The following is a 144,179-nucleotide window of genomic DNA, read 5'->3' on the forward strand; positions in this document are numbered from 1 at the left end:
ACTCAGAGATCTCGTCCTTGGTGAAGCCACCTGATACTGTACGGCTATGGGTGTGGTGTAGTTGGTAGGCCCAACTGCTTCATGACCTCTATTCAAATGAGGTTCTTTTGGCTGTCACTATTGACAATGAATTGTAGTGGCGAATCATTCACCCACATTTGTGAGTGGAAAAGACGCTCACCCTCCTCTGGTTCTTTGGGCTCATTCTTCTAGATCTTGGCAGTGGCAACAATGATGCTAGGCTCTACTTCAATGATCTGCTTCCCATTTCCATTCCCCTTGTTGGGTTCTTACTCAAGGTTGAAACATGCATCTGATTCTGAAGCCTTCAACTCGGCCATCAGTGACTGCTTGGTCTGACACTCACTTGTGTTGTGAGTGGGGCTCTTATAGTGTTGGGTGTGGAGCCTAATTATCTTCTGTATTCAAAGGTATCACTGCATTGGACCCCAGTTCGTAATGGGGCAGAAACACCGCCCGTAAAATATTCGCGGCAAGGGGGGTCCAGGGAGGGGTGACCTTTGGGAGACCTCCCCTGGTAGGGGGATCGGGGGCAGCACCCCCAAAGCTAAGAATAGATGTAAAATTGTCTTGTAAAATGTTGTAATTTCGTAGTCAATCTGGGCCATTCATTAGGCGAAGATTTGATGGTAGAAGTTATGTTTAATTTAGGTTTTTTTCCCTAGAAGGAAACCCCTTGCTATATATGAGGGAATTGTATTGCGTCTATGTATATGTGTATTCTGAGTGAGGAAGAGAGAGGAGATTGAGAGCGAAGATAGAGTTACGACGGATCTGCTGTAGGTTGTATCTCTTCAGTTTGTTGCATAATATAAAAAGAGGGATTGGCTATTTCTCCATGGACATAGCCCAAACTGTGTGAACCATGTAAATCTGTGTTTGTCTTATTTTATGAGTTTTATGTGTTTATACTTCTGCAATATTTTATGTGTTCGATTTCTCTGTAATATATAATTCCCTAAAAACTAGTATCAGAGTTGAAGGTCTATTTGGCTGATAAACTTACCAGAGAGAAGGGTTCCTGGATCGAGTGGGAGCAATGGTGGAAGATGGTAGGTTTAGGGTCAAAAAATTCAATGGCCAAAACTTAGACCAGTTGTGGAAAATGCAGATGGAAGATTATTTGTATGAGAGAGATATGTACCAACCATTGAGCAGAAAGGCAAAGAAGCCGACGAGTATGATAGACACAAAATGGGATATTCTCGATAGAAAGGCACTTGGAACAATACGATTGTGCCTAGCAGCGTTGGTAGCATTTGATATTTCAAATGGAAACGAAAACAGAGGGTTTAATGTCGACATTGGCCAAACTATATGAAAAACCCTCATCCTCAAATAATGTATTTCTTATGAAGTGTTTATTTAATATGAAGATGTCAAAAGGTGGATCTGTTGTTGGTCATTTAAACGAGTTTAATACAGTTACCAGTGGGTTAAGTTCTGAAGGGTAACTTTTGATGATGAAGTTAGGGCTCTGTTATTTCTGTGCTCATTGCCAGAAAATTGGAATGGTTTAGTTATGGCCATTAGTAACTCTATCTCTAGATCCAGTACCTTAAAGTTTGATGATGTTGTCAGTGCAATCCCTAGCAAGGAAATGCGATGGAAAAACTTAGGTGAAACATCAGGTAATTCTTTGACTGCAGAGACTAGGGGAAGAAAAATGGAAAGAGAAAAGAGCCTTGGATATCGCAGTAAGTCAAGAAAAGGCAGATCCAAGTCTAGATCGGGGATAGTGTGTTGGAAATGCGGGAAGCAACGACACCTAAAGAAAGACTACAAATCTCGAAATGGAAACTAAGGAGATGCGTAGCAAGAAACTAATCATGAAGCGAATGTAATAGGTGATGTGTTGCAAGATGCTTTGATTCTTTCATTAGAAAATATTATTGATGCTTGGGTGGTAGATTCAGGGGCCTCATTCCATGCCACACCTGATAGGAAACATTTTTATGATTATGTTCAAGGAGATTTTGGACAGGTTCATTTGGGTGATGATAAACCCTTTAAAATCATTGGAATGGGTATAGTTTTCATAAAACAACAAAATGGAAATCAGTGGCTATTGAAGGAGTAAGGCATGTTCTAGATCTGAAGAAAAATCTGATTTCAACAGGGCAATTGGGAGGTGAAGGTTGCATAACTACTTTCACAGATAAAACCTAGAAGGTCACTAAAGGATCCTTGGTAATAGCGAAAGGAGAAAAAGTTGGTACATTGTATTTATGCAATGTTATTTCTAATTCTGTTAATGCTTTAACCTCTACAGGAGAAGATACAACATTGTGGCATCATAGGCTCGAGCACATGAGTGAGAAGAGGATGCAGATTCTTCACTCAGGAAATTTGTTGCCAGGTTTGAAGCATGTTGATTTAAAATTCTGTGAGAATTGTGTTTATGGAAAACAAAAGAGAGTCAGATTCCTTAGAGTTTTGAAAGAAAAGAAGAGCAAAAAATTAGAGCTTGTGCATACAGATGTATGTATTTGATACTTTCAAGAAATGGAAAGCTTTGGTTGAAAATGAGACATGAAAAAGGTAGAAGTGTCTCAGATCAGAAAATGGAGGTGAATATTGCAGCAAAGAGTTAGATAGGTACTGTTCAGGGAATGGAATTCGTAGAGAGAATACAATTCCAGAAACACCACAAGAAAATGGTGTGTCAGAAAGGATGAACAGGACAATCATGGAGCGTGCAAGGTGCATGAGATTGCATGTAGGATTGCCTTTACAATTTTGGGTAGATGTTGTAGATACTATTGTTTTTCTAATAAACAGAGGGCCTTCAAGTTCCTTGGATGGTGGTATTCCAGAGGAGGCATGGATAGGTAAAAAAGTAAACTACTCTTTTTTAAAGACTTTTGGTTGTGAAGCCTTTGTCCACATTAATAAAGAAAATAGAACAAATATTGAGGAAAAATCAAAGAAATGTACCTTTATTGGATATGGTGTTAATGATTTTGGTTATCGCTTTTATGATTATGAAAAACACAAAATCATTAGGAGCAGAGATGTCATATTTAATGAAAAGGTTTTGTATAAGGATTAGCTGCAAGAAAAAGAAAATAGAGAATACATAGTGCTTGATGAGATCACAGGAAAAGTGATGGTGCCTGAAAATCATAATAATCAACAGCCAAAACAACAACCACAATAGCAACAAGCACATCAAACACCCAGAATGGGTATTAGAAGATCTATCAGGATAAGTAGACCCCCTAAATGATACTCTCCTTCATTATACTATGTATTGTTGATTGATTATGGTGAACCAGAATGTTATGAAGAAGCAGTACAGTAGAAACTAGGAAGAAGTGGGAGCAAGACATGAAGGAAGAGATGGACTCCTTACCACATAACCAGACTTGGGACTTAGTCAGGTTTCCTATAGGTAAAACAACATTGCAGAATAAATGGGTTTACATGTTGAAGGAAGAAGATGGAGGTAGGAAAAGGTATAAAGCTAGACTTGTGGTGAAAGGGTTTGCACAGAAAAAGGGTATAGACTTTGATGAGATATTTTCTCCTATTGTTAAAATGACTTCAATCAGAACTATTTTAAGTCTAGTAGTAGCTTAATATTTTCACGTTGAGTATTTAGATGTAAAGAGAGCCTTTCTCCATGGGGATTTGGAGGAAAAAATATATATGCAGTAGCCACAAGGACATGAGGTAAAAGGGAAGGAGAAACTAGTGTGCAGGTTGAAGAAGAACTTGTATGCCTTAAAACAGGCTCCAAGGAAATGGTATCTAAAATTTGACACGTTTATGTTTGAACAAGGTTATACTAGATGTCACTCTGATCATTGTGTTTATCTCAAAAGGAAAAAAGATGGCATCTATATTATATTGTTATTATATGTAGATGACATGCTTGTTGCGGGTTCTAACATGCAGGAAATAAATGTGCTCAAAAGAAAATTGGCAAACTCATTTGCAATGAAGGATTTGGGTGCTGCAAAACAAATCCTTGGTATGAGAATAACTAGAGACAGGAAGAATCGCAAATTAACATTGTCTCAAAGTGAGTACATAGAAAATGTGTTGAAAAAGTTTAATATGCAAAATGTAAAACTAGTTAGTATACCTTTGGCTAGCCATTTCAAATCAAGTAAGGAGAAGTGTCCCAAGACTCAGGAAGAAATGGCTCATATGTCTAAAGTTCCATATGCATCAACATTTGGAAGATTAATGTATGCAATGGTCTGCATAAGGTCTGATATTGCACATGCAATGGGAGTTGTAAGCAGGTACATGAAAAGTACAAAAAAAGAACATTGGATGGTGGTGAAGTGGATTCTCAGGTATTTGAGAGGTACCACAAATCAAGCACTATGCTTTGGTGGTTCAAACATTGCTCTTCAGGGATATGTTGATGCAGATATGGTGGGTGATAGAGATAACAGGAGGAGCACAACAGGGTACGTGTTTACTGTAGGTTGAACAACTGTCAGTTGGGTCTCAAAACTACAAAGTATTGTTGCACTCTAAACAACAAAAGTAGAGTATGTTGCTGCTACAGAGGCTAGTAAAGAAATGATTTGGTTACAAAGGTTTCTGGATGAATTGGGTAAGAAGCAAGAGTTGGGCAAGTTATATAGTGATAGCTAGAGTGCCATACATCTTGCAAAGAACTCTACATTTCATTCCAAGACTAAACATATACAACTCAAGTACCATTTCATACGGTCAGCGTTGGAAGATAGACAGTTGGAGCTGGAAATGATGCACACTAGCCAGAATCTTAAAGATATGTTAACAAAAGTTGTAACAAGGGAGAAGCTGAGAATTTGCTCAGTTTGAATTGGTCTTCAAGTATGATGAAGAAGATGAGAAATAGCCAGGTCCAAAGTGGAGTCATTGTCCAACAAATGAAGCAGTGGTGGAGTTGCTATAATTAGTCTCCAAGTGGGAGATTGTTGGGTGTGGAGCCTGATTATCTTCTGTATTCAAAGGTATCGCCACATTGGACCCCAGTTCATAATGGGGCGGTAATGCCGCCAATAAAATATTCGTTGTAGGGGGGGTCCAAGGGGGTTGGCTGCGACCTTTGGGAGCCCCCCTTGGCGAGGGGATCGGGGGTAGCGCCCCCGAAGCTAAGAATATATGTAAAATTGCCTTGTAAAATGTTGTAATTTCGTAGTCAATCTGGATCATTCATTAGGGAGAGATTTGACTATAGAAGTTATGTTTAATTTAGGGTTTTTTCCCTAAAAGGCAACCCCTCACTATATATGAGGGAATTGTATTTCATCTATGTATATCTGTATTTTGAGTGAGGAACAGAGAGGAGATTGAGAGCGAAGAGGGAGTTACAATGGATTTGTTGTAGGTTGTAGCTCTTCAGTTTGCTGGATAATATAAAAATAAGGACTGGCTGTTTCTCCGTGGACGTAGCCCAAACTGGGTGACCCATGTATATCTGTATCTCTCTTGTTTTATGTGTTTTCTGTGATTATACTTCTGCAATATTTTATGTGTTTTATTGCTCTATAATATATAATTCCCTAACATGTGGAACTCACACCACTTTCCTATGTCCTTCTTCAACTTCGTGGTGTTGTTCTTTTCTTACGACTTCAATGGGTTGTCTTGGGTCACTCCGCCTTGGCATTGTCCTTTGGTCTTTGGATTTACAGATCCAAAATCTCGCTTCTTCTGTTTAAACTTCTGCTTGATTTTGACAGCATATCGGTACACCGTGCTAAGCGAGGAGATGTTCAGGAACTCCATCTCTTCCTAGATGTACCTGTGTAGGCAACCACAGTATTTGAGTACCAAATGTAGCTCAGAATCCTTGATACCTAACTATGTTCGAAGGGTATCAAAAATGTTTGTGAAATTTGGCACATCTTGGTCCCTTCCTTGCCGCAGCGTGGTCCACTTTATGTATTTGTCCTCATAGCTTTTGACAGGGTAGTACTACTCCTTGACGACATCTCGGAATGAATTTCAAGTGGGTGCGGCTGAAAATAGTGAGCCCGTACTTTCATCCTTCTACTCGCAGTAGGTTTCCCTCCAGTCCTTGACATGGGGTGCTGCTTTGAGAAGTGCAAAAATAATCTTTTCCTGACTGGAAAAATCATGAACAGAAAAATATCACTCTAGCAGATCCAACCATTCAGCTAGGGCATCTGCGTCTATCTGACCCTCGAATATGGGGATTTCAAAATTAACTTGTACCTTAAAGGGTGTGGTGTTTCCAGAGTAGTTATTGGAAGCCGATGTGTCGCCTTTGGAAGGCTGCGGAAGGATCTGGGCAAATTTGTCCATGACCGCGTTCCTTTGTCGTTCGAGGGCTTCTTCGAGCAAGATTTTGATAAGATCTCCTATCCCCTCGTCTTTTTTTTCATCTGCCATGGGAGGCCATCGGCATTTGCGAGGTTGGTCTTGCAAAAGTTCGACCAGTTCAAGCCCTATCTCCTTATATCCCGACCTTGTTGGGGACATGCAAAGAAAAACAGAGAAAAAGAAGACCACTCTGATACCACTGATCTAGATTTAAACAGGAATGCAACAAATTACATAGATAACCATAAGCACAGATATGCAGTGGAAATAATACTTCATTTCATTACTTAAAATACTGAAATATGCTTACAAACAGAAATGGAAATAAACTAGCTAGGGCGATGGTAGCTTATCTCTAAGAAGAGATGTGTGGCTACATCCCTCTGAAATGTGTTACAATGAGGCTCAAAGGCCTATTTATTGTTGGGAAACAATGGAAAACCCTAAACATCTAAAAACCTAACCCTAGAAGATGAAACGCCAAACTGTGGGCCCCGTTTTGGGCAAATTGGTACATCAACTTCCCGGGGTTGTAACTTTGGCACCTGATCTCCGTTTGATGCATGCAATAGGTTAGAAATATCTACCCGATAAATATAACTTTGGGAAGAGCACCATCAGTCCATGGACCCCTTTTGCTCCCAGATTTCCCAAAAAACATCCTTTAGGGCCTCAAAATGGCTTTGGAAGTTTAGAACCCAAAAAATTGCTAAAAATAGTAAATTGTACTGCAATTAATGAAACTGAAAAGCTGAAAGAGATAGTTGTGGGTGTCCAAATGGGATAGGTGGGTGGCCATTAACATCCACCTGGATCACTCACTGATCTTCCCACTAATAAGCCTCTAGATCCACTAAGAAGTCTGCTCATTAGGTCTTTTGGATTTTCCCTCTTATCAATGGTTTGGCCATATGCAACCCACTGAACTATGGATCCATAACTCTACCTCCTAACAACTCATTAGTCCTTCTATGATCATTGTGCATGAGGACTTCAAGTACTTCCCACTTGTCAAGATTCTAGTTACTCCAAAATGATGCTCCTAGGGCACACAAATTTCCTTGTCACTTTGACACATCATCCCTATTGTCACTCTCCTCATGTCCTCCAAAACTTCCCACACATAGCCAACTCTTTGATTGATCTAGGTCTTTCAAATCGGCCACTAATAATCCACACACTTACTATTCTTAGGTTTCTTAAGGAGTTCTTCTCCTATGATGTGTTGCTCTCAACTTGTGCTAGTCTTTATTTTGTTCTTTGCCCTGCTACCATGTAGAAAATCCACGAAATTCTGATTTGCTAATATGAGCAATTTGGAATAAAATTTCTTCTCACATAAACATGAAATTTCTCTACAGGATGCAGCCGAATAGGAACATAAATAAAAGTACAGTCACACAATTCAAAAACACAAAATTGTCTAGGGAATCCACATTAGAGAAATTTTGAGATCTAAAATGGGTCTCCCAAGGAATATTATAAATAATAGTGGAAATAATAAAATAATATTAAATTAGATCATCAAATTTTAGAAGGGAAAATGAAAAAACTATTTTTTCAACTCCTGTTTTCAACTTATCTCCATAATTTTTTACTCAAATTTTGAGCTAGAGCATTGATTGGATGAATAAATTAATTCCTCATCCAAGGAGTACCCATGTCACATACTTTTGATGGACTCTGCTATTAAAAATGAAAAATACATGAAAAAATGTGATTGCAACCATGTTTTTCATGTATTTTTAATTTTTCATGTAGCAGAGTCCATTGAAAGTATTGAACATGGGTACTCTTGATGAGGATTTAAAATTTTCATTTAAAGAGTTCTCGCGCTTGAAATTTGAGTAGAACCGTAAGGAGATAAGTTGAAAATATGTGTTGAAAAGTAGTTTTTATTTTTATTTTTATTTTTTAATATTTTTAATTTTTTATTCCAAAAATGGTGAATCATCCCCCATTGTTGACATCATCATCCTAAATCCTATTGGTTATTATAAAATTGGTTTTGGCTGTACATTTTTGTTTTGAGGCCCATTTTAGACCTCAAAATTTTTCTAATGATTGGGAAAACCCTTTTCTTGATGATACTTGTATTGATCACAAAAACTGAGCAATTAATCTCTTATAAAATACAATTGTTTCAATATGAAAGACATACTTGTCTTTCCTATTTTATCTAAGCTTGAAACCTTTGTAAGAATGTTGATCCCTGCTGTCCTATACCAAACTGTGCAAAAAATTCTCTTGCACACTCTTCCTCTCACAAGCTCCACGTACAAACTCATGCTTCATATTCCTTGGTCTCACCAACTCATGCTCACCAAAACAATGAATAACAATGTGCCTTTGTTCCTCCTTTTAAAGCAATTTGGTGTGTTTCTAATTAAGGAGTTTTCTTTTGTGATTGTTTGAGTTGGCATGAGTTAAGTACTCATGTAACTTCTTCTATCTCTTGAGACTCAACCACAAGTTCTTTTCCTCAATCAACTCACACTAGAAGACTGATAACTCAGCCTTCCACTTTGACACGTCAATTAACTGCTTTATGAACACTTCCTAAATTTGAGGAATTTACCCTACATTTGAGGAACTTGTCCTACTTTTTAGGAATTGTATCCTAATTCATAAGAACTCGTGCATGCTCAAGGAGAACTTCGTTGAGGCTCCCTGAATTAAGTCACAAAACAAGGAACCCATTCTCACGGGTCAAGGATGTGGCAACGATATTCCCATGTGTTCTTTCATGACCGTATCCCTTTGATGTTGCTGCTCCATGGAGGAACCCTTCGCGGGGGTCATGGATGTGGCAACGATCTTCCCCTTACTTTGGGAGTGAACCATACAGAAAATGAATTTCCTAGTCTAGGAGATGAGCTTGCTGCCTTTCTTAGCAGTGATCAAAGAGGTGGTGGTAGGTGGGGTTACCTCCGATATCCTGTATAATGAATTACCCAAAGTGATAATAACAACGCAAGGCCTTGACTCATACACATCATGTCGCCACCATAAGTATGGTTGGCCTAATAGTACATCACAAACATCCTGAGGTACATAACATCACATAACACCTCGTTTGTGAAGGGTTTGTTGTTGTAGGGAAGGCGACACTGGTGGCGAACTCGGAGATCTCGTCCTTGGTGAAGCCACGCAATATTGTATGGTTGCGGGTGTGGTGTAGTCGGTAGGCCCAAACGCTTCACAACCTCTGCTGAAATGAGGTTCTTTTGGCTGCCACTGTCGACAATGAATTGTAACGACGAACCCTTCACCCACATTTGTGAGTGGAAAAGACACTCCCCCTCCTCTGGGTCTTCAGGCTCATTCTTCTGGATCTTGGTGGTGGCAACAATGACGCTAGGCTCCGCATCAGTGATCTACTTCCCTTTGCTATTCCCCTTGTCGAGTTCTGAATTAGGGTCAGAACATGCATCTCATTCTGAAGCCTTCAACTCGGCCACCAGCAATTGCTTGGTCTGACACTCACTTGGGTTGTGAGTGGGGCTCTTGTGGAACTCACACCACTTTCTTGTGTCCTTCTTCAACTTCGTGGTGTTCCTTTCTTGTGGCTTCGATGGGTTGTCTTGGGTCACCCTGCCTTGGCTTTGTCCTTTTGTCTTCGTATTTGTAGATCCAAAATCTCGCTTCTTCTGTTTAAACTTCTGCTCGATTTTGACAGCGTATCGGTACACCGTCCCAAGTGAGGAGATGTTCAGGAACTCCATCTCTTCCGGGATGTGCCTCTGTAGGCAGTCGTGGTATTTGAGTACCAAATGTAGCTTAGAATCCTTGATACCCAACTATGTGCGAAGGGTATGAAAAATGTTTGCGAACTCTGGCACATCTTGGTCCCTTCCCTACCGCAGTGTGGTCCACTTTATGTATTTTTCCTCATAGATTTTGACAGGGTAGTACTACTCCTTGACGACATCTTGGCTTGAATTCCAAGTTGGTGCGACCGAAAATAGTGATCTCGTACTTTCATCCTTCTGTCCACAATAGGTTTCCCACCAGTTCCTATCGTGGGGGGCTGCTTTGAGAAGGGCGAAAATAATCTTTTCCCTACTGGAAAAATCATGAACAAAATAATGACCCTCTAGCAGATTCAACCATTTATCTATGACATCTACGTCTATCTGACCCTCGAATATGGGGATTTCAAAATTAACTTGTACCTTAAAGGGTGCGGTGTTTCTAGAGTAGCTGTTGAAAGCCGATGCGCCGCCTCTGGATAGCTACTGAAAGATCTGGGCAAAGTTGTCCATCATCCTGTTCCTTTGCTGCTTGAGGGATTCTTCGAGAAAGATTTTGATAGGATCTCCAACTCCCTTGTCTTTCTTTTCATTTGCCATGGGAGGTCGTCGGGATTTCTGAGGCTGATCTTGCAAAGGTTCGACTAGTTCAAGCCCTAACTCCTTATATTCTGACCTTGTTGGGGACATGCAAATAAAAACAGAGAAAAAGCAAACCACTCTGATACCACTGATCCAGATATAAATAGGAATGCAACAAATTATAGAGATAACCATAAATACAGATATGCAATGGAAATAATACTTCATCTCACTACTGTAAAATACTGAAATATGCTTACAAACAGAAATGGAAATAAATAAATCAACTAGCGCGATGGTAGCTTATCTTGGAGAAGAGATGTGGTGGCTACATCCCTCTGAATTGTGTAACAATGAGGTTCGAAGGCTTATTTATTGTTGGAAAACAATGGAAAACCCTAAGCATCCAAAAACCTAACCTTAGAGGATGAAACACCAAATTGTGGGCCCTGTTTTGGGTAAATTGGTACATCAACTTCCCAGGGTTGTGACTTTGGCACCCGATCTCCGTTTGACGCGTACAATAGCTCGTTAGAAATATCTACCAGAGAACTATAACTTCGGGAAGAGCAACATCGGCCCATGGACCCATGTTGATCCCAGATTTCCCAAAAAACGTTTTTTAGGGCCTCAAAATGGCTCTGGAAGTTTAGGACCCAAAAACTCCTAAAAATAGTAAACACTGCTACAATTAAGGAAACTAAAAAGCTGAATGAGACAATTTTTGGGGTCCAAATGAGATAGGTGGGTGGCCACCAACATCCACCTGGATCACTCACTGATCTTCCCACTAATAGGCCTCTAGATCCACTAAGAAGTCTGCTCATTAGATCTTTTGGATTTTCCCCCTTATCAGTGGTTTAGCGATCTGCAACCCACTAAACTATGGATCCACAAATCTACCTCCTAACAACTCATTAGTCCTTCAATGATCACTGTGCATGAGGACTTCAAGGACTTCTCACTTGTCAAGATTCTAGTTGCTCCAAAATGATACTCCTAGGGCACACAAATTTCCTTGTCACTTTGACACATCATCCCTATTGACACTCTCCTTAGGTCTTCCAAAACTTCCCACACATAGCCAACTCTTTGATTGATCTAGTTCTTGCAAATCGGCCACTAATAATCCACACACTTACTATTCTTAGGTTGCTTAAGAAGTTCTTCTCCTATGATTTGTTTCTCTCAACTTGTGTTAGTCTTTATTTTGTCTTTGCCCTGATACCATGTAGAAAATCCACGAAATTCTGATTTGCTAATATGAGAAATTTGAAATAAAATTTCTTCTCACATAAACATGAAATTTCTCTACTGGATGCAGCCGAATAGGAACATAAATAAAAGTACAGTCACACAATTCAAAAACACAAAATTGTCTAGGGAATCCACATTAGAGAAATTTTGAGATCTAAAATGGGTCTCCCGAGGAATATTATAAAATAATAGTGGAAATAATAAAATAATATTAAATTAGATCATCAAATTTTAGAAGGAAAAATGAAAAACTATTTTTTCAACTCCTATTTTCAACTTATCTCCATGTTTTTTTACTCAAATTTCGAGCTAGAGAACTCATTAGATGAATAATTTAATTCCTCATCCAAGGAGTACCCATGTCGCATACTTTCGATGGACTCTTCTACATTAAAAATGAGAAATACATGAAAAATGTGATTGCAACTACGTTTTCATGTATTTTTAATTTTTCATGTAGCAGGGCCCATTGAAAATATTGAACATGGTTACTCCTGATGAGGATTTAATTTTTTCATCTAAAGAGTGCCCGCGCTCGAAATTTGAGTAAAACCTTAAGAAATAAGTTGAAAATATGAGTTAAAAAGTAGCTTTTATTTTTATTTTTATTTTTTAATATTTTTTATTTTTTATTCCAAAAATGGTAAATCATCCCCCATGGTTGACATCATCATCTTGAATCCTATTGGTTATTATAAAGTTGATTTTGGTTGTACATTTTTGTTTGAGGCCCATTTTAGACCTCAAAATTTTTCTAATGATTGGGAAAACCCTTTGCTTGATGAGAATTGTATTGATCGCAAAAACTAAGCAATTGATCTCTTATAAAATACAATTGTTTCAATCTGAAAGACATACTTGTCTTTCTTGTTTGATCTAAGATTGAAACCTTTGCAAGAATGTTGATCCCTACTGCCCTATACCAAACTGTGCACAAAATTCTCTTGCACACTCTTCCTCTCACAAGCTCCACGTACAAACTCATGCTTCCTATTGCTTGGTCTCACCAACTCATGTTCACCAAAACAATGAATAACAATGTGCCTTTTCTCCTCCTTTTAAAGCAATTTGAATGGCCAAATTTGGTGAGTTTCTAATTAAGGAGTTTTCTTTTGTGATTGTTTGAGTTGGCGTGAGTTAACTACTCGTGTAACTAGTTCTATCTCTTGAGACTCAACCACCAATTATTTTCCTCAATTAACTCACACTAGAAGACTGATAACTCAACCTTCCACTTTGACGCATCAGTTAACTGCTTTATGAACACTTCCTAAATTTGAGGAGTTTACCCTAAGTTTTAGGAACTTGTCCCAATTTTTAGGAATTAGCTCCTAAATCATAGGAACTTGTGCATGCACAAGGAGAAATTTGTTGAGGCTCCTTGAATTAAGGCACAAAACAAGGAACCCATTCTCGCTACAATTTTCAACAAATTTTGATGCAAAAATTAAATCAATTCGAACACACCCTGTAAAAAACTAACCATTTTTTTAATCTTTTATATTCCATAAAAATGTTGAATAAACCCTTTTTCCTGATGGGACAAGACATAAGTCTTGATATGTAATTGAGATCCAGGAGAAACATACTTGTGTTAAAAGGATCCTTATGGATAAAACTATAAAGCGCTAACTTCTTAATATTAATCTAAGTTTTCTCCATCAACAATAAGTAAAGGAAAGGGAAAACCCAAAAAAGGAATGACGTAGTGATAAAAATATGTAAACGTTTTCTCTATCAACAATAAGATAAAGAAATAAAAAATCCAATTAAATAGTGTTGTAAAGATAAAAAGTTGTAGACATATCAATAAGTTGCAATAAAAATACATATATCAATAATATAATTTTTTTTTATATATATATAATTTGTATATTTATTATTATTATTATTTTTAAATCAATCTACCATCAATCTTATGGAATTTCTTGTTTCATTATTTTGATAGGATTATATAACTATATTCCTTAAATCTGTATACAATAAATCTCCTATGAGATCTTTTTTGAATGCCTTATTTTGTTATTTTGATCATATATAATTAAAATAAATCTACCATCAATTTGATCATATATGTATACCTTATTTTTTATTTTTATTTGATTGTTAAGATATGGTTATATAACTTGGTACACTAGAATTATGCCATGGTTATTAGAGTTTGTGCGTTTTAGTTAAGTTATTAATTAAGCCTATGGGAATTTTATGGTGAGGTCCTTACGACACTGTAGCAGATTCGTCGGAATATGCTTTACAGGTTGAACAATACAAGGGTTGCACGTTGCACGAAATTCTGTTATGATTTTCTTCATTGTGGGGTGGAATGGATCATTTTATGACGACCAGAGGGACTGCTTGGGACCTAGACAGGCCTACCATGGCGAGTAGGGTTACTTGGGGAACTAGTCTGTTGGAGTTCCTTGCTGTGGGAAATGTCACGACACTCCCATTGAGGGTTAAATTTATTTACCACCTCAAACCTCTCACCAACAGAGACTCTACAACCCTCTTTCATTCGCAATTCCACCTGCAAGGTTTCGTACTGCATCGTTCTGTGGAGGTTTAAGGAATCTTGCCATGTTTATTAATTAGAGACGAGGCTGAATTTCGGGTACTCTAACTACAGTTAAAGTAGTACCAATTATCGTCGTAGAAAATGAAAATCAGGAGAAGCATAGAATGGCAAAAGAAACATACATAATACACCACAACAACTAGAATGGCGGTGGTGGCATCTTCCATGAGAAGCGCAACCCTCTTTCCCTACAAGAAACCCCAACAATTCACCGTTGAAGATGACTTGAATAAAAAATCAACAAAACAACCTACATAATCAATGAATTGAAGAACTTTCATAATTGTTCAAGTAGGAGTAGATAATATCGAGATATACAATGGAGCTCTCACCAGTCTCCCCTTCTTCGTCATCATCTTTTTTTCTGCATGAATACCATCAGAATGAAGGAAATTTAACTCACAAATCATATATTTCAAGATTGCACCTAATATATCGAGTAGCGATTTTAGAAATTCCGTTAAAGACAGGTTGCATTTTCAGAAAGGAATTTCATGAGTCGTCTGGAAATTTTCATGATGCTAATATTTACTTCACTTTTTGAAGTTCAGGGGATATTCAAACACGTATTCACGGAAGATAGAACATGCATCAACCATGTTGGGTGTGCTTAGAAAATAAATATTTTTATTGTTAATGCACAGTTCAATTGATATATATACAGCATAATTCTTCATTTACAGAAATAGGTATGTGCGATATACATAGATAGACACAGTTTGTGTGTATATACAAAATTTATTTCGAATGGCGCGTTCGACTAATGGATACCATAATCAACATTGTGCAGAGCTTCTGCATCATACCATGATAAAAAATAAGCTCTCATTCCCCTGCGCCGAAGATCAACTCTCGGAGCTCCTGAGGCTTATGAACAAATCAGAGGGAGAACCCCTATGTGTGGTGGGAATTGGGGTTGAGGCTTGGAGGAGCATATTCATGGTGATGCTTTGGGAAGCCTACGGTCATGTGGGAGATGATAAGGTGCAGTTCAGGATGTGGAGAAGGGGTGGGAAGGCAGTGGAAAAATCCTTTGTCAATTGTCTCTTCGATGCCATAAACTCCAGGGAGGACATGTTCAAGAGGATTATCTGTAACTGTGCTTACCTCAAGTATGTGGAGGCCAGGTTGGGGGATCAAGTCTTGTATGCTAGGAGATTTTGCGAGATGAGTTCTATGTCAATATGCTTGAGACACCCCTTTGTCCTATCAAGGTGGTCACCAATAGCTAGATTGGTCATGAACTCAATTGATTTGGTGGAAATACTCTTAACATTTATGTGCTTCTCATCGGTCTCCATTGTTTTGGTTGTGGTATGTCTCCATCTTCTTCTTAATTTTGAGCGTTTTTACTCTTGAGAGTGAAACCTGGGATTATACGGTGGACTTCCAGCCTCTTTAGCTTAGCCACTTGTTATGTCAACCTTTGTTCTGCTGCTGCAAACCCCTCTATATAATCCTCTACTATGCTTGCAATGACCTCTTTAACGTGCAGTTGCATTCCCCTCTGCTTCCTTATAGATGTTTCTTTTGGTCATTGTGTCTCCTTGTGAAAAGAACCATGGCTAGGTTTGTGACTACTGTCGATAGTCAAAAGGTATTTGTTTTTACTTGAAAACTTAAGTTCAATCTTATAGTATTTAAGTCCTAGAAGCTTGACCCTGAAAGTTTTTTTAGCTTCAATATGGGTGAATTATATTTTATGATGCTTGAATGTTGTATTATCAATGTAATGAAATATCTCTCTTTAAATCTCTTGGAAGTTCAAGGTTCTCATATTGGTCCTATTTCTATTTTCATTTCTCAATCTCAAAGAAAGTACTTGATTTTTTTGTCTAGCCGCCTCACTTTGCATGAATGTTTATTATCTCCATTATTTGCATTGTTTGTTTTTTAAATGCTTGTAAAACTTGTTTGAACTGTTTGTAGTACTTATTTTCTTTATTGCAGCATAACTTATTAGTCCTTGCCTAGGGCAGAGCAGGGACTATTGCGATCGCTGGAGCGTTAACCAGATATTAGTTGATTCTTTGATCGCAAATTTTCATCACATTCCAGTTTTTAACCAAAGTTTAACATGGGCTATTTCCATTTATTAAATTTTAACAAATGTTTTAAAATTGCCCTCTTATTACAAACTTCACATGCCCCGATGCTATTTTGGGGCGAACAGGCTTTTTATCCAAAGTTTCGTAAGTGAGCTTCTAACAAGTATTTTTATGCAAAGTTTTTAAAATGGTGGTTGAGCAAGTGTTTTTAACTAAAGTTGCATGGGTGACTACCTCTCTCATTTACACCTGCCCATTGTTTACACCTGCCAACATCCAAACCACTATAGTTGACACCTGCCAAACGACCACCGTTAACGTTTTGTGGGTGTAATCTGCGATACCAAGTGAGGTCCATGGAGGAGCAGAAGATTGGAAGCAGGACCATAATGGTGGCCATGAATGACACCGAGAACAGCTACAACGCTTTGCAATGGGGTGTTCACAAAAGTAGAATCATTTAGCTTCATGTTCAGTGCGATTCAATGTTCCCTCTCGCAGTCACACCGGATTCAATTTCCTATTCCACAGACGCAAGTTTCAGTCAGTGTCTTCTGGTTTATTGATTGAAAGGATTTTAATCCTTTTAGCCATAGAATGAGCATGTTGTGTTGATTCATCTCAGAATTTGTGATGGATTTTAATCTTCAAGTGAAGTGCTTAATTCTGTTTTTGATTTATCATTAGAGAGGCCAGATTCTGATTGCAGTTTGGCATGAGCAAGCTTGATGTTGTCACCAGTGGCGTTGAGGAATTTGGAAGACAGAATCAAGATATTTACGGAGAAGATTCGGAACAAAGCAATGGCGGTATGCAAAGCTAAAAATGTATGGTTTACTCACAATCTATATATATTAGAAAGAACTTAAAAAGTTTCCATGAACGATTCCAGGGTTAGTTCAAAACTAAACTAATTTAGTTTTGATGTTGACTTGAATAGTATTATTGGAAGCCCTTTCCTGTAATTGTTGGATGAATTTAATCAGAACCCTCTAAACCTTACATATACCCATGTATATGCTTGAAATATTAAATATAAAGTTGTTTTTCATTAAAAAAAAATTAAAACCCCTTCAGTTATGAATGCAAAATAAGTTTGAATTTTGGCTTTCTGCTCATGATTTTACCATAGATATTAACTAGATCATAGATATGGGGAAAGACCTTACCTATATTCAACCCTATGCAATTTCGAAATTTGGCATTGAAGCCATAGCATCCGCGGTTGAGAGACTGAAAGCTAGAAGGCCAACAGGAAGGAATTGGAATGAAGAACCATGAAACCGCTTCATTTTGGTGTGGCTGCTTGCAATTCCTATGTTGTTTCCGGTCTAGATGCTAGACCATCACTTCCACAATGTTTTTTTGGTTTGAAAAACTGAATCAGAAAGCGTTGGGTTGTTATCGGTTCCCCTGAGAGCTTTGGGTTGTTGTTGGTTTACCCCCTCTCTCAACAGAAGCAGCTAATTAATCCTCTCCCCTAGTCCCCAGCTTGCCTGAGATAGTTGGATTGAAGCTATGTTTAAGGCAACTAGCCTCTCTTTGGCTTCAGAATTATGAATCTCATTCTCAAAATGTGTTTCGTCTTTCTGGTGTACCCTATAGCTCATATGGCAAGTCCTGGATGCGCATTAGGCACAGGCTGCATCCCTTGTTCTCTATATAATTCCTCGTTACAACAAACTCACCAAAAAATGTTAGCTGGATATGAAAATCACGGTTTTCTCCGATTTCAACCTACAACAAACTCACCAGAAAATATTATTCACTGCATATCAAAATCGTGCTTGCCTTAGATTTCAACCTTTGTTGTTGGTTTACCCCCTCTCTCAACAGAAGCAGCTAATTAATCCTCTCCCCTAGTCCCCAGCTTGCCTGAGATAGTTGGATTGAAGCTATGTTTAAGGCAACTAGCCTCTCTTTGGCTTCAGAATTATGAATCTCATTCTCAAAATGTGTTTCGTCTTTCTGGTGTACCCTATAGCTCATATGGCAAGTCCTGGATGCGCATTAGGCACAGGCTGCATCCCTTGTTCTCTATATAATTCCTCGTTACAACAAACTCACCAAAAAATGTTAGCTGGATATGAAAATCACGGTGTTCTCCGATTTCAACCTACAACAAACTCACCAGAAAATATTATTCACTGCATATCAAAATCGTGCTTGCCTTAGATTTCAACCTATAAATGCAGTGCCATGTGTTACCTAAATAACTTGAATATTTTGTCGGGTGTTCATATGCTGTGGCAAATTCATTAAGAAATATTCGTTGGCATTGGAAATATTAAAAAAAATGGTTGATTAGTAGTTGAAGTCTTCAACGGAAGAAATTAGGTATAGAGTACTCTTTTGTTCCAACTTTTCATGGTTTAACAGGTGTTAGCAAATTATAAAGTATGATTAATTAACTGACACATTAGCTTCTTGCTATATATTCCAACTAATAGCAATAAAACATAAATTAATTACATATATGAAATTAATTACATATATACCTGGTAAACAATTTGTGTCTATTTTATAGCTTTCGTTGCCATTAAGATTTCATTCATATCTCTATCTATTCATAACGTTCGTTGCCATTAATATTTCATTCAAGGACGGATATATAACTGCACGCACAACTCTCCCTGACAGGCAGAGCATTAGCATTCATCTGCCTTCAATAAAAAAATTTTCAGCACCACCATCGTTTGACATTATCATTCTCTTCCGCATTAAAATTTTCGAATTGAAAGGCAATTCCATCATTTTCTTTTCTTATTCAGTAAAACCAGAAGTAATTACAGTACAGAGAACAGAGGAAACAAGAGATGTAAATAAGTAGACCAGTGCTAAAGTTGGTGATCACGCAGGCCAAATTAGCAACGCAGATAATGTGAGAAAAAACACTGATCAATTTGGGGATGGGGATGTTGCAAATTAGCGGAAGAATGAGGAAACAAGAGATGTAAATAAAGAGACCAGTGCTGGCGTTGGTAATCACAGAGGTCAAATTAGCAATGCAGATAATTTGAGAAAAAACATCGATAAATTTGGGGATGGGGATGTTGACAAATTAGCGGAAGAATTCATTGCCAAGTTCCATCAGAAATGGGTAACGGAGTGACTACGATCGCTGGAGCACTACCAGGAAATGCTTAGGAGAGGAGTCTGATTATTCCAATATTGGGATATATCATATGCAATATATTTCTTTGGAAAACCCATACAACATATTTATATCATTCTTCAAGGCCGATGTCCGCTCTATGTGTGTTGTGAAACATTCAAATAGCGTGAAGCCGTGGTCTTCTACCAGTAAATGTAAATATATAGTGTCGTTAAAATTAGGTTTATAGTATTAATGGAGTGTTTATTCTTGATTTAGTGTGTTGTGAAACATTCAAATAGCGTGAAGCCGTGGAGTAAATGTAAATATATAGTGTCGTTAAAATTAGGTTTATAGTATTAATGGAGTGTTTATTCTTGATTTAATCATTGTTTCAACTTTAATAATTGTTTCAACCGCTGTAAATTTCTTAAACACTATCTTTTGAACATCAACATCTTGGCTGATTGTTGATTATTGTTTGGAACTATCCAGAATTAGACTTCCCTCGAATAAAATATTTTGCTATCAAATTTCCAAAAGGTGAGATAGATAATTCTTTTACCATGTTTTGCTATTATTCTCTTTGCACAACGCTAAATTTTAGTGTCTTTAAAATCATCATTTTTTTTATTACTTGTCATAAACTGCATTTTGAGATAGACAATTTTGAATTATGGTCATAAACCATTTTCTTATCTATCCCTATTTAGATCTAAACTCTTTAACTCTTCACTCCACATGGCATTATGAAATATTAGGTTTCATGTGTTATATAAAGGAAATTGGGTGTGGCATTATATAAATCACAAAAGTTAATCTGTACAAAAGTACAAAAGTTAATCTATGCAATAGCATTCAAAAAAAATTCAAAATTTTGTGAAGCAAAATAAATCTTTTAAAAATAATGTAAATCACAAAAGTTACTCTATACAAAAATTAATCTATGCAATAGCATTCATTGGAAAGCCTGCGAGTACAGTGGTCCATGTGAATCACAGAAGGTCATTGGAAAGCCTTAAATGAGTACACTCGTCCATGTGAATCACAAAAGGTTAATCTTCACAAAAGTTTAAATTAGTACAGTGGTCCATGTGAATCACAAAAGGTCATTGGAAAGCCTTAAATCAGTACACTGGTCCATGTGAATCACAAAAGGTTAATCTTCACAAAAGTTAATCTTGACAATCAAATTCATTGGGAAGCCTTAAATCTGTACACTAATCTTACTTTTGAACACTTCAAAGTGCAGCCAAGAATAATCTATAGTAGGTTGGTTTCACCAATTTACAATTTACTATTTCAGTTTGCGGTTTCACCAATTTACTATTTCAGTTTGCTTTGCCATCTTCTTTCTTGGAAATTGGGCCACCTTTTAGCAGTGACGAGGCCACCTTTTAATTTACTATTTCAGTTTTCTTATCTTAGAATAACAAAATACAACAACCTTCTCTTTATTTTTGAATACAGAATATACCTTCTCTCTATCTTAGAATATGCTACCGAATACACCTTCTCGCTATCTTAGAATACGTAATACAATAATTATATCTCGTACAAAATACAATAGATATATCTCCTATCAAACTTCCTGATTCTCTTATCAAATCAGCAGGGACTACCACTGTGTGCAGTCCTTGTTTTATCCTGAAATTATTGTTTTTCAATTGAGTAATATAATAGTATTCTTATGCAAAGGGCTTCTTCCATGTATGTGTTGTAAATACTCAAATTGCCAAAAATCCTGATATGTTTTATTATATTAATTTATAATATGGTTTCCTCTATTATTTGTGTTATAAGTTTTAAACTTTGGTTTAAAGTTTTTGCAAAATGTTATTTCACACTAACTATTCAAATGCCCGATTTAACATGAAAAAATATTTATGTCACAAAAGGTCTTGGACTTGGGGGCTATTCGATTTATTATTCCAATGTATTAAAGTTTAAAAATAAACGAGAGCGGAAAAATAAATGAGATCCCTGCATAAACTGAGGACATCATACATGCAGGTTTATATCTGAAGTTTACGTGTTTAGTTATTATTATTAGTATTTTTAAGAGTTGGTCATGCCATATCTTTTGAATTATATGTCCTTTGTTAGGAGGATGCTAGTGAAGAGATCAAAGAGACTTCTAAGCGTGAGGATAGGAAGGAGCAATAGTGAAATGTGATAATCTAATTGTGTATTATGATTAAGATTAGATTAGCAAGCGCTTTGTAGTGGGTATTTCCTTTATTACAAAAGTTATCTCATTTTGAAATTGTTGTTTTTCCAGTGAGCAGTATGATAGTATTCTTACTCAGAGGGGTTTCTCCATGACTTATGTAATGATTTTCTCTTAATTAGGTACTTGTTATGGGGAATATTAATGTTATTTCTTTACTGTCATATGCCTCCACATGCTTATTTTGGTAGCTTTGAATTGATAAACGTGACAGGGTACCCATGATTTCACACTAGAACAGATGGCGATAAGAGAGAGCAATTTCGATAATTTTAGGGGTGTTCAAGCATCATGCTGTTGCGGCCCTTGACACTCCAGTTTTGAAGTAAAGATCGAGGACAAAAGAAGCCCATTTATGGCAACTCATGGTAGGAAATGCAGTGAGGGTGAAATTTTGACGAGTTCAAAGAAACCCCTTTATCGGAGAATCCCATTTATCAAAGTTTTATATATGGTATGTCTCGAAAAATTCCCATAACATTATACTCCCGACCTCCGATGGACCACATCATATCGTGTCATATATCATAGGTTCTCCCATTGAAACTTTTCTGATATAGTCGGTTCACGTCTATACTTAATATAGAATTTAAATCTGATTTATGATCCATATTGCATCCGCTCATTATGTCGGGCTTTTTAATAATTTCACAAGTTGTAAAATCCAATAGGTTGGAGCCGATTTTGAATTTAATTGTGATTTATAATATGATCGGTTTAACATGATATGAAGAGGAGTTGCTTGCATGCTCAATGCTGAATGGTGGGGTTCTGGGCCTCCCTATTTCTTGTTTATTGACATCACTTGACATTCCGGAGTTCTGTGCACTTTCGGATGTAGAACTGAAAGCAATGGCTGTCGCTGCTACAACAAATTGAATGTGGGGCAGAGCTGATGAAATTGGTTGTGGAAGTCGATCAATGATTCTTCCCTTGTTGCACGAGATGAGACAAATTGTTGCACGAGATGAGACAAATTAAGGATTGTGAGTTAATTTGTGCACTCCCTTTGCTCAAGTTGCGTGAAAATATTATTGTAGGTGGAACTGCTGAGGAAAAAAATTATTGTCCAAGATGTTACTATTAAAGCGGGCGACAATGAAGGGGGAAGCATAGAGGAAAATGATACAAAGGCACATGAAACTAAGGGGAAGCCGAGAGGTGAAAAGAAGAAGAAAGGGAACCAAGAAATTGGTTTGGGGAAGGGAACTAATATTGTCACGAAGATCATTATTCAAATTATTCAAAAGAGAATACACCTAGGAAATACACCTACTTGATTTTATCTGCATCTGATGAATGGGCAAAGGAACTAGATTTGTTACTCGATCTAAAAGACTCAAAACTTCAGATGCTATTAGAGACTATGAAGACAATTTTAGAAAGCAATGAAACTAGAAGATTACCTAAAATTCCCAAGGTTTGTGACTGTTGTTTCTATTTGATAAGTAAATATTTTTCTATCGACAAAGTATAGAAAGCTATATAACTATGCAACATATGAAGTTTTCCTCAAAAATATCGATATTTGATCGTCACAGTCTCTATCATTAAGACCAATAGTTACATGAAATCATTGAATCTGCTTGTTTTAGTTCATGGCAAATCTCTAGTATATTCTGTCATCTAATTAAAATGTTAACTTTCCTATTTCCACTAGTAAGGAGGAGGTTATTAAAATGCTAGCATGACTATTAATGTTCTTATAAGAAAATTGTGAAATATAAAACCATAGTATTTATCTAGATTGGTGATGAAGTCAATTGATTTGGTGGACATACTTTGACTTTTATGTGCTTCTCATCGATCTCCATTGTTTTTATTGTGATTCGTATCCATCCACTTCTTAATTCCGAGCGTTTTGAATATTGAGAGTGAACTCTAGGATTATACCATGGACTTCCTGCTGTTGCTTTAGCTTAGCCACTTATTCGGTCAACCTTTGTTCTGCTGCTACAAACCCCTCTATATAATCCTTTGCTATGCCTGCAATGACCTCTTTAACATGTTGTTGCATTCCCTCTATATAATCCTTTGCTATGCCTGCAATGACCTCTTTAACATGTTGTTGCATTCCCTCTGCTGTATTATAGATGTTTCTTTTGGCCATTCTGTCTCCCTGTGTGAAGAACCATGGCTATGTTTGTGACTACTGTCGATAGTCAAATGGTATCTGCTTTTACTTGAAAACTTCAGTTCAATCTTATAGTATATAATTTCTAGAAGCCTGACTCAGCAAGTTGTTTAACTTCATTATTGGTAAATTATATTTTATGGTACTTGAATGTTGTATTATCAATTTAATGAAATGTCTCTCTTTAAATCTCTTAAAGGTTGAGGGTTCTCATATTGGTTATATTTCTATTTTCATTTCTCAATTTGAGAGAAGGTACTCTAATTTTTTGTCTATCAGTTTGACTTTGCATGAAGGTTTATTATCTCCATGATTTGTATTGTTTGCTTTTTAAATGCCCGTGAAACTTGTTTGAACTATTTGTAGTACTTATTTTCTTTATTGCAGCTTAAGTTTTTTCATCCTAAAATTATTGTTTTTCAATTGAGTAATATAAGAGTATTCTTATGTAGAGGGGTTCTTCCATAAGCTATGTAATGATATTTTTTCTAAATGGTGCACAAGAGGGGTTCTTCCATAAGCTATGTAATGATATTTTTTCTAAATGGTGTACTTGTTGTGGGACATATTGTCTCTACGATGCTTGCAAACATGATTTGAATCTTTTACCATTTATGCAATAAAAAATCCACTCTTTAAACCAATTGGGGTTTCTTAGGGTTCTCATATTGAGTCCCATTTTTAATTTTCATTTCTCAATCCTACCGAATTATACTAGAGTTATCTATTTAATGGTTTGAATTCAAAGAAAGGGTATCAACCATGACTCACACTGATTCACACTGTTAGATGCTTCTGAAATTTGGTTTGAGCTGTTTGGATTCGGTATTTCCTTTATTGCATAAGAAGTTATCCCATTTTGAAATTGTTGTTTTTTGAGTGAGTAGTATGATAGTTTTCTTATAATCCTAACTTTTACACACACTTTGCAACTTAATTAGAGGATTTGCAAACACTATACAATTAATTATTTAGGATACTAATTACCACTGGGCTTCTCTCAATGAATCTATGAGATATCACGTGTATTCATGGGCTTCTGTCAATGGATCTCTAAGATATTCACGTGTAAACAATACTTTTAAGTTGACTACATATTGAAAAATACCTCTAACAATCACATTATTTAATCCTCTACCGATATGAACCAAGACACCTTCCCAATTTAAAAAAACCCTACCCTCACTAGATATTGTAGGTATCCATTTTTTCATTAACATTTTTTATATTTCTTTATTTTTTTTCATTAATTTGAGCTCCATTTTTTATATCTACCAACATAAAAATTGACCTTTACCCCTATTATGCCAAATTTTCCTCATTATATATCCCCCAATATGAACTCATGTGGTATGGTACATATGCCCCAATATGAATTCACGTTGTATGGTATATATGCCCCAATTATATGCCCCAATATGAACTCACGTGGTATGGTATTGTTCCCAATGAAGCCCCATCCTAATTACAATGAATTTTTCATGATTGTCATTCCGGAGACTATCTACAGTAAATTTCCATGATTATCATTATAATCTTAACTTTTACACACAAATGTCAAGATTAATTAAAGGATTTACAATATTAAGATTGGTCAATTTTCCAAGGTTTGACGATGATGGAGGCCGATCTGAGAATTAAGGTTTCTTGCCATGCCATTAGCCCATAAACCGATGTGGATCTGGATTTTTGCCTACATCTCGTAGGTACCTCATGACTAATAAACGCACATCTCAATTCTCTCCTGGACAAAGATAGAGGGATGTGCAAGACATTGTTCATGATAAATGGGCCGCACAACCACTGTTTATCATCTTTGATCTTCGTGGTCAAGAAGCGACCAAGAAGATTTGGTGCTAGATAAACCTATCATCATTTAGTGCCCAAGATCGAGCCACATAGACCGATATCAGACCTATTTGGCTATGTAATGAGATCTCAGAAGTGGATAAGGGAAACAAGCTCATTAGAGACGAACTTTATTTTTCTATTTTCCTCGGTTCCATGTTCTAGTGCAAGGGGGACTCAACTATTAAATCTTTTCGGTCCTCACGCCTTTTCATTTCACGGTATCCAAATCGAAGTCAATCTTTGTAAAAATAAGTTTTTCCTCTCCCTCGTTAGGGTTAGTGGGTGGCAAGTGGATCCGTTTCAACCACATAAAGCCTTCAGATGTGGATCCAATTGTACATGCCCAAATCTACACCTTTTTTCCACCTTCAGAACCCCAATTCTAAGCAGATATAACCAACCCAAAAAACATAGTTTAGGCATAAAAGTGGACAAGATTTTCATGATACTTGACTTAGATAACTAACAAGGATCTAGTGGAAAATGTAAAACACAAGGTGCAACATGACGAGGGGCTCCCAGTAACCGAGAAAAGGCTCATCTTAGAAGGAAAACTCCACTAGGACAAGAGGTCCCTCAAAGAATAGTTCCACTCTATCCCGGGTATCAGGGTTACTCAAAGGAACAAGACTTGGGCCTTCAGTCAATTAAAACATAAAACCACAAACTTTATTCAATTACTTTGCTCAATTACATCACACTTATATAGGTTAAAACACAAACTAATTCCTAACCACTAATAACTAATTCTGTTTAGCTGCTCACAACTAATTCAGTTCAACTGCACATAACTAATTCTATTTCTACATTATTCTCACATCCTCCCTTAATGGAGAAATGGACTTTCTATAATACCTAACTGACTTCTAGAACTTGTACTTTGAACATCTGCTGTATTCTCTAGATTGATTCTCTAGATTGATCTAGCTACTGCATTAACAGAGGGTAGTTGGAATTAATACCTTTCTACCACTCCCCCTTAATTCCAACTATATAACAAATATATACTATAGCACGATATACAAGAAACTATATTCTTAATCATGACGACTTAAACTTTAACTTGCCTGCTGGTATAAGTCTCAGCTAGGCTTACAACAAAACATTTCATTTTTGCCTTCTTATTAAAAGGTCCATGCTTGTTCCTTTTCCATTGCTGGTGCAGTTTCATCTTCACCTTTCTGGGTTTCCTTATGAAATTCCTTTGCTCCACAACCTCTTTTGGATTGAGAGGCAATGCAAGATCTCGAACGAGGTAATTTAATTCATGTTCTCCCCACTTTCCATGAGAAACCAACAAAGGAGTCACCAAAATGCATTCATCTTTGAACATGAACGGCCTTCGAAGAACATCCATGGTAGTATCCTCCAAAGTAGCAGTCATCTTGAAAGTAGATCCAATAAAACTTCTAACAACCGGGCAAGTTTTAATCTCAGTGATTTCTTCAACAGCGTGATCCTCAACAACATGAGTGATTTCTTCAGGGACATGATCTTCAACAACATGAAACTCTTTGTCAATGGACTCAACAACACTGCTAATCCCAAATGGGTTCATGAGAAAATGATCATTAAAAAGATCATTGTCAAAAAGTCTAAAATAATAGACATATCAGTTAGCTTTATCACACTTCAAACAAAACGCCTTTTCTACTGCCTTTCTCTGCTCTCCTTGGCCCTCCGGGCTCCTCCAATCAGACCCGCTGTCACAAACGGTGCTCACTAACAGCACTCTCTTGAACAAGACCCACTTACACGATTTTTGCAACAAAACAAAGAAAACCGGGCCGACTGAAAAAGAATATGACCACGGTAACACCCTTGCTTGCCTCACTGCCTCGGTTCTCGACAGCTGGACAGGGACAGTTCTCTCCTCACAATGGCGGCAGCGGACAACCTCCCTTTCAACATCAACTGACGGCTTCAAAGATCGTCTTGCTTCCTTCAACCGATACTGATTCTGTGGTAATAATGTGCCCTCGGGTCAATAATGACCAGGTTACTTATTCCCTCGATTTGGGTTCTTGTTTGTAATCACTAGAGACTATAACACTTGTAATTAATTTAAATGATTAATTACACCAGTTCTTTGTGGCTGTAAGGTTCGGCTTTTGCCGTGACTGTTATACTTATAAATTCAGTCAAAACACAAAACTTTTACAACAGTGCTTTTACAACAGTTCCCTTTTTAGCCAACCGAAGCGATTTATGACAAACAACGTGGAACGAGACCTTTCAAAAAAAAAAACCAAACCACAAGTCTGTTCAAAAGAACAAACCTACCGAAGCAATCAGTTTAGCAAAACCAACCGAACCGATTCGATCCGCCTTCTTCTGGACACACCACGTATCAGCACGCTCACCGCATCAACAGGTTAAAAAAATGACTCCACGCAACCGTCTTGAAATCTCTTCACAGCACTCCTCACTGTCTCGACGCAACCGTCTTGAGGTCTCTTCCTCTTCACAGCACGCCTCACTGAAACGACTCCACGCAACCGTCTTGAGATCTCTTTACAGCACTCCTCACTGTCTCGACGCAACCGTCTTGAGGTCTCTTCCTCTTCACAACACTCCTCACTGAAACGACTTCCTCGACAGCTCACCAAACTCTGTCTCTGGTGGCATAATTTTTCCTCGTCATTTTCATAATCGACGGGCAGGGGACACGGCTCTATGTTCCTTGTTCCTTCTTGGCAGGCACGACAAACGACAAGACTGCTCCTTTGATTTTCGGCTTCCTCTGCGGCTTTCTTGCCAAACTCTATCTTTCACAACGGCGGCAAGGGCATCGCCCTTTCTCTTTGCAATCACAGCGATTATTCCCGAACGCAAAGGTTTTCGAAGGTGTCCTCGGTTCTGGACAACTCACGATCCACGGCAGAGTGGAAGGGTGGTCCCTTCATACGCACAACGGTGCCCTCGGTACTCACGATCCACGTTTATCTCCACGGGTTTGTGGCTCTTCACCACAGACAAACCTCTTCAACGCAGACAGACCACCACGGGTTTGTGACTCTTCACCACAGACAAACCTCTTCACCGCAAACAGAACACCACGAGTTCTGGTCTCGACGGTTCTATTCTGGACAGGGCGGTTCTTGATACGCACAACAGCAACTGCTACCCGAGTTCTTGACAGGGGTCTTGGCAGCACATACGCACAACAGCGCAGATCCGGCCTCACCTGCGCTCTCACCCCAGCCCAAACCCTGAGCTCCGATACCAAATTAAAACAGAAAACTCACAAACTTCATTCAATTACTTTGCTCAATTACATCACACTTATATAGGTTAAAACACAAACTAATTCCTAACCACTCATAACTAATTCTGTTTAGCTGCTCACAACTAATTCAGTTCAACTGCACATAACTAATTCTATTTCTACATTATTCTCACTCCTACAAAGAAGTTGTTAGAGGGAATATATAACATGTTAAGGCTATAACTCCTATTGGGAACTTTCGTGGGCCTTACATAGTGGAAAACATGGAGAAACACCCGTTGACCGGAGATCCGGTACTCATAGGGAAATCACCTCCGATATCGATTCCCTCTGATCGCCCATGTGTGATATCGCAACAAACTCTGGTTTGATCAAAGCTCAGATATGCCAAACCGATTTAATTTAAAATTTGATTAATTGAAATATAGTGTCCATTCTCATATCAACAATTTTGTTTTGTGTCACAATTGAAAATCGTCGATTGCTGATTTGGTGGCAGACTTGATATGATCCTTAAAACGAATTGCTCATGATGTCGCATCCACCCATTTCGCAACTTTCATATAGTGTCACCTCTGATAATCGCTGATCGTCGATCTCACCTCTGATAATCGCTGATCGTCGATCTCATATGCGGATGCGATTAGTTCTTTCATAATATTCTAATGTGGTTTCACATCCACTGTGTGCGGAACTTTACATTATCGCAAATTTGCAAAGTGTCTCATGTTTAAACCTCCGATACCTATCTGCCCTTGCCACTTGCCACTTGTCACACTATGGCTTGATCGTTGTTACAAAGTATCTAACGCTATTGCCTTAAGGTTCCAGCCTATTGATACTATTTTCCCTATGGTTGGTTAAAATTTGTGTGCTTTATAATAAAACACTCACTGCTTTGTTTTATTCACGGGGACACTCTAGGGGCAAATCCGGAATATCTTGTACTTGCGATAAACTACTACCACTCTAAAATTTTCGGTCTTTGGTTATATAATACATTTATTATTATAAGGGAAAATGTTATATGTATCGGAGATTTGGTATTGCAAACCAGAGTAGTTTATAATGGGACTTTTTGGATATGGATGGGACGTCGCCATGGATGATGTTCATACAGAGCATGGAAGCTATTACTGAGTCTCTTGATTTCCCAATAGCCCCATTTTCACTGCAATGCTCGTTTGCATCTCCTGAAGATCTGACAACGAAACAGGAGTCGCCGCCATTGTCCTGCCGCAAGGACTCAAGCATTGAGTGATACCTACCGCGTGTATTTGAAATTTGAAACTGGAGCGGGACGACCATGACAACCGCGTGTAACATTTGAAATTTGAAATTTGAAATTGGAGCCCGCCAAGCAAATCACTACATGAATTCTCATGCCCAGCCCGTAGAGATTGGCTTCCTGCTGTGTTTTTCCTCGGTGCTGCTGAACGACTACGACTTCAGTTTTTTTTTTCCTTTTTTATTGTTGTTGTTGCATTGATGAATCACTGGTTTTGGTACCACTGCAAATACTATTCCGACAAAAGGCTGATCAAAATTGTCACCTTCTCGTCCACCACGGTTTAGAGGCTACGTCTCTCCACTTTCACTGAGTTCTCCAAGTTATACACTATCGCCTGGAATTTCCAGTAGCAATCCCTCATGCTTAAAACTACGAGATATGTTTAATTCTAGTACATATTGCATTTCTCGTCGCCTTTTATGCGAGTGTTTTCCACTTTCTTCTCTTGATTTTCTATCCCTGCTTAGGGTGGCTGAACTTCCAATAACTTACGAAGATTTTCTACCTCCGTTCTCAAAAGTGCCTCCCCTTCAAACATGTTTCTCTCAACTCTACTGAGCCCTTCGTGATTAAATGTTTTCAGATGCTGGAAATGTAAAAATTCACTGATTGATTGAACGAACTATTAATGATGAGTTTCAATGGACTTAATCCTGGGCTCCATTCGATCCTTATTGCTTAGTACAATTCCTTGCTTATTTCTTAATGAACAGAAGACAAAGTAATGCTAGACAAAGTAACTTACGCGAATGCATATTTGTTGAAGGTATAAGAAGGAAACGTACGCTTCGCGTATGGTGGATAATGGTTATTGGATCATTTTGATTTGTAATTGAGAAATTCTGTAGTTTATAGTGGAAGGGATTCAATTTGGTTTTATCATTAATAATTTTTAGTTTGTTTTTTAATAATCTTTTCCCTAGGGGATATAATGTAATAACTAAAATATAATAGTTTGTGTTGAAAATAAATGTAATAATGGAGATATAATAGCTTGAGTTGAAAATAAATGTTTTGTAATAATATTAATAATTCTATATATTAATTGATTCAAAAAATGTTTCAAAATGATCAAAAAAGGAAAGTTTGAGGATGGAATGTGAACATCGGAAATGTAATAATTTTTTTAATTAAAAATATTTTGAATAATTATAAAATTTGAAATATGAGAATTCACATATATATTATAAAGCTATATTTTTTAAAAATTATTTATGATTCACAATTTTATATAATATAGATATTATTGGAAAATAATTTAAAAAAAAAATATTATGTATTTATAAATTTATAAAATAATATCCAAAAGTATTAAATCCTTAACAATATTATGAAATTTTGTAAGAATATAACATATATATTAAGTTTCCAAAGATTTTGATTTTATTAAAAATTTATAATTTTATAAATCAATATTAAAAATACTTTAAACCTTTAAAAATAGGAAGAAATTTTTGTAAAAATATAATAAATACATCAAGTTCATAAAAATATCAATATTATTAGAAAGCAATATTGAAGAGGCGTTAAATTCTAAAAAATTTAAAGAAACTTTGTAAAAATATAATGGCTACATCAAATCACAAAGATTTCAATTTTTATAAGTTTAACAAGCATGTAAACCAATATTATCTTATGGGGTTTGAACAATGATTTTGATATTGATGAATAAGATTCCACATGAACACTTCATTATCTCGTTATATTTGGTTACCTAAGTAGATCTTGATATTTGGTTGCAACTTTAAGTTTTAATTATGATTTAGCTATTTAAATTTCTAGTTTAGCAAATGCTTTCACATAACCTTTTAGCTTTCAAATTGGTAATTTAACTTAAAGTTCCCATTAACATATAAAGATGAACATAAATAACTAAATAACAAATGGGTGGATGTAGAGTCTCACTAAATATGTATTTCATTAACTTTAAAATTGCTTGTCCATCCAAAGTTCTACTACTGAAACTCCTAAAGCTCTTTATGGTTAACAATTCCATTAACTTCGACTATCTCCCAGCTACCTAACTACTCTAGCCCTCTATTTATATAAGATGAGTGAGGGAAAACCACCTTGAAGGGAGGACTGTTTTCCCTCCAAAATATTAAGAAAATTGGCTCATGCTCCCTGAGTGACCTTGCAACTACACGAAGGAGTACTTGCTACTATTGTGAAACCACAGACTACTCATAAACCTCCTGCATCAACTCCCATTGAATTAGGGTATTTCCCTGTAAAGTTAATTAGTCAGACTCTAAACCTGGCGTGGAGTGGTAAATAAGTCGTCCTGGAGGCTGGACATAAATTTGATGTCATTTAGACCTTGTGTTGGTTATTCGAGGGAATTTCGTCGCATTGGCCCGAAAATTGTGTACAGTCAAATTGAGAAGGACTCTGTTTTAGGAACAGGTTTTCCTGCATTTTGAAGCTATGTTCCGTAATGTTCAATGATAATATGTATGGGCCCTCTGTTGGCAATTCCTGAGACTTGCAATTGAGCTCTCGGACAGTGCCATGACTCTTTCGGCAAAACAAAACAATGATGAACGTTGGTGGATGATTCCAGTACAACGTTTATGTTTGGCAGCCTGGGGAATTAGCCAGAGTTTTATTGCCAAATTACTTAAAGCACAACAATTTCTCAAGTTGTGTTCGCGAACTAAAGACATATGTAAGTATTTTGCATATGAATAGTTTATTCATGTTAATAGTATCATTTTGGGAGAGTGAGCTAAATATGAAACGTATTTATATGTGTGCAATTTTTTACATCTTTCTTTTTCGAAGTTTTAAGTATCTTGCATCAAGATACATTAGTCCACATGGCCGTCAGAATCACGGCAGATTCTGGGCCACTGTATCAGAACTAGTAACAATTTTTCTTTTCTTTTTTTCCATATTTGAGGTCCACCCTATTAAACACATTGTACAGAAGTTGTAACTATGCTATCCGACCTCCATGGTTGATGTCGTCCATTTGCTCTCCTTGTTTTCTGATTTTTCTTAGAAGCTGCAAGTTACTTGCTACAGGAAATAAAATGTCATATTTAACTGATCCCTTTAACAATAGTACAAATAGCAGTGCTTCTTAAAATAAATTTGAGTTTGTAATGAAGTCCGTTGAGATTAAAAGCTTTTCATGGAATTCTTTTGTGAAGTTTTTGATAAAAAAATATTGTTGTAATTGCCTATTTTTTACTTATAATCTTTTGATTGTTAGGTTTTTTGTTAGCTTAAATTAATATATTTTTGCCCTTTTTTATTCCAATTTTGTGATACAATTTTTTTGTGAGATTATGATTTATTGTTGTTTAAAATGCATTTTTGAATCCATAAATAAATTTAGTGTTCTGAAAAACCCATGTGAAATTGATTTATTTGTAGACAAAAACCTCTAAAACCAAATCAATGCATTTCTTTTCCTACAAAACATTTATTTCACCACACCTACTTCTTCCCTCCAACTTCATGCACCACCTGTAGATGATATGTATTATGGATAAGCATATTCCCTTTTGTTCCTTGTAATGTTCAGAAAGTCGACTCAACCTCGCATGGATTTGGACTCTCCTTGTGCTGGACATGGTATATATATGGACTCTCCTAATTTGTTACTTTGAAATTAAAGGTTGTGCTAATTTGTTACTTTGAAATTAAAGGTTGTGCAAGTGCCGTTGGTTTCTCTTTTCACTAGAGATAATTATAGAGTTGACAATAATCATGGGCTTCAGAAGAAATTAGAGGATTTTAATGATGGAAAAGGACAATCTAAGAATATGGATAGGGAAAAGAAGAGAGAGAAGGATATCGTTCAAAAGTATCTTCAGAAGATTAAGCTTTTTTATTTTAATATTTCATAGAGGTATAACGAGAAAATTAGCTTCAGAGATCTAGAGAAATCCTGGGAAAGAGATGGAGTGAAAAATAGTAGAAGTTTGGTTTTAAAGAGAAAACTTGAGAAGACGATTTGTTCTCATATTTCTCTAGTAATTTGAAAATGGTTCACAAGCATTCGGTTCAAGGGAGAAAACAACCTTTCGATATGCAGCAAAAGCTTCAAAACTACAATCCTTAGAGCACATTGACGGAGATAGAAAGTGCCATTACTTAAGAAGTGAGGAAGACTTACAGTCTCAATATGGAGCATGTTTAGCTTCCATTGGATTGCAACATTTGGCCCAAGATCAGGAGTGCAAAAGAGATGTATATTCTAGCTTGATCCCACACAACCAAACTGCGGCCAAGGTTTTGTGTGAAAAGCTCCACTCAAAAGAGGCACTCCATTCTAGTGTTGCTTTAGATGCTTTGATGGTTGTTCATACTCATGGTGAATATCTGAAAAATCCAATAGACCACATGAACAATTAACAACCATAGGTTTGTGTGTGGGACCAGACATATATGATTAGACAAATTGTGTAGTCAATGAAGTCCTCCAGTGAAGCTGATTTTTGGTTTCAAATTGGTTGTGAAGAAAAAAAAATTATCCAACGTTAGTGATAATTAAATAACCTTAAAAGAATGCACTAGAAGCTTATGTAATGGGGAAGTTGTGAAGGATCAAGCTACTGGAGAATCTGGAAAATGGTACAGATTTGAAGGGTCAAGCGTATTTCCTGGATATAACATTGCCTAAGTATTCTTCTGGCAAGGAAGGTATGGAAGAACAAATAAAATGTTTGAAGAGCTAGTGAATCAAATTTGAAAACTGAAACATATTGCATTGAGAAAATTCTGTCCGAGTCTCCAGCCAAGGAGGAAGACTTGAAAGTCCAAGAAGAGATAGAAATTGATGGCCTATTATTGAAGGATCTAACGAGTATATTTGAGGATGGAATGACCTCCTCAATGAGAAGAGGAATATGTAATTACATGTCACTTTCTTTAGGCATTCATGGAAAGCCTATACAATAGAACATGCCATAGTGCATATTAGCTCAATCATGGGAGTCTCCTGCAAAATGAAAAACCTTTGATGGTGAATATTGTCCTCAAGCAGCCCTTAACTATAATCTTAATTTGGACAAGGCTGTAAAGAAACAAACTCACATAAGAGTGAAAATGCATCTCCTAGCTATAGGATGGAGATTTGAGTTCAAATCTTGGAGGGATGTCACCATGTTTGTTATATTTCCCCGACCAGTCACAATTACTATTCACTTGTACAAGCATGTTTGGCATGGGAGGAACATCAAAAGATTTAAGGAGTAAGAGATGGGAATCATGATGATAATCTGGAGGTTGACAAGTTAAGGAAATGCTTTTAAGGGGGTGTCCTCTAAAGAAAATTTTGACATGGGTTGCAAGAAACATGTCTTCAAATGATGTATGTCCAAAGAGGTCAAGGAGAGTTTATAGGTATAGGGAAATAGTAAAACATGAAAACAACAATAATGAAATTCTAGAGGATGATTTGAAATGGTCACATAGGACTAAAGCAATGGGTAGTTAGAAATTTGGAGATAGAAGATGCATAAATGTGTCAATAAGAAGAGAAATGTTTCCTCTTACAGAAAATACCATTAGGGTAAAGGAATGTATTAGAGAGATTTGACTAGCAAAGTGTGATGAGAACTGCAAGCACAGAAGGACCGAAACTCAAAAAGTCAAGTCAAGGTCTATTAGTAGTTTCTCAAACTCAAAAATTCAAGGCAAGGTCTATTAGTAGTTTCTGGATTTGGTAGCAAAAAGCATAAACTTGGTTTAGGAGATTTGCTTGAAGGTTAGAATCAGAAGAAAGGAATACCATGCCACATTGTGGAAAGAAGGGAGAAGTCAGGAAGTGGTTACCAAAAGCATGTACTTCCTACTTCTCCAAGAAAATCGAAGGATTTATCTTCAGGCTAGGTTATTTTAACTGCTATCTAAGTTATTTTAATTGATGGTTAAATCCACTGGAAAAGGAATGACATGCAATGTGTACAATGGAGAATTCTTAGTTCAAATGCTCCCTCAGAAATTAAATACCAAATCTACGCCATTACTATGACTAGATAAATGGGAAGACCATCAACTATTGGGTTTGTGAAAGTGAAAGTCGGTTGGCTGGTGCCTATCCTGAGTTCCTCTACCACCCACTTAGCCATGCCTAAAATAGAGCATGCTGACCATAAAAGAGGTTGGACATTATAGATAGGGTTGTATTAGATTTCAAAAAGCTTTGTGGAAAGCAAGATCTATGATGCTCAAAAAGAGCATTCAACCTGTTTAGGACCACTCACCAATCATTAGTTTTACTTGGGGTTTCTAGTTTGGGCAGGGAGGGAGATTGAATTAAGAGATATTGGGTGCTGGATGAGATTGAGAAACCATTAGTGCTTGTTGTGGTTATGATATTACTAGTACTTATTGCCTACTGTGAAAGTATTTATATTGTGAAACCACTTATACCATGAAACAAGTAAAAAACAATGCTTGTTGTGGCTATGATATCATTAATTCTTGTCTCAGACTGTGAAATCACCTATACTATGAATATCTAGTTCTGGGAGTTGATTGTGAAACCACTGGTGCTTTCACGAGTACTTCCAAGACTACTGATAAACCTCCTGCCTATGCTTAGACTGTGAAACCACCTACACTGTGAAATAGTGCTTGTTGTGGCTATGACATCACTAGTGCTTGTCTAAGACTTTGAAACCACCAATACCTTGAATATCTTGTTCTCAGAGTTAGCTGTGAAACCATCGGTGCTTTCTAGACTACTGATAAACCTACTGCATATGATGTTAGATAAACTTGACCCTATGGTGGAGGTGAGGTTATGTCAACAGTTATGGTTAATAGTTGTGGTTTTGGGCACCTAGTATTGGTGAATCATGGTATTACTTGTAGTTGAAGCCCTTAAAAGGCTTATGTATTCTCCATTGTAGGGAGACATGGTTGAGAGGTGAAAGCTCAGGTTGTTGGTAGGCTTGGGTGTGTTTTAGCCAAGGACAATAATAGATCTATTGTTGGTTGGTTTTTTCCGCAATTGGGGTTTTCCAGACAATCATGGTGTACATGTTTTGAGTGTGTGTTTCTTGATTGTTATATTTATTTCTCTTGAACCCTAACAAGTGGTATTAGAGCTCTGGTTGGCAAGGGCCCTGGCTAGTTGTTCGAAATGTTCCCATCAATGAAGTGGTGGTGCTGGTTGAAGCAATAGCTTGTTGCACAAACCACCACTGTCCATTGAGTGATGGTTTGGTGTGGAGCAAGAAGAAAATGAAGGATGAAGCCTTTGCCAAGGCCTGGAAATGTTTTTTGGAAGTTTAAATTAAATTTTGAAAGTTTAAATTAGATTTTGAGGCCGTGGTGGAGGCACATCATGGATTGAAACGCAATGTTAGAGATATCGACGAAAGACAAGGAAAAGTCAGCAAAGATCTGCACTTCAGAATTTAGTGTTGAATAGCAAAGGGTAAGTAAGTCTGACACAAGAATAGAAAAATAGTTTTGCAGTAACATTGGGTTGTTGCTAGTTCGAGTTATGGGTGACGAAAAGTCGTTCCTCGTGATGTCAAGTTATGGGCGAGGAAAAGTTATTTCTCGTGATGCCTCTGAGTCGAGTCCTTTGGGGAGTGCTGCGTGGAATCTCCCTTTCGTAGTCTTAGATACCAGAATTTAAACAAATGGCACTAATGAAGGTTCTTCTCATATAAAAATGTTTGTTAAAGGAGTAAGCAGTTCTGTTTTGGAATGCAAATTACTGGATATGAAAATGGTATGTCATGTTGCCTACTTCCAGGTTGCATTTGAATCCAATCCATGAGTGGTGGTTTGCTTGACCAAGAAATTGATGAGTTGAGAATCGTGTCAAAGGTCAAGAGGAGTTGGTGGCTAGAATTGTTCGAGGTGTAGCGGAAGTTGTCACCAAATGACAGCAGAACAAGGAGGTGCAATAAGGTGACCTGTATCATTTGTGAGTACTACAAGAAGAAGAAGTCAGAAAAATGGCAGAGCATGGTTCTCATGCCTCCTGCTGGCATCTAGAGCCACACCACCAATTGTGGGTGATGAAAAAACAAAAGGTCCATGATATCAGCGTTTTGGAACTATTGTTCAAAGCCATGGTCGAGAGAGAGGTGATTGGAAAAGAACCCTGCCCACCGAGATAGGAAGTAGCATTGCACCAGAGGAGCTCATTCCTCTGCCCCCGGAGAACCCAAGGGATGAGATCTGGGCAGTGCTGGACGAAATCATGTGGGAAATTTCCGCGTGGAAGAAGTACCCTCAGGTCCACGATGGCTAGGGGAGGAGCATGGACATGGCGATCTGGTATGCACCATTTCTGCTAACTTATTTCATTAGGGTATAACTAATAGCCCACCTGCACCCTCTCTCTATTTTATTTCCTTATAACCAAAGGATGAGGAGGGGTTTAGTAAAGGCGTGTCTTTGTCATTGTGGAGTTGTAAGAAATTTCATATTTTTTTTATAAAAATTCAGTTACAAGAGAAGGGTTAAATAGTGGGATAGGAGTCTTACAGGGTGAAATGAATGGTTAAACTTGCAGTAGTTCAAGTTGTGTGTGGGTCAAGATAGCAAAAAAATAAAAATAAAATGAAAATTTTCATGTAAATTGGTATACGACTCTAAGACTTGGTAAGGCATGCATAACCCAGTAAATCACTCGTAAAGTCTGAATGTCCATTTGGGTGATATGGGGATGCATGTGGTGGTATGATGACGTGTCCTGAGCTAGGACAGCTTGTGAGATTATCAAATACCTTGACATTGACTGAGTAGGGCCTGGAGGTGAGTGGTGGCTGTCTCACTTGGAAGATTTGGCTAGATTTGGCCAAGGAGAACCCACAGTCAAGTTTTAAGGGGGGATTGTTAGATAAACTTGACCATATCGTGGAGTTGAGGTTATGTCAATAGTTATGGTTAACAGTTGTGGTTTTGGGCACCTAGTATTGGTGACTCATGGTATTGAGCTCATGGTATTACATGTAGTTGAAGCCCTTAAAAGGCTTGTGTATTCTCCATTGTAGGGAGCCATGGTTGAGCGATGAAAGGTCAGGTTGTTGGTCGGCTTGGCTATGTTTTAGCCAAAGACAATAATAGATATATTGTTGGTTGGTTTTTCCCCCAATTAGGGTTTTCTAGACAATCATGGTGTACATGGTTTGAATGTGTGTTTCTTGATTGTTATATTTATTTCTCTTGAACCCTAACATATGATATCATCTCCCCATCTTGATTGGGGTATTTCTTGTGAAGTTAATTCCTCAAACTCTAAACTTGGCACAGGGTGGCAAATAAGTCATCATGGAGATGAATTTTATGTAATTCAAACCTTTTGTTGGTTATTCGAGGGGGATTTCATTGGATTGACCCTTGTACAAGCAAATTGAGAAGGGCTTTGTTTTAAGAACACATTTTCTTGTGTTTTGAAAGGATGTTACTGGACCTGTTTCGTAATGTTCAACTAAAATATGTATGGGCCCAGTGTTGGCGATTCCGTAGGATTGAAATCGAGCTCTTTGACAGTGCCATGGCCCTTTTGGAGAAACAAAACAATGATGGAATGTTGGTCAGAATAGTCTCACAGATTAACACATAGCAGTTGGTTGATAATTCGAACATAGATGATACAATTTCATGGAATGAGGCTAGTACAATGTTTATGTTTGGCAGCCTGGGGAATTAGCGAGAGTTTTATTGCCAAATTACTTAAAGCGCAACAATTTCTCAAGTTTTGTTTGCCAATTAAATACATATGCCAGTAATTTGCATTTGAATAGTTTATTCATGTTAATAGTATCATTTTCGGAGAGCTAGCTAAATATGAAATGTATTTATATTTGTGTAATTTTTTACATCTTTCTTTTTCGAAGTTTTAAACATCGGGCATAAAGATATGAGAGCCCACATGGTCACTAGACTTAGAGCCACTATATAAGAACTAGTAACAAAATACATTGAAGCCTGAAGTTTAGATCTACTACCAAGCATCAAAATAAAGCAGCCCACATGAGCACCAGGATCTGGGCCATGGTATCAGTAACAAAAATGGATTTTTGCTTGCTGGCACTGGTTTTATTTATTTTTTGTTGATCATATAAAAATAAACAAAAAAAGAGACTAGAGACCAGGCATGACTAAACTAGGGTAAAAAAAACAGTTGATTTTCTTATCCAGTTTATAACATTTGATTTTATGAATGAAAAGAATTCAAATTTCATTGAAAATTACTTTTTAGGGATTTTTAAACTCATTGCATTTATTATAAATTTTTGTATTTTGGAAATCATGTGATTTACCATATTTCCCATATTTTTGGTAGTCATAAACATCCGTATTAGGTTCAAGAAGGCTTCATCCGCTACGTGTTGGCTAAGAAGTGTTTCGCTAACCTTTTTTCTTGCATATTTGAGGTCCATCATGTTGAACACATTTAACAAAAGTTGTAACTATGATATTTGACCTCAATGTTTGAACTATTGATGTTGTCCTCTTGCTTTCCTAGTTTTATGGTTTTTCTTAGAAAATGCAAGTTAGTTGCTACAAGAAATAAAATGTCATATTTAGCTAATCCATTAAACAATAGTACAAATAAAAATGCTTCCCTTTAGGATAAATCCGAGTTTGTAACGAAGTAGTACAAATAACAGTGCTTTCCTTTAGGATAAATTTGAGTTTGTAACGAAGTTCATTGAGATTGAAAGCGTTTCCAGAAGACTTTGTGAAGCTTTTGAACAATAGTACAAATAACATTACTTCCCTTTAGGATAAATTCGAGTTTGTAACGAAGTTCATTGAGATTAAAAGCATTTCGTGGAGACTTTTGTGAAGTTTTTGATAAAAAGATATTGCTTTAAATTGTAATGGCATACTTTTTTTACTTATAAGACTTTTGATTTCTTGTTTTTTTTCTAGCTCAAATTAGTATATTTTTCGTTTTTTTTAATCAGAATTTTGTGATACAATTTTTTTGTGAGATTGTGATTTTTTGTTGTTGTTTAAAACGCATTTTCGAATCCATAAATTGTTATTTATTTAAAGAAAATATCAAAGAAATAAGTATAATAATAATACACATAGCAACAACATTCAAACCATGTACACCATGATTTATCCTGAAAACCCAATTCGGAAAAACTAGCTAACAATAGATCTATTATTGTATTTGGCTAAAACACACCCAAGTTGGCCAAAACCATGAGCTTTCACCATTCAACAATGGCTCAATGTAATGGAGAATACAAAATCTCAACCGTGGCTCAATAGAATGGAGAATACAAAAGCCTTTTAACAACTTCAACTACATGTAATACTATGAGATCAATACCATGAGTCACCAATACTAGGTGCCCAATAAACCACAATTGTTAACCATAATTATTGACACAATCTCAACTCCACCATAGGTGAAAATCGTATTTCTCAAAAAATGATTCCCCAAGTTACAACTAGCCTCTCTGGCAATCACCAATTAATATGAGTTGTTTCGTTATATAACTTCCTTTCGTTATAAAAACTAACTGAATAGAAAAATATATTTACTCAGATAATTACATCATTTACATTAATTTTTGTCATTTTAGAAGAATCATAGATTTATTTGTAGACCAAAACCCCAAAACCCAAATCAATCCACTTCTCCTCCCACAGGGAATTTGATTCACCAATGGTAGCTACTTCCCCTCCAACTTCCTACACCACTTCTAGATGATATGGATAAGGCTATTCCATTTACAAAATCCTGTAATGTTCCTAAATTCAAGATCCAGTTCCCAAACTTTCTCAAAAGTGCTACCAAGTTGAATATATCTTTGTTGGGATTCAAAAAGTTGACTAAACCTTGCATGGATTTGTAGTCTCCTTGTGCTGAACATGGTATTTCTATTGATTGTCCTGTCACCAATGCAGAATAAATTTGTTATTCTAAAATTAAAGATTGTGGAAGTACAGTTGGTGTCTCTTTTCACTAGAGATTCTAATGGTTCCAAGAGAGTTGACAATAATCATGGGCTTTAGAAGAAATTTGAGGATTCTGATGATGGAAAGGGACAATTTAAGAATATGGATAGAAAAAATAAGAGAACCAAAGATATTATTCAAAAGTATGTTCGAAAGGTCAATCCTCCTTATCTTAATATTTCACATAAGAATAATGAGAAACTTAGGGTTAGAGATCTGGGAGAAATCTGGGGGAAAGAAATGGAGTGAAAAATGGTATAAGTCTGGTTTTAGAGATAAAATTTGAGAAGCAAGTGTTGTTCTCATATTTCTTTGGTAACTTGAGAAAGGTTGACAAGAATTTGGGTAAGGGGAAACAACAACCTTTTGATATGCAACGAAAGCTTCATAACTACAATAGTGAGAGCACATTGATGGAGATAGAAAGTGCCATTACTTAAGAAGTCTGGAAGGCTTACAGAACCAATATAAAGGAGTATATTTAGCTTCGAGTGGATTGTAACATTTGGAACAAGATTAGGAGTGCAAAAGAGATATATAGTATAGCTTGATCCCAGACAACCAAATTAGGGCCATGGTTTCTTGCGAAACACTTCACTCAAAAGAGGCACTCCATTCTAGTGCTACTTTAAATGCTTTGATGGTTGTTCATATTAATGGTGGATATTTAAAAAATTCAATAGGCCACATCAAAGAGAAACTACTAGAGGTTTATGTTGGGGGACCAAACATGTATGATTAGACAAATTGTGTAGTCAATGAAGTAGCTAAGGTTCCATTGAGTGAAGTATATTTTTGGTTTCAAATTGGTTGCACATACAAAGATTTATCGAAGGTTCCTCGTAATTCAATAACCTTGAAAGAATGCACCAAAAGCTTCCACATTGGAGAAGTTGTGAAGGATCAATCACCTTAAATATTCTTAGTTGGTATATTCTCATACAATAATTTGGAAAATTGTACAGATTTGCAAGGTCAATCATATTTCCTCGAAATAGCATTGCCTAGGTATTCTTCCAACAAGGAAGGTATGGAAGAACTAATAGAATGTTTGAAGAAGTCAGGTTCAAATGAACAAGCATAACTACCGCTTGTTTTAGCCAGTGAAGTAGATTTGAAAAATGAAACATATTGTATTAAGAAGATTATGTCCGAGTCTCCAGCCAAGGAGGAACACATGAAAGACCAAAAAGAACGAATTTGATGGAATATTATTTAAGGATCTTGCCACTGTATTTGAGGATGGAATGGCCTCTTCTAATAAGAGAGGGATATCTAATGACATGTCACTTTCTTTAAGAATTCATGGAAAACCTGCACAATAGAACATGCCATGGTGCATATCAGCTCAAACATGGGAGTTTCCTACAAAAGGAGAAACCTTTTATGCCAAATATTAACCTCAAGAAACCCTTAACTATAATCTTAATTTGGACAAGACTGTAAAGAAACAAACTCACATAAAAGCTAAAATGCATCTCTTAGCTATAGGATGGAGATTTGAGTTTAAATATTCAAGGGGATGTCATCATGTTCATTATATTTCCCCTACAGGTCAGAATTACTATTCTCCTTTATGGGTATGTTTGGCATGGAGGAAACATAAGAATATTTAGGGAGTAAAAGATTGGAATCATGATAATAATGTGGAGGTTGACAAGTCAAGAAAATATTTTTTTGGGGGTTGTTACTCCATCTCCTCCTCTGAAGAAAATTTTGGCATTGGTTGCAAGAAACATGTGTTCAAATGATGTATGTCCAAAGAGGTAAAGAAGAGTTTATAGGTCTATGGAAGTAGTAAAACATGAAAACAAAAATAATGAATTTGTTGAGGATGTTTAGAAAGTGGCATAGGACTAAAGTGACGGGTATTTAGGAGACATAAGATGCATAATTGTGTCAATAAGAGGAGAAATATTTCAGGGGAAATATTTCGTCTTACAGAAAAAACTACTATGGTAAAGGAATGTACCCTTGAATAAGAGAGTTTTGACCAAGAAAATGTAATGACAAGTGCAAGCACAAAATTCCCGAAACTCAAAAAGTGAAGGCAAGGTCTATTAACCATTTCTAGATTTGGTAGTAAAAGGTATAAACTTGGTTTGGAAGATTTGCTTGAAGGTTAGAAACGGAAGAAAGGAAGACCATGCCACCTTGTGAAAAGAAAGGGGAAACCAGACAATGGTTACCGAATGCATGTACTTCCTACTACTCTAGGGAAATCAAATGATTTATCTTCATGCTAGGTTAATAGAAATATTCGATAGGTTTTGTATTGGATAATAGAAAATGGTATACTGTCCCCAAAACATAAAGTTTTCTATTTTCTAAGTGAAACTCAAGAGGTGAAGGCAAGGCCTATTAACGGTTTCTGTATTTGGTAGTAAAAAGCATAAGCTTGATTTGGAATATTTGCTTGAAGGTCAGAAACGGAAGAAGGAAGACCATGCCACCTTGTCACAAGAAAGGGGAAACCAGAAACCAAATGCATGTAATTCCTGCTACTCCGGGAAAATCAAATGATTCACCTTCAGGCTAGGTTAATTGAACTATTCGATGGGTTTTGTACTGGATAATAGAAAATGGCATAGTGGCCCCAAAACATAAAGTTTTCTATTTTTTATTGGAATATAAAGGAGAATTGTCCGCAACCAGAAGGCTTGATAACCAGTGAGGGAATTGTGTGTACATGTTGTAATAGTTTGTTCTCTCTAACAAAATGTGAAGCTCATGCTGGGAGAAAGAATCATCGACCTTCTGCAAACCTCATTTTGTTAGATGGTAGATCTTTACTGCAATTAAATATGTAGGAATTGGACAATAACAAGTTAAAGGGGCGCAGAGTTTCGTAAGAGAAAGGTGGAAGAAAATAACTTCTGCATTTGAAAGTGATGAAATGTGTAACATCTTTCATGTTGTTAAAACATTGATATTGTGTGATCATTGCCCATCTTCATTCCATTTAGAGTGCATTGAAATGGAGGTATGTTTTGTCGATACTTTATATCAATATATTCATCCTATCTTTTGCTTGGATAAATTTTTTCACTATTAATAATATTTTACTGCATGAAACTTCTTCTCAGGTTGTGCATTTATACATTTCATTGGTTTTTTTTATGTATTATTTTTTCTGGAGGATCATACTATGTTGTTTGTTGTTGCATGAGGTTTCGTGGTTCTAGGTCCATAAATTTGTTTGTTAGTTTTGGGATGGGCTTATTAAGGCTTATTTATTTCCATTTTGTTTACTTTGAAAGCGATAAATATTAGAAGTTGAGTTGGAAGAAATTTTTTTGATGGTTGTGAAGAGAAATTACTTTATCTTAAAATAATGAAATATTAGTTTAATGCTTTAGCTTTTTCTTTTGAGCTTTGATAAACGTTTTTTAGAAATAGTGCTTTGTTGTTATATATTTAAATATTTATTTTACAGTGAATGACAAACCATGAAGGAATTTACTATCTCATCCACACTTCTTTGCGGGCATTTCAATTCCAAGACAAGATATAATAATTTAATTATTGTTTGACAAATACCATAAAAGTACTGTGGAACTAAAAAGGTTAATGCATGCAATGATGACATCACCAGTGGTTGATAGAATGCAAAAAATGTATCAGATCCCTAGAAATAAAACATTAACTGAACGATGTGATCATTGGATAATCAATGGAAACCAAAGGCCTTTATTCTTGGCCAAAAACAATATTTTTAAACACACTGCATAGTGTGTATCGGTAACCATTGTGTATATATACATATAGTAGGTGAGCATCATGACATGAAACATGGAGTTGTATAGCAAGAATATCTGAAAATTCATATACCCATTCCACTTATTGTTTTTCAATAATACTTACTCACTCTATTGGGATCTCTTCTTGTTATGTTTGTTGATCCTAATGGGCATTCCTCTTATGCTTTTAGTGTTAACAGTTGTTCTTGTAGATCCCAATAGTCATACACTTATGTTTTGCAAGTGTCCTTGCAGATCCTTGTAGGCATTACTCTTATTGTTTACCTAATTGATTTCTATTTTGTGTTGGCTCAGTGTGTAGGCTCAAACATAAATTCAAACTAATTATCCACCCAAGTTCTCACTGACATTCCTCATTCCAATAAGCATTATTTTATTATCAACCTTCCTCTTACAGTGTTTGAAGTTATGACCACTAATACTCATAGGAATTCATCTTAAACCTTGTAAGAATCTATTTTACTCATGTAATTATTTAGGGTGTTCTACCATTTGGTCAGATAATGGTTAGTCAGGTAGTTAGGAGTGCCCACAAGGTATGTGATTTGATGATATTTTGCGCAAAGACATTGTTTCTTATTATTCATTGTAGTGAATGGCCTGTGTGGAACTCCATAACAATGTGCTTCCAAGTCCTGCGATTTTCCAACTTAAGATCAAGAAATCTTAAAAACCCAACATGAGTGTCATGAAAATATAAATTAAGAATAGGCTTATTATTTATTCTTGTTCTTTTGAGCATGAATTTTTCAAACATTTTATTTTTTCTTCCAAACCTGCCATACTGGAAGAATCCTTAGGCAATGTTCTGTCTAGGAAATATGTTTGACACTACAAATTTGTCCCATTTTCCAAATTCACGTATGACTGTCTACCAAATGAGCATATATAAGGTGCTTGATAATTCACAACTCTTGCACTACAGAAGATTCTGGTGCATTATATATTGCTATTGAATTAAGAGGAACCTTACATAACTCTTTTTCTATACAACCAGTTTGAAACCAAAAATTTGCTTCACTGCATGGAACCTTGGCTATTTCATTGATTACAAAATTTGGATGATGATACATCATGTCTGGTCCCCAACACAAACCTCTGGTAATTTATCTTTGATTTGGTCTATTGGAATTTTCAAATATTCACCATCAATCTGAACCAACACACTAGAATCGAGTGCCGCTTTTGAGTGGAGTGTTTCACAGAAAACCATGGCCCCAGTTTGGTTGTCTCGGATCAAGCTAGAATCTACCTCTCTTTTGTACTCCTAATCTTGGGCCAAATTTTTCAATCCACTAGAAGATAAACATACTCCTGTATATTGAGACTATAAGTCTTCCCCACTTCTTAAATAATGAAACTTTCTATCTCCATCAATGTGATCTCACAATTGTAGTTTCAAATCTTTCACTGCATATCAGAAGGTTATTCTTTCCTCTTACCTAAATGCTTGAGAACCATTTTTAAGTTAGCAAAGAAATGCGAATGACATCTGCTTCTCAAATTTTCTCTTCGAGCCTAGACTTCTACCATTTTTCACTCCCTTTTTTTCCTTGAATTTCTCCAGATCTCTTAACCTAATTTTCTCATTATACCTCTGTGAAATCATAAGATAAAGAGGCTTGATATTTTGGACATAATTTTGAACAATCTCCTAGGTTCTCTTATTTTCCCTATCCATATCATTATATTGCCCTTTTCCATCATCATAATCCTCACTTTTCTCATGAAGCCCGTGATTATTGTCAATTCTCTTGGAACCATTAGAATTATCTATAGTGAAAAGAGACACAAATGTTACTTCCACAAATTTTAATTTAAGAGCAACAAATCTATTCTTATTTGGCACACAAGAGTTGATAGAAATACCATGTTTGACACAGAGATACTACAAATCCATGCGAGGTTTAGTCAACTTTCTGAATCCCAACAAAAATATATTCAACTTGGTAGCAGTTTTGAACAACTTTAGGAACTGGGTCTTGACTCTAGGAACATTAAAAACTATGGAAAGCGAACATCCTTATCAATATCATCCAGGGGTGGTGTAGTATGTAGGAAGTTGGAGGGGAACTAGCTGTGAAACAAATTTTCTGTGGGAGGAGAAGTGCACTAATTTAGATTTGGAGTTTTGGTTTATAAATAAAATAGTGCCATATATATTTTTTAGCGCGCTGAATTTATTTATGAATTTAAAAATGTATTTTAATCAATAAAAAGATATAGTCTTACAAAAAAATTATATCTTTGAATTTCCATTTAAAAAAAACCAAAAATATATTAATTTTAACTAGCAAAAAACAATCACAAATCTCTAAGTAAAAAATAAGTAATTACAATTTACAACCGTAATCTGTTTATCAAAAACTTCACAAAAGTATCCATGTAACACTTTTAATCTCAATGAACTTCATTACAAAATCGAATTTATCTTAAAGGAAAGCACTCACATTTGTACTAAGATATTCAAAGGAAAGTTGCAGTAAACTGTAATATTAATTACTTGTATTGAATCATTTTTCTTTTCTTCCACAAATGACAACATCTTCTGATGGTTATATCTAATCATTAGATGTAACCAATTTGATATCTTCTCTCCTTTTTATTTTGTTGGTTTATGTTTAATCAATCTAAAACTAGACCTCTTTGTTTAGTTGCCAATATAGTGTGAATCACTAACATTATAACGAGGGTTATCATAATATCTCAACAATGAAATTAGAGAAGAAGAAGACTTTGGTTTGAAAAGGTAAGATATGTAATAATGCATATTTTAGTAAATTTTATTGCTCTAATATGAAGGTAAATGTGGTTGAAGGAAATTGGTAATGTACCATAAAGTCTTTGTGTTTTGTGTGGAGAGTGTGAATTTAATGGTGATTCAGATTGCTTCACAAAATTGCCTCAATGGGGAGTAATCCCATACCATTTGTGTTCATATTGGGGGATATATGTTGAAGAAAAAATGACATGTATATTGAACATATAATAAGGATTAAATGGTTTTTATATGTTGTGTATGAAAAATGGAGCTTAAAAATAATGAAAAAAATATAACGGGGTATAAAAAAATGTTATTGAAAAAATGGATACCTACAATATCTAGTGAAAGTAGGGGTTCTTTAAATTGGGAAAGTGTATTGGATTCATATTGGTAGGGGGTTAAATAAAGTGATTTTTTGAGGTATTTTCCAATATGTAGTCAAATTAAGGGTATTGTTTAATATGCCATGAACGCGACATGCTATGTCAAAGGTTCATTGAGTGAAGTCCCCATGGATGATTGGCCAGTGTAGAATTATGCACTGGATATTAGGATAAAGTGTTTTCTTATTCTTAACTTGATTTCTCTCATAATGATGCATCTTCATCCAAACCATTCACATGAATAATTTTGTTATGTCTCTGCATATCACATGGGTTACTTATATGAAAAAGGGATGCCCTGCTCTATTCATCATTAGAGAAATTTTGAGGTAAAAAATGTGTCTAAAAATAATGTAAAACCAAAGTCAACTTTATAAGAACCAATAGGATTCATGATGATGATTTCAACGATGAGGGATGATTCACCATTTTTGAAAAAAAAAGGTAAAAAGATTAAAATAAAATAACTCTTTTTTCAACTCATATTTTCAACTTATCTCACTATAAATTTACTCAAATTTTGAGCAGGAGCACTCGTTGGATGCAAAATTTAATTCCTCATCCAAGAAATACCCATGTTGTATATTTCTAATGGACCCGTTACACGAAAAATGAGAAGTACATGAAGTATAGCAGGGTCCAACGGAAGTATGCAAGATGGGTACTCTTGGATCAGGAATTAAATTTCACATCCAACAAGTGCTCCCGCTCAAAATTTGAGAAAAATCATAATGAGACTAGTTGAAAATATGAGTTGAATTTTTATTTTTTCTCTTTCCCCTCTAAAATTTGATGATGTAATTTAACATTTTCTTATTATTTCCACTATTATTTTATAATATTCCTTAGGAGGCCCATTTTAGACCTCAAAATTTCTCTAATGATACCCATTCCTCTTATTGTTTTGCAATAGTGCTTACTCAGTCTATTGGGATATCTTCCTCTTATGTCTGCTAATCTTGGTTGGCATTCCTCTTATTTTTTCGGTGTTAGTAGTGGTTCAAGTAGATCTTAATAGTCCTAATTTTTTGTTTTGCAAAAGTCCCCACAAATCCTTGTAGGTGTTCTTTGTATTCTTTACCTAATTGATTTCTATTTTGTGTTGGCTCAGTCTTAGGGCTTTAACATAACTTCAAACTTATTAGCCACCCAAGTTCTCACTAACATTCCTCATTTCCATAAGTGTTATTCTCTTATCACCCTTCACATTATAATCTTTACAGTTATGACTACCCATACTAATAGGAATTCACCTTAGACCTTGTAAGAATATATTTTACTCCTCTATTTATTTGTGGTGTTCTACCACCTCAATTAGGTAATTAGGAGTGCCTAGAGGGTATGTTATGTGCTAATACTTTGAGCAAAGACATTGTTTCTTATTTCATTCCAATAAGAGGCCTGTGTGGAGTTCCATAAAAAGGAGTTGTTAAGGCTCGAGCTTTTCTAACTTAAGATCAATAAATCTTAAAAACCCAACATTAGCATCATGAAAATATATGGATTAGAAATAGGATTTTGGTTTATTCTTGTTGCAGTAACTTGCAATGTGTTATCTGATTCTAACTAGTTCTTTATAAAATTCAAAATGACTGCTTTAATCAATTATCATAATTGTGTTTAGGAACTACAGTTATTTTTGTTTGATACTAAAAAAACTTATATTATAGTCCATTATATATGAACTAAAATCTTCTCAGTGCCCCTAATTATGGATACCATTAATTGTTCGAATTGTAGTGTTCAGCAGAATCTTAAGAAGGTTTTGATGGAAGATCACTACAACGTTACTCTTAGAAGTTCATCATTAACTAAGTCTAAAAGCGTTGCAACAAATCTTGCAAATAACTTTAATTAATCTTCAAAGAAAGCCAAATCTTGGATACTTTATGTGCAATATTGATGAATATTGTATATAATCTATGTTATAAATATCTTGTATATCAAATTGTTACTAAATCCTAACCAAACTTAGCAATGAAAGTTACAGATTATGTACAAAATCCACGAAATTCTCATCTACTAATATGAGCAATGTGAAATAAAATTTCTTCTCGCATAAAAACAAAATTTTTCTACTAGATGCAGTGGAATAGGAACAAAAATAAAAGTACAGACACACAATTCAAAAAAAACATAATTGTCTAGGGAAATTGATTGAGAAAACCCTTTGCTTGATGAGAATTTTATTGATAGAAAAAATCGAGCAATTGATCTCCTACAAAATACAATGTTTTAATTTGAAAGAAACTTGTATTTCCTTCTTGATCTAATATTGAAACCTTTGCAAGATTGTTGATCTATATTTCCATCTACCAACCTGTGCACACTCTTCCTCTCACAAGCTCTATGCACAAACTCATGCTTCTTATTGATTGGTCTCACCTACTCGTGCTCACCAAACAATGAATAACAATGTGCCTTTTCTCCTCCTTTTAAATCAATTCAAATGGTCAAATTTGGTGAGTTTCTAATTAAGGAGTTTGCCTTTGTGATCGTTTGAGTTGGCATGAGTTAAATACTAATGCAACTCGTCCTATCTCTTGAGACTCAACCGCAAGTTCCTTTCCTCAATTAGCTTGCATTAAAATACCGATAAGTCAGCCTTCCACTTTGACACATCATTTAACTGATTCATGAACACTTCCTAAATTTTAGGAATTCACCCTAAATTTTATGAACTCATCCTAATTTTTAGGAATTAGCTCCTAACTGATAGGAACTCATGCATGCTCAAGGATAAACTTGTTGAGTCTCATTGAATTAAGGCACAAAACAAGGAACCTATTCTCGCTACAATTTTCAACACTTCCTCTTAGCTAGGAAGGTGTTTGTGGAAGAACCTCATCCACGTTGTCTGCAACTGTACCAAGTTCTCCGTCGCTGCAGCTGCTCCCTCTGAACTGGAAGGATTCCCTTCTTTATTCTGTGGAACCTTCTTTGAATACCTTTTCCTTCCCAGGATTCTTTGCGATTCCACAATTTGCCACTATCAGTGATCACAACTCCTTGTGTCACTGAATTTTGGCTCATTGATCTTCCCATTAACAGGCCTCTAGCTCCATTAGGAAGTCTGCTCATTGGATCTTTTGGATTATCCCTCTTATTAATGGTTTGGCCATATGCAACCCACTAAACTACGGATCCACAACTCTGCCTCCTAACAACTCATTATTCCTTCAATGATCACTCTGCATGAGGAATTTAAGGACTGCCGACTTGTCAAGATTCTTGTTGCTCCAAAATGATGCTCCTAGGGCACACAAATTTCCTTTTCATTTTGACACATCATCCCTATTGTCTCTCTCCTCAGGACATCCAAAACTTCCCACACATAGTCAACTCTTTGATTGATCTAGTTCTTGCAAATTTGGCCACTAATAATCCACACACTTACTATTCTTAGGTTTCTTAAGAAGTTCTTCTCCTATGATGTGTTACTCCCAAATTGTGCTAGTATTTATTCTATTCTTTGCTGTGATACCAAGTAGAAAATCCACAAAATTTTGATTTGCTAATATGAGCAATTTGAAATAAGTTTTCCTCTCACATAAATACGAAATCTCTTTAGTAGATCTAGCCAAATAGGAACATAAATAAAACTACATTCTCACAATTCAAAAACACAAAATTGTCTAGGGAATCCACATAGAGAAATTTTGAGATCTAAAATGGGTCTCGTAAGGAATATTATAAAATAATAGTGGAAATAATAAAATAAGATTAAATTACATCATCAAAATTTAGAAGGAAAAATGGAAAAACTATTTTTTCAACTCCTATTTTCAACTTATCTCTATATGTTTTTACTCAAATTTCGAGCTAGAGCACTCATTGGATGCATAATTTAATTCCTCATCCAAGGAGTACCCATGTTCCATACTTTCTATGGACTCTGCTACATGAAAAATGAGAAATACATGAAAAAATGTGATTGCAACCACGTTTTTCATGTATTTTTAATTTTTCATGTAGCAAGGTCCATTGAATGTATTGAACATGGGTACTCTTGATGATGATTTAAATTTTGAATCTAAAGAGTGCTCACGCTCAAAATTTGTGTAAAATTGTAAGAAGATAAGTTGAAAATATGAGATGAAAAGTAGTTTCTATTTTTTTTAATATTTTTATTTTTTTATTCGAAAAATGGTGAATCATCCCCCATGGTTGACATCATCATCTTGAATCCTATTGGTTATTGTAAAGTTGATTTTGGTTGTACTTTTTTGTTTTGAGGCCCATTTTGGACCTCAAAATTTTTCTAATGATTGGGAAAACCCTTTGCTTGATGAGAATTGTATTGATCGCAAAAACTGAGCAATTGATCTCTTATAAAATACAATTGTTTCAATCTAAAAGACACTCTTGTCTTTCCTATTTGATATAAGCTTGAAACCTTTGCAAGTATGTTGATCTTTGCTGCCCTATACCAAACTATGCACAAAATTCTCTTGCACACTCTTCCTTTCACAAGCTCCATGTACAAAATCGTGCTTCCTATTGCTTAGTCTCACCAACTCGTGGTCACCAAGCCTTTGCTCCTCCTTTTAAGGCAATTTCAACGACCAAATTCGATAAGTTTCTAATTAAGGAGTTTTCTTTTGTGATTGTTTGAGTTGGCATGAGTTAACTACTCATGTAACTCGTTCCATCTCTTGAGACTCAACCACAAGTTATTTTCCTCAATCAACTCGCACTAGAAGACTAATAACTCAACCTTCCACTTTGACACATCAGTTAACTACTTTATGAACACTTCCTAAATTTGAGGGATTTACCCTCAATTTTAGGAACTTCTCCTACTTTTTAGGAATTAGCTCCTAACTCATAAGAACTCATGCATGCTCAAGGAGAAATTTGTTGAGGCTCCCTGAATTAATGCAAAAAACAAGGAACCCATTCTTGCTACAATTTTCAACAAATTGTGATGAAAAAATTATATCAATTCAAACACACCGTGTAAGAAACTGACCCTTTTTTTAAACTTTTATATTCCATAAAAATGTTTAATAAACCTTTTTTCCTAATGGGACAAGGCATAAGTTTTGATATGTAATTGAGATCCAGGAAAAACATGCTTGTGTTAAAAGAATTCTTATGGATAAAACTATAAAGTGCTAACTTCTTAATATTAATCTAAGTTTTCTCCATCAATAATAAGGAAAGGAAAGGGAAAACTTGAAAAAAGGAATGATGTAGTAGTAAAAGATGTAGATGTTTTCTCTATCAACAATAAGATAAGGAAAAAAAAAATCCATAAAAAACCCATAAAAAACGTGTTGTAGAGGTAAAAAGTTGTAGACATATCAATAAGTTGCAAGAAAAATGCATATATCTATAATATAATTTGTTATATATATATATATTATTATTTTTAAACCCATCTACCATCAATCTTATGGAATTTCTTATTTCATTATTTTTATAGGGTTATATAACTATATTCCTTAAATTTGTATACAATGAATCTCGTATCAGATCTTTTTTGAATGCCTTATTTTGTTATTTTGATCATATATAATTAAAATAAATCTACCATCAATTTGATCATATATATATACCTTATTTCTTTATTTGATTGTTAAGATATGGTTATATAACTTGGTACACTCGAATTACGCCATGGTTATTAGAGTTTGTGTGTTTTACTTAAATTATTAATTAAGCCGATAGGACTTTTATGGTGAAATCCTTCCTCATGACACTGTAGACAATTCGTTGGCCTAAAGAATATGCTTTCCAGGTTGACCAATACAAGGGTTGCACATTGCATGAAATTCTGCTCTGATTTTCTTCATTCTGGGATGGAATGGATCATTTTATGATGATGAGATGGACCAATTGGGACCTGGATAGGCCTACCATGGCGAGCAGGATTACATGGGGAACCTATCTATTGGAACACCCTGCTATGGAAATGTCACGACACTCACATTGAGGGTTACATTTATTTACCACTTAAAACCTCTCACCAACAGAGTCTTTGCAACCATCTTTCATTCGCAATTACACCTACAAGGTTCCATATTGCATTATTCTATGGAGGTTTAAGACATCTTGCCATGTTTATTAATTAGAGGTGAGGCTGAATTTTAGGTACTCTAATTACAGTTCAAATAGTACCAATTATCGTCGTAGAAAAAAAAATCAGGAGAAGCATAGAATGGCTGAAAAGAACATACATAATACACCACAACAATTAGAATGGTGGTGGTGGAAACTTCCAGGAGAAGAACAACCCTCTTTCCCTACAAGAAACCCCAATAATTCACCATTGAAGATGATTTGAATAAAAAATCAACAAAACAACTTACATAATCAAAGAATTGAAGAACTTACTTAACTGTTCAAGTAAGTAGGAGTATATAAGATCCTTATATACAATGGAGCTCCCACTGGTCTCCCCTTCTTCATCATCATCTTCTTTCTTGCCATGAATACCATTAGAATGAAGGAAATTTAACTCACAAATCATATATCTAAAGATTGCACCTAATATATCAAGTAGCGATTTAGGAAATTCTGTTACAGATAGGTTGCAGTTTTAGAGAGGGGATTTCATGATTCGTGGGGAAATATTCATGATGCTAATCTTTACTTCACTTTTTGAAGTTCAGGGGATATTCAAACATGTATTCTCAAAAGATCGAACATTCATCAACCATGTTGCGCGTGCTCAGAAAATAATATTTTTATTGTTAATACAGATTTCAATTTATATATATATATATATATATATATATATATATATATATATATATATATATATATATATATATATACATCATAATTTTTCATTTGCAGAAATAGGTCTATGAGATATACATAGATATACACAGTTTTTGTGTATATACAGAATTGATTTAAAATGGCGCCTTCGACTAATGGATACTATAATCAACACTGTGCAGAGCTTTTGCATCATACCATAATAAAAAAGAATCTCTTGCTCCCCTGTGTTGAAGATCATCTCTCAGAGCTCGAGAGGCTTATGAAAAAATCATAGGGAGACCCCCTACATGTGGTGGGAATTTGGGTTGGGGCTTGTGGGAGTGTATTCATGGTGATGCTTCGAGAAGCCTACGGTCCTGTGGGAGATGATAAGGTGCAGTTCAGGATGTGGAGAAGGGATGGGAGGGCAATGGACAAAACCTTTGCTAACTGTCTCTTCGATGCCATAAAATCCAGGGACGACATGCTCGAGAGGCTTATCTATAACTGTGCTCATCTTAAATATGTGGAAGCCAGGTTGGGTGATCGAGTCTTGTATTCTAAGGAGATTTTGTGAGATGGGTTCTATCTCAATATGCTTGAGACACCCCTTTGTCCTATCAAGGTGGTCGCCAATATCTCGATTGGTCATGAAGTCAGTTGATTTGGTGGAAATACTTTGACATTGATGTGCTTCTCATTGGTCTCCATTGTTTCAGTTGTGGTCTGTCTCCATCTGCTTCTTAATTTTGAGCATTTTGACTCTTGAGAGCAAAATCTGGGATTATACCATCGACTTCCAGTTGTTGCTTTGGAGTTGTCTATAATGCGACTTTTTGGAGATTCCGGTGACGGAATCTGGCGGAAGAAATTGAGGTTAAATCTTGATTTCTTGCAGTTAAAATGGTTTTTTAACTGCATATTTGGATTCAGCACCCTTGAAAACCCCTGGGACGCTTTCATTGTGCAGAAACTAGCTATCAAACTTGCGATTCCAATAAATTCCTGCCGGATTTCGACCGGAAAAACCCGTCGGAAAGACTTTCAAAAAGTCGCGTTATAGACAACTTCTGTTGCTTTAGCTTAGCCACTTGTTCCGTCAACCTTTTTTCTGCTGCTATAAACCCCTCTATATGATCCTCTACTATGCCTGCAATGACCTCTTTAACATGTAATTGCATTCCCTCTTCTATCTTATAGATGTCTTTTGGTCATTGTATCTACGTGTGAAAATAACCATGGATAGGTTTGGGACTACTATCGATAGTCAAATGGTATTTGTTTTTACTTAAAAACTTCAGTTCATTTTTATATTATTTAAGTCCTAGAAGCTTGACTCTGAAAGTTGTTCAGCTTAATTATTAGTAAATTTTATTTTATGATGCTTGAATTTTGTATTATCAATGTAATGAAATATCTCTCTTTAAATCTCTTGGAAGTTTACGGTTCTCATATTGGTCATATTTCTATTTTCATTTCTCAATCTCGGATAAAGTCATCGACTTTTTTGTCTAGCAGCTTGACTTTGCATGAATGTTTATCATCTCCATGATTTGTATTGTTTGTTTTTTAAATGCATGTGAAACTTGTTTGAACTATTTGTAGTACTTATTTTCTTTATTGCACCTTAACTTATTTCATCCTGAAATCATTGTTTTTCAATTGAGTAATATAAGAGTATTCTTATGCAAATGGTTTCTTCCATGTATGTGTTGTAAATCCTCGGATAACCAAAAATCCTGATATGTTTTATTATATTCGTTTATAATACGGTTTCCACTATTATTTTTGTTATATGTATTAAACTTTGGTTTAAAGCTTTTGCAAAATGTTATTTCACTCTGACCATTCAAATTCCCGATTTAACATGAAAAAATATTTAAGTCACAAAAGGTCTTCGACTCAGGGGCTATTCGATTTATTATTTCAATGTATTAAAGTTTAAAAATAAACGAGAGCTGAAAAATAAATGAGATCCTTGCATAAATTAAGGTCCTCAGACATGCAGGTTTGTATCTGAAGTTTACCTGTTCAGTTATTATTATTAGTATTTTTAAGAGTTACCCATGGCATATCTTTTGAATTGTGTGTGTCCTTTGTTAGGAGGATGTTGGTGAAGAGATCAAAGAGACTTCTAAGCGTGAGGACAGGGAGGAGCAATAGTTGATCCAGGTGGATATTGGTGGCCACCTGCCAAGTCCACCTGGACCCCCACCATTGTCTTTCTCAGCATTTTCAGTTTCCTTAATTGTAGCACAACTTACTATTTTTAGCAGTTTTTCGGGTCCTGAACTTCCGGAGTCGTTTTGAGGCCCTAAACGATGTTTTTTGGGGAATCCGGGGGCAACACGAGTCCATGGAATGGACTGTGTTGCTCGTTCCAACAATGATAGTGCTCGGATAGATATTTCTAATGAGCTATTGTACGCGTCAAACGGAGATCATATGCCAAAGTTACGACCCCGGGAAGTTGATGTACCAACTTACCCCCAAACGGGGCCCACAGTTTGGCGTTTCATCTCCTAGGGTTAGGTTTTGGAATGTTAAGGGTTTTTCCATTGTTTCTCAACAATAAATAGGCCTTCGAACCTCATTGTAACATAGTTCAGAGGCATGTAGCCATCACATCTCTTCTCAGAGATAAGCTACCATCGACCTAGCTAGTTTATTGCCATTTCTATTTGTAAGCATATTTCAGTATTTTCCATTAATGAAATGAAGTATTATTTCCGCTGCATCTTTGTGTATATGGTTATCTCTGTAATTTGTTGCGTTCCTGTTTAAATCCGGATCAGTGGTATCAGAGCGGTCTGCTTTTTCTCTGTTTTTCTTTGCATGTCCCCAACAAGGTCGGGATATAAGGAGTTAGGGCTTGAACTGGTTGAACCTTTGCAAGACCAGCCTCGCAAATCCCGACGGCCTCCCATGGCGGACGAGAAGAAAGACGAGGGGGCAGGAGATCCCATCAAAATCTTGCTCGAAGAAGCGCTCGAGCGACAACGGAACGCGATGATGGACAGCTTTGCGCAGATCCTTCAGCGGCTACCCAGAAGCGGCGCATCGGCTTCCAGCAGCTCCTCTGGAAACGCCACACCCTTTAAGGTACAAGTTAATTTTGAAATCCCCATATTCGAGGGTCAGATAGACGCTGATGCCGTAGATAAATGGTTAAATCTGCTAGAGGGTTATTTTTCTGTTCATGAATTTTCGAGTCGGGAAAAGATTGTTTTTGCTCTTCTCAAAGCAGCCCCCCACGTCAAGGACTGGTGGGAAACCTACTGCGAGCAGAAGGATGAAAGTACTGGCTCACTATTTTCAGCCGCACCCACCTGGGATTCGTTCCGGGATGCCATCAAGGAGCAGTACTACCCTGTCGGAAGCTATGAGGATGAATACATAAAGTGGACCACGCTGCGGCAGGGAAGGGACCAAGACGTGCCGGAGTTCACCAATCTTTTCCATACCCTTCGCACAAAGTTGGGTATCAAGGATTCGGAGCAACATTTGATACTCAAATACCGTGGCTGCCTGCACAAGTACATCCAGGAAGAAATACAGTTCCTAAACATCCCCTCGCTCGGCGCAGCATACCGGTATGCCGTCAAGGTCGAGCAGAAGTTTAAACAAAAGAAGCGAGACTTTGGATCTGCGAATCCAAAGCAGGGGAAAGGTGCCCCTAAACCACAGAACAAAGGACAAAGCCAAGGCGGGACAGCCCAAGACAACCAGCCGAAGCTGCAAGCAAAGAGCAACGCCGCGAAGCCGAGAAAGGACACTGGAAAATGGTGCGAGTTCCATAAGAGCTCCACTCACAACACAAGTGAGTGTCGGGCCAAGCAGTCACTGGTGGCTGAGCTAAAGGTTTCAGAATCAGATGCATGTTCCGACTCTGAGTCAGAACCCGATAAGGGGTATGAAAAAGGGAAGCAGATCATTGATGCGGATCCCAGCGCCACTGTTGCTACCGCAAAGATCCAGAAAAATGAACCCGAAGATCCAGAGGAGGAGGAGCGTCTCTTCCACTCCCAGATGTGGGTAAAGGGCTCCCCGATACAGTTCATTGTTGATAGCGGGAGTCAAAAGAACCTCATTTCGGCAGAGGTCGTGAAGCGGTTGGGCTTACCGACCACAGCACATCCACAACCATACACCATTGGGTGGCTTCACCAAGGGCGAGATCTTCGCGTGAGCCAGCAGTGTCGCCTTCCATACAACATCAAGCCCTTCACGGATGAGGTATTGTGTGACATTGCTCCCCTTGAAGTTTGTGATGTATTACTAGGACAACCATACTTGTGGAAGCGACATGCTGTGTATGAATCAAGGCCCCGTGCTGTTATTATTACATTGGGAAATAAGTTGTTCAGGATACCAGAGGTAGCACCACCTGCCGCCATCTCTTTGATTACTGCAAAACAATGCAGTAAGATCATTTCCAAAACCAGGAAATTTGTTTTCCTGATGATACGCCCTCAAGGGAAGAAGAAGACAGTGGCCGCGGCCTCCAAACGGGGTCCCTCTGCACGGCAGCTACAGATGGACAAGATTGTGGAGGAGTACGAAGACATCTTCACCTCCCCGGCAGGGGTTCCTCTGCACTGTCAAGTCAAGCACTCCATCGATCTGACCCCAGGTGCGCCGCTACCCAATGGACCAATTTATCGGCGCTCCGTTCTGGAGAACAATGAAATCAAGAGGCAGATTCAGGAGCTCCTGCAGAAAGGTCACATCCGTCCGAGTTCTTCGCCCTGTGGGAGCCCGATAGTGTTGGTACAGAAGAAGGATGGGACGTGGAGACTCTGTATTGACTATCGGGCGCTGAACAAGATCACTGTCCGTAATAGGTACCCGATCCCGCGGATTGATGACCTCCTAGACCAACTAAAGGGGGCGAAATATTTCAGCAAGATCGATCTGAAGTCAGGATATCACCAGGTACCAATTGAACCCTCAGATGTGTGGAAGACTGCCTTCAAATCCAAGGAGGGCCTCTTCGAATGGTTGGTCATGCCTTTCGGATTGACGAATGCTCCTGCAACCTTTATGAGGCTAATGGATGACATCTTGCGGCCATTCACCAACTCCTTTGTAGTAGTATACTTGGATGACATTCTGATCTTCAGCCAGAGTTGGGAAGAGCACCTCCACCACATCCGACAGGTTCTCCAAACACTGCGGCAACACAAGCTATGTGCCAATTTGGAGAAATGCACTTTTGGCATGACCGAGGTTCAGTATCTGGGATACATCATTGATGAACAGGGGGTGCATGTCGATCCAGCCAAGGTCCAAGTCATTCGGGATTGGCCCTCTCCAACCACTCTAACAGAGCTCCGCAGCTTTCTAGGTCTTGCCAACTTCTACCGCAGGTTTGTGTTGGGATTTTCTCATATTTCTTGGCCCTTGAGTCAAGTCACCAAGGGCGGGGCGAAAGCAAAATTCTTTTGGTCTGAATCTCAACAGAAGGCATTCAGGGAGTTGAAGGATCGCCTCTGCACGGCACCAGTGCTCGCGTTACCAGATTTACAACAACCATTTGAGGTCGAGACAGATGCCTCTGACTATGCTATTGGGGCAGTCCTTACTCAACATGGACATCCAGTGGCATATCACAGTGAAACACTTTCAGACACAGTCCGGAAGTACCCCACTTATGATAAAGAGATGTATTCCATTGTACAGGCCTGCCGACAATGGAAGCATTACATTTTGGGGAAGGAAACGGTCATCCACACAGACCACCGACCTCTGCAGTTCATACAGACCCAAGGGAAATTGCAGAATGATCGCCATCAGAAGTGGTCTACATACCTGCAACAGTTTCACTTGAATATCAAGTATAAAAAGGGCAGCACCAATAATGTTGCAGATTGCCTCAGTCGACCACCGATCATGGCGCTAACCACCGTGCTCAACTCTTGCGGGCACGAGACTTCTGATTGGCCACTTCTCTACAAAAGCGACCCAGAATTCGGCCACACATACCAGACACTCTTGGAGGGTCGGCAGGTTGCAGATTTTCACCTCCAGGATGCCCTATTATGCCACCTCGGTCACCTTTGTGTTCCTTCAAGCGAGCGTGCCAAGATGATTTGGGAAGCACACTACAGTCGGGCTGCTGGGCATTTCGGGGTCGAGAAAACAGTGGCAGTACTGCAAAACTATTTCTATTGGCCGAATCTTCGACAGGATGTTGGGAAGTACATCCGATCATGTACTGCCTGTGCCATTGCCAAACCGACCATTAAGAAGCAAGGCCTCTATACCCCGTTGCCTACCCCTAGTCGACCTTGGGAATCCATCTCCATGGATTACATGTCAGGCCTTCCTTCCACTAAGCATGGAAATGACTGTGTTTTTGTGGTCGTCGACAGGTTCTCAAAGATGGCCATTATGATGGCCTGCAAGAAGAATATCACAGCAGAAGCCACTGCTAAACTCTTCTTTGAACGAGTGTGGGTGCACTTTGGGATCCCACAGTCTATCATCTCAGATCGGGACAGTCGGTTTCTCAGCACCTTTTGGTCCAGTCTCTGGTCAATGCTGGACACCAAACTCACGAAGTCCACAGCCTTCCATCCTCAAACTGATGGCCAGACAGAGGTTGTCAATAGGATGATTGTGCACATTCTGCGCATGTATAACTCAAAGCATCCACGCACATGGGACGAGAGCCTCCCCTACGTTCAGCACAGCTACAACCGAGCTCTTCACAGCTCCACTGGCCATAGCCCTTTTCAGGTGGGTTTGGGATTCCAGCCACTATGCCCCATTGATGTGGCCATGCCACTTGCAGCTACTCACATGAATTCAGCTCATGTCCAGTCCGAAACAGATAAGGCCACCAGCTTCATTGAGCGCATCCAACATATTCGCCAGCAGGTCCATGACATTCTTGAGAAATCAAATGCCAAGTACAAGCAGCGACATGATCAACATCGGGTGCCACACAAGTTTCAGGTGGGCGACAAAGTCTGGTTGCATTTGCAAAAGGAACGCCTTACTGGAGCCTATCGGAAATTGAGACCACTCCGATATGGTCCTTACACCATTACTAAGGCTATGGGAGACAATGCATTTGAGCTCAGCATTCCCCCATTCCTTGGCCTGCACCCAGTATTTAATGTGGACCGCCTTCGGCCATACTTTCCACCATTGCTAGACACATCCGACATTGCAGAACAGCTCAAACCCACAGAATTAAATCCAGATTGCATGGAACAAGCTGCAACTGATCGGATCATGGACACACAGATCAAGAACACTCGCCAACAGAATATCCAACTGTATCGAGTTGTCAAAGCGGGCCAACTCCTTTAGCAGGGCAAGTGGCTCACCAGGGAACAAGTTCAGCAGAAGTTTCCTCATCTCATGGAGGAGCTCAACGCAATGGGGACCATTGCTTCCTAAGGGGGGAGGAATGATCCAGGTGGATATTGGTGGCCACCTGCCAAGTCCACCTGGACCCCCACCATTGTCTTTCTCAGCATTTTCAGTTTCCTTAATTGTAGCACAACTTACTATTTTTAGCAGTTTTTCGGGTCCTAAACTTCCGGAGCCGTTTTGAGGCCCTAAACGACGTTTTTTGGGGAATCCGGGGGCAACACGAGTCCATGGAATGGACTGGTGTTGCCCGTTCCAACAATGATAGTGCTCGGATAGATCTTTCTAATGAGCTATTGTACGCGTCAAACGGAGATCATATGCCAAAGTTACGACCTCGGGAAGTTGATGTACCAACTTACCCCCAAACGGGGCCCACAGTTTGGCGTTTCATCTCCTAGGGTTAGGTTTTGGAATGTTAAGGGTTTTTCCATTGTTTCTCAACAATAAATAGGCCTTCGAGCCTCATTGTAACACAGTTCAGAGGCATGTAGCCATCACATCTCTTCTCAGAGATAAGCTACCATCGCCCTAGCTAGTTTATTGCCATTTCTGTTTGTAAGCATATTTCAGTATTTTCCATTAATGAAATGAAGTATTATTTCGGCTGCATCTTTGTGTATATGGTTATCTCTGTAATTTGTTGCGTTCCTGTTTAAATCCGGATCAATAGTGAAATGTGATAATATAATTGTGTAGTGGGATTAGGATTATATTACCAAGCTTTGTAGTGCGCATTTCCTTTATTACAAAAGTTATCTCCTTTTCAAATTGTTGTTTTTCTAGTGAGCAGTATGATAGTATTCTTACTTAGAGGGGTTTCTCCATGATTTATGTAATGATTTTCTCTTAGTTGGGTACTTGTTATGGGGAATAATAATGTTATTTCTTTACTTTCAAATGCCTCCACATGCTTATTTTGGTAGCTTTGAATTGATAAATGTGACAGGGTACCCATGATTTCTCACTAGAATAGATGGCGATAAGAGAGAGAATTTTCGATAATTTTAGGGGTGTTCAAGAGTCATGGTGTTGTGGCTTCTGATACTCCGGTTTTGAGGTAAAGGTCGATGACAAAAGAAGCTCATTTTAGGAAAATCATGGTAGGAAATGCAGTGAGGGTGAAATTTTGACGAGTTCAGAGCAACCCGTTTATCAGAGAATCCCATTTATCAGAGAATCCCATTTATCGAAGTTTTATATATCGTATGTCACGAAAAACTCCAATATCATTATACTCCTGACCTCCGATGACCCACATCAACTGTGTCATATATCATAGGTTCTCTAATCGAAAGTTTTCTGATATAGTTGGTTCACGTCTAGACCCGATATAGAATTAAATTTGATTTATGATCCATATTGTGTCGTCTCATTATGTCGGGCTTTTTAATAATTTCAAAAGTTGTAAACTCTAATAGGCTAGACCCGGTTTGGAATTTAATTGTGATTTATAATATGATCAGGTTAACATGATATGAAGAGGACCTGTTTGCATGCTTACTGTGAAATGGTGGGGTTCTGGACCTTCCCTTTTCTTGTTTATTGACATCGCTTGACATTCAAGAGTTTTGTGCACTTTCGGATGTAGAATTGAAAGCAACAGCTGCTACCACCGCAACAACTTGAATGTGGGGCAGAGCCGATGAAATTGGTTGTGGAAGTTGATCAATGAGTGGCGTTCTTTCCTTGTTGCATGAGAAGAGACGAATTATGGATTGCGAGGTGTTTTGTGCACTCCCTTTGCTCAATTTGTGTGAAAAGCTTATTGCAAGTGGAACTATCGAGAAAGGCTTCCTAGGAAGAATTTTTGTCCAAGATGTCAATGTTAAAGGGGGAGACAATGGAGGGGAAAGCATAAAGGAAAATGATACAATGGCACATTTAAATAAGGGGAAGCCGAGAGGCAAAAAGAAGTAGAAAGGGAGCCAATAAATTGGTTTGGGGAAGGGAACTGCTAATGTCAAGAAGATCGTTGTTCAAATTATTCAAAAGAGATTACACCTAGGAAGTACACCTACTTGGGTTTATCTGCACCGAATCAATGGGAAAATGAACTGGATATGTTACTCGATCTAAAAGACTCAGAAAGTTAGATGCTAGTAGAGACTATTAAGACAATTTTAGAAAGCAATGAAACTAGAAGATTCCCTAAAATTCCCAAGGTTTGTGACTATTGTTTCTGTTTGATAAGTAAATATTTTTCTATCGACAAAGTATATGGAGCTATATAATTGTGCAACATACGAGGTTTTCCTCAGGAATATTGATATTTGATCCTCATAGTCTCTGTCATTAAGACCAATAGTTACATGAAATCATTGAATATGCTTATTTTAGTTCATGGAAAATATCTAGCATATTCTCTCATCAAATTAAAGTGCTAGCTTTTGAGTTTCCACTAGTAAGGAGGAGGTTCTTAAAATGCTAGCCTGACTATTAATGCTCTTATAAGGAAAGTCATGAAATATAAAACCATAATACTTATCTAGATTGGCCATGAAGTCAATTGACTTGGTGGAAATACTTTGACATTTATATGCTTCTCATTGGTCTCCATTTTTTTGTTGTGGTTCGTATCCATCCTCTTCTTAATTTCAAGCGTTTTGACTCTTAAGAGTGAACTCTGGGATTATACAGTGGACTTTGAGCTGTTGCTTTATCTTAGCCACTTGTTTGGTCAACCTTTGTTTTGCTACTGCAAACCCCTCTGCATAATCCTCTGTTATGCCTGCAATGACCTATTTAACATGTTTTCACATTCCCTCTACTGTGTTATAGATGTTTCTTTTTTCCATTGTGTTTCCCTGTGTGAAGAACCATAAATAGACTACTACCGATAGTCAAATGGTATCTGTTTTTACTTCAAAACTTCAGTTCAATCTTATAGTATTTAAGTCCTAGAAGCTTGACTCAAGTTGTTTAACTTAATTATTGGTAAATTGTATTTTATGATGCTTGAATGTTGTATTATCAATGTAATGAAATATCTCTCTTTAAATCTCTTGGAGGTTCAAGGTTCTCATATTGGTCATATTTCTATTTTCATTTCTCAATCTCAGAGAAAGTACTCGAATTTTTTGTCTATTAGTTTGACTTTGCATGAAGGTTTATTATCTCCATGATTTGTATTGTTTTCCTTTTAAATGCCTCTTAAACTTGTTTGAAGTGTTTGTAGTACTTATTTTCTTTATTGCATCTTAAGTTATTTCATCTTGAAATTATTGTTTTTCAATTGAGTAATATAAGAGTATTCTTATGCAGAGGCGTTCTTCCATGAGCTATGTAATGATATTGTCTCTAAATGGTGTACTTGTTGTGGGACATATCAATGTTCTTCTTGTTACGACTATATGCTTCCACATTCTTATTTGATAGCTTTCAGTTGATATGTTTATACAATGCAAATCCCTGGTAAATTGTCTCTATGATGTTTGCAAACATGATTTCAAAATTTTACCATTTATCCAATAAAAAATCACTCTTTAAACCAATTTCAGTTTCTTAGGGTTCTCATACTTAGTCCCATTTTTAATTTTCATTTCTCAATCCTACCAAATAATACTAGAGTTATCTATCTAGTGGCTTGAATTTAAATAAAAAGTTATCAACTCCATGATTCACACTGTTAGATGCTTCTGAAACTTGGTTTGAGCTGTTTGCAGTAGGTATTTCCTTTATTGCAGAAGAAGTTATCTCATTTTGAAATTTTTGTTTTTCTAGTGAGCAATATGATAGTTTTCTTATAATCCTAACTTTTACACACACTCTACAACTTAATTAGAGGATTTACAAACACTATACAATTAATCATTTAGGAGGTTAATTACCATTGGGCTTTTGTCAATGAATATCTGAGATATCACGTGTATTCATGGCATATTAAACAATACTTTTAAGTTGACTACATATTGAAAAATACCTCTAACAATCACATTATTTAATCCTATAATGATACGAACCAAGACACCTTCCCAATTTAAAAAAATCCTACCTTCACTAGGTATTGTAGGTACCCATTTTTCCATTAGCATTTTATATATTCTTTTATTTTTTTCATTAATTTGAGCTCCATTCTTTTATACCTACCAACATAAAAACTGGCCTTTACCCCTATTATGTCAAATTTTCCTCATTATATATCCCCCAATATGAGCTCATGTAGTATGGTGCATATGCCCTAATATGAATCCATTTGGTATGGTATATATGCCCCAATATGAACTCACGTGGTATGGTATTATTCCCAATGAAGCCCCATGCTAACTACAATGAATTTTTCATGGTTGTCATTCGGGAGACTAACTACAGTAAATTTCCATGATTATCATTATAATCTTAACTTTTACACACAAATGTCAAGATTAATTAAAGGATTTACAATATTAAGATTGGTCAATTCTCCAAGGTTTGAGGATGATGGAGGCCGCTCTGAGAACTAGGGTTTCTTTCCATACCATTAGCCCATAAACTGATGTGGATGTGGAGTTTCGCCTATGTTTCTTAGGTGCCTCATGACTAAGAAACACGTATCTCAAAGCTCCCTTGGACAAAGATAAAGGGATGTGCAAGATGTTCACGATATATGGATTGCACAACAACTTTCTATCATGTCCGATCCTTGTTGTCACGCCCCTATACTGGCGGTAGTCTTTCAACCGCATTATAGCGAGGTTCGGCACTATCAACCGTTTTCTTTTCACCAATACTTACAATTGTAGACTACTCCTAACATTCCATACTTAGTTTATTTTTCATTACCAAGTATTATCTTTGTCCTTTATATAGTGAAAGCCCATAACATTCACATAAACAACATTATACAATAGAAATGCACAACAATATAAAGGGAGGGGAAACTCCCTGCAATATGAATCTGCCTGAATCAATATATATATATATATATATATATATATATATATATATATATATATATATATATATATATATATATATAATCTTCTTTTATAAGTACAAGTTAAATATTCGGAAACCCAAAATTTACACTTAGCTAATTTTCAACTTCGGCAAACTTGGTTGCCCAACTCGTCGGTGCCTCCGCACGGTCGCCGCACAACTCACCAACCCTTTGTTCACCTTGTCGCGTGATCGTGTTGTTTGCCCAACTTGGGCGCGCCTCGTTGTAACCAAGTCACCACACACGGGCGCCTCCGCACAAGTCACACCTTTGTTCACAACCTCAGCACTTCATCGTTTCCATCGTTTCATCGTGCACATCACACACTACCCAAGTCGCCCGTCCGCACGATTCTTCGTTTCGTCGTGCACAACACGCCCTCACCCGACCACCTGTCCGCACGTCCACCCATTCACCCAAACTCATTCACCTGAACAACTTCACCAGAGTCGCCACATGACTTCACCTGGGTAGCCACACGACTTCACCTGGTTCGCCCGAACGACTTCACCCAGGTCGCCACACGACTTCACCCGTCTCGTCCGAACGACTTCACCCGGGTCACCCAAACGACCTCACTCGGGTCGCCCGAACGACTTCACCCGGTTCTCCCGAACGACCTCGCCTGAGTTTCCTGCCTGACGACCTTGCCCGAGTTCTGCCTGAATGACCTCGCTCGAGTTCTGCCTGAACGAGCTCGCTCGAGTTCTACCTGTGACCTCACCTGAGTTTTCTGCATGAGTTTTTCACTCGATTTTCCTCCACGAGTTTTTCGTCGAGTTTCTCACCTGAATTTCCTGCACACGTTTTTGGCCCAAGTTTCTCACCTGACTTTCCTGCACAAGCTTTTCCCGAGTTTCTCACCTGACTTTCCAGCACGATTTTTTCACTTGAGTTCCGCCCATCGTGCAGGCTCATCCATGCACTACAGAACTCCTTGATCGAACTCGTGCTGATCTAATGATGGTCGTTTGCCTCCAAACGCCCTACAATATATACGGGCGGGTCGCGAGTTGTGTCACCCGGCCGACCCACACCAAACGCCCAACCGACTCGTTCATAATGCGAACTCTCACCCATGAGGTGGGTCGACTCGCCCAACTCGTCGGACCGTCCCCTCATCGCTCACCCAACACCTTATAAACTCGTCCAAGGTTCATTTTGTTTCACATTCCGCACGTCCTTCACATGGTAGAGTCGCCCTGCCCGTCGCATGGACCGCAGGTCCATACATCCTACCCCACTTGAAGTCATTATCGTCCTCGATAATATCTCATCCCAAGAACCACCTATCATCAAGATCACCATACCAAGGTATACACCCCATCGGTATGTCATATATCAGAAATCATCTCAATCCATGACCATCAACCACCCTGTCACAATCTCCACATGCTGCTCCCCATCGTGGAAGGCTGGCCCCTCCATCTCAAGCTACATGCTTCCTGCAACATCTCGTGTCGACCTCATCATGTGTTGTCCTCATGTGAACTGCTGCCATGATACTCCAACATAATGCTAACACATCTCTGTGCACTACTGGTCCCCATGTTTGAACTAGTCGGGTGATCATTCCAACTATCACGCTCAAACCATGAGAGTTAAAATCCTCATGCCACCATCAGTCGATTCTCTGAACATCCCGAACATCCCGTCACATCATGAACTCGATCAAGAATCCATCTCCATACAAGTGTAAGTCGTGCTCAAGTCCATGAAGTAGTCTCCATCCCATCTGCAACATGTTGTCCATGATGTTTTCTACCCAACATCATCATCCATCTGCAAAACATCCATCTCCTCAAAGCGAAGAGATCATCTCATCAAACTCCAACTCTCGATGTGCCACATCTAGGTCCATGAAGCAACCTCCATCATATCTGTATGTGACATCCCTCAAGTATGCCATAGAAACAAGTATACACATGTCTCATCTCTTCATGTGTTGCCTATGATCATAGATCAATCAGCTCCCATGTGTCAAAAGTGGTCAAGTCTCGGCTCAACCCATGCCCAAGTGTTGCCACCAAGGCATCAACATTGTTGTAACTCCATCTCCCAAAGTCACAAACTCATGTCATCATGAGCTCCATGTGTCATCTCCAACCAACATCCCAGCAAGAATACAAGTCTCGGCCCAAAGTTCTTTGCAAGATGCCTCAACTCTCCATGTAGTAGGAATGCTCCATAGTCTGCTCACAACTCCATCCAAGTCCATGGCATTGTTGTACATAAATTCACAACCCCTCCATCGGCTCATAAATAAGTCATCTCCATGTCACACCAGCAAATCCACCTGCATAACATCCCTGCCTTTGCAGTCCTCATTGGATGCCCATATGACACCTCTACAAGTGCTCTTGCATAATGTCCATGCATAAGACTGCCATGCTCCATATCTCCAACCTAATGTCCATGACTAAGTTGCCCATGTAGTCCAACCAAGTAGACCCACCACAACAATCGGTCATCCCCATCCAAGTCTGCAATATTCGGTCTAGTGAACTCGGTCACTCAAGCATATCATCATCATCATGAGTCCCTTCCGTCATAGCTCCCCCACTAAAGGTTCCACCAAGACTATCTCTTGGTCTCGGCCATGAAAAGTCCACCCAAGTAGCTCAAGTGTGTGCCCTCCACAATCTGTTGTGCCCTCCACAATCTGTCCATGAGTCATGCTGGGCACTTAGCCAATTCTCCATGTGGCTAAAGTATGACCCAATCCTCTGCAATGATCATCATGTTCCTCACTTGTCACGGGCCTTTGTACCTTCTACCATAACGTCACAAACAAGCCCAACAAGTCGTGCAACAATCAACAATCCTTGCTTCTTCATACAAGGTCTCATCATAGACATCCATGGTAAGATGTTCCCTTGCATCGGCAAACTGACTTTGCTCTTCCCTGCATATGGTTCATCTCCCAAAAGCTCAAATGAAACACAAGTATCAATAGTACTTACATCATCATCATGAGGCTCCTCCATGTGAGTATCCTCATCCATCCATGTCTGCAAACTGCACGATCCTGGTCCAACTTGATCAATCTCAAGTTCATCCTCTATCATTGTCACATCTGCAACATCCTCAACTATCATGGCTTCCTCTTCCTTGTTAGCACAATCTGCAACTTCATCTTGCTTTATTGTCCAACCAAATTGAAGAAGTTCATCTTCAACATTCTTTTCCAAGACTTCAAGTTCCTTTCGAATCCGACGAATTCTCTTCTTTCATCCGCATCAACTTGTATAAGGTAAGCAAGAGCTTTCCTTCGTATTCTTCCAAACCTGCCATCCCTTGTCATTCAACTTGGCCCAAGCACTAAGCTTCACCTCTGCTAAACCTGTTTCACCATTCACCAGCTTCACCAAGTTCCCTGCAACCATGAGCCAACCCTTGTTCCACTTATATGTGAAACCAACTTCCTTTACCCGCAAGTACCTGCTTCCACTGTCATCAACTGTCAAGTGCATTCACACCTACACTGCGTCACGAGCAACCTTGCTCTGATACCATCTGTCACGAAGTGCAGGTGTGTATCAGCTTCAGTGCTTCAACACTAGCACCAACCCTGTACTGGTGGAAATCTTTCAACCGCACTATAGCGAGGTGCGGCACTACCAACCATTTTCCTTTCACCAATACTTATGATTGTAGACTACGCCTAACATTCCATACTTAGTTTATTTTTCATTACCAAGTATTATCTTCGTCCTTTATATAGTGAAAGCTCATAACATTCACATAAAAAGAATTATACAATAGAAATGCATAACAGTATAATGGGAGGGGCAACTCCTTGCAACATGACTCTGCCCGAATCAATATATACATATAATCTTCTTTTATAAGTACAAGTTAAATCTTGGGAAACCCCAAATTTGCACAACCAATTTTCAGCTTCGGCAAACTTGGTTGCCCAGCTCGTCGGTGCCTCCGCACGACTCACCAACCCTTCGTTCACCTCGTCGCACCATTGTGTTGTTTGCCCAACTGGGCGTGCCTTGTCGTAACCAAGTCACCTCACATGGGCACCTCTGCACCAGTCACACCTTCGTTCACAACCTCAACACTTCATTGTTTCCACCGTTTCATCATGCACGACGCCCCCTACCCAAGTCACCCGTCCGCATGATTCTTCATTTCGTCGTGCACGGCGCGCCCTCACCCGGCTGCCCATCTGCACGTACACCCTTTCACCCAAACTCGTTCATCCGAACAACTTCACCCGAGTCACCACACGACTTCACCCGAGTCGCCACACAACTTGACCTGGTTTGCCCGAATGACTTCACCTGGGTCGCCACATGACTTCATCCGGCTCGCCTGAACGACTTCACCCGGGTCGCCCGAACGACCTCACCCGGGTCACCCGAACGACTTCACCTGGTTCACCCGAATGACCTCGCCCGAGTTTCCTACCCGACGACCTCGCCTAAGTTCTGCCTGAACGACCTTGCTCGAGTTCTCCCTGAACGACCTTGCCCGAGTTCTGCCCGCGACCTTGCCCGATTTTTCTGCACGAGTTTCTTGCACGAGTTTTTCGCCCGAGTTTCTCACCCAACTTTCATGCACGAGTTTTCGCCCGAGTTTCTCACTCGACTCTCCTACACGAGATTTTCACCCGAGTTTCTCACTCGACTTTCCTGCACGAGTTTTTCACCCAAGTTCCGCCCATCGTGCGGGCTCATCCACGCATTGCAGAACTCCTTGATCGAATGATGGTCGTTTGCCTCCAAACACCCTCCAATATATACAGGCTGGTGGTGGGTTGTGTCACCCGGCCCACCCACACCAAACACCCAGCCGACTCTTTCATAATGCGAACTCTCGCCTATGAGGTGGGTCAGCCCGCCCAACTTGTGGGACCGCCCCCTCATTGCTCACCCAACGCCTTATAAACTCATCCAAGGTTCATTTCGTTTCACATTTTGCACGTCCTTCACATGGTGGAGTCGCCCTACCTGTCACACGGACCACAGGTCCATACACTCGTGGTCAAGGAGTGACCAAGAAGTTTTGATGCTACGTAAACCTGCCCTCATTTAGTAACCAAGATCGAGCCACAAAGACCTATATCAGGCCTATTGGGCTATGTAATGATATCTCAGAAGTGGATAAGGGAAACAAGCTTGTTAGAGACGAAGTTTATTTTTCTATTTTCCTCGGTTTTGTGTTCTACTGCAAGGGGGTCTCAACTGTTAAATATTTTCGGTCTCACACCTTTTCATTTCATGGTATCCAAATCGAAGTCAATATTTATAAAATAAGCTTTTCCTCTCCATCGTTAAGGCTAGTGGGGGGAAATTGGGTCTGTTTCAACCACATAAAGCCTTCATTTGTGGATCCAATTCTACATGCCCGGATCTTTACCTTTTTCCACCTTCACATCCCTAATTCCGAGAAGATATAACCAACCAAAAAAACATTGTTTAGGCATAAAAGTGGACAATATTTTCAAGATATTTGATTTGGGTAACTAACGAGGATTCAGTGGAAAATGTCAAACACAAGGTGCAACATCAGGAGGGGCTCCCAGTAACTGAGCAAAGGCTCATGCTAGAAGGGAAACTCCATTAGGACAAGAGGTCCCTCAAAGAATACAATATCAATAAAGGTTCCACTCTATCCTGGGTATTGGGATTACTTAAAGAAACAAGACTTGGGCCTTCAATCTCCTATAAAGAAATTGTCAGAGGAATATATAACACGTTAAGTCTATAACTCCTATTGGGAACTTTCATGGGCCTTACATAGTGGAAAACATGGAGAAACACCCGTTGACTGGAGATCCGATACTCACAGGGAAATCACCTCCGATATTGATTTCCTCTGATGGCCCATGTGCGATTTCACAAAACACTCTGGTTTGATCAAAGTTCAGATACGCTGAACCGATTTAATTTAAATTTTGATTAATTGAAATATAGTGCCCATTCTCATATCAACGCTTATGTTTTGTGTCACAATTAAAAATCATTGATTGCCGATTTGGTGGCGGACTCGATATCGTTCTAAAACGAATTCATCATGATGTCGCATCCACCCATTTCGCAACTTTCAGATAGTGTCACCTCTGATAATGACCATCGTCAATCTCATATGCGGATGTGATTATTTTTAATATAATATTCTAATGTGGTTTCACGTCCACTGTGTCGGAACTTTACAGTGTCACAAATTTGTGAAATGTCTCATGTTTAAACCTCCGATATCAAAGACTGCGATACCTATCAGCCCTTGCCACTTGTCCCCCTATGGTTGATACTGTTTTCTCTAAGGTTTGTTAAAATATGTGTGCTTTATAATAAAACACTCACTGATCTGTTTTATTCTAATTACAGATACAATCCATGGGGCCAAATCTGGAAGAATCAGCCCTTGCCACTTGTCACCCTATGGTTGATACTGTTTTCTCTAAGGTTTGTTAAAATATGTGTGCTTTATAATAAAACACTCACTGATCTGTTTTATTCTAATTACAGATACAATCCATGGGGCCAAATCTGGAAGATCTTGTACTTGCGATATACTACAGCCACTTTAAAATCTGTGTTCTTTGGTTATATAATACATTTATTATTATAAGAAACAATGTTATATGTTTCAGAGTTTTGGTATTGCAAAACAAGAGTAGTCTATAATGCGAGTTTTTGAAGATGGATGAAACGTTGCCATGGATGATGTTCATACATAGCATGGCAGCTATTATTGAGTCTCTTTGTCTCTTGATTTCCCGACGGCCCCATTTTCACTGCAACGCTCGTTTGCATCTCCCGAAGATATGACAACTAAACATGAGTCGCCGCCATTGTCCTGCCGCGAGGACTCAAGCATTGAGTGATACATACCTCGTGTATTTGAAATTTGAAATTGGAGCCAGAAAACCGTGACAACCACGTGCAACATTTGAAATTGGAGTGGGACAACCAAGTTCGACATTTCAAATTTGAAATTGGAGCGCGCCAAGAAAATCACTACATGAATTCCCATTCCCATGGTCAACCGAGGGAGATTGGCTTGCTGGTGTGTTTTTCCTTGATGTTGCTGAACTACTACGCCTTCAGGTTTTTTCAGGTTTTTTTTTTATTGTACATTGTATTTCTACAATAGTATAGCTATTTCACTGATCAATTGTTGGTTTTGATACAGGGTCGACATGTTGTTGTTGCATTGATGGATCACTGGTTTTGGTACCACTGCAAATATTAATCTGACAAAACACTGATCAAACTGGCCACCTTCTCGTCCACCACAGTCTAGAGGCGACGTCTCTCCACTTGCACTGAGTTCTCCAAGTTATACACTGTCGCTTGGAATTTATAGTATAAATTCATGCTTAAAACTACGAGATATGTTTAAGTCTAGTGCATATTGCATTTTTAGTGCTCTAAAATACTCGCTTTGCTTCGCGTCTCCTTTTATGCTAGTGTTTTCCACTTTCTTCTTTTGATTTGCTATCTCTGCTTAAGGTAGTAGAACTTTCAATAACTTACGCAGATTTTCTACCTCCGTTCTTAGAAGTGCCTCCCCTTCAAACATGTTTCTCTCAACTCTACTGAGCCCATCGTGATTAAATGTTTTCAAATGCTGGAAATGCAAAAAATCACTAATTGATTGAACAAACTATTGATGATCGATTTCAATGGAATTAATCCTGGGCTCCATTCTATCCTTATTTCTTAATGAACAAAAGCCCAGACGAAGTAACGCTAGACGAGATTGTAACTTCCGCGAATGCAGATATCTTAACAATATAAGAAGGAATCGTATGCTTCACCTATGGTGGATAATGGTTATTGGATCGTTTTGATTTGTAATTGAGAAATTTAATACTTTATAGTGGAAGGGATTCAATTTGGTTTATCATTAATAATTTTTAGTTATTTCTTTTAAAAATCGTTTCGCTAAGAGATAGAATGTAATAACTGAAAATAAATGTAATAATGTAGATATAATAGCTTGCATTGAAAATAACTGTTTTGTAATATTAATTAATAATTCTATGTATTAATTGATTCAATAAATGTTTCAAAATGATCAAAGAGGAGAGTTTGAGCATGGAATGTGAACATAGAAAATGTAATAATTTTTTTAATTAAAAATGTTTTGAATAATTATAAAATTTGAAATATAAGAATTCACATATATATTATAAAGCTATATTTTTTATTAATTATTTATGATTCACAATTTTATATTATTTATGATTCACAATTTTATATAATATAGATATTATTGGAAGATAATAAATTTTATAAAAAAATATTATAAATTTATAAATTTATAAAATAATATTGAAAAGTATTAAATACTTAACAATATTATGAAATATTATAAGAATATAACGGGATATATTAAGTTTGCAAATATTTTGATTTTATTACACCTTTAAACCTTTAAAAATATGATGAAATTTTTTTGTAAAATTATAATGGATACATCAAGTTCATAAAAATTTCAATATTATTAGAAATTTAAAAACGGATAAGGCAATATTGAAGAGGCATTAAACTCTAAAAAAATTAAAGAAACCTTGTAAAATATAATGGCTACATCAAATCACAAATATTTCAATTTTTATAAGTTTAACGAACATGTAAACCACTATTATCTTATGGGGTTTGAACAATGATTTTGATATTGATGGATAAGATTCCACATCAACATTTCATTATCTTGTTATATTTGGTTACCTAAGTAGATCTTGATATTTGGTTGCAACTTTAAGTTTTAATTATAATTTAGTTATTTAAATTTCTGGTTTAACAAATGCTTGCACATAACCTTTTAGCTTTCAAATTGCTAATTTAACTTTAAGTTCACATTAACATATAAAAATGAACATAAATAACTAAATAACAAATTGCTGGATGTACAGAGTCTCACGTAACACTAAAAAAACAAGGGACTATACAATTGCAACAAGTAATAATGACAAACAACAAACAAATAAAGTGATTTTTAATTCTTGAAAAGCGATGTTATTTGAATAAGATAATCACTCCTAAAGCTACCATCTAATTCTCAAATATTGTGTAAGAAAATATTATTCACCAAAATCTATTTAGCCTTGAACAAACTATACTCAAGAATAAATTTGCGGACAAAAGGAAATCTAAGAACCAAAGATGTCTTTCACTAACTTTAAAATCTCTTGTACATCCAAAGTTCTCTACTGCTAACAATTCCATTAACTTTGACTATTTGCTAGCTACCTAGCTACTTGAGCCCTCTATATATATAAGATGAGTGAGAGGAAACCACCTTGAAGGGAGGATTGCTTTCCCTCCAAAAATACTAAAAAATTGGCTCATGCTCCCTAAGTGACCTTGCAACTACACAGAGGAGTATTTAGTGTTCAAAGCTTGTCGGGTTTGATTTTTCTGTAGCAAGGGACAAGTCTCATAAATCTCTTCGACTCTATATCCTCATGATCTATTCCAAATCATCACAATATCCTGCACCATAATCACATTAGCTACATAAGGATAATAAATCCTTTTAAGCTTTCTAAGAACTCATTTAAGCTAAGAAAATGTCATTAAGTGCAAAAGCAAAGGTCTAATACAACCTTTATGTACCTAGGAAAGATTAGATGGTCTTATGTGTTACCTAATTGTAGGTTTTATTGTCTTGTTTAACATTTTGAGTGGGTCAAAATAAAATAAAAAATAAATGAAAATTATATTTATATTTAAATCATAATCTTAATTTGGAGTCTACCAAGAAATGAGATAATTTGAAATCTACCAAGAAATGAGAGGGGTCAAATCTCTTGAGATGCAAACCTCTTTTGAGGAAAGGAGATTTGATTCATCTAAATGTTTGGTACCAATTTCTTTTTTTCTCTTTCCAAAGCATTATTAACAAAAATACTTGTTCATCTATGTTGGTGAAAAGAAAGTGTTCGGTGGTGCCTCACCTCCCCAAGAGCGGTTGAAAGACTATTGTGGCTCGGGCATAGTGACACCTCCTCTGCCACTTGTCACATTTATTAAAATTTGTTTCACTCAAACATGAATAGACTGAGGGTTCACATGGCCTATCTGCGTTGCTTTGCGTCTCTCAATGCAAATACTAATGTGTGTATATATAGCATTGGCAGTGTCCAGCAGTGATGATCAGTGATCAGATTTACTTGGGTTGCTAGTTTGAGCATCGAGAGAGACTGAATCTAGAGATGTTGGGTGTTTGTTGAGATTGAGAAATCATTAATGTTTGTTGCTCGTACTTGTTTCAATCTGTGAATCTCTGGTTCTTGCAGTTGGCTGTGAAACCACTAGTACTCGCTACTGTTGTGAAACGACAGACTACTCATAAACCTCCTGCATCAACTCCCATTGAATTAGGGTATTTCCCTGTAAAGTTAATTACTCAGACTCTAAACCTGGTGTGGAGTGGTAAATAAGTGGTCCTGGAGATAAATTTTATGTAATTTAGACCTTTTGTTTTTCCGTAATTCAGACCTTTTGTTGGTTATTCGAGGGCATGTCGTCAGATTGGCCCAAAAATTGTGTACAGTCAAATTGAGAAGGGCTCTGTTTTAGGAATTAGTGTTTTTGAATCTATGTTACTAGTCCTGTTCCGTAATGTTCAATGATAATATGTATGGGCCCTCTGTTGGCAATTCTTGAGACTTGAAATTGAGCTATCGGACAGTGTCACGACCCTTTCGGCGAAACAAAACAATGATGGAACGTTGGTCACAATAGAGTGTCACAGATTTGTGGATGATTCGTACACGGATGATATAATTTCATGGAATGAAGCTGGTACAACGTTTATGTTTGACAGCCTGGGGAATTAGCCAGAGTTTTATTGCCAAATTACCTAAAGCACAACAATTTCTCAAGTTTCTACACTAAATACATATGTAAGTATTTTGCATATGAGTAGTTTATTCATGTTAATAGTATCATTTTGGGAGAGTGAGCTAAATATGAAACGTATTTATATTTGTGCAATTTTTTACATCTTTCTTTTTCGAAGTTTTAAGCATCTGGCATCAAGATACATGAGCCCACATGGCCACCAGATTCTGGGCCACTGTATCAGAAATAGTAACAAAATACAATGAAGCCTGTTTATTCCATCTGCCTGAGGTTTAAATCTACTACCATGCACCAAAATAAAGGAGCCCACATGACCACGACGCTCTTGGCCGTTTCTAAACTTATTGCGTTTATTATATATTTTTATATTTTGAAAACCATGTAATATACCATCTTTTCGATGTCCACCCTATTAAACACATTATACTCCATGGTTGACGTCGTCCATTTGCTCTCCTTGTTTTCTGATTTTTCTTAGAAGCTGCAAGTTACTTGCTACAGCAAATAAAATTTCATATTTAGCTGATCCCTTTAACAATAGTACAAATAACAGTGCTGCTTAAAATAAATTTGAGTTTGTAATGAAGTCCGTTGAGATTAAAAGCGTTTCATGGAATTCTTTGTGAAGTTTTTGATAAAAAAATATTGCTGTAAATTGCAATTGGGTATTTTTTACTTATAATTTTTTGATTGCTAAGTTTTTTTTGCTAACTTAAATTAATATAATTTTTGTTTTTCTTTATTCCAATTTTGTGATAAATTTTTTGAGAGATTGTAATTTATTATTGTTTAAAATACATTTTTAAATTTATAAATAAATTTAGTATTGTGAAAAACTTATGTGAAACAACCTATATAAAACCTTTTATTTGTAGACAAAAACCTCTAAAGCCAAATCAATGCATTTCTTCTCGCATAAGACATTTATTTCACCAACCCCAAAGTCTATGCACGGATTTGCAGTCTCATTGTGTTGGACATGGTATTTATATCGACTCTCCTATGCCAAAGCAGAATAAATTTGTTACTTTGAAATTAAAAGTTGCAATTGCGGTTGGTTTCTCTTTTCACTAGAGATAATTCAAGAGTTGATAATAATCATGGGCTAGTTGACAATAATCATGCGCTTCATAAGAAATTAGAGGAGATAATTCAAGAGTTGACAATAATCATGGGCTAGTTGACAATAATCATGGGCTTCATAAGAAATTAGAGGATCGTGATGATGGAAAAGGATAATGTAAGAATATGAATAGGGAAAGGAAAATAATTAAGGATATTGTTTAAAAGTATCTCTAGAAATGTAAAGCGTCATAATGGCGATGTCAAAAGCAGGACAGAGCAAGTACGACTCACATCAGTTCGCATGAGGGCAAGAAGGTACGTGGAGAGGAACCACCGGTTTGGTTAGGATCATGGAAAATTTTAGGGGCGAATTTTCGCTATTACAGGAAATTAAGGGGTTTTAAATTTTTAGTGGGCTAATATTTTGTATCATAGTACATTTTTACAAATAGCCTCAAATTTATTTTATAAAAAAATTAGGTATGGAGTTTAGCCAACCTTATTTTAAGGGAGAGGGTAAAAAAGGTAAATTTAACCCTTCAAATTAGAAGTTACAACCTTCCATGCGGCTTAATTTTCAAGAATAAGTTTTAATTTTCAAGAATAAGTTTTATTTAAGTGAATCCTATAATAAAAATATAAATAAATGAGAGGTATGGTGAATAAATAAAACATTTTTTATATTTATTCCACAAGTCACCTTATATACATGCGCAAGGGTGTAAACAAATAAAAATATAAATAAAGTGGAGCTATGGTAAATAAATAAAACAACTTTTTATACTTACTCAAAAGGTACAGTAAATAAATAAAAATATAAATAAACTATAGGTATGGTAACTAAATAAAACTTCCTTTTATATCTAGTCCGTAACCCTCTTTCGGCTCAAAAAAAGGTTTTATTTAAGTGAATCCTATGGGCCAAATACTATATTTGTAAAAGAGTTATGGTAAATTAATAAAAATATAAATAAACAAGAGGTATGGTAAATAGAACATTTTTTTATATTTACTCTATAAGTCACCTTATATTTACGAACATTCAAAATATGCATTATATTTAAGTGAAACCTTTGGGAAAAATACTATGGGCTAGATTATTATTAATACCATGCAAAAAAACATTATTAATCCTAATATTAGTATTAATAAAAATAAAAATGGCACACAGTATTGACCCATGGTATTCACGTGGAATGTAGCCTATTTAAAGGGGGAATTAAATGAGCATAGATCCATCTTTACTCTGGATCTACTAAGCCCCAAGAGGGATCAAATATCGTAATATTCAAACTAGCATAGAGCCCAAGAGGGATCAAATATCGTAATATGCAAACTAGCATAGAGTGAAAAAATATTTGATCCCTCTCCGGGCTTGGTGGATCAAGAGTAAAAATGGATGTTGTAATTTAATGTATGTTAAACATTTTAACTTGGTTAAAATACAAAATAAAATAAAAATCAATTATTAATTTTATTAATTTTTATAAATTACTAATAGTAAATTTTAAGCTCCAGTTTTATGATAACCCATGGTAATACCATGGTATTCATGTGACCATAGACTATTTAAAGGGGAAATTCTATCATCTTAGGTCCATCTTAATTCTGGGTCTACCAAGTGCTCAGAGGGATAAATAGATTTCATCCCTCTAAGAGTGGTAGATGTGGAGTTAAGATGGATATAGGTTGGTTTTATGATAATGAAGATATTAAATAGACTTAGGAAATTATATTTTAAAAACATCTTAAGGTGAATGGTTAAAGCTACACTTAGTCACTTCACAAAATTTAGTAAAAAATACCAATATCTCCATTAATATTGATTTTTCTGATTTAACAAAAAAAAATTCAAAACAGTGAAACCTTATCACTCTTTCCGCATCACCCTCGCAGAAGATTTACCACCATTTTTCAAACATTCTCAATATGATATCTTCATGAAAAATTTTAGGTACTAATGTTGGATTAGTTGTTTGAAAAATAAGTTGGTTTGTACTACCTTTCATCTTCTGTTCTATTCTTAGTTTGTCCTAATGATTTGTAGGGGTTGGAGCCACTGCACCATATTTTCGTGGAGATTGTTAACCAAAAAGGATATTAATTTACATGTTACAAGGCTGTTAAAAAATGTGAGACGTATGAGGGTAGTGAATTATGATAATAAGCAATTTAGATTGGGAGAGACGTAATTAAATTTTATTATTTAATTGAAGATTTCCAATTAAAATAATAATAAATCTACATTTATATATTCATGTATTGATTGGAAGGCTTCTCACAATGGTCACTTCTTTCAAGTAGATCCCCTTCAAGCCTTTGGGATACTTAATACTTTCTTATATACTGTAGTTGGGGCTTTCTACTTGTTGGCGTGTTGGGGTAAACAAACTTGATGTGTTTTTTTTTATCTCGCAGTTGGAGTCTATGGAATAAGAAAGAAATTTGATAACTTGAGAAAAGTGGTAGCTTGACAAAAGTTGTAGAGAAAATATTAATCCCTCCTACCTTGACAGAACTAGTGGTCAATATCAACACCTACAAGAACTTTGTTGTGGAATACTATCAAAACTAATAGAAGGATATGAAAGAGTGTATTATAAGAATCTTGAAAAACACGACCACCGAAACTTGGAACATTGTTTGTAGGAAGAGAAAATTATGTTTCTTTTTCTGAACATGTATGTTATTATACTACAGTTTAATGAATATGTTTTTCTTATTATCATATATGGTTTCATACTTTAACAAAACATTTGCCAAGACATCACAATGTTTTATTATTCAATAAAAGATTTGCCAAGATCATACAAGATTTTATAATTCAGTGAAAGATTCTCCATCACTGTACAAGATAATATAATTTGGTGAAAGATTCGCCAAAAAAATTATATATACATATTATATTATTGATAAAATTGTCTCCCATTTTTCCTATGTATCATGGGGATTAGCCCATTTGTTATACATATAAATTTAGGGTTGTTCTTAAAAATTTCCCTAGGAAGGACGGTGATGAAGGAAGGATGGGATAGCAGGGTGGTGGCAAGCGGAAGTATGAAAGAGGGAGTAAGGCAGATAGGAAGGATACAAGGAGAAGGAGAGGAAGAAGGAGCGGGACGAGGGAGCCAAGTATACAACCATCGTTCAGGAAGCGATTCATCGAGTATGTAAACTGTTGTCTCTTAGTAATTTGACTTGCCATCTGTAGAATGCTAGGGATGGCTAGAACCAGGGGTAGGGGGGAGAAGGAAGGCCCTGTTGCGGGAATTCAGTTAAGTGCCAAGTCTGGGTCTCAGGGCAAGGAAGAACCTAGGAGTTTGGGATCGAGATAGGAGAAGGGTAAGGGCATAGTTATTGAAAGTAAGGGGAAGGATGAGCCTAATGTTGAGATTTTCTATTTTATTAAATTTGGGAAAAATCTCATGTGTGTGACAAGAATAGGATTAGTTGCTATATTAGCTCTAGTATTTTTTGAGGAGGAGTTAATGCATCCTATATTTGTTGTGAGGGAATTTATGATTCAGTTTTATGTTCCAGCTATATAGAAATGTAATCCCGTAGAGGATTGTAAGAGTGTGTGTAGAGAAGGTAGAGAAAATAGGGAGAGCTGAGAGTACATGTGAAGAATTAGATTTGTTGTAATCTCCTTTGAATAATAAGATTGTCGATGCCTCTATTCTGATGGACGTAACCCAGATTGGTTGGGTGAACCACGTTAAATCAGTGTGTTATGGTTTTGTGCTTTTTAATGTGCTGTGTATGTTTTGTTTAATTTAATTTTCGCTGCGCATTGTTAAGTGTAACAAGTGGTATGAGAGCGGCACAGCGGAAACGTGGAGGGCCCATAACCTACAGGACTTTGTTTGTGGAGCTGGTGCGAGTGACAGATCTGCTGAAGGTGGAGTTTTGGTGATTGGCGCGGTTTTGGCAGAGATAGTCGCGCCAATTTCTGACAGTGAACGGGTTGGCGTGGTTAATTTTGGAACAGAAGCACCAATTGGCACAGATCCGAGTTTAATACTCACGCCAGAGCTCCATTATTCTGATTGGTGCGGAATCGACTGGTTTAAGCGCACCAATATTTTGTCACTTAAACAGATTTTGCTCTGGCACGGATGATCTGCTGTCAAAGGAGTGCCAGGTAGTGGATTGTATTTTAGGCGCTGTTTTTGCACTGTTAAGGAGCACTCGATAGTTTTTCCCTCTGGTAAACCTGCAATTTTTTGTTTTTCTTTTAAAATTGTGATTACACGGTACGACAGAGACAGTTTTTAATTTGGAATTGGAGATTGTTTGATTGATACAACATGGCAAAAACTCAAAGTGCTCATTTTGATATCGAGAAGTTCAATGGAAAAAATAACTTTGAAATCTGGAAAGTGAAGATGCATGATCTGCTTGTGCAACAAGGCATGGCGAAGGCACTGTTGGGAAGTTCCAAACAACCTTACCCCATGACAGATGATGAATGGAATGAATTGGATGGAAGAGCTCTAAGCGGTATTCGACTGTGTTTGGAGGATGATGTTTTGTTTAACATCGTGTCAGAGAAAACTGCTACTGGTTTGTGGACAAAGCTTGAGAAGCTGTACATGACAAAATCCTTGACCAATAGGATTCTTCTAAAGCGAAAATTGTACAGTCTGCGCATGAAGGAAGGTACAACTATTACGAATCATTTGAATGTCTTTAATACTCTCATGGTGCAATTAGAAAGTATAGAAGTAAAATTTGAATCAGAAGATAAAGCTATAACTTTATTGTGCTCGTTACCTGAGCCATGGGATCATTTTGTTACTTCTATAAGTCTAATTTGATGATGCTGTTGGAGCTTTGTTGTCCGAAGAGATAAGGAAGAGGTCAAATTCTGAAACCTCTACATCAGAAGAAATGATGGCTAGAGGCCGTTCTATAGAAAGACGCTCCAGTAAGCACAGCGACACACGTTCAAAATTGAAAGGGAAGAAGAGAAAGGTAAAGTGCTAGTTTTGTGGCAAATCGGGACATACGGCGAAGCAAGAAGCAAACACGACAAATACAGGTTCGGCATCCAAGACAGGTATGAGTGATGAAGTGTTATCAGTTGATTTGTCTAGTCATGATCAACATTGCCTGTTAGATTCTGGTGCATCAAATCACATGTGTATGCATAGGGAATGGTTTAAAAGTTATAAACCAATCAATGATGGAGTAGTTTTCATGGGAAATGATGTCACATGCAACATTGTGGGAATTGGAACTGTTCAGCTTAAAATGTTTGATGGGACAAATAAAATTTTAACTGATGTAAGACATGTACCTGAACTAAGGAAAAATCTCATTTCATTAGGACTACTGGACACAAATGGATATAAAACCTTTATTCAAGGTGGAGTAATGAAAATTTATAAAGGAATTTTACTAGTAATGAAAGCAAAGAAGGTTGGAAATATTTTTCAGTTAGAAGGAAGAACAGATTTAGATTATGTTTCTATAGTGTCTGAAAATGACAGTAATTCTATTCGTTTATGGCATCAAAGGTTTGGCCATATGAGTGAAAGAGGATTAAATATTTTATCTAATCGTAAGTTACTTCCTAGTCTAAAGTCTGTTAAGTTAGATTTCTGCAAACATTGTCTGTTTGGGAAATAAAGCAAGTAGAAGTTTCAAACTAGAAAACATACTAGTAAGGAATCCTTGATCATATTGATGTTTGGGGTCCGTCTCGTACAACCTCATATGGAGGTTCGTCATATTTTGTATCTTTTATTGATGATTTCTCTAGGAAAGTGTGGGTCTACATGTTAAAGGAGAAGTCTGATGTGTTCACAGTTTTCAAAAAGTTTAGAGCATTAGTTGAAAGCATCATTGGAAGAACTATTAAATGTTTAAGAACTAACAATGGTGGTGAGTTAACTTCAAAGGAATTTGATAATTATTTCAAGGAAGCTAGGATCAAACGACATAAAACCACTTTGTATACTCCTCAGTAAAACGGAGTTGCTAAACGCATGAACAGGACTCTTTTAGAGAGAGCAAGAAGTATGTTGAGTAATGCCAATTTGCAGAAGGAATTGTGGACAAAAGCGGTTGCTACAGCTTTCTATTTGATAAATCGATCACCATCAACTACAATAGGATGCAAAATTCCTCAAGAGGTATGAAAAGGTCATCCTTGTGATTATTCTAAACTGAAAGTTTTTGGTTGTGATGCATATGCTCTAGTTCCAAAACATCAGTGTTCTAAATTAGATCCTAAATCAAAAAGGTATATCTTCGTTGGATATGGTGATGGGACTAAGGGATACAGATTGTGGGATCCTACTACTCACAAGATCATCATTAACAGAGATGTTAAATTTAATGAATCCTCACTTGAAAGTTCAGATGTAGATGATAAAGTGAAACAGGATAATGTATCTAAGCTTCAACACATTCAATTTGAAACCGGTCAAAATATTGATGATGATCAAGATGAACATGGTTTAGATGTAAGTCATGAAAAAGTTTCAAATGCCAGTCATGAATAAGTTTCAGATGTAGATCATGAACATGATTCAGATGCTGATCATGAAGAAGTTCCTACAGACAATAATCAACAAATTGTGGAAGTACCAGAAACATATTTAAGGAGGTCCACGAGAATTAAACGTCCTCCTAGAAGGTATGATGATTATGTTACATCAGTTGCTTTAACCGCTAATGATGATGAACCTTTGTGTTATTAGGAAGTTGTAGAAGGTTCCAAAAGTGAAAAGTTGAAAGAAGCTATGAAGGACGAGATGATGGCATACACAAGAATGACACATGGGATCTGGTAGAACTTCCTGAAGACTAGAAAACTGTGGGATGTAAATGGCTGTACAAATTGAAAAGGAGTGTTGATGGTTCAAATGATAGATACAAAGCAAGGCTGGTCGCGAAAGGTTTTTCTCAGAAAGCAGACATTGATTTTCATGAGATATTTTCACCAGTTGTAAAAATTGTTTCAATTCGAATTGTATTAGCATTAGTTGCTTTGCTTGATTTAGAATTACAACAACTAGATGTTAAAACTGCATTTTTACATGGAGATTTAGATGAGGAAATTTACATGGAACAACATGAAGGGCTTGTTCAAGATTGCAACAAGAAATTTGTCTACAGGCTCAAGAAATCATTGTATGGTCTGAAGCAGTCGCCTCGACAATGGTACAAGAAGTTTGATTCTTTCATGTTGAGTCAAAATTATATAAGAAGTGAATATGATTATTATGTTTACTTTAAGAAATTAAGTAATGGCATGTTCATTATCTTAGTGTTGTATGTTGACGATATGCTTTTAGCAAGCAAAAGCATAACAGAGATCAACAGGTTAAACGCTCAGATGGCTAGGACATTTGATATGAAAGATCTAGGAGCAGCAAGACAAATTTTGGGCATGGAGATTTTCAGAGACAGAAGCAATGGTAAGCTGTGGCTATCACAAAAGAAGTATATTGAGAAAATACTCTTGAGGTTTGGTATGAACAATGTGAAGCCTGTTTTAGTCCCTTTAGCTTCCCATTTTAAGCTTTCTTCAAGTTTATGTCCTAGTACAAATGAAGAAAAGGAATATATGTCTCAAATTCCATATGCCAATGTAGTAGGTTGTTTAATGTATGCAATGGTTTGTACTTGACCAGATATTTCACATGCAGTTGGGGTTGTCAACAGGTATATGGAAAATCCAGGAAAAGAACACTGGTCAGCAGTGAAATGGGTGCTTCAGTATTTAAGAGGCACAAGTGATTATTGTATCACTTATAATAGAAGTAGTGGATTTGTTTGCGGATATGTTGATTCTGATTTTGCAGGTGATTTGGATAAGAGAAGGTCAACTTTAGGGTATGTCTTTACTCTTGCAGGTAAAGCTATTAGCTGGATGTCAAAGCTACATAATATTGTTGCTTTATCTACTACTGAAGAAAAATACATAGTTGCTTCACATGCTTGCAAAGAAGCGGTTTGTTTGAAAGGTTTGATTGGTGAGTTTGGTAGGTTATAGGACAACATTAAGTTATTCTGTGATAGTCAGAGTGCAATTCACTTGGCTAAGAATCCAGCCTATCATAGTAAATCAAAGCATATAGCTATCAAGAACCATTTTGTAAGACAAGTTATCACTGAAAGGGGTGTTTCTCTTGAAAATGTGCATACAAAGGAAAACTGTGCAGACATGTTCACAAAACTAGTTTCGTTAGAGAAGCTACGTTGGTGTCTGGCTTCTCTTGGCTTGCAGAAAGGATAAAAATAAAAAATGAACAGGGCATCAGGCTAATTGTTGTCAAGGTGGAGATTGTTGAGATTTTCTGTTTTATTAAATTTTGGAAAAATCTCATGTATGTGACAACAATAGGATTAATTGCTATATTAGCTCCAGTATTTTTTGAGGAGGATTTAATGCATCCTATATCTGTTGTGAGGGAATTTATGATTCATTTTTATGCTCCCGCTATATATAAATGTAATCTCGTAGAGGATTATAAGAGTGTGTGTAGAGAAAGTAGAGAGAATAGGGAGAGCTGAGAGTATGTGTGAAGAATTACATTTGTTGTAATCTCCTTTGAATAATAAGATTGTCGATGCCTCTGTTCTGGTGGACGTAGCCTAGATTAGTTGGGTGAACCACGTTAAATCAATGTGTTATGGTTTTGTGTTTTTTTAATGTGCTATGTATGTTTTGTTTAATTTAATTTCTATTGCGCATTGTTAAGTCTAACACCTAAAGCCTTGGAAATAAAGGGATCTAGCGAGAGGGGCAGGAAGGATGTGCGGATGGTGAGCTTGGAAAGAGTAACCAGGTAGGGAGGCTGGGTAGGGGAAGGACACTCGAGTCGAGAAAGAAAGCGGGGCTAGTAGGGTGATCTGAATGAGAATCCTGGAAAGTTGCCAAAGCCATCCTAAGAGGAGCCCTCTGATGGGAAAGAGAGATATGTGAGATTGCATGGCAGGAGGGGAGAGAGTTCTGAGATTCTGACTAATGGATTTACCATGCTGAGGAACTCCTGAGCAGGGGACTTTAGAACTATAGCAGGGGACCGTGAAGGTGAGGGAGAGCCTGGTATCAAAAATCAGAGTGAGAAGAAGGCAAGGGGGAAGAGGGAGAGGGAAGGGAATAACCCCCCAGGAGACCTGGGAATAGGAAAGTGCAGACACAAACAACAAACTCCTTAGTGGATGGGTATTTGGATGGAAGATGATTTCATCCTAACCCATTATTGTTCGTCCTATGAATAGATAGAGGGGAGCAGGGAGATGGAAAGGTCAGCCCGCGGTCGTGGTCGTGGTCGTGGTCAGGGTTGCAGAGGACAGATAAATAATAATCTGGGGCCTCAAGGCATTAATAGCACTGGAAAAAGAAGAGGTTGTCGCCCAAGGGATGAGACAATACATGAACTGGCTAGAGCATACATGAGGGACACAGACGAAGGAATCAAGGAATTAATCGATGAGATGGAAGAGAGTGTGAAGGAAGAAGATTCCAAGGAGGAGATGGAAGAGTGGTAGGATCTCGTATCAGACCCTCTCAACATGAGAGGTAGGATGGCACAGTTCAAGTAGATGTTGCACTTATATTGGGTCATGAAGCGGTTGATTTGTAAGGCATTTGAGCAAGTCTCAATGGGTATGGCTCTAATAACTAGGGACATGCCTAATTATAAACAAGACCTGCAGACTATTCAATTTCAACTCTGCAAAGAAGATATGCGAATGGATCGCATAGAGAGACACATCCCCAGTATAGTGAACAGGACACCTGTGCATGGCGGCTCAACAGCGGACCCAGAGATGGTTTGACCAACTAGGATGAACCAGATGAGTAGACTAAGTTTATGTTCTTTGAACATTTTTTGTTTTTTAGCGGCAGGTTTCTTTATATATTTGCATGGCTATTGGGACAGTAGATAAAATCTATATTTTCAATAGTTTTGTTTACATAGCATGGTTAGAAAGACTTCAAACTTATCAATTTTGGATGGCATATGTTATGTATAGGTGGCTAAAAAGCTTGGTTTCCCACTGGGCAAGTTGGGGTCACCTATGGATAGTAAGTGTATTCAACATGTTTATTATAAATAGAAAAGGATCTACCTAAGCTTACAAAAAAAAAGTATCTCCAGAAGATCAAGCCTTTTTATTATAAGATTTCATAGAGGAATAATGAGAAAATTAGCTTTAGAGATATGGAGAAATCTCAGGAAAGAGATGGAATGAAAAACGGTAGAAGTCTGGTTTTAAAGAAAAAACTTGAGAAGCAAATTTGTTCTCATATTTCTCTAAAAAATTGAAAATGGTTCACAAGCATTTGGTTCAAGGGAGACAACAACATTTTGATATGCAGAAAAATATTCAGAACTACAATCGTTAGAGCACATTGACGTAGATAGAAAGTGCCAGTACTTAAGAAGAAGTGGGGAAGACTTACATTCTCAATATGGAGTATGTTTAGCTTCCAGTAGAATGCAACATTTGGCCAAAGATTAGGAGTGCAAAAGAGATGTATATTCTAGCTTGATCCCACACAACCAAACTAGGGCCAAGGTTTCCTGTGAAACACTCCACTCAAAAGAGGCACTCCATTCTACTGCTTCTTTAGATGCTTTGGTGGTTGTTCATACTGATGGTGAATATCTGAAAATTCCAATAGACCACATCAATGATAAACTACTAGAGGTTTGTGTGGGGAACAAACATGTATGATTAGTCAAATTGTGTAGTTAATGAAGTCGTTGGGGTTCCATCCAGTGAAGCTAATTTTTGGTTTCAAATTTGTTGTGAAGACAAAAAATTATCCAAGGTTCCTGATAATTCAATAACCTTAAAAGAATGCACCAAAAGCTTATGTAGTGGGGAAGTTGTGAAGGATCAAGCAACTTATATATTCTCAGTTGGTAGACTGTCATACCCGAATCTAGCAAATGGTATAAATTTGCAGGGTCAAGCATATTTCCTAGATATAAAATTGCCTAAGTATTCTTCTAGCCTAGAAGGTATGGAAGAACAAATAGAATGTTTGAAGAGCCATTGAAGAAAATTTGAAAACTGAAAGAAAATTTTGATGCAGTCTTTAGCCAAGGAGGAAGACTTGAAAGTCCAAGAAGAGTTAGAAATTGATGGGGTATTATTGAAGGATCTAATGAGTGTATTTGAGGATAGAATGCCCTCTTCAATGAGGAGAGGAATATCTAATGACATATCACTTTCTTTACGCATTCATGGAAAGAATATACAATAGAACATGCCATGGTGCAAATTAGCTCAATCATAGGAGTTTCTCCTATCTGTAGGATGGAGATTTGAGTTCAAATCTTGAATAGGTTATATTTCCCCTATAGGTCATAATTACTATTCACTTTTACAGGCATATTTGGCATGGGAGGAACATCAAAAGATTTAAGGAGTAACAGATGGGAATCATGATGATAATGTGGAGGTTGATAAGTCAAGGAAATGCTTTTAGGGGGGTGTTTCTTCATTTTCTCTGAAGAAAATTTGGGCTTGGGCTGCAAGAAACATGTCTTCAAATGATTTATGTCCAAAGAGGTAAAGAAGAGTTTATAGGTCTAGGGAAATAGTAGAACATGAAAACAACAATAATGAAATTGTCCAGGATGCTTTGAAATGGTAGCATAGGACTAAAGCTATGGGTAGTTAGAACTTAGGAGATAGAAGATGTATAACTGTGTCAATAAGAGGAGAAATGAAACATGGGTAGTTAGAACTTAGGAAACAGAAGATGCATAACTATGTCAATAAGAGGATAAATGTTTCGGGGTAATTGATTCCTCTTATAGAAAAACCATTAGGTTAAAGGAATGTATCAGAGAGATTTTACCAGGAAAATGTGATGACAAATGCAAGCACAGAAGGACAAAAACTCAAAAAGTCAAGGCAAGGTCTATTAGTAGTTTCTGGATTTGCTAGTAAAATGCATAAACTTGGTTTAGAAGATTTGTTTGAAGGTCAGAATGGGAAGAAAGAATACCATGCCACATTGTGGAAAAAAGAAGAGGGAAAAGTTAGGAAATGGTTATCGAAAGCAGGTACTTCCTGCTTCTCAAAGCAAATAGAAGGATTTATCTTCAGGCTAAGTTAAGCGAACAACTCGATCAATTTTGTATTGTATGATAGAAGACGACATAGTGGCCCCAAACCATATAGTTTTCTATTGGAATAGAAAGGAGAATATTCAAAAGTAGAAGGTTTGATAACCTGTGAGGGAATCGTGTGTACATGTTATAATAGGTTGTTCTCTCAAACAAAATTTGAAGCTCATGCTGGGAGCAGGAATCACTAGCCTTCTACAAACCTTGTTTTCGAAGACCTCGTTTTGGAATATCGTAGATGTTTACTGCAATGAAAGATGTAGGAACTAGACAATGACAACAAGTTAAAGGGCATACAACTTCGTTAAAAGAAAGGTGGAAGAAAAGAATTCCTGTATTTGAAAATTGAAAGTGATGACATGTGCAACATCTGTCATGTTGGTGGAAAACTAATATTGTGGGATCATTTTCCATCTTCAGAGTGCATTCAAATGGAGGTATGTTCTACCGGTACTTTATATCAATATCTTCCTTAGGTCTTTAGGTTGGATAAATTTTTTCACTATTAACAATATTTTAATGCATGGAACTTTTTCTCAGGTTGTGTATTTCTATAGTTCATTGGTTTTGGTTGATGTATTGTTTTTTCTGAGGACCATACTATGTTATTTTTTGTTGCATGAGGTTCTGAGGTTCCGAGTCTTTAAATTTCTTTGTTAGTTTTGGTATGGTCATTTTTTTTACTTTGAAAGTGGGAGAGAGCAAAAGTTGAGTTGGAAGGACACCTTTTGATGGTTGTGAACTTTATCCTAAAATTATGAATTATTAGTCTTATGTCTTAGTTGGTTCTTTTTCAACTTCCATAAATGTTGGTTAGAAATAGTAGTTTTTTATATTGTTAAGTTATGGTATGTTCTATGCTTATAACAATTTACTTCTTTTTCTTATTATATTCCACTGAATAGCAATCACATGTACATAAAGTAAAGTGCAGATAGAACATTAAACGATCGACAAAAAACAAGCCAAGACAAGAGACACAAGATGTGGCGGCTAGCCAGGGACAAACCCCACAATGTGTGGGGAAACCTTTGATCAAATCTTCTTTTATCTTCAATAATTCAGCAGAGAGAAACAGTACAATAAATCTGATTCATATCAGCAGTAGCAAACCCTAGATCCGTAGCATCAGCATTAGCGGCTTCACTATCAAACTAGGGCAGACCATATCTCACAAACCGACAGTCGGATTGACTTCATTCCACCACCAAAAGTTTCGGCTTCCAGAGGAGGTTCAGATGAACCTACAGTGCAATTCAGATGAGGAGATCTTCTATGCCATGCAAGTCAATCTTTACTTCTGTAGTTGCTGCTTCAGTTTCAGCAGTTTCCAGCTTCAAACTAGGGCAGTCGATATCTTGCAAACTGTTCATCGGATTGACTTCATTCCACCACCAAAAGTTGCGGCTTTTAAAGGAGGTTCAGATGAACGTACAACATAGTTCCAAAGAGGAGATCTTCTAGGCCACGCAAGTCAATCTTTACTTCTGCATTTGCAACTTCAGTTTCAGTAGTTTCCAACTTCAAACGTGTGAGAAAGAGAGACCCATTTCAGTGCAGTAGAGAAGAGACTCATATTTGCACAGTAGAGAGAGAGAGATGTGATGAGATGAGTGAGTCCAAATGAGGAAAAGTCCTCTTATATTTATACACAACGTTGGTGGGTGAATAGATGCGACTGTTGGGCTTCTGAGCCTACATGAGATGTAGGTCGTCTTGATAATAATTCCATAATCAAAATAAATTCATGTCTCCATGAATACTTATTGGAATTAGATGATCTTTATTTCAATCCTACACCTCTCGACGAGAGGAATCTAATAAAAATATTATTAGCCATGAATACGATGACCCACATGAAGTTTTGCCCTGGTTGCCAATTTTAACTTTCCCTCTCAACCATGGAGAACTTCATCTGCAATCTGTCTATCGGTCGTTACTATTCATCCATCAACTGCACTGCCCTGTACAGCCTGACCCTTGCCCTGCTCTGCTCTATTCTGGCTTTTCTGCTTTGTCTTGTTCTGCCTGCACTGATCTGTATTGTTTTGCTCTGATCTGCTTTGCTCTTGCATTGTTCTGTTTTGCTCTGCTTTTGTCAGAATTATGAAGAAGAAGAAATGATCGAGGATGTATCATACTGACTCAAAGTCAGTCTCAGAGTATGTACCACTGATCACAGACCAGTCTCAACCGACCCGAAGTCAGCGTCATAGTATGGTACAACTCCTACCACTGGTCCCAGACCAGTATCATTGATCCGAGATCAATGGAGGTCATCCTAGTGTAGGGAGTACGGTAGTTACAATGATGCGTCCATCGGTACTACTATGGTCCCTAACTTCATTTCCCTGCTCATTGATCAGATGAGAGGTACTTCCCATGAGTCCCAGACTGCATGGGTAGGATGCCTCGACAGGAGAACTAATCAATCCTATCCTCACAGGAGAACACATCAATCCTGCTACAATTTCCATGGAGAACACATCAATCCAGGCCTCACAGGAGAACACATCAATCCTGCTACAATTGCCATGGAGAACACATCAATCCAGGCCGCCATGGAGAACACATCAATCCAGGCCTCACAGGAGAACACATCAATCCTGCTACAATCGCCATGGAGAACACATCAATCCAGGCCTCACAGGAGAACTAATCATCCTGCTACACAGGAGAGTGAATCATCCTATTCCACAAGAGAGCGAATCATCTTGTCCCACAAGAGAGCGAATCATCTTGTTCCAGTGTGCACCACTAGGGGAGTGTGAGTCACCCTGTGGTCATATGTTGCTCCAGTAATAACCGCAAGCCCTCAGAGCTCCCAGAGCTCAATGTATTCAACATGCAGGACCATTGTACAATGGTTTCTTACCGACTCCAAGTCGTTTGGGAAAATCACATATTAGATCTTTCCTCGGGGTTTTGACAAGGTGTATCAACCTGTACATCATCTTAATGTGATGGAGCCTCCTTGCTCATCAACTTACCATATCCAAGATGATGTCTATCTGCTGGAGCAATCGACGAATACGGGATTCCTCAATAATCGAATCCCACCTCTGGTTGTTATAGAGAATCACAGTGGTATCCAATGTAAATCCAAACAACTCACTGAAGAGCTTTCGCAACCAGACTACCTCACACGAGGTTATGCTAGCAACAATATATCCTGCTTCGGTGGTGCCCAAAGCCACCGACTTCTGCTTCCTGCTCATCCAGGATATCGAAGCAGATCCCAAGGGGAAACAGCACCCGGAAGTGCTCTTACAGTCCACCACACTGCCTGCCCAATCAACATCAGTATATCCAAGTAGTCTCACATCTCCGGCAGTGTATCTTAATCCATGAGAGATTGTGTCCTGAAGACATCTCAGAAGATTCCTGGCATCAATCCAGTGAGGCTCAACCAAATATGAGCTCACAATGCTAACTGCAAAAAATATGTTCGGATGGAGGTTCACCAAGAACATCAATGCGAATGAGTTTATGAAACTCAGAGGCATTTCCCAAATCTGGTCCAACATCACTACCATATAACTTCTAAAAGTTAAGATCCTCGAGGTAGTCACAGGCTTGCAGTCCATCATACCAAATCTTTCCAATATATTTACCACATATTTCCCTTGAGATAGGAAAATTTCCCTTGGCTTCTGCCATACTTCAAGTCCTAGGAAGTAGTGCATCAGTCCTAGGTCTTTCATTTCAAATTCAGAGGCCAGCTCCCTCTTACATTTGTGAATGAGAGGGTCTGCACCTGTTAGAAAGAGGTCATCCACATATAACACCAGTATGAGAGGCTTGTCATCTTCAACCTTAAAGTAAAGGTTAAGATCAGCTTCACTCCTAGTGAATCCTAGCTTCATCAAGTAGCTATCGATCCTCTCATACCATGCTCGGGGTGCTTGCTTTAGCCCATAGAGAGCCTTCTTCAACCTGCATACATGAGATTTTCAATCATAAATCTCAAATCCTTCAGGTTGCTCCACATAGACCTTTTCTTTGATCGAGCGATGCAAGAACATAGTCTTGACATCCATATGATGTAGGTTCCATCCTTGTGAAGCGGCAAGGGCTATGATCGAGCAGATGGTCGTATATCTGGCAACAGGTGCAAATATCTCATCATAGTCTATACCTTCCTTTTGGGAGAAACCTCGAGCAACAAAACGAGCCTTATACTTTTTCATGCTTCCATCTACTGCATGCTTTATCTTGTAAAGCCATTTTGAAGTAACAATTGTCTTGTCCAGGGTCTGGGAACTACTTCCCAGACATCATTCTCCATAATAGACTCATATTCTACGGTCATAGCATCCTTCCATACTTGATGCTTGACGACATCTGAGAATGACGAAGGATCATTTTGTATGATCGTGCCCATGATGGTCAGGTATTCTTGATACCTATTAAGTTTCTTATTTTGATGGAAGGTTCCTCAGGGTGCAGCATGTCCTTCAGCATCATCAAGTATCCCCCTAAGACATGAAGGCCTCTTCCTAGAAGAGGAAGGCCCATGTGGATGAGGATCAATCGGATCCATGGGTTCTTCTACATCAGGCATTGATTCATCATCCTTTCCTTTCGGTTCCCTGGCGTTGGCTTCTTGAGAGCTCCTCAAAGTCGAAAGATTGTTCACCTTGCGGTGAACTTTTCTTTAGGAGTCTTGGAACCCAATGCTTGATGAGGGCATCAATTTTGTACATATACGACGGTGATTGTAGTTTCAACCCATAGAAACATCAGAAGTCTTTGATCATGTAGCATGGCCCAGACAGCTTCCATCATCGTGCGGTTCTTCCTTTCCACCACACCATTCTGCTCAGGAGTATGTGGTGTAGTAGTCTCCCTCTTAATGCCAACCTAAGGTATGCCTGAGTGAAGCAATTGTAATATATCAGAGGTCTTGCTTTGGCTTGAGGGAAATGGTCCCCTTTTGAGCTTTCCTTCAGCACATCCTGGACATACACCTTCATTCTCTATTCAGAATTCGGGCATCCCTATCACCATTTGTCTTACACCGAGTATAGCTTTATAATGAAGGGGGGAAAACCTCTAATTCCAAAGTTCGGACTGAAGAGATGTGTCATAAGACATGACACCTAGCAGACTTCCATGGACCTGATATAATGAATCAACACTAAACCCAAGAGTAAAGGCATCTTTAACATTATTTTTCCATATACTTACCTTGCCATCGCTGAAGGTTACCTTGTAGCCTTTGAATTCCGTTGCCGAGATGGACACTAGGTTCTTTTTGAGGTTAGGTGCATTTCATACATCCTGGAATTTCTAGCCTTCTTGAATGCTTGTCCTCTTCCTTGATTCCCAGCTCTCCTCTTACCTTTGCTATTGAATTTGTCATTCCTTTGATTGCCATCAGAGGGATTTTGATCATCTTCCTAGAGTGAGTCCTTTCTATCAAGGTACTCCCTTGCATAGTGACTTGCTTTATCGCAAATATAACATCGTCATTTTCTTCTAGCCTTAGGTCCAGCCTTTCCTTTTGATTTAGTCCCGGAATTATTTCTTTTCTTTGCATGAAAAGAAAAGGCAACAGGAGGACCTTTAGGCATGGGCATTTCTTACATTTCTTCCCTTGTTTCTTCTTGAATGCATCTATCCATTAATTCCTCGAAACCGAGAATTACATTATAGTTCAAAAGAGTAGTCTTGAACACGTACCATTCAGATGGTAATTCTCTGAGAGTTGTGAGTGCCATTTCTCTATCAGTAATGGTTTCCCCAATAGATAGGAGATCGTTCTTGATCTTGGTGATTCTTAAGAAGTATGCTTGCATACTTTCATCTTTACCCTTCTTGATTTCCGTCAACTTATTTCTAAGAAACAAAACTTGATTTGCATCATTAACTTTTAATAAACTCACCAGTCTGTCGTAGATTTCCTTGGAGGTGTCTAGATCAGAGATGTAGGCCACCAAGCACTTGTCGATAGAGTCCCGGATGATCTTCTTTATTTTGACTTCTCCATTTTTCCATTTGTTCCAGGCAGCAGCAGATGCATTTGATGAAGGCTCAACAATATTGCCTCTTACATGGTCCAACACTCCTTGATCTTCAAGGGTTAGATCGATAGACATCTTCCATCCGTGAAAGTCAGCTTTCTCATGGAGCTTGTCTTCGGCAGGAAAGAGTGTTGAGGACCCCATAGTTCTTTTAGGGTAGCCTTGCCAATCTTCTCTTCAATGATTTCTCTTGCTCTTGCTCGAGCTTTGTCTTCACCTCAGCTCTAATACCATGTTAAGTTATGGTATGTTCTATGCTTATAACAATTTACTTATTTTTCTTATTATATTCCACCAGATAGCAATCACATGTACATAAAGTAAAGTGCAGATAGAACATTAAACGATCGACAAAAAACAAGCCAAGACAAGAGACACAAGATGTGGTGGCTAGCCAGGGACAAACCCCACAATGTGTGGGGAAACCCTTTGATCAAATCTTCTTTTATCTTCAATAATTCAACAGAGAGAAATAGTACAATAAATCTTATTCATATCAGCAGTAGCAAACCCTAGATCAGTAGTATCAGCATTAGCAGCTTCATTATCAAACTAGGGCAGACCATATCTCACAAATCGACAATCGGATTGACTTCATTCCACCACCAAAAGTTTCAGCTTCCACAGGAGGTTCAGATGAACCTACAGTGTAGTTCAGATGAGGAGATCTTCTAGGCCATGCAAGTCAATCTTTACTTCTACAGTTGCAGCTTTAGTTTCAGCAGTTTTCGGCTTCAAACTAGGGCAGTCGATATCTTGCAAACCATTCATCGGATTGACTTCATTCCACCACCATAAGTTGCGGCTTTCAAAGGAGGTTCAGATGAACCTACAACGTAGTTCCAAAGAGGAGATCTTCTAGGCCACGCAAGTCAATCTTTACTTCTGCAGTTGCAGCTTCAGTTTCAGCAGTTTCCGGCTTCAAACGTGTGAGAAAGAGAGACCCATTTTAGCGCAGTAGAGAAGAGACTCATATCTGCGCAGTAGAGAGAGAGAGATGTGATGAGATGAGTGAGTCCAAATGAGGAAAATTCCTCTTATATTTATACAAAATGTTGGTGGGTGAATAGATGCGACTGTTGGGCTTCTGAGCCTACATGAGATGTAGGTCGGCTTGATAATAATTCCATAATCAAAATAAATTCATATCTCCATGAATACTTATCGGAATTGGATGATCTTTATTTCAATCCTACACCTCTCGACGAGAGGAATCTAATAAAAATATTATTAGCCATGAATAAGATGACACACATGAAGTTTTTGCCTGGTTTCCAATTTTAACATATATTTAAATCTTTATTTCTATAGTGAATGACAAACCCACAAGGAATTTACTATCACATCCACACTGCTTTGTGGGCATTTTCCATTCCAAGACCAGAAAATATAATTTTATTATTGTTCGACAAATACCATAAAAGTAGATCAGTGGGACTAAAAAGTATAGTGCATGTAATGTCTAATAGGATGCACAAAATGTCTTAGAACCATAGAAATAAAAAATCAATAGCAGGTGCGATCATGTTGATCATGGAAACCAAAAGCCTTATCCTTGGCCCAAAAATGTATTTTTAAACCCCTGCATAGTGTGTGTCAGTAACCGTCATGTGTGTGTATCTATCTATATATATATATATATATATATAGTGAGCATCATGACATGAGACATGGAGTTGTATACCAAGAAATTTTGAAAATTCATACCCATTCCTCTTATTTTTTTTCCATAGTGCTTACTCAGTATATTGGGATCTCTTCGAGTTAGGTCTACTTATATGGATGGGAATTCCTCTTATGTTTTCAATGTTAACAGTTGTTCCTGTAGATCCTAATAGTCATACTTTTATGTTTTGTTGAAGTACCTGCAGATCCTTCTAGGCCTTCTTCTTATTGTTTACTTAATTGATTTCTATTTTGTGTTGGCTCAGTCTCAGGGCTCAGGGCTCAAGGCTCAAACATAACTTCAAACTTATTAGGCACCCAAGTTCTCACTAAAATTCCTCATTTCCATAAGCATTATTCTCTTATCAACCTTCCTATTAATGTCCTTGAATTTATGACCAATGATACTCATATCCTTCATCTTAAACCTTTTAAGAATATGTTTTACTCATGTAATTATTAGCCACCCAATTTCTCACTGATTCCTCATTTCCATAAGCATTATTCTCTTATCAAACTTCCTGTTACTGTCTTTGAATTTAGGACCAATGATACTCATAAGCATTCATCTTAAACCTTTTAATAATATGTTTTACTCATGTAATTATTTATGGTGTTCTCCCACTTGGTGAGATACCTATCAATTAGGTAGTTAGGAGTGACCAGAAGGTGTGTGATTTGAAGATACATTGTGCAAAGACATTGTTTCTCATTATTCATTGCAGTGAATGACCTGTGTGGAACTCCCTAACAATGTGCTACCAAGTCCTGAGATTTTCCAACTTAAGATCAAGAGATCTTAAAAACCCAACATGAGCGTCATGAAAATATTTAGATTAGGAATAGGCTACTCATTTATTCTTGTTCTTTTGAACTTGAATTTTTCGAACATTCTATTTGTTTTTCCAAACTTGCCCTACTAGAAGATTCCTTAAGCAATATTCTGTCGAGGGAATATGCTTGATCCTGCAAATCTGTACCATTTTCCAGATTCCCGTATGACTGTCAACCAACTGAGCATATATAAGGTGCCTGATCCTTCACAGTTTCCCTACTACAAAAGCTTCTGCTACATTCTTTTAAGTTTATTGAATTTCTAGGAACATTGGATAAATCTTTGTCTGCGTAACCAATTTGAAATCGAGAATCTGCTTCACTAGATGGAACCTCAACTACTTCATTGAATACACAATTTGGTTGGTCATACATGTATGGTCCCGAACACAAACCTCTAGTAATCTATCTTTGATGTGGTCTATTGAATTTTTCACATATTCACCATCAGTCGGAACAACCGTCAAAGCATTTGAAGCGACACTAGAATCAAGTTCCTCTTTTGAGTGGATTGTTTCACAAGAAACCATGGCCCCAGTTTGGTTGTCTAGGATCAAGCTAGAATATACCTCTCTTTTGTACTCCTGATCTTGGCAAAATTTTGCAATCCACTGGAAGCTAAACATAATCTTGCATATTGAGACTATAAGTATTCCCCACTTCTGAACTTTGAAGTAATCACACTTTCTATCTCTATCAATGTGCTCTACAATTGTAGTTCTGAAGCTTTTGCTGCATATCAAAAGGCTATTGTTTCCTCTTACCCAAATGCTTGTGAACCATTTTCAAGTTACTATAGAAATATGAAAATGTCATCTGCTTCTCAAGTTTTCTCTCTGAACCGAAACTTCAACCATTTTTCACTCCCTTTCTTTCCCTAGATTTCTTCAGATCTCTGAACCTAATTTTATCATTATACCTCTGTGAAATATTAAGATAAAATGGCTAGATATTGTTAATTTTAGGTATGTTCTATGCTAGAGAAATTCATGTCAATTTCTTTTCCACATTAGCAATCACATCAGCATAAAGTAAATTGCAGATAGAACATAAATATAAATTGTAGAAGACAAGCCAAGGCAAGAAGACACAAGATGTGGTGCTAGCCTGGGACAAACCCTAATGTGGGGAAACCTTGATCAATTCTTCTTTTATGTTCTTCAAAGTTCAACAGAAAAAGTGAGAGAGATAGTACATTTACAATATAAGTTAATCACTTTGACTTTTGATATTGGCATGAGATCAGTTGAAGACATATTTCTTCAACTGATTCTTTAAGGTGACTCGTTCACCTATCATAGTGCCGCATCTCATCTAGTTGTTGCACATTACCGTGTGACACCTTGTTGTATTTTCACATGTGTTGAACCTTATCACATGTGTTGAACCTTGATGACTGAGCTTCTCTCATCTTCATGCTGCTCATCATGTTACATCTTCCATGGTCTTATTCATCATCAAGTTTCCCATGCTCATGATCTCATTCAACATTATGTTGCCCATGCTCATATCATCATGCATCATTATGTTGCCCATCCTCATATCATCATGCTTCTTATTATGCTACCCATGATCACATACATCATGCTGCCTTCCTTCGGAGACAGATGCTCCGAATGTTTCAGTACTTTGGCAGTTCCAGCTTTTCTAGCAGTTTCGATAGTTTCAACATTTCTGGCTTTTTCAGATTTTCTGGATTTTCCAACTTTTCTATCTTTTCCTGTATTTCCAACTTTTCCAATAGTATCGGCTTTTCTGGAAGTTCCGATAGTTCCAACTTTTCTGGCTTTTCCAGATTTTTTGGCTTTTCCAAGAGTTCCAACTTTTCTATCCTTTCTGGCTATTTCGGCTTTTCCAGTAGTTCTAGCTTTTGCGGCTTTTGTGGCTTTTTCGGTAGTTCCAGATTTTCCGGCTTTTCCAGCTTTCCCTTAGGATCTCTCCTCCTACTAAAACCCAAAGACAAGTAGAGATAGGAAGAGATACACGTGTGTGTAGAAATTACTTGAAGTCGTCTTCTATTTATACTAAAACATGTTGGGCTTCTGAGGCTACATAAGTTGTTGGCCGACTTAACAATTTGTCCATAACATAAATAAATTCATAGCTTCATAAATACTTATCGAAATCAGATGATCTCTAGATCAATCCTATACCTCTCAATGAGATGGATCCAATAAAAATATCAGCTGCCATAAATAATATGACCCACATGGAGTTTGGCCCTAGTTTCCAATTTAACACTCCCTCTCAACTAGGGAGAACTCCATCTGCTGATCCGTATGTCCAACTGTACTATCTCTACCATCAGTGCCTTGCATTGCTCTACTAAGCTCTGTTAGCTATACTCAGCTCTACTGGATTTGCTCTGCTCTACTTAACTCTGCTCAGCTCTGCTCCGATTGCTCTACTCTGCTCTGCTAGCTCTGTTGGCTCTGTTCTGCTCAGCGCTGCTGGCTTTGTTGGCTCTGCTTTGTTCAACTCTGTTGGCTCTGTTGGCTTTGCTTTTCTCTGTTGGCTCTACTCTGCTCTGCTGGCTTTGCTCTGCTCTGCTAAGCTCTGCTGGCTCTGCTCTTCTCAACTTACCTCTACTGAACCATGAAGAATAAAAATTGATCGATAATGTGTCATACCATTCTCCACTGACTCAAAATCAGTCTCAGAGTGTGTACCACTAGTCCCAGACCAGTACTCAACCAACTCGAAGTCAGTGTCATAGTAGGTACAACTCCTACCACTGGTCCCAGACCAGTACTCTACTGACTCCAAGTCAGTCTCATAGTATGTACCACTGGTCCCAGACCAGTACTCAACCGACCCGAAGTCAGTGTCATAGTGGGTAAAACTCCTACCACTGCTCCCAAACTAGTATTATTGATCCGAGATCAATGAATGTCATCCTAGCAAAGGGAGTACGATAGATAGAACAATGTGTCCATCGGTACTACTATGGTCCCTCTCATCATTTCCTTGCTCATTGATCAGATGGGAGGTACTTCCCATGAGTCCCAGACTGCATGGGTAGGATGCCTCGACAGGACAACTTAATCAATCCTGTCCTCACAAAAGAACTAATCATCCTGCTACACAATTGCCATGGAGAACACATCATCCATGCCTCATAGGAGAACTAATCATCCTGCTACACAATCGTCATGGAGAACACATCATCCAGACCTCACAGGAGAACTAATCATCTTTCTACACAATCGTCATGGAGAACACATCATCCAGACCTCACAGGAGAACTAATCATCCTGCTACACAATCGTCATGGAGAACACGTCATCCATACCTCACAAGAGAATTAATCATCCTGCTACACAATCGTCATGGAGAACACATCATCTAGACCTCATAGGAGAATTAATCATCCTGCTACACAATAATCATGGAGAACACATCATCCAGACCTCACAGGAGAATTAATCATCCTACTACACAGGAGAGTGAATCATCATGTCCCACAAGAGAGCGAATCATATTGTCCCAGAAGAGAGAAAATCATCTTGTCCCACAAGAGAACGAATCATCTTGTTCACAGGAGAGCGAATCATCATGTCCACAGGAGAGCGAATCATCCTGTCACACAAGAGAGTGAATCATCTTGTCCCATAAGAGAGCAAATCATATTGTCAACGGGAGAGTGAATCATCTTGTCCCACAAGAGAGTGAATCATCTTGTTCACAGGAGAGCGAATCATCCTGTCCACAGGAGAGTGGATCATCCTATCCCACAAGAGAGCGAATAATCTTGTCCCACAAGAGAGCGAATCATCTTGTCACGGGAGAGAAAATCATCCTATCCATAGGAGAGTGAATCATCCTATCCTCGTGTGCACCACCAGGGGAGGGTGAGTCACTGTGTGGTCCTATGTTGCTCCTGTAAGAACCCCAGAGCTCCTAGAGCTCAATGTATGCAACATGCAGGACCCTTTTACAAGGGTCTCTTGACAACTCCAAGTCGTTCAGGAAAATTAGAAATTTGATATTTCCTCGCGGCTTTGATAAAGTGTAGTGACCTGTACATCATCTTAGTATGATGGAGCCTCCTTGCTCATCAACTGACCATAGATAAGGCAGTATCTGATGTCTATCTACTGGAGCAATCATTGAACACGAGATTCCTTAATAATCGAATCCCACCTTTGGTTGTCACAGAGAATCATAGTGGTATTCATCATGTGTACTCACTAAAGAGTTTCCACAACCAGGAAACTTCATACGAGGTCATACTCGTAGTTATTTATTCGGTCTCAGCGATACTTATAACAACCGATTTCTTCTTCCTGCTCATCCATGATATTGAAGCAGAATGCAAAGAGAACCAACACCGAGAAGTGCTCTAGTGATCCTCCACACTGTCTACCCAGTCAGCATTCGAATAATCATGTAGTTTTCATATTTCCGACAGTGTATCTCAATCCATGAGAGATTGTGCCTCGAAGATATCTCAAGGGATTCTTGGCACCAATCCAGCAAGGCTCAACCAAATATGAGTTCACCGTGCTAACTACAAAACATTTGTTCATAGTTCACCAAGAACATCAACGTGATTTAGTTTATGAAACTCAGAGGCATTTCCCAAATCCAGTCCGACATCACTACCATATAACTTCTAAAAGTTAATATCCTCGAGCTAGTCACAGGCTTGCAATTTATCATTCCACATTCAGAATCCAACTCCCTCTTACTTATGAAAATGAGAGGGTCTACACCTATCAGAAATAGATCATCCTTATGAGGTGCCAGTATGAGAGGTCTATCATCCACAACCTTCTGGTAATGGTTTGGATCAGTTGCACTCCTAGTTAATCTCAACTTCATCAAACAGCTATCAATCCTCTCATACTACGCCCAGGGTGTTTTGCTTCAAGCCATAGAGGGATTTCCTCCACCTGTATACATGAGATTCCCATTCATGAATCTCAAATTCCACGGGTTGTTCCAAACCTGTGGACCTGCTGCATGAGGGGAATGGTCCCCTTGTAAGATTTTCCTTGGGTTCATCTCAGACATGTACCTTCATGCTTCTTTTGAATTCAGGCATCCCTGTCACCATCTGACTCACAGACCTCTGGTGTTGAGTCAATGGACATGGTCCCCAATGGACTTGATACAACCCTGAACTCTAAAACATCTTTGAAAAATATATTTTCAAACATGTACCTTTCCATTGATGAGTGCCACTGTGAAACCTTAAAGTTCCATTTCCGAGATGGACACCAGGTCCTTCTTGCGATCAAGTACTTAAAAGAGATTCTAGGGTTCCTTGCTTTCTTTGAAGAGTCGACCATTTCCTTGATGACCTGCATTACCTGTCATTCCTTTCATCATTGAATATGTCCCTGGAATGATTGTTGTCTTCATCAAGAGATGTGTCTCTGCCATTCAGACACTCCTCCACATAATGGCCGAACTTATTGCAATCAAGGCATCTGCCTTTCCTCCCACCCTTAGATCTGAACTTCCCAATGAAGTGATGTTTAGGTAGGCCATCAGAACCTTCCACTGTGTCATTTTGATAACATTCTCTGCTTCAAGTCCACCCTAGGTGAATTATGAGGAACCCATTGATCCTTTTGTCTTGTCCCAACTGTCTTTGGTGATTTCTCTTTCACTCTTGCTTGGGCATTGTCTTCACCTCAACTCTGATACCATGTTAATTTTAGGTATGTTCTATGTTAGAGCAATTTATTTCAATTTCTTTTCCACATTAGCAATCACATCAGCATAAATTAAACTGAAGATAGAACATAAAACATAAATTGCAGAAGACAAGCCAAGAAAAGAGGACACAAGATGTGGCGCTAGCTAGGGACAAACCCCGATGTGGGGAAACCCTTGATCAATTCTTCTTTTATGTTCTTCAAAGTTCAGAAGAGAAAGTGAGAGAGATAGTACATTTACAATAGAAGTCAATCACTTTGACTTTTGATATCGGCATGAGATCAGTTAAAGACATATTGCTTCAACTGATTCTCTAAGGTGACTCGTTCATCTATCATAGTGCTGCATCTCGTCTATTTAATGAATATTACCATGTGACACCTTGTTGTACTATCACATGTTTTGAACCTTGATGGTTGAGCTGCTCTCATCTTCATGCTGCTCTTTATGGTACATCTTCCATGGTGTTATTCATCATCAAGCTACTCATGCACATGATCTCATTCATCATTATGTTTCCCATGCCCATATCATCATGCATCATTATGCTGCCCATGCTCATATCATCATGCTGATTACTATGCTTCCCATGATGTCATACATCACGTTGCCTTCCTTCGGAGATAGATGCTCTGGCTGTTTCGGCAGTTTGGTAGTTCTGACTTTTCTGGTAGTTTCGACAGTTCCGACATTTCCGGCTTTTCTGGATTTTCTAGCTTTTTTGGCTTTTCTAGATTTTTTGGTATTTCCGGCTTTTCTGGTGTTTCGAGCTTTTCTGGTAGTTTTGGCCTTTTCAACAATTCCGGCTTTTCCAGTAGTTCCAAGAGCTCCGGCTTTTTCGGCTTTTTCTAGCTTTTCTGGCTTTTCTGGTTTTTCCAGCCTTTCTAGCTTTTCTGGCCTTTTTGACAGTTCGAGCTTTTCCGACTTTTCCAGCTATTCCAGCTTTTTCGGCACTTCCGGCTTTTCTGGCTTTTCCGACTATTCTTGCTTTTCTGGCTTTTCCTTAGGATCTCTCCTCCTACTAAAACCCAAATACAAGTAGAGAGAGGAAGAGATCCAAGTGTGTGTAGAAATGAATTGAAGTCCTCTTCTATTTATACTAAAACGTTGAGGTTGAATAGACATGACTGTTGGGCTTCTGAGCCAACATAAGTTGTTGGCCGACTTAACAATTTGTCTATAACATAATAAATTGGTAGCTTCACATTGAATGTATTGAATGAGGGTTTTGATTACCTTATCATTTCTTCTTTGCACTAATTGGATTTTTCAACGACTCAGTGCCTCTTTCAGTTAACATTGCAAACCATGCATTGGTTTACAAACACAAAGCCTACATTATTGGTATTGATACATATATGTACATCCTATATATATATATATATATCTATATATATATATATATATATATATATATATATATATATATATATATATATATATATATATATATATATATATATATATATATATATATATATATATATATATATATATATATATATATATATATATATATATATATATATATATATGTCCCTGTGTTCAAGCATTTAGAGAAAAATCACAGCCTTTAGAACTATTGAATAAAGACGTTTTCTGTTTAAATTATGATTGTAGTTTATGCACATTTCAAGCCATTCAATGTAATTTAAATGTAACAGGAAACATATATCATTGTCTTTAACCAAGGTTCTTTGTTTCAAACCATTTTATAGTGAAATATAAATAGAATTTGATTACAGACATTACTCAACTATTGTTGCCAGCATTCAACAGAAAAGAGACATTCATTCATTGAAATTGCAGGTTTAAATGAAAACTTATCTAATCTGTTATGGGAATATGTGTCTGGGACAAGGATTCTCCACCCAACCATAGATAACTACAACCAAATCTCACTTGCGGCTATAACCCCCGAGCTAGATTCCAAAGACTGAGGGGCTTCCTCAAAGGATTGAAACACCAACTTCCAGCTGGAACAAAGACTCTATAGGGCCTCCTTCCTCCACCCACTAGCCACTCAGTAGTTAAACTATGCACAAGGAATCTGGAGGTTATTTACCTCCACCCAATAATGTCAAGGGAGTCCAGAGAAGCAAGTCTTCACCATTCAAGAAAAACAGAATGGTTCCACCCACTTTGGGGAATATAGAACCCACTTCAAAATCAACAGCAAGGAAGGCTTCAAAGGTATTTGATCTTGGAATCCAAGGAAAAAAACCTCCACCCACACCATCGAGGGAATATAGAGAAAGACTGTTCTCTGATAAATACTGTTTGGATGGATGCTTTCCCTCAATGGTGAAGATAAATGAAGTCTATCCTCCATGAGGTCGAACCCCTCATTTTCCTCTATTGTCTACTTTTATTCTCTAGCATTTACTTTTCATATCCTTACTGCCTTGCAATGTATTCCAAGATAACATGGTCCTCATACTTCTCTTTCAATCTAATTAAATTTAGAATCATTTTATTAAAAACATATACTAACTAACCGCTAGTAGCTGTTGAAAACAATTTAGATTTCCTTCACAAGCAAACATTACACATCCAAAGAAATCCACCTCCTCAAATCTCTAATCCATGTCCCTTTTGACTCAACCCTTTTTAATATATTTTGTAAAATATTTGGATTACATTTTCATGAGGAGTCCCGGGTTGGGGCTATCATAGTAGCCCTCTAGCTACAGGGATCACCCTATCAACAAAGAGGATGTAGTCAATTTTTCCTTGATCCAACCCTGTGGCACGAGTTTAATTTATTCTCCTCACACATGTGAGATCGAACCCTATAATTTTGAAATTGTATGAACCAGTTTCAAACCTATGTGAACCAATCCAAAGAAGAGAGAGAAGAATATGCTTGATGATGATGATATCCAAATAAGGTTCACTTAACTTGAATTTATGTTCTTCCAAGGGGGGCTGAGTTTCTCTTTAAAGTTGACTTGAACTTTTGTGCACATGTGGGTTTTCACTTTACAAATACATTTTTCCTTAACAAAATTAAATTCATCTAAGGGCTAGGAGGGGTGTTTCTTGATGAGGAAGGTTGTCCATATTGAAGAAAGTGTAACTAGGTTCAACATTTGCAAATGTAATTTTGATCATTGTACTTGTCAAGAAAAAGAAATATTATTTTTGTAAATTATAAGAATGAATTTCTTGCTCATTCCATAGGTATAGGAAAGTTAAAGAGTCAAAGACATGTGTAAAGAGATCTTCTTGAGCATATATGTAATGTATATGAGTCAATCTAGTGTTTAGAACAACCCTCTAAGACAATTAAAATCCTCTTGAAGAAGGCAGCATGCGAAACAATCATGTCGACCTGAAAAAATGAACTAAATATGTAAAATAAGTCATGCTAGCTCACATATAAAGACACACATATTTTTTGGTTCATGTTAGCTTAATATGGAGGGAAACCACTATATATACCCGGCTGGGGTCACCACAGAAAATACAATTTTGATACCTCTGAAGCTTTAGATGGTGTAGGAATCTCCATCAACCACATGAGTACAGATCTCGGATGGCACAGTGAATCTCAGACTAGCCTGTAACTTCATATGCATGCAGGAATGTGTTTGGTCAATTTAGTGTCCTAAATTTCTCTACATAAATTATCAATATGGGTATCGTAAACTGATGAAGTGTAGTGCACTGTTTGTGCTAGCTAACCCTTCATACTTCATTATTTGTATGTTTTATGTTGTTTTGGGGGTTTTTGGTCTTTTAATTCCTAATGATTTACAATGTAAATTATCAAAACTAAATCTAATTGTCTTAAAGACTGCTCAAATCTAAAAAAAAAAATGAAAACATAGCTAAGAAAGATATGGAAACAAAGCTAAGAAGGAAATGAACACAAAGTTTCTATTCTCATTTTACCATTATTTCCAAGTCATGAATTAGAACTGAAAGTGATAATTGCAATTGATGTGTAATTAATTACATAAATAAAACTAAATGAAGTACTTGGTCACTCCGCCTCTCAATTTTGGGAGAAAGTCTCCTTGGGATGACATTTGAGTAATTTTGTACTTCATTAATCTAAGAGAAAGAAAATACAGAGATGCAGAAATAACTCATTGCATAAATGAAATGTTCAACCACTTAGTTAGGGATGAATTATCAACTTGAAGGGTTTTCCATAAACATTCATTAACACCATGAGTTAGTATTTTGAACTAAAAATGAAATGGCAAAGACAGTAAATGACACTGATCAATTTAACTGAGAATTTAAACTAGCAAAATAGTAAATGAAGTAAACTATTCAACAATGTATTTTCTAAACTACTGATAAGAACTAAAAAGAAATCAAGCTAATGGAAACTGCTCTAAATTATAAACACTGTTAGTAAGAAAAATGATTATAAACATTGTTTCAGAAAGAAAATGATGAATTTATAGTTAACAAGAAGAAGACAAATAAATAAAATAAAACCTCTTCAGTGCAGGGGCCCTCTGCAACTGATTAGGCTACGCTTTCTCAATCAACTCCAAGAAAACTCCTTCAGATGTTCATAAAAACATGCGGTCTTCTCATATTAAAACAGGGACACAAAATGTCCAAAAATTACAGAGTCTGGAACTTTGATTTCACATAAAAACTATTACTATTACTGCTCACTTCTTCGGTCCTTTACACAGGTATTTATAAGAGAAATCATATAACTGTTTGTGGAGAAAAGCATGCTATAACCAAACACATAGAAGAAAGATATGTGGAATTTCTTCCTCAGCTGTTGGAGAAATAAATCCAAGGCATTGTGGCTATTGGATTCGTCTGTACAGGTGGCTGTTGGAGTTCGTAGGTATAGTTAGTTGCTCTGGATAATGCTTCCCATCACTATGAAACATATTAATTAGCCACGAAACAGAGTCATGTTACCCTCGGTCTCTTTGCATTTGACTTGTCCATTGACCGTAGTCTTATGCCATATTCTTTGTTGACCTGGGATGAATGAATATGACAGAGTCCATGTCACGATGATTTCAGAGCTGCCCATGTTGCTGGTTTCTCCTTCTGACACCTGGAACCTATTAGAGCATGGAAGTAGCTATGGAACAACTAGTTAGCTGCAGAATAGGCTGTGTTCTGTAGCTAATATACAAAAACTTTATTCAAACAACAAAACATAAAAGCATAGCATGTAAATCACTAAATTTCCTCCTCAAGACAGTATATACTAGATATTGGTGATGAGAATGCATCTTTCTTATGGAAAAAAAAAAGAAAAGGAATGAGAAGAATTTCTAGGGAAAGAGTAATTTTGAGGCTCAACATACCCCCATTGCAAAATCATTACATATCCTCATGAAATTTTCAAAAATGTGAACTTCTTTCTCCTATTGCATCTGTTCTAATACTTCTGCCAACACATCCAACTTCCTTTTCTTACTTCTCCTTTCACTGATTGCCATCTTGGGCTTCTTCATAAGAAGTTTGTATTTGAGGTTGATAAGTGTTCTGCTCAAATTCCTATTTTTCCTCTTCAACTTCCTATTCTTCTTGTACCCTAGCCCTAGGTGCAGTATTGTATTGTCATGAATGGCTTTATCCAGTTTGCTTTGTTCCTTTAGGGTTTCATTTTCTTTCTTAATATTCCTGTTCAATATCTCCAACTCATAGATTTTCTGTTTGAGGGATTCAGTCAGAGGTTCTTGTGGATTGACACGTTGTTTTGGATTGGCTGAGGATCTTGGATCCATTGAGGCACTTTTCTTTTCCAGAGATTCTATGTAATCATAAATATGCTGCTGTACTGGATCTATGCCAGGAGAAGATATGCTTGGTATGCCTTCAAAATTATGTGGAGGAGAGTTTGTGGACTGTGTTTAGGTGGAATACTGTCAGGAGATTGAACTGGGGTTTCTTCTTCTAAGTTTATGAATTGGGCTCCTTTTGATGTTACCTTCCTCACCTTACCTTGGAGTCTGGTGCTCCTTCTTAGGTTTTGGAAGCTTATGGTTTCTTCTCTTGTGTCCTTCTTTCTCTTCCCTATCTCCTTATTTTTCTTGATTTTCTCCCTAATCATGGTCAATCTTTCAGAGAGTAACGATTCATATTCTTATGGTGATGAAGGTTCAGGAATGTATTCATTGATTTCTTCAGCTATATCTTTCACTTTTCCTTTATGTTTAGTTTGGTTTCTAACCTTTGGTTTAGAAGTTGTCTCTGCATCATTCTCTTGTGAGGAGGTTCCATATTTTTTTTGAATGTTAGTGCTGATCTTTCTCCTCCTACTTTTCTTAACATGACTCTCCTCAGGTGACTCTAAAGCATCTTGGAAAAAATTTCTTATCAAGTAATCTTCCTAGGTATCCCCTATACTTTTCAAATGGAATTCAACTAGTATCTTTACTAATCCATGATGATACATAGTTGTCTCTATGGATTCAATTTTCTTTTGGACATTTGTAGCCATTCTTCTTGGACTGTTTAGAAGGAAGAAGGGAAGGTTGATGGTTCCATTTTCTAACAAATTCATTAATAAGCCTATATGGTAAACATACATAGACCCAAATATTCCTTCACATGTAATGGATTTTTGCAATGTCAACAGCATATTACCCCATTTGTTCTTGAGTGTTGAAATAGGAATTCCCTTTCTAAATATTGTAACATCCATACCTAGGTTTCTGAGGATCACCTTCAAAGATTCACCATGAAATTCCTTGCTTTAAACCATCTTTCTCTTGTCTCGGAAACTTTGTTGCTTCTGCTATGAAGGATTCTGTGACTGCAAATTTAATATCTCCTATCTCCACTTCTGTGCTATCAAATGACCTTGCAAAAGACTTGGTAATTTCCTTGTGGTAGCCGTCAAATTTCTCAATAAAATTTAACCATCCGACTTTCTGTAGCATCCCTTTAAGTTGTGGATACCCCTCCATATACTTTACCCCTACGGGCTCTATCCTGACAATAATCCCCATATTCCCTGTTTTCGGTTAACCTTCAAAATTACTCTTACTGTCTATGAAACGAGTGCTATTAAGAAATGGAATGACTGTGTGTATGGAAATGGAATGACTGCGTATATATGAAAATGGAAATATTGTGTATATGAAATGACTATGTGTTATAGGATAAATAAGCTTAAGGGTTTGCATGTAATAAATAGACAGTAAGGATTTAAAGAGTCGTAGATAGGTAGGTCACATCTTCATCTTGACCATTAACAGGTGGAGTTGTGGAGTACCATTTAAGTACAGGTCATGGAGTTTGAAGCGAAGATTTGTTATGAAAGAATCATTGAGACTGTTTGTACTTAAAGATGGAAGATATGGTGGAGATGTAGTGGCAGTCAAACCAAATGATGGTTTATTAAGGAGACATCTGATTATACATACTATACAAACTTATGTTTTCAAATTGCTTCTTGAAATAAATCTTTGTATTTACCTTTGGAACCTTTACCTTTCGCTTGCTAATTTTTTATGTTGATCCACAAGTACCTTGAGCATGGTTGGTCTTCAAAAATTGATTTTTCTTTCAATTCCCTGCATACATGATTTTATTATGAGTTGTACACTTATGCCTGAACTGATAAACAAATTGTAGTTGCAGAATCAAATTAGCTGCAGAACAGAATCAGCTGCAGAACGTGAAAAAGGAAGTGAAATATGGCTTATGGATCATGAATGAAATGGAAGTGGCTATGTGAGTGAAATGAAATGAGATGTAAGACAAGATGATAAATGAAATGAAAATGGAATGAAAGCTATAAAAGAAAAAAACTGAGAAATTTATTGATGGAATATGACAATGAGATGAAGTGAAACTACAAAAATAAAACAGAGTGAGGTGAGATGAGACGATGAATTTGCAAAATCTAAACTGCAGAGTGATTGTAGCTTTTTGTCACTACTTATTACAAAAAGAAAATGGAAATATAGGGTGTCAGAAACCTCTAATTTTCACCCTGAATTTTATGTATAAGTATGCCAATCAATGATTGGTTTTCAATCTTATACAATTTTTTATTTATTTCTGTTAGGAAAAATAAAAACTAAGTTAGTGGAGAAGAAGATTTCTTCTTCACTAGCTTCATTTCAGAATTGTCTTGGAAAATCTTAATGAAATCCTATTTTGAAATTGGTTTCTGATATATCTTTAATCTATGACCATTCACAAGAAGAGGAGTTTTACTTTCATCTATTGTTATTATCCTCACTGTTCCATTACTAAAGACTTTTTCAATCTCATATGGCCCATGCCAATGAGTTTGAAACTTCCCTTGAAAATCCTTGAACTTTGAATCAAATAAAAGTGCCAATTCTCCCATTTGAAACCTCTTGTCTTCGATATATTTGGCATGCCATTTAGCCCTCTGTTGTTAGACTATACTAGTCCTTTGGACTGCCCCTTGTCTAATTTCATGAAGTTCATTTAATTGCTCCAGCCTAAGATTTTGTGCCTCTGATAAATATAGTCCCAGTTGGACTGTCATCTTGAAAGTTTTGATTTGGAACTCTATACATGACTTGTTTCCCATAAACAAGTTCATAGGGTGTATGTCTTGATTTGTTCCTCCATGTAGTTCTATAGGCCCCTAAGGCTTCAGGAAGCTTTTAGTCCAATCTCTTTTATGTAGATGTATAGTCTTGGTGAGGATTCCTTCAATAACTTTATTTTTGGATTCCACTTGACCATTTGCTTGAGGATGATAAGGAGTAGAATTCCTATGTTTGATCTTGTATTCTTCCACAAGCCCTCCCACCATGTTAGATGTAAATTGAGATCCCTAATCTATCACAATTTCTCTTGGAACAAGAAAATGAGTAAAGATGTCCTCAAAAAGAAAATTCACTATAGATTTTTCATTAGCAAAAGGTAATGCTTTGGCTTCCACCCATTTAGTGACATAATAAGTGCATAGCAATATATACTTATTTTGCTTAGATGGAGAATTAATTGGCCCAACAAAATCTGAGGCCCATTTTTCAAAAGGTTAAATGAGTACCTGAATTTGTAATGGCATTTCATTTGAAGGAGCAAGTTTCCCTACCCTTTGGCAGCTGTCACATCTCCTGACATATGCTTTAGCATCTTTGAAGATTAATGGCCAATAATATCCTAAACAAAGGATTTTGTAGGTCATCCTTTTGTCAGCAAAGTGTCCACCACATGGCTCATCATGACATGCCTTAAGAATCTCGGGCATTTCATCTTCCTTGACACACCTTCTGATCATAAGATTTGGGCTTGTTTTATACAATTTGTTAGTGATCCATGAATATCTTGCACTTTCGTGAATAATTTTTCTTTTCTCTCTAGGAAACAAATGTGAAGGTAACTTTCCTGTGACTAAATAGTTAGAAATATCTGCAAACCAAGGAGTTTGAATAGTTACTACAAAAAGATATTCATCATGAAACTTATCTCCAACAGGAGAATCTTCTTTGATATTCTGAATCCTGGACAAGAAATCATCAACTGTGTTTTGTCTTCTAGGTCTATCAAGCATAGTAATACTGAATTCTTACAAAATTAAAAGCCATCTTGTAACTCTGCCATTAGTAATATGTTTATTCATGAAATATCTAATTGCAGAGTGATTTGTATGAACAAAGGTTTCATAGCCTGTTATATAGTGTCTGAACTTGTTAATTGCATGAACAAAAACTAAAAATTCCTTTTCAGCCACCATATAATTTAACTCAGTGGGAGTCAAATTCTTACTTGTATAGTAAATGGCATAAGGAATCAAATCCTTTTGTCCCAATACAGCTCCCAGAGCTATATCTGAAACATTTGTTGAAATATGGAAAGAGAGTTTCCAATTTGGACCTCTTAAAATGGGTGCTTCAGAAATTTTTGTTTTTAAGGTTTCAAATGCCAAATGGCCATCAGAATTCCAATTGAATTCAGAATCTTTGGGAAGAAAATTGAAGAGTGGGGATGCTATTTTAGTGAAATTTTCTATAAACCTTCTATAGTATTTTGTAAATCCTAGAAAGCTTCTAACATCCTTTTGGCAATTTGAAATTGATAATTTAGAGATGAATTCAACTTTAGACTTGTCAACTTTAATCCCATCTCCTAAAATGTGATGTCCTAAAACAATACCTTCTATGAACATCATAAAACATTTTTCACGGCTTAGTGAAAGGTTTGTTTCTTTACATCTTTTAAGAACTTTTTCCAAATTTTCCAAATCTTCCTCAAATGTATTCCCATAGACCGTAAAATCATCCATATATACCTCTACACAATCATGTATTAGATCAGAAAAAATTGCTAGTACTGCTCTTTGGAATGTTGCAGGTGTATTACATAACCCAAAAGGATGTACTTGGTAGGCACAAGTTCCCCATGGACAAGTAAATGTGGTTTTATCCTGATCTTCAAGTGCTACCTAAATTTGATTATAACCACTAAAACCATCCAAGAATGAGAAATACTTCTTACCTTCTAATGTATCTAACACTTGATCTATAAAAGGTTAAGGAAAATGATCTTTAAGGGTTGCTTTATTCAATTCTTGGTAATCAATGCACACCCTCCCTTTCATGTCAGTGTATTCCCATGCAAATGCAATAGAATGTTTTTGTAATGTTTTCGTTAGCTCTTCATGTTGTAGTTTCTCCAAATTTTTGTTTATGTTCAATGTCCTACCTAGAAAAATTTCAATTGTAGAGCTACCAAACTCTTCCATAGAATAGAGAGACATCTACCTAGATGAAAAATATTGAACATTAGATTTTTCTTGAAATTTCTCATGGTCATTTTCTGAAGATGATTCAAAATTTTCCAATGTATTTAAAAATTGACTATCTTCACTAATATTTGAAATAGTAAAGAGAGGTTGAATGTCATTTTCATCATCAATCCATTCATTGTCATCTATTTATGTGATTGTTCTTGCTGGAGGATATAGAGTAAATTTTTTTGTTGAATTACCATCAGAAATATACATGTCACTGGATCTACAACTAATGAAAGCATCAACTGTGGCCAGCCAAGGTCTTCCTAATATGAGTGGATGTTCTCCTATATTGTTCTTGGGGGTCAAGATCATAAAATTAACATGATATTCCCAAGAATCTAAGGATACTGAAATATCTTCTAACACTCCATCTGGTTTAATTACAGATCTGACTGCTAATTGCAGTAATGTAGGTGTGTAAAGAAGATTAGGAAGCTTGAGCTGTTCCATGGTTTGTTTTCTCATGATGTTTATTGCTTCCCCTAAATCAATCAATGTATTTGGAATTTCAACTCCATTGATATGTGTTTTCACAATTGGAATTCCTGGATCTACATATTTTTGTATGGAAATTTTTCCCATCATTATATCTGCTATTTTTCCTACCAGGTGAATTCTTTTTATTTCTTTTGCTTTTCTTCCTGGTTTCTTTATGCTCAACTCCTTTATTGTTTTAGCTAGAATTGGAATTGCTTTAATGGCTTGTAGAAAAGGGATTTTGATAAATACATTCTTCAATTCATCTAGAAAATCATAATTGGGCAACATAATTTTCTTTTGCACTCTTCTATCAATTTGTAATCTTTCAGGAAAAGGAGGTGTAGAAGTATATGCTGGTTGCTCAATGATAGGAGTTGTGTTCACTTATTATTTTTGTTTTTCTTTTTCAATGTTTTGGTTTTGAAGAGATATTCCCTCAAAACTTTTATTGACCTTTAGAGAATCTTCCTCAGAATTGTCTTATTCTTGAATAACTACAGAAGGTCTTTCCTTTTCTAATATCCCACCAGATCTTAGTTGAAAATCATTAATATCTAGAGGAGTGATCATATAAGTTGGAAATTGTTGTCCTTCTACCATGTAATGGTTGGGCAGGTAGCTGATTTGGTTTCTGCTGAAATGGCAGTAAGAGTTGAGGATTTTGGTTTTGTTGTGGATTTTTTTTTGTGGAAATGGTAATGTAAGTTGAGTGTTCCAATTTTGAAGTTGTGGCTGCTGATTTTGTTGTGGAATGTGTGGTGCAGGATAATTGTGATATGATGGAGGATATTGATAATATTGAGAAAAAATCCCATAAGTATTTTGTACTCCTTATGCCCATGGTTGAGATTGAGATTGAGGTTGAGGCCAAGGTTGCTGCCAAGAATTCCAATTTGGTGGGGGCTGAAGATACATTTCATTGTTAAATCCCTGATTTTGTGTCCCCTTCCAAGGTTCTCGAGCAGCAAAACAAAGAGGTTTTGTAGAATTTGACTCTGTTTCTTCTTGAAAGATAGCATGAAGACCTAGAATTGAAGGACAATCATTGATCTCATGGCTTTTTGAGCAAATCATACAAGTTTCTACAACTTTTGCATCCAAATGACATTCTCTTAGAGCATGTTTTCTTTTGAATTTTGGACAAAAATGGCTAAAGTATTAGCCTCATTTTTTTACTTGTTTTTCAAGTTAAGGGTGTCTAATTGCTCATTAAGATTCCCTAGGATGTCATTTTTAAATTCATCAAGCATATTACCAATTTCTGCCCTACTTATAGATCCGGTTGCAGATTTGCTTACTCTAAGAAGAGAGGGATCTCTTAGACCTTTCGTAGTTTTAGATTTCCCCCTTAAGAGATGAACACATAACTGTCCTATATCATTTAATGGACGTTGAGAGATATCTCCATTCCCCATCATGTTAATGATATCTATCCACTCATCTCTAATGGCTTTTAATAAAAGAGCTTTCAAGGTATCCTCTTCTAAATTGTTCATCTTTGACCTTTTCAAATTATAATTGAATCTCTCAATCAAATCCTCTAATTTTTCATCCTCTCTTTGCATCATTTTGGACACTTCATATTTGTGGTTGGTAGGCATGCAATAATCCAAATACCTATCCAAAAACTTTTCTTTCATGTCATTACATGTTCTAATGGACTAAGTGAGTAACCCCATGAACCATTTCAAAGCAACTCCTTTCAATGTTAAAGGGAACAACTTAAGTTTTTGAGATTCTTCTAGATAGTTATAGGTTCTGCACAAGACTTCAAACTCAAAAAGGAATGTTTCAGAATCCCCACTTTTTAACCCATGGAATTTTGGTAGGACAGAAGGTGAGATATTTTTCATTGTGGAATTTGTTTCCTCATCCACTATAGGGAATCCAAAAGAATTATCTATTTCCCTATTTCCTCTGCCTCCTCAATTATTTACTCTACCTTCTCCATTATTTCCTCTACCTCCTCCATTATTTCCTCTACCTCTTCCTCTACCCCCCCACAAACAGTGAGAATTCTCCATCTTGTTCTTCTTATGCTATTATAGTTTCTTCAGAGTCAGTATAGGGTTCAACCTGCAAGGTTACTTCCTCCTCCTTTGGTTCTTCTATTAATGGAATATGGGAGAGAGGTTCTACTTCTTCTTCCTCACTAGATATTCCTAATTCTTCAACTACAATGTGCTCTCCTTTGGAGGTGAAAAAGACTATTCCTGTTGTTGGAGATTCGAAATTTTTGTCCCCTAGGATTGACTTGGTAGATGAAGTAGGAGATTCTTTTGATTGGATTTCTGCCCCTGGAATTCCAGGAGTCCAATGGTTGGGGGTATGAGTTTGGGATGAAGGTGTGTCTTTTCTTGTTCTTGGTGGAGTAGGTGGTGTTGTAGGAATTGAACTTCTGCCCCTAGAAATAAATCTACCCCTAGAGTCTCTTTCTCTATCCATGTCATTTTTTTTTTTTGAATGTAAGAGATAAGGCTACCTAGTTACACTTCCCCGACAAGGGCGCCAAAATTTTTGGTCACTTTAGTGTCCTAAATTTTTCTACATAAATTTACAATCTGGGTATCATAAACTGATGAAGTGTAGTGCACTTTTTGTGCTAGGTAACCCTTATTACTTCACTGTTTGTGTGTTTTATGTTGTTTTGGTGGTTTTTGGTCTTTTAATTCCTAATGATTTACAATGTAAATTATCAAAACTAAATCTAATTTTCTTAAAGACTGCTCAAAATCTAAAAGAAAAATGAAAACAGAGCTAAGAAAGATATGGAAACAAAGCTAAGAAGGAAATGAAAACAAAGTTTCTATTCTCATTTTACCATTATTTCCAAATCATGAATTAGAAATGAAAGTGATACTTGCAATTGATGTCTAACTAATTACAAAAATAAAACTAAATGAAATACTTGGTCACTCTGCCTCTCAATTTTGGGAGAAAGTCTCCTTGGGATGACATTTGAGTAATTATGTACTTCATTAATCTAAGAGAAAGGAAATACAGAGATGTAGAAATAACTCATTACATAAATGAAATGTTCAACCACTTAGGGATGAATTATCAACTTGAAGGGTTTTCCATAAACATTCATTAACACCATGAGTTAGTATTTTGAACTAAAAATGAAATGGCAAAGACAATAAATGACACTGATCAGTTTAACTATGAATTTAAACTAGCAAAATAGTAAATGAAGTAAAATATTCAACAATGTGTTTTCTAAACTACTGATAAGAACTAAAATGAAATCAAGCTAATGGAAACTACTCTAAATTATAAACACTGTTAGTAAAAACTTATTATAAACACTGTTTTAGAAAGAAAATGATGAATTTACAGTTAACAAGAAGAATACAAATAAACAAAATAAAACCTCTTCAGTGCAGGGGCCCTCTGCAGTTGATTAGGCTATGCTTTCTCAATCAACTCCAAGAAAATTCCTTCTGATGTTCATAAAAACATGTGGTCTTCTCATATTAAAATAGGGACACAAAATGTCCAAAAATTACAGAGTCTAGAACTTTGATTTCACATAAAAAGCTATGACTATTACTTCTCCCTTCTTCGGTCCTTCACATAGGTATTTATATGAGAAATCATATAACTGTTTGTGGAGAAAAGCATGCTACAGCCAAACACATAGAAGATACATATGCAGAATTTCTTCCTCGGCTGCTAGAGAAATAAATCCAAGACATTGTGGTTGTTGGATCCTTCTATACAGGTGGATGTTGGAGTCTGTAGGTACAGGTAGTTTCTCTAGATAACGCTTCCCATCACTATGAAACATATTAATTAACAACGAAACAAAGTCCTGTTACCCTAGGTCTCTTTGCGTTTGACTTATACATTGACCAAAGTCTTATGCCATCTTCTTTGTTAACCTGGGCTGAATGAATAGGACAAAGTCCATGTCACGATGATTTCAGATCTACCCATGTGGCTGGTTCTCCTTCTGACACTTGGAACCTATTAGAGCATGGAAGTAGCTACAGAGCAGTCGATTAGCTACATAGTGGGCTGTGTTCCGTAGATAATATACAAAAATTTATTCAAACAACAAAACATAAAAGCATAGCATGTAAATCACTAAATGTCCTCCTCAAGACAGTATATACCAGTTATTGGTGATGATAATGCATCTTTCTTATGGAGAAAAAATAAAAAGGAATGAGAAGAGTTGCTACGAAAAGAGTAATTTTGAGGCTCAACAGAAGGAAGAATCTTAGACTAGTTTGCAACTTCGGATTGGTGCATAAGGTACATGATCTTAGTGATAAGGTATAAGATTTTGATGATGAAGCATTGTATCTCGGTGCAAGTAATATGTGTCTTGGTCTTCACATAATCATAGTTTCAATACTGAAACACAGTCATACAAGAATGCAGTCACACAGTCTTGAGGAAGAGCACACACTACTTGGTATAACAACAATGATAAGGATATCAGTGGTCATACAAGAATACTCTCAATATACATACATAAACCTTGTTGTTATCTCGTGAAAGTGCAAAGATGATCAGAGTGTTACAACAATAATGATCTCCATGATAACTTTGATATTGTAGCAGTAGAAAGACCTTGGTGACACAATGATGAAGCAAGCAATGGTGAAATTTTAAGGACCCCTGTGGAATCATGATGATGATCTTGATAAAGCAGTAATGATGATGTTGATCTCAATAGTAAAGAAGAGCATTGGTGTCTTGGTCTTGGAGTGGCCTAGTGGGTCAAGGTTCATGGTCTTGGTCTTCATCAATTGGAATCTCTATAAGAAGAATTATGTGTGGGTTTTCCTATCCAAGAGGGAGAGGCTTTTGCCATGGAAAAATGCCAACATATTGTGTTCTTGTCTCGTTATTCTTTGGTAGCTATTTGATGAAATAAGAAACACATGCTCTAATAATATCAAAGAGAATATTGTGCTAATAAGAAAATTAAAATGCCTCACAAATAGTTATCAAGTCAAGAATAATCTCATTAACTACATGTGCCCTAGATTCTTCAACAGTCCAAAGGAAGGAATTTGTCCATGAGCTACCAAATTAACACAAGGTATCAAGAAAAAGTCATAATGTTTTTATTAGTTATTAAATAAATAATATACAATTGGAATCAAACATATTGGCCAGGAAATGAAGCCCGGGTGCACATTTTAGTAAAGTAAGACAATTTTGGCCTGCTTGACTGAAATGCACACCCATACTTCATTACATTGCCAAATTGAATGATTCAAATCGGATAGTATTATTTTAATCATAAAGAACATTAAAAAAATTATGTTTTCCTAATGTTTCACATATAAAATAATTTATCTTAGGCTTAGTGGCACATTTCAATTTGTTTTATAATATGAATTAATGAACAAACTTTGCATAGATTTAGCCTAACAGTTTTGATTTACATGGTTTTACATATACAATATATGTGATTATATTTTTTAAAAAATTCATATTTAATGTATTATTATTCAATAGGCTCTTCATCCTAGTTGAGTCCGAGTCTAACCAATAAGCTAACAACACCTCTAAACCATTATCAACCAGTAAATGACCAATAATCGTGCTAACTCTTATCCAAGTAATCCTATTTTTTTCAACCAACAATTCATACCAAGGTTGAACAATTTAAGTTATTCAATAGGTAATTTTTATCGACAAAAATAATACTGAATCATTTCAAAGTTTGGGCCATAAAAATCATCATTTTTTAAACATGGATTACTGTAAATAATTTTGAAAAATTAGAAGTATTTCTCATTAACATTATTTTTCTGCAACAATGCCATTTAGTGTATCATTGTCAATGCTCATACATTATTTCAAGTATTAAATAAATGATCATCCTCATCTTGACCTCCATCATCTTCATCATCATTGAAATTTGATTGTAGACAATATATAGTGTTACCAAATGTATTTGGATCGTCATTTTCTATACCATCCATATTGTTTTCTTCTATAAAATTATCTAACTTTGGATTCTTGTCTTCTTGTGCCTGAACATAACCATCTTCAACATAGTCATGCATGCCAATTTCTTTGATTTTTTCTAATTACTTTCTCTAATTTTTTTGGCCATCATTATTCCGCTCAGTATCCACTAATGCATCATCAAACACATGCCTTGATCTTGGATCACAATGTATGAAAAATATCCATTTCGAGTCCAAAATTTCTTCATAGAAAAATACCTGCACATGAACAACATACATATATTAGATCTATGTTATAACAATTTTATTGTTTAATAAACACGCACATGCACACACATATTCACAATAAATGATGAATTACTATATTAATGATCATTACTGCTTCTTGTTTGAGTTAAAGAAATACCTACTCACAATGAATTGGTAGAACATAAGGCTCCTTATCCTCTGGTAGGAAAGGCTTGAGGAATCTATAGAAAATAGTCCACTATGGGTATCATGTCTCTGTGTCCTCCCAAATGCTTCATACCATTTACACTTAAAAATACAACATTTAAAAAAACAATAATCAACCTCAATAATTTCTTGGATTTTCCAACATATTGTAGATTGCCAACATCTTTTGTGCTTGATCATCTGGATTGTTTTAAATCAGCCATGATGCCATAATAAAAGGATCATATCTTTACATCTACACTTTCTACATGATAATGTTTACCATATGCCCACATTGTATGATATCTCCTCGCATTTGAAAGACCATTTATTTCAGTGAAAACAAATATAATGAAAAATATTAAAATAGTTAATAGTGTAAAAAATGTAAGGAAATAAGACTTTGTAAAATTCCAACTGTACCTTTCTTTCACATCCTCTACACGTGTTTATCTAATATTCTTTAATGTTTGAATCTATACACGCATCTTCTATTTGATTTTGAATTTTTTCAATATTCCATTGTAATGTGCAATCTTTGCCCCATTCCCCAAGCATATCAATGAGAAGTGGAGTATTGCTTGGGTTCGATCTCTTAAATTGTATCCTTTATTCTAACACTTCTCTCTTTTTCTCATATTAATCAATCCACTCATTCATAAAATCCATGTGTTATAGAATTAACTTGTCGAGTATAACACTTTTGTCTACCACTATTACATGTCAAGATGTTTATTTCAAAGTCTAAATGTCATGTTGTATATTTGAAAAATAAATTATAGAGTAAATTAATAATTGCAAGGAGAATTTACTTACTAATTTCTACTTGAACACCATTAGATTGTGGTTTTTCTCCATGAATTATATCTTATTCTCACTCTTCATCTTAGAAGTGCAGCTCATCTTCAAAATCCTTACCAAGGAATTGACATAGGAAGAAAAATGCTTCATTCAATACATTCCCTTCATCCATGCAACTCTCTGATGTGCCTTTTGAAGGACATATATTTTTATAGTTTTCATATACCTCTCAAAGAAAAGCATCCACCTTGTTGATAAAACACCTGCCAATTCAATGTCATCAACTAGGTGTATAAGTAAATGAACTTGTAGGTCCATGAAACTTGTAGGGAGCTCCTTCTTAAATAAACATACAATTTCTGCAATTTCCTTCTTCCATTTTGGCACTTCACATTCGTGGATCTCCTTGGAGGTCACCCACCTAATATAAGAATAGAAAATTCGTATGAACCTTTAGTCAAAATTAAAAAGCAATATAATATATCTATGTTTCTCACACATCAACATTTCATATCACATACCTTGAAAATGCTAATAATCGACTTATGCCATTCCTTAAGTCAACAATTATACATTAATCCTCCATAGTTGGAAATGGCATGATATGCTATCAAACAAATTTCTCCAAAGCCATTAGTAGTTTTTCTCACACAACAAAATATGAAAAACTATTTTGTATTTAATCAAGTTTACCAGTAAAAGTTAAATGATGATAACGACTTCATGAAATTATGAATATCATTCATTTTAAATCCTTTGACATGTCCATCAACTATAAAAATATGTTTCCAATGATGACCCATAGCCAATAGGTGTCCTCATTGAACTGAATATTTTTTATTTGGTCTAACTCTTTTTTATTTCAAAATCCATGGAGCTTCTACATATGTTTCATTTTCCTTGTTTGGCCACAAATGTCTTCTATCAAATTTTGTATGCTGATGAGGCTCATTAATGGGTAAAATATATGGACCTTAATACACCTCTAGCTTACTAAAATCAACTCTTGTCATAATTATTTACATGTTTTAATTATATTATTCTTAATGAGATGAGTAAAAGTAAGATGTTATGTCTAGTGGTCTAATGTGTATTGATTGCAGGTTTTGGGAGAAAATTGTGGCTAATTAGGGTGCAGTAACTCGAATGAGAAAAGAACGAGAGATTATAGGAGATAGTATCTCCCTCCTTAACTTGACACTCACTCGAAAATCCCTAAATCAAATCACACCAACTCAGGGTTGCAAGCAGCCAAGTCATGAGGATCATTGGCAGCCTAGCCAGTGACAGTTAAGAACCAGTTGATCTCAATATTGGGAGCCAGGCCTCCCTAGATGTACAAAAGTTGTTGGAAACTTTATTTTTATAAATCCTAGAGCCTCATTAGGATTCATATTTTTTGTTGAAGATAGCTACGTAGTTTTCGATTTGAAGGATTGTAACTAAGCACTCTTATGTATTTCTGATTTCTTTAATGAAAATGAGCACCCTTGATCCATCACTGAGTTGACTCAGAGGGATGAATATCTTGAATTAGGGCCTAAACCTGGCAGTAGAGGTCCCTCTTGTTGTATATGTATGTTTAGGCTTGTGCTCATAGTTAGTTGCTACGTTAATTTATGCGTTGTTAATTTGCAAGTACTGGTATGTTTTATTAGTTTGCTTCCACTTGTGGAGAGTTCTAATAGTAGCATTACAGAGATAAGAAAACGTTCAAAAAAGGTTGAAAAAAATTGGATCTTACCTCATTTCTCGCTTCCAAGGACCATGGCTTGAGGAACATTTCCCATTAAGCCCAAAAAGGATAGAATTCTAGTTTCTTATGAAGTTTAGGGTTTTTCTGCTAATTAGGTCATCATCTTTTAGTTTTAGAAGATAGGTTCCAATTGAAATTTCTGATATATTAGGTATTTCATTGATTTCATGTTGCTTTCATAATGGCTTCAAGAATTCCCATGCATGAACTTGGCAATGACTGATGGAAATTTTGTTTTCTTATATTTAAGTAAACCCTTCTTGTTTTGAGATGAATTTATGGATAAATTCCAATAATGATGTATATGTTGCAGAAGTTTCTACATTCAAAGAAGACCTCATATCATCAAGCTCAACCAAACCATATCCACCCATGATCGCTAAAAGCCACTAAGGTCTCAATTTGAGTTATCGTTTTACAAGGAAAACATGCCATGCTTATTGAGCAAATCCAACCATCGTAAAGCTTTGGTTTGAGTTCTGAGTGAGTGCCTACCACTCCCTTGCCTTATTCCCTCCTTACTCACCTTTTACAAGCTCCATCCCACCTTTCAAACCACTCCCTATGCTTTCGGCTTGTTCTTGTAGGAAAACAGGGGATCCTGTAGGTGAACTAGGACATCCTGTAGGAAAACCTGTAGTGGCCTATTTTGAGCCCGCTTTGTGAAAAAAGCATCACTAAAGCTAGGCGTGGACCCCTTGTTGCCTTCCAAGCCATCTATATGATTGCGCTTATATCCCTCCACACCTATCTCAATTACCATGCAACAAAGAAGGATTATCATTTACATTTTTCAAACAAAAAGATAAAGAGAAAAAAGTCTTTACATTTATTTATGCGCACAACAATTAAGTGCTTGTTTAGATCAGACTTCATGCTTAGACTAGTTAAGACCTCACATGTGTTAAATTAGAGTTCTTTTGCAAGAAATGTATGTTAAGAAATAACTAGATGAATTATGTTGTTTTGTAGGCATTTCTTTCAGTTTGTCATTACTACAGTAAGTAGAATTTCAATTCTCTCAATTAGGGTAAAATTCTCATCTATAAATTGGTAATCAAAATTATTCTAATCAATAGAAGGCTAGTTTGAGAAACCCTAGTGGTCTATATCCCCAATTGAACAGTGACAAAGAGTGGACCCATTACATCTATTTGTGTATACAACACTGTCACCTCTAAGTTTGTATGAACCCCAAGTTGATGAAGTAAAGTCAGTAGCCCCATGAGTTGCAGCATCCTTGCTGCAATACTTGTGCTCATCACTTTTTGGCGTTGTTGCTAGGTAGGTGTTTAAGTAGATGTGATTTCTTTTTTGTTTCTTCCATTTCTTATCTCTTTAATTATGCTATTAGTTCCATTCTTCAAAGTAGTTGTAAGTTGGTTTGCTTTCCTTTCCATTTTGCAATTGATACCATTTAGCAATTATTTCAATCCAGTTTGTCTTTTCAATTTTGCAATCAGTCTTAAAGTTTGGAAAACAAAACAAAACACTCCTTTCATGCCTTGTAGGAATAGGGATAACTTAGGAAAATTTCTACCAAATACACCCACCACTTCAAACAACCAACCTTCCCTCTTCTTCGGTGGTTGTGAATTAGAGGACCCCTTAGGCGAACAACGAGATATTTTTGAAGAGCCTATGCGGGAAGAAGAAGAAACCATTTCAACTGACATAATGACTAAAAAGATAAATGAAAGGGGAGAAAAGGAAATAATTGAGGGTGATTTTCCCATTAGAGAAACTAATGGGGATGCCAAGATGAAAAACATAAGCCCCTATGCTCTTCCTCACTTCCATGGCTTGACCTCAGAAGATCTCAATAATTTTTTGTTCTAATTTTCTATCATATGCAGAACTTATGATTACACCTATGATGATCAGAAGTTGAAATTATTCCCATCCACTCTCAAGGATGCAGCCCTGCACTTGTTCATGGGTTTACCTCGGCATAGTATCACCACTTGGGCTCAAATGCAACAAGCTTTTGACAACAAGTATAGGGACTACCGCAAGTCCAAAGATACCAAAGAGGAAATGTTTAGACCTTGGGACATGAAGAGTCATTAGAGGATTATAAGGAAACATTTCAGCTCAACTATAAAAGGGCCAGGTGCACACTTGATCGTGAGTCACTTAAGTTAGTCCTTCTCAGGGGGATCAGGAAATATCTCCTAGAAACCCTAAACCTACTATCACGAGGGGACATCTATTAGCTACCCTATGACGATATGCAAACTTTTTTCAAGAATTATTCTAGGGTAGCTAGAAAAAGGGGTAGGCTTAGTCAACAAGTGGCCAATTCATCCTCTTCCAATCTATATATAAAATTGAAATTGGGAACATGTTGGAAGATTTCAAGAGTGAAATGTTGCAAACCCTTCCCCTGCAGATGAACATTATGAAAATCAAGAGGAACCAGGAGGAATCAGAGAGAGAATTAGCCATCTTCTGCCCAAAATGCACAAGGAGGCACCCTATGAATGAATGTCCATTGAACCTTATAGGAATCTGCTTGGTCAGTGAGGAAAATAACCCCACAAACAAGTTCCATTCTCTACCTGGACTAAAAGCTATGTATCAGGGAACTGAAGGGGTGAGTGAATAACTCTGCTACATAAAACAAAGGAGGCCTCATGGGCCTTGACCATTCAAGCAGGGCATGCAAGGGTCATCCTATTCATATTACAACCCTAACAAAAACACATCCATTCCCTCTTGGTGCTCCCCTTCTCATCCCTCCTTGTCTACACATTCTCTCTAGTATTTTGCACCTCAATACCATTCCCAGTTAGCCAACCAACCATTTCAGCCATATACTCCTCAACAACCTTAGTGGAATGCACCACCCCGGATTTGGAGGCCCCCATACAACAATGCTTCAGCTTTATTGCCTTCACCTCCATCTCAACCACAACTTTTACACCCTTCTCCACCTAAACAATCTCAGATACTTGCCCAACCAAACCCAAACCTGAACAACAGATAGGCACAATAGGTTTACAGTGCAGAGACATCCTGCCCTACTTATGTTGTGGAAATTCATGAAATTAACCTTAGGTTTGGGAGAGTTCTCTCAGATAACCAACCTCAATCTCTACCTAGGGAGAGTGAGGAGGAACGAGACGAAAGTATTCCTAGAGTAAATCCACCACCCTTTCCTGAAAGATTAACCCATCTGGTCTAGCATACCCTAGAAGAGATTGAACTTCTAGGTGAGTTGAAAAATATATGTATCAAAATCCCACCTCTCCAAGCTATTAAAGATGTATCCATTTACAATAATTTGATTAAAGAGAAGTGTTTCAAACATCGAGGAAGGCGAAAAAGAGACACCCCTACCATTAATGCCATTGGACAGTTGTCCAACTTAATGTTGGGGCAGGTAATTTGCCCGAAGTATTTAGATCCTAGGAGCCATGTAGTAGTTGTACACATCGATGGCACCATTGTCCCCCATACCTTGATTGATCTTGGGGCCACCATAAATGTAATGACTAAGGACACTATGCTCAAGCTGAATCTCTAGGGATCATTAAGGAAGACCATGACAATCTTGTAGCTTGCAGACCAATCCACAGTAGCCCTTGAAGGGATTGTTGAGGATGTGATGGTATCCTTTGATTCATGGGAATACCTTGCAGTCTTCTTAGTTCTCCATCCTAAGACCAAATTTAATGGTTATCCTCTCATCCTTGGGAGGCCTTGATTAGCCATTGCCGATGCCTACATAACTTGCAGGGCTGGAAATATGACTATAAAAAATGGTTATCTATCCAAGCAATTGGTCTTGCACCCTCGTGCTCAGCCATATCTAGGACGTGACTTGCCTTTATGGCTATAAGAGGAGGAAGAATATGAAGTCTACTCCTCCCAAATATATACCCTAGAAACTACCATAGGAGGAGGACAACCTAATGAAGATGACTTGATTGAGCACATCCTTCAAAATCAAACTCCCAACACCATGTGGTTGGAGGAAGTAGTGAAGGAAACCAAGGACAACCATCTGATTGATCTATGATTAGGTGACTTAAACCATACTCATGCCAAGACAATAGAATTCGGCCCTGAAATAGCATTGAAAATCAATTCCTCTCTCTATACACCATGAAGAAGAGTTATGTAATATGCTAAGAGAACATTTGGATGCCTTTTCTTGGGATTACAAATAAATGAAGGGAGTGCACCCCTTGATGTGTACTCACCACATTTACATCAAGGAAGGTTGCAAACCAGTCCGACAACCCCAAAGGAGAATGAATCAAGCTCTCAAAGATATAATCAAAGAAGAGTTGTAGAAGCTGTTAGATGCAATATTCATTTACCCTATCCCGGATAGTGAGTGGGTGTCTCCTCTGCTACTAGTTCCAAAGAAAAATGGAAAGTGGAGGATTTGTGTCAATTACTGAGAGCTAAAAAAATCCACAAAGAAGGACCATTTTCCTCTATCTTTCATTGACTAAGTGTTAGATGGTATGGTAAGAAATAATTTATTCTCTTTACTGGATGGATTCAGTGGGTACAATCAAATCCATATCAGCCTAGAGGACCAGGATAAAACCACCTTCACCTGTATTTGGGGTACTTTTTCTTATAGGGTCCCTCCTTTTGGTTTATGCAATGCCCCTGCCACTTTCCATAGAGAAGTCCTGAGTATCATTTAGAGCTAGTCCATGATGCAGTAGAAATTTATATGGATGACTTCACTCCCTATGGGTTTGAATTCTAGGAGGCTCTCTCTAACCTTGGAAAGGTGCTAAACAAATGCATTTAAATGAACTTATCCCATAGTCCAGAAAAATGTGAGTTCTTGATGACTGCAGGGACTGTTCTAGGTCACTCAATATCCTAGGAAGGACTGCAGGTAGACCCAAATAAGATAGCCATCATCAAAACGGTCCTGACTCCACAGAAGCAAAGAGATGTTAGAAGCTTTTTAGGTTTAGCCAGATGCTATAGGAGATTTATAAAAGATTTCAGCAAGTTAGCTTCTCCTTTATTTGGGTTATTGGACAAAGATTCCGAACTTTTGTGGTCAGAAAGTTTCCAAGAAGCCCCGAACACTCTAAAGGACAAGTTGACCATTACAACTATTCTCCGAGGCCCAAATTGGGCTCTTCCTTCTCATACTCATGCCGATGTGTCTCATAAAGCTATAGGAGCAACTCTAGGCCAGATAGATGACAAGCTACCTTATGCCATTTACTTCATCAGTAAGAATCTGTCGAAAGACAAGTTAAAATACATAGTAAATGAAAAAGAGATCCTAGCTATTATGCATTCATTGAATAAATTTAGACATTACATTACTGGTTACAAAACATTTGTACATATCGACCATGCTGCAATTAAATACTTGATGAAAAACATGATGTAAATGTCTGATTATTGAATGGTTACTTTTATTGCAACAATTTGATTTAACTATTATTCATAATCTTGGCAAGGAAAATGTAGCTACTGATTTTTTATCCAGATTGAATTTTCCTGTAGGGGAGGAAGGAATGGTTGATGATTAACTACCAGATGAACTGTTATTCACCATTTTATTTATCTCTCCATGGTTTGCTGACATATAAAACTACTTGGTATCTGCACAATTACCTCCAAATTTGTCCTCCAAGGAAAAGAGAAGAATCATAAGAGAAAGCATCCCATTCACTTGGATTGGGGTAAATCTCTTCAAGCTAGGTCGAGATCAAATTCTAAGAAGATGTGTCAGGGGGGAGGAAGTCTTCAAAATCCTTCTAGCCTGTCATGATGGGCCTTGTGGAGGTCACTTTGCAGTCAAAAGAACAACATTTATGGTAGTAGAAGCTGGTTATTACTGGCACTCTCTTGACCATGATGTAAGGAGGTATACCATCCAGTGTGATCGGCGTCAAAGAATGGGGAAACCTACCCCAAGGGATGAAATTCCTCTGCAATGTCAAGTGAATTTTGATTCATTTGATAAGTGGGGCATGGATTTCATCGGACCCATTTACCCTCCATCCATACAGAAGTAGTAGATCATTGTGTGCACTGACTACTTAACAAAATGGGTTGAAGCCAAAGCCATCAAAGTAGAAAAATAAGAAAATGTGGCTGAATTCTTAAGGAAGAATGTGCTTTATAAGTTTGGGTACACTAGGGAGTTGGTCACTGATCAAGGCAATCAATTTACATCTCACGTGATTGAAAATTTGTTAAGCCAGCATAAGCTCAAGCATAAAAAATACACCCCTTACCACTCATAGGCTAATGGGCAAGTGGAAGTAACCAATAGGAAGACATTCTGACCAAGGTGATTAGCAGCAGTAGAAAGGGTTGGCAATGTAGATTAGTTGAGGCCACTTGGACCTACAATACCACCAGGAAGACCACCACTGGCTTCACTCCTTATGAACTGGCCTATGGAAAGAAAGCCTTACTATCCATTGAATTTGAATACAACACCTTAAGGATTGCAGCAAAACTGGATCTAGATATCACAAGGGAACAACAGGAAAGATTGCTCCAACTGAATGGGTTAGATGAATTTAGGATGTAGGCCCTCCTGCACATAGAAATGACTCAAGTACAAATGAAAATCTGGCATGACAAGTATATAAAGGAAAAACAATTTCAAGAAGGTGATTAGGTCTTGCTCTATGACTTTGGGTACAAAGATTTCAAAGGCGAGTTAAGGACTAGATGGTTGGGGCCCTATGTAATAGAAAAGTTTCATGATAATGGTGTTGTTCAAATAAGAACCATTGATGCAGAGGCTATCCCTTTGCCTGTCAATGGGTATAGAGTAAAAACATAAAATAACCCCTTATCAAAGGAGGAATTAATCAATAGCATCAGCAAGATAGTGATGGTGGTTGAGGAAGTCTTAGCTTCCACCACACCAAGTACTTGAAAAAAACATAAAAAAAAATAAAGAGACTCAGGTGAAAACCTCCATCAGGCACTTGAGTAAAACTGTTTGGTTGAAAACCTCTTGAGGCAGCTCAAGAGTGTTCCAAATAATCATAATAATAATAATAATAATAATAATAATAAAATATCTTTGGGTGAAAACCTCTTTTGAGGCACCTAGGGCAGACAACTAGGATGAAAACCTCCTTGGAGGCAGACTAGTTGTTTTTCAAAAAAGAAGAGAAAAAAAAAGATACAAAAATTACAATTCTCTTTTGCAGGTATGCAAGAGGAAGATACGCACAACATATAGAGGATAGCAAGCCCTACAAAAAATATGTTTTACTTCACCCCTCTCGTATCCTCCATTATCCCCCTAGTCTTCCATCTATACTCCACTCCAAATCATTTCAAGCAATTCTTTATTTTCTAGGGGATTCCCTGTAATATTACAGGAGTTTCCTATAGGAATTACATAAGGTATTGAAAACTACAGAAAGAGAAATCCAATGGCAAGGTGGTGACACAATCCTATGTTTGAATGAGAAAACCATTTACCTCACCATATCTTAGCCACTACCTTTCATAACCATGTTGCCCCTGTATCCATAAAAGAAATCAAGTTCAAAGAAAAAAACAATTAGAAAAAAAGAGAAAGGAAAGAGAAGGCATACCAAAAGTAGCATCCCTGACCCGTCATTCCATAACCCCATCTTCCACTCATTTCAACACCCCTTCTACTTCAAATATGAGGAAAATTGTGAGAGTTTAAGGAAAAGGAAACTACATGGCATCCTGTAGGAAATCCTGTAGCAACTTATCCCACAAAATAGGCCATAGAAACTACAACCATTGTTAGCACAAGGACTACAAGGATGAGAAAGCTCCTCTAGAGCTTAGTAGCAATAGGAAGATAAAAAAAACATGCTCCAACACCTATACATCATCAAAGGAACAAGTCACCAGAAGAGGAAATATACATTTGAAAATATGCAACTCGAAAAGAACAACAAATTGGCACCACTCTCTAGCATGCATCATAAACGAAGCAAAGGACCCACAGGTATGTCATCTTACCAATACTCCCTCATAATTAAAATATGATTAAACTGTAGGAATAATGTGGGAGTTGATTTTATAAGTGAAAGTGGCCAGTTAGCCTAGCCACCCTTGGTGAGATAATGAGAAGAAAAGGGTTAGTCCAGTACACACGTGGCAAGGTCAAATCAAAGGAAAAAGGGGAACGAATCCAAAAATGGTTAAGTTATGGAGAATAAGAGTGGGAGATTATTATGAGGCAAGGTGATATGATGAACTGGTGGTGGGACCAATGGTCGAAAGAAGGTACTCGTACTCGGCTAGCCAGCACATCACCCAACACAACCATCCATAAATAGAAATAAACATTGACTCCCATACAAATAAGGAAGAGGCAACTTTGAGGAGTCATTGAAAGAAGAGTTTACCCTTGGCATTCCTGAAATAGCACCTACAAGAAACAGTCAGCACCTACAGAAAGCAGGAAATCTACACGATACAAGGATATTAGCATATAGAGCTAGCAGTTGACACTAAAGGAAATCGATTCAAGGTTTATCATCATAGAACATAGCAAAGGGAGGTAGCTTCCATACCTTCTATATTTTTCATTTAAAAAGAAGAAATCCTCACTTCGATTAAGAATTTGCATTGCATATAAGGATAGAAATATTGCTTTGAAGGTCAATAAGGTTAAACTCCAAAACTTCCTCATCTTCTAGAATTCTTGAACTGTATCCACCCAAACCTCAAGAATTACTAGGGAAATATAATAAGAGTTTCCAATAAAAGAGAACCCTCCAAAGAAGGAAGAATCCACCAACATCATCCTGTGGTGGAAATTTTTACAAGGCATCAATGGATGGGGTTCTTTGAGAAGATGAGAGGATATGATGAAGATGTGGTGAGAGAGTTGTCCAAATCACTCATACCCCTCACTAGAGCTAATGCCACTTCTATAGTGAAGGGTTTGTTAGTAGAAATTACCCCTGAGGTTATGAGGAGGGTAATTACACTCCCCATCGGGTTGCAATGGAGGAAATAAGACAAGACTAAAAACACTCTTGCAAAGAAATGGTTTTTCTTGGAGGTAGAAGAAACAATAGAAGATAAGAATGGGGTTAGAATGGAAAGCATTCCATACCCTTGGAATGAACTCAGTTACCACGTCATCAAATATATTTCGTGTATAGGTATATACAATGTATTATATGGATACCACTTCAGACTCCTCCAAGAACTGAGATTTGGAGAGAACACACCTCTTCATAATAGGCTTAGCATACCTTATTTTCTCTTACAATCAATGATAGATATGAGCATCAAGGTACAAGAAGGGAAACATCAACAGCTAGCACACCATGGGTTGATCAAACTCCTCCTAGAAGATGCCCTAAACAACTTAAGAATCCCCATTGCATGGTCAACATTTACAGACATACAGGAAGAAGGTGAAATTCAAGCAATTGAGTATGACAGAAGCCCTACTTCTAGTAAGGGAGAATAAGAAACAGAGGAGGAAACAAAAGAAGAAACAGATGAGAAAAATGAAGAAACATAAGATGACAAAGAGGAAGAATCAAAGAATGGAAAAGAAGAAGACAAAGAGGATGGAGAAGAAGATGAAAAAGAGGATGAAGTACATAAGGATGAACACAATTATGCAAATCAAAGCAAGGAAGGAAAAGAATCACCAAGGGTGTCTCCAGAGCCTATAGAGAAGGAGGTAGCAACTGCTCTAACTGCCCCAAGTACAGCTATCAAATCAAAGGGAAAAAGACAAAGGAAAAATCCACTTTACTTCAGGACAAGGAAGAACACCAGGATTAGACAAGGGAAACCTCAAACCCTTATCAAAACTCCAATTGGGAGAGAGGAATCACCAAAACAACAAGAGAAAGTAGTCCCTGTAGGGAAGAAGGAAGTGGAAGGAACATCGAAACAAGCCTATCCCAAGCCTCCAATAACCTATGTTAGGAGGTCCGTCAGAAGGTCAGCCTCAACAAAAGGAAAAGACCTCCTACACGAGACATAGTCAGACCTACAAGAAGCAGAAACAATCCTACAGGAAACCCTGTTAAACCTAGAGGAAACACAAGAAAGACACCAGGAAGGAATTACTCAAGAAAAAATAAAGGAAGAGGTCTAGGAACTGAAGGAACCTATCCGACAACCAAACCTCATCTCCTATTATAGATTCATTGAAGGAGGTAGGCTGATACCACAAAATTTTTCTATTCCTTTATTCTTTGAACTTGAAAAAGAGAGGGCAAGGACACATAGGTGGATGCAAATTTCCAAATCAAAAGGGGTATAGGATGCAGGCCATATGGAAGAAAAATTTCAAGAAATGGGTAGAGACCTAATTAGCATAGAGACAAGGAAACAATAATGAAATCTTAGTTAGAGGCTGAGAACACATGGCTAAGGAAGAAACTACAAGAAAAGGAAGGCCAATTGGCAACTATGGCCAGTTTATCCATGGAGGCAATCCAATGCAGGATGCCAGCAAAGTCATATGCCTTATACCTCAAGGAACAATGGCTACAATTCCAGATAAAGACCCTAGCACAAAGAGGAACTATGCCTTTCCAAGAATATAGACAATTCATTGACCTCTGTGATCAAATCACCCTGGAGGATAGAGAAAATATATCTGAGTTCTACCTACACAATTTATCTTTGACAAATTTAAATGTGTGGGACCCAAATCCAAAGCTACGGGACTTACAATTAATGGCCTTGGCATCTTGGATGAGTCATGAGGAGGCCAAAGCTACAGAAATGAAAAAGGTATTGGAAAAATAAGAATAGAACCCTTATGATCATAGCAGATCAGTCTAACCCAATGGTTGTCATCAGCACTCACAACATCATTGCAAATGATCCCAATCTTGCACCAAGATATCTTGCTGTATAAGAACATGCAGTCACTCATTTTGAAGACATGCTAAGATTTCTAGGAGATGATAGCCAACAAGCCTGCCAAAGGAGATGGAACACCTTACCCTACAACCTAAAAATCATAGAATATCATTCTCTTGACAAAATGAGAGATGCACTAAATAAAACCCCAATGTATAAGCAAGCGTTACAAAGACTCAAAGTCAATTGGATTGGCTTCAAGCTCAGTCCACCATTTCTTTTAGGTATGCTAGAAGGAAGAAAATAAGAAGAATAAAGGAAGCAGTGGGACGAGATAAAGAGGAATGCATGGTTTCATTCATAGGAGGAGAATACTACAACAGAAGCATGGAATGTCAGGGAGGCAACCAAAGCAATGAAGGACATGGACATAGATTGAGTTTCTTAGAGGATGAGAAACACTTTTAGCAGAGGGTGATGATCAGGCTCATCAATGGTTAAAATATATGGACCTTAATGCACCTCCAGCTTACTAAAATCAACTCTTCTCATAATTCTTTACGTGTTTTAATTATATTTTCCTTAATGAGATGAGTCAAACTAAGATGTCATGTCTAGTGTTCTAATGTGAATAGATTGCAGGTTTTGGGAGCAAATTGTGGCTAATTAGGTTGCAGGAACTTGAATGAGACAAGCAAGAGAGATTATAGGAGATAGGATCTCCCTCCTTAACTCCTCACTCACTCGAAGATCCCATAATTAAATCACACCATCTTGGAGTTAAAAGTAGCCGAGTCATGAGGATCATTGGCAGCCAAGCTAGTGACAGTTAAGAACCAATTGATCTCAATATTGGGAACCAAACCTACCTAGATTTGAGGAAGTTGTTGGCAACTTCAGTTGTATAAATAAAGAGGGCTAGAACCTCATTAAGATTCAAATTTTTTGTGCAAGATAGCTAAGAAGTTTCAAGTTGAAGGATTGCAACCAAGCACTGTTATGTATTTCTAATTTCTTTAGTGAAAATGAGAAACATTCCCTTGATATAGCATTGAGTTGACTCAGAGGGCTGAAGCTCTTAGGTTAGGATCCAACCCTACGAGTAGAGGTTCCTTTTGTTGTATATGTATGTTTAGGCTTGTACTCATAGTTAGTTGTTACATTGATTTACGTGTTGTTAATTTGCAAGCACTAGTGTTTTTTATTAGTTTGCTTCCATTTGCGGATAGCTCTAATAGTAGCATTATAAAGATAAGAAAATATTCAAAAAACGATAAAAACAAGTGGATATTACCTCATTTCTGCCTTCCATGGTCCATGAATTGAGGAACATTTCCCATTTAGCCCAAAAAATACAGAATTATGGTTTCTTATGAAATTTAGGGTTTTTCTGCTAATTAGGTCATCATCTTTCAGTTTTAGAAGATAGATTTCAATTTAAATTTCTGGTATATTAGGTCTTTCATTGATTTCATGTTGCTTTCATAATGGTTTCAAGCATTCCCATGCATGAACTTGGCAAATGAATGATGGAAATTATGTTTTCTTATATTTAAGTAAACCCTTCTTGTTTTGAGATGAATTTATGGATAAATGGCAATAATGATGTATATGTTGCAAGAGTTTCTACATTGCAGGAAGACCTCATATCATCAGCCTCAACCAAACCATATCCACCCACAATCGCCAAAAGCCACTAAGGTCTCAATTCGAGTTATCATTTTACAAGGAAAACTTGCCATGCTTATTGAGTAAATCCAACCATCGTAAAGGTTTGGTTTGAGTTCTGAGTGAGTTCCTACCACTCCCTTGCTTTATTCCCTCCTTACTCGCCTTTTGCGAGCTCCATCCCACCTTTCAAACCACTCCTTATTCTTTCGGCCTATTCCTGTAGGAAAATAGCGGATCCTGAAGGTGAACTAGGACATCCTGTAGGAAAACTTGTAGTGGCTTGTTTTGAGCCTGAATTCTAGAAAAAGAATCTCTAAAGCTAGGAGTGGACCCTAAATTTCCTTCCAAGCCATCTGGATGATTTCACTCATCTCTCTCCACACCTATCTCACCTGCCATGCAACCGAGAAGGATTAGCATTTAAATTTTTCAAACAAAAAGATAAAGAGAAAAAAATATTTACATTTATTCATGCACACAGCAGTTAAGTTCTTGTTTAGATCAGACTTCCTGCTTAGACTAGTTAAGACCTCACATGTGTTAGATTACAGTTCTTTTGCAAGCAAGGTATGTTAAGAAATAGCTAGATGAGTTATGTTGTTTTGTAGGCATTTCTTTCAGTCTGTCATTATTGCAATAAGTAGCATTTCAATTCTCTCAATTAGGGTAAAATTCTCCTCTCTAAATTGGTAATCATATTTCTTCTAATCAATAGAAGGCTACTTTGAGAAACCCTAGTGGTCTATCACCCATCTCAACAGTGACAAAGAGTGGACCCATTACACATATTTGTGTATACAACACTGTCACCTTCAAGTTTGTATGAGCCCCAACTTGATGAAGTAATGTTCGTAGCCCCAAGAGTTGCAAAATCCTTGCTGGAATACTGGTGCTCATGATATGCGAAAGAGAAATAACTCTCCTTGAAGACAAGGTGTCCTTCTCTTTGCCTGATATATGTCAAAATATAGACTTTGGGAAATTTTTGAATATGTGCATAAGATCTAATAGGTGAGCTATTAATAGATCTTTCCACTAAGGGAGGTCATAAAATATGGATTTCCTTTTCATTCCTTTTGCATATTAACTACAACTTGTTCTATTTCTTCAATTGAATCAACCTGATAAAAAAATCCTCCCAATCTTTCAATTCAACATCTTCATACTTTTAAATCCATTGACCTGTGTTGGAAATGTAACTAGTTTCGGTCCTCATCATTGTTATTATAATCATTTCAATATGTAATTTATGCAACAAACAAAAGAAGAAGACAAAAAGTTTTTATTTTAAAGCATGGGTTTCATGCTCCTTATTGATGGTCTTCTAGGTAAAATCATTTTATTCATGCTTATGAGGTTTATTAGGAAATATGATATATTATCATGAGTCAAGATATTCAACATCATGATTATAAGACCCTTCTGGGAAAAATGTGCCTTGTAAGAGAATTTATTTTTAGTATATAAGGTCCTAGAAACCTCCAAAGGACAAGTCAACCCTGGCAACTATAAGTTGGCTTGAAGGAGGGAATTTGACCCCTTGGAAAGGTTATAAATAGAAGTAGATTTGAACTCATTTGGCACTCACTCACTCACAATTTCAATCTGTCACGAAGAAGTTTGATTTGAAGCTAGGAGAAGCAATAAAGGAAGAGAAAAAGTTTATAAGGAAAGGAAAACCAAAGAAGAAGAAGAAAAGTTTTTTTTTGGCTCTATCTCTCTCACACGTGTGAAAACTAGGGTTTCTACAACTTCAAGGAAGGCCAAAATTGCAAGTTTGAATTGCAAGAGATCGAGTTGTGTATCAAGTCGCTGGAAGAGAAAATACTTCTTTTTGATCTCATTGACCTTGGAAGGATATATATTTCCCAAAGGAAGATCTCTTAAACAAATGAACTAGGGTTTATGCAACAGTTTCAGGGCTGAAGTTGCAGGGTCAAAGTTGAGGAAGAAGTTGAAGCTCGAAGATGGTTGAAGAAAGATTGAGCCTTGTTAAGCTGATCTATCTGGAAGGACTTCTTGAAGGGATGACTTGGTACTTGGAGGAGGAATTTTTATAAGGTTTTGGTTTTGATTGTCTCATTTGAAGAAGATTCTGTATGAAGAGAAGATATTTCCAATGAATGTTAGAGACATTATTTGCATATTACCATCAGTGATCAAAATTTCCCTTTTCATATTCATTTTAGGTGTCCCACACAGAATTTTTTTATCATTCCACTAGGTCATGCAAAAAATTTAGTGACTGATGGTAGTCCTAGTCCAAAAACATCATTGTTCCCTAAATGTGATTACTTACTGGCATAGTTTCATATCTAGTTGACTGTACATCATCCATAAGGTTATTTTTATCATGCCATTTGTATCAGTTATGAGGTTATTATGTCATCTTGAAATTCAGTCCTTCAATGTCTCATTAGGTCTTTTAGGGTTTTTCAAGGTTTTATTAGGTCATTAGGGTTGCCAAGGTTCCATTCCATTGCATAAGACCAACAAGTAAAGGGTAGTCAAATAACATCCCTTCACCATGTGAAGATGATTTGCAAAGAGAAATTCTTATTTCATTATGTAATTTTATGTCTTTCAAATGTAATAATTTCACCATCCCAAGCTATTAACTCAGTGTTCCAAGGATGCCAGACCATCAAAATATCAATTGGTCAAAGGAAAGAGTCAAGTGAAAGGGTAAAGTTTCAAAGGGTTAAGTGCATGCCAAAGGGAGTTGTTTAATCCCGAGGGTGTCCAAATCATCATTTTCCACAAGCACTAAACCCAAATTTCCTCACGGATTGACCTAGGGTCGGCTACAGAATCAGAGACATCTGAGTATATGAGGCATAAGGGAGGTCATTTTAGTAAGTAATAGGCCATTTCATATCACCAACATCAAGTCTCCATCATTTTTCAAGAAGTCATTCCAAGGGAAACTCATTCACCACACATAAGGGCCGATTTTTCTTCAAATTGTGTTTCTGACCACGAAAATATGAATTTGACAAAAGTGAGAGAATTTTTTATCCATAATATATCAAGGAAGAAAAAACTCCTTCACTTTTTACACAGGTATCGTGGTTTTAGACAAATGTCAAAAATATAAATGCTACAAGACAGTTGTTCCACTTCTATAGCGACTTTGGAAAAATCAATTTTTCTTCTAGTTGGATTGTCCAAGTGACTTTCTTGATGAGTCAAATGATAACTAAACAAAAATATTTTTCCAATGAGCTATCCTAAACTCAATTTAGAGTTGAGGAAGACCTCCAAAGGTTTCTTGCAAGCAAACACATCATTTTTGCACCCTCATTGTGCACATTTTGACTAGTCTTGGGAGAATTGATGTTTTAGGGGCTATAATTGATAATTTTTAGTGAGTGATAGATCCATTGTGTAGCCAAGAGAGAGAAATTTCCAACGAGCTACCATGCACTTAATTTGGACACTGGAAAAGACTCCAATAGTCGCCTGCAAAAAATGCACTACGCACAGAGGCTGGAGCGCTGCGCATAGGGAAATTTCCCCAGTGTTAAATTGAATGGTGCGGCGCATAGAAGGAGGCACTACGCACCTGTTTGTGGCACTGTGCATAGGGCCAGCAAGGGCCAAAACACTCTACTTGCCACCCAAAACTTTGTGTTTGCCTTCTTTAGCCCATAGACAAGTAAGTATAACCCCTAAACTATTCTCTTGGCATTCAATTCATTTGTTTGAGGTTGATTTTCTATGGCAAAACTGAAACCCTAGAATCCCTCCACTTATTCCTTAAAACCCTAATTCCTCCTATACATCCCTTCACCTATTCCTAAAACCCTAACCCCTCCTACATATCCCTCCATATCCCTTATTCCCTCATCCCCAAAGCAACATCTTAAAACCCTAGTCCCTCTCTCTCATTTTCATAGTTTATACCCTCCCTCTCATTTTCATAGTCTATATAGTCCACCAATACCACATAAGTTCATTTCCCCTTCCCTTATCCCTAATCACCAATACTCACTCCTTCCATACCTTCTTTAGGGATACATAGCTTCAAAAATTGTCAATCATGGACAAAGAAGATAGAGATTATGAGGAGGAGGAAAACAATGGGAGTGACAGTTCAAGAGATGAACCTCAGCATCAGACAAAACCACACAAGTGGGGCAGAATTATCAGAGAGGGGCTAGAAAGTTATTTGCAATAAGTAGGCAAGTGTTTACTCCACTTGATGTGGAAGGGGCCTTGCCTTCTTCATCATCTCATAGGCAAATGCTTGCTCCACAAAATTTGGAAGGGGATTTTCCTTCTTCATCGACACACCAGGTACAACAGGTATTATCAATCTAGGTGATAACACCATGTTTTCCCCTTTGAGGCTTTTTTTCCTGGCTTGTAGCCTAATTTCTGTGTCCAATGTATTTACTATTTTTCTCTTTATAATTGTTTGATTAAAATGATTTAAAAAATAAAAAAATAAGATAAATAAAGTTCATAAGAAATTATTAAGGTTAAGGAAAATATGAATTAATAGTTGCCACATTGAATTTTTACAACATTGTACCAGAGCTAAGGTGAACAAAAGAAGGAAGCTGAAAGGACCATATTGTGGACACTAGAAGGATTTTCTAAGGGGAATCACTTGTAGAAGGATCAAGTCTACATCCAGCTCTCATCAAGGAAGATCTCAAGAAGGTTGTTGACCCTCCTTGAAAGGAGATATATCTAAAGGATCATTGGAAGACTTCTTTGAAGGAAACATTAAGGAATATTGGTATCATTCAACACTCTTTGAAGCTACTACTGAAGCTACCATAGAATACATATTTCTAGGACTTCATTGAAGTTTCTTTGAATATTTTTGAAACCTCGATATAGTTGGGGATAGTATCAGAAAAGGGAAGAATCTTGGTTGACAAGTAAGTATCATGTTGTTACTCTACATCTGAATCTAGAAGTCATATGGGTTCTTTCTGCAAGGAAAGCAATAAGTTGATTGGAGCAACAAATTTCCTAGCATGGAAGAAAAAGTTTTATCTAGCACTTACAAAACATGAAGTAATGGAATATGTTCTCAGTGAAATTATGGTACCCAAAAAGGAAAAGACTCAAGAGATAGAAAAATACAAGAAAGGGGAATTAAGGGCACAAAGGATCATTTTTGAGTCCATTAAGGATCAAATTGTTCCATTTGTTGCTAATTTCAAGACTTATAAGGATATG

The sequence above is a fragment of the Pinus tabuliformis genome, chromosome 7 (genome assembly GCF_031772625.1).
Source record: "Pinus tabuliformis cultivar Carrire ecotype Pingquan chromosome 7, CPIR1, whole genome shotgun sequence".
Lineage (NCBI taxonomy): Eukaryota > Viridiplantae > Streptophyta > Pinopsida > Pinales > Pinaceae > Pinus > Pinus tabuliformis.